This window comes from Quercus lobata, chromosome 3, assembly GCF_001633185.2.
Source record: "Quercus lobata isolate SW786 chromosome 3, ValleyOak3.0 Primary Assembly, whole genome shotgun sequence".
Lineage (NCBI taxonomy): Eukaryota > Viridiplantae > Streptophyta > Magnoliopsida > Fagales > Fagaceae > Quercus > Quercus lobata.
In genome coordinates, this window is record NC_044906.1 from 58268099 (window position 1) to 58412277 (window position 144179).

General features: G+C 36.3%; 5 protein-coding genes, 1 long non-coding RNA gene and 1 pseudogene across 7 annotated transcripts; 1 reads left to right on the top strand and 6 right to left on the bottom strand.

Moving 5' to 3' along the window:
- Nucleotides 1-493: 493 nt before the first annotated feature.
- LOC115979527 (protein DETOXIFICATION 29-like) lies at nucleotides 494-12945 on the bottom strand. The gene is made up of 9 exons (XM_031101584.1): nucleotides 12556-12945; nucleotides 12194-12443; nucleotides 10258-10549; nucleotides 7532-7618; nucleotides 1757-1813; nucleotides 1420-1658; nucleotides 1131-1249; nucleotides 788-874; nucleotides 494-596 (listed from the first exon to the last, which is right to left on the bottom strand). Exons 1-9 carry the CDS (start codon nucleotides 12901-12903, stop codon nucleotides 519-521), a joined length of 1557 nt encoding a protein of 518 aa, XP_030957444.1. The 5' UTR covers nucleotides 12904-12945; the 3' UTR covers nucleotides 494-518.
- A 3954-nt stretch (nucleotides 12946-16899) lies between these two features.
- LOC115981155 lies at nucleotides 16900-18386 on the bottom strand. The gene is made up of 3 exons (XM_031103330.1): nucleotides 18046-18386; nucleotides 17511-17940; nucleotides 16900-17418 (listed from the first exon to the last, which is right to left on the bottom strand). Exons 1-3 carry the CDS (start codon nucleotides 18384-18386, stop codon nucleotides 16900-16902), a joined length of 1290 nt encoding a protein of 429 aa, XP_030959190.1.
- Nucleotides 18387-23421: 5035 nt separating this feature from the next.
- On the bottom strand, nucleotides 23422-24140 carry LOC115979528. Its single transcript, XR_004089075.1, has 3 exons — nucleotides 24053-24140; nucleotides 23717-23803; nucleotides 23422-23524 (listed from the first exon to the last, which is right to left on the bottom strand). It is a non-coding gene; the product is annotated as an uncharacterized LOC115979528 (long non-coding RNA).
- An 11935-nt stretch (nucleotides 24141-36075) lies between these two features.
- On the bottom strand, nucleotides 36076-44813 carry LOC115982474 (protein DETOXIFICATION 29-like). Its single transcript, XM_031105083.1, has 8 exons — nucleotides 44450-44813; nucleotides 43798-44339; nucleotides 42005-42091; nucleotides 37507-37563; nucleotides 37170-37408; nucleotides 36880-36998; nucleotides 36537-36623; nucleotides 36076-36346 (listed from the first exon to the last, which is right to left on the bottom strand). The coding sequence occupies exons 1-8, from the start codon at nucleotides 44795-44797 to the stop codon at nucleotides 36269-36271; spliced, it is 1557 nt and encodes a 518-aa protein (XP_030960943.1). The 5' UTR covers nucleotides 44798-44813; the 3' UTR covers nucleotides 36076-36268.
- Nucleotides 44814-58916: 14103 nt separating this feature from the next.
- On the bottom strand, nucleotides 58917-67666 carry LOC115982476 (protein DETOXIFICATION 29-like). Its single transcript, XM_031105084.1, has 8 exons — nucleotides 67077-67666; nucleotides 66427-66968; nucleotides 64734-64820; nucleotides 61202-61258; nucleotides 60871-61109; nucleotides 60138-60256; nucleotides 59767-59853; nucleotides 58917-59427 (listed from the first exon to the last, which is right to left on the bottom strand). Exons 1-8 carry the CDS (start codon nucleotides 67416-67418, stop codon nucleotides 59350-59352), a joined length of 1551 nt encoding a protein of 516 aa, XP_030960944.1. The 5' UTR covers nucleotides 67419-67666; the 3' UTR covers nucleotides 58917-59349.
- Nucleotides 67667-94036: 26370 nt separating this feature from the next.
- LOC115981156 lies at nucleotides 94037-94732 on the bottom strand (annotated as a pseudogene).
- A 6855-nt stretch (nucleotides 94733-101587) lies between these two features.
- LOC115982480 (copper methylamine oxidase-like) lies at nucleotides 101588-109664 on the top strand. Of its 2 annotated transcripts, none has more exons than XM_031105090.1 (12): nucleotides 101588-102105; nucleotides 102798-102907; nucleotides 103032-103337; nucleotides 104059-104171; nucleotides 104305-104635; nucleotides 104724-104939; nucleotides 105059-105295; nucleotides 105588-105773; nucleotides 106618-106758; nucleotides 107257-107525; nucleotides 108051-108132; nucleotides 109260-109664. In XM_031105090.1, the coding sequence occupies exons 1-12, from the start codon at nucleotides 101865-101867 to the stop codon at nucleotides 109380-109382; spliced, it is 2355 nt and encodes a 784-aa protein (XP_030960950.1). In that variant the 5' UTR covers nucleotides 101588-101864; the 3' UTR covers nucleotides 109383-109664. The 2 variants fall into 2 exon arrangements, with proteins under 2 accessions (XP_030960950.1, XP_030960951.1); XM_031105091.1 differs by lacking the exon at nucleotides 101588-102105 and adding an exon at nucleotides 102438-102538.
- The last annotated feature ends 34515 nt before the right edge of the window (nucleotides 109665-144179 follow it).

Consider the following 144179-nt stretch of genomic DNA (forward strand, 5'->3'; position numbering starts at 1 on the left):
TCTTGATTTAATGATTTATAGTCTAATTGGATTAATTAGTGCTAAATACATCTTTGATTTATAGTCTAATTGGACTAGTGCTAAATACGGAAATATAATTTGAAGAATATTTGCATGAGTATGCTCCACTTTTGTAATTTAGTACAAGGTTATGAATTTATGTTGCTTTGGTTGTGTTTGCCAGAAAGAGGAAGGAGGAGGGGGTTGAATTGGCAACCCAGATTAACCAAACACTAGCAGTTGGAAAAAGGTATAGGCTAACAAAAACCCAACCCCTTTTAGCTTAGCTTCACTGGAAATTGGCCGATATTAAAATTGATCTAGATTGTCAGGCAATACAAAGAAATTTTATTGCTTCTAGCGAGGAAAGTGAAATCATGAGCTCTTCGGCCCAGACCAAAAAGGTTGAATAAAATTAGGCTAATTAGCTTTAAAATGCTGATGTCAAATACTCACTAGCTGAACAATGATAATCTTATTATTCTGCAAAAAAAACTCAGGCATGTTTCCTTGAACTCTCAGCTCTCGTTTGTTTTCTCTACATCACTCTGTTTCGGCCCTCCCCATTTCCTTATTCTGTCTTCAGCAATTGATGCCTGCATTTCACACCAATTTAGTCAATCCTTCCATTCTTAACATGGGCTAATCGTTGAACACTGTTTGTGTTATGCAACTATATATTTAAGATTGAAGATGATTGTTTTCTTTCTTTCATTTTTATTTTTGGTAAAATGAATTTCAATGAGGATGGTTTTGCTAGTGTATGCTATGTGAGAAAAAGGTTTACCTCTTTGTTCCAGTTGGTCCTATAAACTATAATGAAAAGTACACCAGTCTGTACGATCGTTCCAATCATCATGCCGTACCAAATCCCCTGCAAAATTGAGAATGACAATGGAGTTCATGTTTCACATAAAAAAGAAAGGGTAAGAAATTCATTTACTTGGTGATACATGGCTTATCTGAAGCAATATGAGGTCCTCTTTGAGTATTACAAGTTTGTGATTGTTTTTTCTTTTCATTTTTGTTTCATAATTATTAAACATTACTAGTATGCTGGCTTTCTACTTCCACCATTTTCACTTGGTAATAGAAATAAAATAAACAAAAAATAGGAGAGCAAGACTTACCGTGACACCCCAATCAAGCTTGTAACCCAGAATGAGACCCAAAGGGATCCCAAAAACGTAGTAACATGCAATGTTCACATAAGCAACAATACCTTGCCATCCTGCCCCAATGGCCACCCCTGTGAAAAAAAATTATTCACCCAATTAATTAAAATCTATTTCCATATCCCTCAAGAATCTGAATTTTTATTTAAAAGAAGAAGATAATATGATATAAAGACTAAAGAGGCTGATGTGTTATAAAACAAAAGATCGAAATTTTTTAACTGGAAAATTTTAAGTTTCTAACCAGAGAGAACAGGTTGAACATTGTTAACGACGATGCAAAGAGCCAGTACTGGTGTAAGATCTTTAACGAGAGTTTCAACACTTGCATCACTCGAAAACAATGATGGGTAGACGTTTCGTGCCAGGATTAGAATGACTGAGATGATAATACCGATCAAGAATGAGGTTACCATGGCCACCACTAATGAAAATTTAGCTGTTCTTGGATGAGATGCTCCCAATTCATTTGACACTCTCACACTGCAAAAAATATATTTTGGTTTTAATTTTTCAGACATTTTGCAATCGAGTATAGAAATATATATAGCTTTGTTGAGGTATGTTTCTCTTTCACTAACCTTATAGCTGCATTCATTCCAAGAGCTTCCATAATTGTCCAGCCCAATATGTTCATGCTACGACAAACATTGGCATAGCAGGAAATAGTTAATCAAAAATAAATTATATTCAAAGCACAATGATAGAATTAATTTCTTAGAAATTATAAAAAGATCCTATTAAGAAAACGTAACTAATATTTTCTTACACTTTATACAAATGATATTGTAAGGACTAATAAAGTTGATACAAACAATTAGAACAAGATCTCATTAAGAAAACATAAATAAAATTGGTTTAAATAAACAAAATCAAACAATCTCTGACATTCTACTCATTGAATGCACATATTTGAAAATGCCAAGAGCAAGAATTAAAATTTGAAATTTCATCACCAATTGATAAAAAATATATATTACCTCATAAAACATAACAGAGAAGTACACCTCAAAAATTGTTTTTTTTTTTTTAAGTGTATATATATATAATTGAAATTAAATTTAAAATTTTCATCAAGTTTTTAATATTAAAAAAATATCTAAAATTATAAATCTATTGATCATTGATTAAATTATAGCAAAACATATATATATATATATATATATACACACACTAGTAAGGGTTGCATGTGTAAAGCATGTGTTGCCCTTTGAGTGAGAAAATTTTAGATAGAATTTTTTTTTGAAGTAATATCAAATCATGTATTTAAATTTAGAATAGTTATTTAAAATATGGTTATCGATTTAGTATGATAATTTCTTAGAACCTATTTACTAAAAATAGTATCTACTTACAAAAAAATTCTATTGAGAATGATAACAAATGTTGTCATCTTCCAATAATAAACAACTAAGTTTTAATAAAACATGATTCTCAAAAAAAAAAAAAAAAAGTTTTAATAAAACATTATATTTAAATTTTCACAATAAATGATGACATAAGCTACAATTGAAACTCTTCATCAAATTAAATACCCACGACCATTTGCAATGAATATTTTGTTATTCACATTCTCCAAAAAAAAAAAAAAAATTGTTATTCATACTTCCTTCTTTATCATTTTATTTTATGAGCCTAACTTCGATGCTTAACTTACTTAATTTTTAAAGTAAAACCTTTTTAAGAAAGAAAACAAATAAAAAAAAAGAACAAAATAACAAAAGACATATGTTATTGAAGTTTTTATTAGATAAAATTATAAATCTAGAAAATTTAAACCTCTAATAAATTAGTGTTCTCTAGGCAACAAATAGAATACCATAAATCATTATTTTAACTTTCTAAGTATGACTAACACACAAAACTCAAAATATATGAAGAAATTTTTTGGGACATTAAAATTTTTTGAGGAATTTTAGATATTGCACGATGAAATATTCTAGGAATCATAAGATTTTGTTAGAATATAACTAAAAGAATAACAACAAGGACTATATGCCTGTCTACAAAATATAAAGGAGGAAATTATTCAATTTTAAAGTTGGGGGATAAAACTACCCCAAACATGAAGGGGGAAAGTACTTTTTTCTATAATTTTTTTTTTATTGGTAAAACTACGTGTTTTTAACTTTAAACAATGTGTTAAAAAAACCCAAGAAAATTGTCCATAAAATAATGAATTTTGGCTCAATAAATTGGCTAAACAAAAAAAAGGTCAAGAATACAATAAATGTCACGATATTTTCTCAATATCTTTATTTTAGCTATGGTGGGTCTTGGTATGATATTTTATAATTTTATTTTAGAGTAATGTTACATCTACAACATTTTCACAACAAATCTTAGATGGTAAATTGTTATTGATTTTTAACTGGGACAGCCACTTTAAACTTCACATTAAGAAAACAACAAACCAAAAACTAACAGAAAAAAATTGTGCGTGAAACAGTAAGTTTTTACTCACCAAATTTGATTAAATCAAAAAAGAAGTATGGGAACACAACAAAATGTCATAATATTTTCACAATATCTTTATTTTCAACCGTAGTAAGTTTCGGTTTGATATATTATTATTTATTTTATAGAAATGTTATCTCCATAATATTTTTATAAAAAATTCTAGATGACAAGTTTTTACTGATTTTAAAATGGATCCATGACAAGTTGTTATCGATTTTAAAATGGACCCATGACAAGTTGTTACTGATTTTACAATTCTAGTTGACAAGTTGTGATGAACCGTACATATTGAATAAATCAAAAAGTATCAAAGTTACTATAGTAGCTTTTACACATTCACACAACAAGTGTTACAACATTTTCATAAAACATTTATTTTCAATTGTAGTTGGTCAAAATCTCATATTTTATTATTTTATTTCAATTTATAAGAAAGTGATATCTCAATGATTGTGAAATTTGTTGTATCAGTATAACAATATCTTTATTTTTAGTTGTGATTAGTTCTAGCATAATATTTTATTTTGACCTATAAGGAATTAACATCTCAACAATTGTGAAAAATATTGTGACAATTTGTTGTGTTAACTAACAGATAATATTAAAAACAAAGTTGACCGGGCGATATTACCGAGAAAAAAAGAAAAAGAAAAAAGAAGGCCAATGAACAGTGCAAATTGAACAAATCAAAAAAAAAAAAAAAAAATGTAGCTACTACTATAATTTTACGCATTTACACTTTTGTTATGAAAGTGTTGTGAAAAATATTGTAGTACTTCTTTTTTCACAATATCTTTATTTCTAGTTGTGGTTGATTCTAATATAATACTTTATTTTGAACTATAAGGAAATAATACCTCAACAATTGTAAAAAATATTGTGGCAATTTATTGTATTAACCAACAACTCTATAAATATTAAAAAATAAATAAATAAAAGAGAAAGAGACAGTGAAATAGTGCAATGATTAAACAAACCAAATTACAGTTTTTGTTACTGTAGCATTAGCGCATTCGACTTTTTATATATAGATATGAATGTTCAATTAGTGTATAAAACACCTTGAACGTTTATACCCCCAATTTATAAATTACCAATTTAAGCTTAATATCAAATAATTAATGTGCAGAATATGAACATAAACTTAAAACAGAATTGATAAACAATCCAAACCAAATAAAATCACATCCACAGCAGAAATTAAATAGCAAAGATTAAGGGAAGAGAGATGCAAACACAAGGACAACACAACGATGTGTTATCGAAGAGGAAACCGAAGCTCTCGGCGTAAAACCTCTTAGCCGCCCTCCAAGAGGTAAATAATCCACTAAAGAATGTAGTTGTGATACATAAACAGCAGAAAACCCTCCATGCCTAATCTACCTAGTGTACCTAAGCCCTCCAAGCTCCTACTCCAATGAGATTATACCAAACCTATTTCTTTTTTAGCTTTCCTGATTCCGCTATAAACCATAGCATCAACCAATATGAAATTGGTCTCTTCTTAAGTGCTTTCCAAAGCACCAAACAGCCTTTTCACATATATGGGTATGGTGAGAAAAAGTTTTGGTAATGTACCTCTCAAGGATGTAGCAATGGAGAGGGTGAGAGTAGAGAAATTTGAAGAGTCTCTATGTAAAGATTAGGGATGAGCCAATATTGTTTTTTTCTAGGGATTCTTTCTCAAAATTCTCTCTGGAAACTCTCTACATTTCGTGGGTATAAGGGTCTATATATAATGGGGTGAGAAAGAAATGCAAAGAGTCAGTTTTTCCCAAACAGGGTGGTCTAGCGACTTGGCCTCGCGAATGGACAGAGTCACGAGTTCAAGTTACGAGCTAACGGCCTGACCAGCTTGAGACTTTTGTCTTGTAGTGCAACAGCTGGCATGACACTTCAACTTCTAGCATGCTTGGCACGTGTGCAACTTCTAGCGGCTTGCAAGCCGCAAGTCACCCACGAGATCCAGTTGCGAGTCCTTGCTTTTTTGCACAATCTTGAGCATTTCTTCACACTCTCTCACACACTACCCTTATATGATTCCCACCTAAATACAAGGTTACTGATTGCTAAAATACAAGTAAATTTGGTACGGAATAAAACCAACAAGATGGTTGATAAAATTTCAACCTTACCAGATATAAAAATGGTGTAGCCCTAGCAACTTTGATGGGACACGACCTTATCAACTTTGATGGAAGAGGCATAAAAGAAAGAACAATGAGATGCAATTCACAATTTAGCTATTATATATATATATATTATATATGCAATTTCACAAACGGTGATGAAGCCATTAAGTCTTATATTACACGAAAATTCACAAACAAACAAACAGCTCGACTCAAGTGTTCCTTGGACCCCATGCACTTAGTGCATTATGACATCTCGAATTATTAATTTTACCATCTATTCAACTACACTCAAAGCAAATCATTTTTGACCAACTATTCAACAATTGTTTGAAATCTGAGTAACAGTGATTTATTCCATTTTTTATATTGTTCAATTGTAACAGATCACAAATTAAGTTTGCCATGGTAACCATTATAAATAGTAAATTAAATAATTCGAGGTGTCACCAACTCTTAGATAGGTTATTTGTGGGATGTGATTTGATGGGAACAAGCCTCTATATATAGTCTATTCAAAATATTTATAAGTAGTTGGGCAACTAATCTTGAAGAGTCACTAACAGATGCTAATAAGGATATCACGAATGACTACAAACCCAAAAAGATATATATATATATATATATATAATTAAGACGAAAATCACAACTACCTGCTTCAATCTAATGAAAATCTATAATTTTATTCTTTTTAAAAAATTAAATATAATACTTCTAAATGTGTTACTTTAAACCTCCTACTTTAATTATTGTACCAAACAAAAGCACAAAACATATATTCCAAGTGTTTCAAAATTTTCAAGCTTTTGACACAATAATAAAAGTGTGGACTTGGAAGTGGCACATTTGAAATTGTGGGTTGTATTTTTCACAAGAATAAAAAATATAATTTTTTTTTCCATTAACTTTCCCCTTTATGTTATGTTTGTCAAATATTGGTTGCAACTTGAAAGAATTATTTATTTATTTTAATTTTTAAATAAGTGAGTTTTCGACTCCCAAAGGAAAGTGCTTTTTTTTTTTTCTTAATAAAAAAAAATTACGTTAAGAAAGTTTTTCATTCGTTGTTTTTTTTTTTTTTTTTTTGGCTGAATAGTAAGTTTTTTTCTTCAAGAAAAAGGGGAATGGGTCCGCTCATTAGACTTTCACAGTTTATTATTGTGTTTGTGCTATGTACCTTGATCTGATTTATTGTCATTTTTGTTCTCATTGTGTTGAAGTGTAGTTAGCATGAGAACTTGTCCACAATTGACATGAGTACTTACAAAAAAAAAAAAAAAAAAAAAAAAAAAAAAAAAAAAAACGTTGCTAGCACGAGTACTTAACAAAAAAAATTAGGACAGCATGAGAAACGTGATGAGAGTATAAGAAATAATGATGAAGAACGAACTTAATAATGATGCTATTCATAAGCTGATTTTGCCCCCATCTTGGAGAATTGCTTCAATCTTAGCGGACATGCAGTCTCTTTTTGTAACTAATGTGTCTGTCTTTTGGGTTCCTAGGCTAGCTAATATGGCAGCTCACTCCCTAACTAAGTGGTCTCTAGTTTGTCATTTTTTTGGTTCTTTTGATTAGGGTAGTTGTCCTCTTTGTTTGCTTATGTAATTAAGAAGGAAAGGCTAAGCTAGCCTTTGTTTGTTTTTTGTTTTTCTGCTCAATAAAATCTTTCTTTTCCATCAAAAAATATATGGGTTTTACAAACATATATTTTAAATTTATATGATTAATTAGGGATTCGGAGAGAGAGAGAGAGAGAGTTACCATATGGACAAGGCATCTACTGAAACTTCCGCATTTTGTAGATACCCAGCAAAGAGAATTAGCGCCATGAAGTACCACACTTCCAAGCTGCACAAAGATTAATTTAGAGATATGTTCATCATTTTAAGGATTAGATTTAAAATTGATCAATGTTGAATGATATGTGAATCCCACAAATTGAAGTAAAATCATGTGAACCAATTGAAAAAGGGAGATCTCATTTGGGTGCGCGTCACCATCATGGATTTTTTTCTTCTTTTGGCTGAATACTCCTTTTTTATTAATATAATCATATAGGATAATTGTTTACCGATAAGATTATATGCAAAGTAATAATACTAATACTTTTTGGAAAGTACAATAATAAACTACTAAATCATGTCTAATCTTTCATTAAAATAATAGAAAAGAGAAGAGAAAAAGAGTAATAATAACACGCCCAGATATGAAACAACTTTGTTCAATAATAGACCAAAAGGAATAAAGCATTTTATACCAAATAGTATAAATTACCTTGAAGATTCGTTTTATCTTTTAGGATGAAATAATTGAAATACAAACTTTATTCAGAAAAAAAAAAAAAAAAAAAGATTTAGTTAATGGATACCTTTAGGTATTTGTTAATAGATTATTTTAGGAAAACTTTAATGTCATTTTTATAAAGAATATAAAAAATTGTCAAAAAATTTTAATTAATTTTTTTTCTTTTTATAAATTATTTTAAAAAATATATATTTACTAACCAATTCCCTTATGTCGATAACCTAAGAAACTTTCAATAGAGTGACAGCATGCATTCATTGATTGGGCACACAAGTCAACTCAAATGGAATCTAAGAACAAATTTAGGTGGGAAGGAAAGTGCACACCCCAGACTGACCAGAGAGAACAAATTAAGCATTTAAGACTACGGCTTGATCAAGATTCGATGTATTGTTTAAGAGGGTTTAAGGAATGTTAAATAATTATGAACTACAATGCAGACAAACAGGTTATTTTTATAGGTACAAATTCAAGATCATTTATATGGATTTTTATTTGTGTACAATTTGATTATTTATTTGTAAAAAATATTTAATGTTATATTAGATACATGTTCTAAAAAAAATACATGCAGATACATTGAACATGTATCCAATGTGTACTTGATAATAAATTAAAGATGATTATATATATGTTTTTCTTGGTAAAATTTGACTTTTAAAAAGAATTTAATTATAGTATAACTGATGCTTAATTATGACATGATTAAACAAAGGGATATTCATTCTGTTTGAGTTTAAATTTGTGCGTCTAACAAAGCAGATGAAATGATGTGAGTTTGATATCTCATATTTTCATTAGCATATTTAGTGTTTACTGAAAGGTAAAACCAAAAGAAAAAAAAAATAGTTAGCTTATTTTTCAAAATATATAGTCTATTTGTTTATTCGTAAAGTTGAAATAAAAACTGAAAATAAGCACAAAATTAGTTAAAAACTTTTTCTGCGAAAAACAGCCACTGAATTGATAGCTGATACTCGATACATTCATGTGGGGCTGGCATACTGGCATCCATGGAACAATGGGCCACCTAGTTTTCCTTTAAAGTTGTAGAATACGACTCAGGTTAGACTTTTCCAAACGAAGGTACAATATTTTCACAAAATTCTACAATGTGTTGCTTATAAGTTCACCCACAATTTTTGAACATATAGTATATTTTCTCAAATAAAACATAGCATTTTGTAGAGGCCATTTTTATTTGATATCCAAACATGATTAGAAGAACATAATCAATGTTGAAAACTTTTTGATTAAAGACAAGAATTCTAATCTAACTTAATCTAAGTGTATATGTATGTGAAACTCTCTCCTGAGGATTTGAACCTTATCCCTGACTTTCACACCCCACAAACACTTATATTTGTGGAGTAATCATCGCAACTAGAGTGTATAGTGGTGTCAATGTTAAAAATTGAAGAAAGAAGACGAGAACTCAAGACTCAGTAGAAAGTAATGAACCTATATTGACAGCCTATGTATTAAATTGTCTTTGTCAACTAGTGCCCTACACATATAAGTTAAGGTTTTTTTTTTTTTTGGTTGGTAAAATTCAGGTATATTTAATACCATACTAAATCATGTTTTTAAAATTTATATTTTAAAAAAAAAATGTTAAATTCTACACATATTGAAAAAACCAAGTGAAAAACCTGCAATCAATGAGTCATTGACAAGTGACAACTCATGTTTTCAAAGTTAGCTAGGGAAGGTTGGAAATTATTAAATTATTACAATTTTTTTTTAAAGATATAAAGTCCTAAAATACTCATGTCTATCCTCTCGTCAGTGCATAGGAGTATTGAATGAAACCCATAATCATAATTATTTCACATCAAAAAAATTTAGTCCGTGTACATACTATATGTTATATGCAAGAAAAGCCAGACACAGGTAAATATATAAGTTTGATATGGTAACATGAACAATTTCTAAAAAATTATAAGATAGAATAGTCTCTATGACATCGATATAATATAAATACGATACAAATATAATATGAGTACGGTATTTTAAATGAAGTGTTTGTGCTTCCTAAGTTACGTGTGAAATATAGATACTTGGAATATCTCTAAATGTGAAGTAATAAATTTCCTAAAAAAAAATTGTGTTTTTTTTTTTTGTTTTTTTGGATGAGAAAACAAAGATAGTGTTAACAGTGACATTACATATGGGTTTCTTACCAGAGCATTACTGCGGAGGCCAGAGATAACTTAACGAATCCCCAAAGATTATGAAACGCCTTCAATGAGAACCCAGACCAAGCTCGACCACAACTCCCACTTAAAATATACAACAGCTGCACTATCACAACGAACCACCAGGACGAGTTCAACACCACCGCCGCACCCACCAGACCCCAATCTAACTTCAAGATCAAAAGCCAGCTAAACAGTGTGTGCAGAACCAATGCCACAGCCGCAATCAAAGCTATCACAAAGATCTTGCTCTGTGATTGCAGAAACTTGACCATCGGAAATGTTAAATATTAGCAACGACGAGATGTGTTATACCATGTTATGTATGCTAGAGTGGATGCGGAAGAGAAAGCATAAAAGAGGAACACTGAGAACACGAGAGTTACGTGGTTCAGCCTTACGGCCTACATCCACGGAGGAATCCCTTAAGGGCTACATCTTTATTGTATGAGAGTGTAGTACAATAACTTCCTGTGTTACAATGAACCCTAACATGAGTATATATAGACGACTAAACCCTAGACTACTAGTACAAGCAGGACTGGGCTTGGGCCTATTACATTGGGCTAATATATGTCTAATATATATCTCTAACACCCTCCCTCAAACTCTAGGCGGAAGCTCGATGAAGGCTTGAGGTTGGATAAGCATGAGAAGATCACTTGGAGATGCCTTGAAGAATGCCTTTGAAGAAACCACAATGAAGAATGTGCCAACTGACTAATTTCGGAGTCTCAAATACAGAAACGGAGCCCAAAATCGGAATCTACGCGAAAAACTGAGCAAGATAGGTCCTTTCGGAACTTTTGACTTTTGGTCAAAAGTCAAAGTCAAAGTCAAAGTCAACTGGTCCAGAGTCAAGTCAACAGTCAAAGTGCTCACGGGTCAGATCCGGGTGGTCCGGGTCGGGTCGGTCCGGGTCGTGGTGCTGACGAGACGACACTGCTGACGTGGCTGATGACGTGTCGCTGACGTGGACTAGGGCTGACGTGGACATGCTTGCGTGGCTGCTGACGTGGATAGGTGACGTCATCGGGTGACGTCAGATGACAACAGCAAAAGTCTTCGGCGCGTGTCAGGCACGTGGGTGTTCCACCGGCACGTGGAGGAGAAGCCGGAAACTAGGGAGGCGCGTGAAGGCGCGTGTGAGCTCGGTTGAGGCCCAGAATTTCTGGTTCTGTAGATCGGTGGACGAGGAGGCCGTTATGGCGGCGCGTGTACCAAGAACACGATCCGGAAGTCAGAATCTGAGGCGGCGCGTGGATGATTTTCCGAAGACAACTGTGGCGCGTGGAGGCGCATGGCAGGGCTTCTGGTGACCGGATTTCTAGGTTTTCCTCACGGGAGGCCGAGGAGCACGTCTGTGGTGTCGGTTTCGACAGGCGAAGGCTTGATGTGCACAGATCTGAAAAGTTAAGTCACGGCTTTGCTTGAGTTTGTGGATCTTGGACACAGCAGTGAGCCGTGGCGGCTGCGAGATGCCGTGGAGTCTAGATCCAGCAGACAAGCATATTTGACTTTTGATGGTGATGTGCACGTGAGAATCTTCTTTGTTGTGTTGAGATGTTTGTTTGATGCCAAGAACGAAGTTTGGCTCTAATACCATGTTAAATATTAGCAACGACGAGATGTGTTATACCATGTTATGTATGCTAGAGTGGATGCGGAAGAGAAAGCATAAAAGAGGAACACTGAGAACACGAGAGTTACGTGGTTCAGCCTTACGGCCTACATCCACGGAGGAATCCCTTAAGGGCTACATCTTTATTGTATGAGAGTGTAGTACAATAACTTCCTGTGTTACAATGAACCCTAACATGAGTATATATAGGCGACTAAACCCTAGACTACTAGTACAAGCAGGACTGGGCTTGGGCCTATTACATTGGGCTAATATATGTCTAATATATATCTCTAACAGGAAAATTTAGAGCGTAAGCAAATAGCTGCGGAAGCATATAAAGTGCGAACATTCCCACTGCGTCCGATATTGCTTCAGTCTGTCCAATCAGTTTCAACAGTGGCGCCGCGAAGATGTACAAAAGACTGAGAAACAAACCTGTGGTGGTCAGGATCACACATGACCTTTGCATGTAAATTCCTAGCATATCAATCTGTCCTGCTCCAAACGCTTGCCCACATAGTGTTTCGAGTGCGCTTCCCATTCCGAGCTATTGAAATTCAATTTTGTTAGAGTAGATACATACACAAAGAAAACCAATTGAGATACAAAGAATCAATATTGTTGACTGTGTGTATTGTAATATTAACAGTAGAGGGTACCATGATGCCCAGCGAGAAGCCGGCGATGACAGAGTTTTCGATGGAGAACGCGGCGAGTTCGAGTGTGCCGACCTGGCCCAGAAAGACTTGAGTGACGGCACCGAGAGAGTATTTGCATATGGAGGTGAAGATGGCTGGGCCGGCGAGGTACCAGAGCTTCTTTGATTCAGTAAGGAAGGCTCTGTAGAAATCGACCGGACTCTTGATGGGAGGGATGTCAGCAGCATCGGCGTTAAAGGTAGCAGTAGAGGAAATGTGTATTGCTACTGGAAGGGACTGTAGCTGGTGTTCTTGCTCTTGGTCCAGTTCTCTGGAGGACGAGAGAAGTGGTTGATTACCGTTCTCCATGAGAGTGAGAGAGAGAGAGAGAGAGAGAGAGAGAAAGAAAGAGAGAGGGAGGGATAGGACTTAAAAGTTATTAAGCTTTTTTTTTTTTTTTTTTTTGATAATCACTTATAAGTTATAATTAAATACTACCATTAATTAATAATGATAATATTGATAAGTAAATAATGATAGTATTTAATTAATTATATTAACACGTGGCAAGTTTTTATTAGTAGAATATAGAGTGGAGCAGGAAAAAAGTAGGTCAGAAGATTTGGATTCAACTTATTACTAGTAAATTGTAGTAGGAAATGATTTGATGTGAACTGCACTAATTCAGACAAGTATATATAATGTTTAAACTCCATACTTTTAGGTTTTTATTTTATTTATTTTTATTTTAAGGGGTTCTTAATAGATTTCTTGTTATGTTACATGTACAACATATTCGTTTAAGTGTTACTGTTCGAACCACTTAATTATTGTCAAATAACATGTGAAGCGATATAAAGACTCATACTACTGAGCCATACCATTTTAGTTTGTTTTTATTGACAAAGATAAGATTTATTGGAACATGAATTTATTGTGAGATAGCTTTTGTTTAGTTATCATAAAAGGAATTGGTATAAGGTTGTTTACTTGTATAAAAAAAATAGTAAGATTGTTTGCTTTTTTAAAAAATTCTATGACCACCATCTTTCTCACAATTATTCTATTTGGCAAACTATGAGTGATGAAAAAAAAAATGGTTAGTTCATGTGAAAATAACATGTCTAGCATGCAAAGCAATGGGTTACGCACATCTTGTTGGTCAAGAATGAAAAATTAATAAATATAAACCAATTTAAGTATCAAATATATTAAAAAATTAAATGACACATCGCAGTTGAACCTCGGTTCGACCTCAAAAATCTTGAGCCTCTCCCTTTCGTAGTTCATTAAACGGTCCGAGTTTCAAAACCATGGTTTGCAATGCATTCAATGCTTTACACTTTGAATTAAGTTTGATTGATTTTTTTTTTTTGGTTAAACCAATCATCCACTATCAATTATACTTGTGAGCTGTGACATATTAAAATTTTTATAGTCACTATTTCAAATCTTTATATATATATATATGGTCAAAGTTGAGAGAAAAATCCAATTAAATTCTAAATTGTAGTCTAATTGTGTGCCACGTGTCTCATCTAATATTTAAATTTGTGTGTCAAGTAAATTATTAGGTACAAAAATCAGAGGACCTAAATTCAATTAGATTCTAAATTGAATTTTAATTGAAGTTCAATTTTATATCATGTGTCTCATCTAATTTTTTAATTTTTGTAAGGGATAATTACACATAACCCACCTGTGGTTTGGGCGAAAATCACTTTGCCCACCCGTGGTTTGAAAAGTATCACTTAACCCACCTAAGATGTGTTTCTGTCACTCTCCGTAATCCACCTCGGTCTCTGCCGTTACAAAAACACCTTTTAACCCCAAAACAGAACATAACGCGAATCAAAATCCCCAAAACTCAAACACTTTTCGAGAGAGAGACCCGAGGTGCGATCAGCTTGTTCTTCGTGGTTTACAGTGTCTGGAGAGGGAGAAAACACTTGTTTTGCATCATCGAACCTAGGAAAGGTATGTGTGACTGCTGTTCATCTGCATTTGGGTCTGTCCTTGATTTAGGGTTTCAGATTTTGTTCAAGTGTGAACTTATTGTATGAAAGTCTAAATTTGTACTTCCCAGGAATCGTGTTATGTTGATATGTCTTCATCAAGTGGTAATTTCTCGGGTTCATGTGGACATATGTGCAATGAGCAGACTTGTGTTTTGAGAACAAGTTTGAGTTTGTACAATTTTGGGAGGAGGTTCTTGGGTTGTAGCCGTTATAAGGTTGGTCCTAAGTGTCATTTCTTTGTTTGGATTGATAACCCAACCTGTCCTCGTGGGAATGAAACTGCACCTTTGGCTCTAGAGAAGATGTTTAGGCTTTAGAGTGCTCTCCAACTTGCAAATGAGAGGGAAAGGACAGCTCTGGAAATGGTAGAAGAAGCTAGGCAAATGGAAGAAAAGGCTCTTGAAGAGGAAGCCAAAGCCAAGGAGAGGGAGAGAAAGGCTCGAGTTGTCTGTGCAAAAGCTAAGGAAAAAGCCATGTTTGTTGAAGAGAAGGAAAGAATGTGGAAGTCTGCATGCATTTTGTCATGGATCTTTTTTGTTATTGTTATGTTGTTGTGTTTTGGCTCAATTGAGTTCTCTGGAGTGAAGAGACCTAGATTGTTGCCCCTGAAGTAGTTAATTGGTTAGTAGAGATAGTTATGGCAATGGTGTTAATGAATTTGCATTGTAATAGCACTAGCCTACTGATGTAATGTTTTGATGTGTCAATGAATGAAGAATTGGTCAATTATTGAGTATTTTGTGCATATCATAACAACCATTCAATGGAAGAATTATTGGTCATGCCACTAGTCGAAGGGCATTTAATGAAAGAAGTATTGGTCAATTATCAATGACCTGTGCATACCATAACAACCATTCCACAATAAAAACTTCCATACACTATATTGGAAAAATATACTTGGACACAATCTATAGTAGTAATAAATAAACTTCCATATAATTTGGCTGTGCATACCATAACAACCATTCCACAATAAAAACATCTATACACTATATTAGAAAAATATACTTGGACACAATTTGTAGTAGCAATAAATAAACTTTCATATAATCTAGTTTGGACAAATATTGTTCCATACAAACTGTAATATCACAACTTCCATATAACAACCTGGAGTGTATTGTACCTTAATTACAAAAAAGCACATTCCAAGGCCAGCTACATATATATATATACATACACACATCTATACACATACATATAATTGCTCAAAACAAGGTGATTGTTTTTTACACTAATTGATAATTACAAAAGGCCAACAGTGGTCTTCATAAAATTAAAAAAAAAAAAAAAAAAAAAAAAAAAAAAACCAAAAAGGCCCACATGTTCCCACTAGCTTTACTCCTAATGCTGGCATGCATATCCACTAGCTTCATTCATTTTTTGCCTTTACACTTTCCTCATTCCACCCACTGGATTCATTTTTGGTGGCCTTTGTGCAGCAAGCTGTCCTCTAGTCCTCACACCACCAGTTCTCCCATTTGCATGTGAAGGCTACAAAATAAAAAATAGATCCACTTGTTAAAAAATATCCCAGTCTACACAACCATCCAAGACTAAGTTACCTGTGAAGAACTTGGTAAGGTATCCCAGGTCTCCCTAGGTGTGTGAAACTCTGGTTGTGAGGAAGAGAACCATTTTGCTCTCTTGTGAGATGGTCTAGGTTGATTTCCTTACTGTGAGGATGAAGGCTGAGTGGCAGACATCATGTTGTAGGTTTGGGTAGGCTGCTAGGATGGTGGCTGAGGTGCAGGCTGAGGTGTAGATCTATGTGCAAGCACCCCTCCCCTTGCCTACAACAAAACTCAGTTTCAATACAGTGTTTATTGTAAGTTTAAAAACAAGTTTTTTTTTTTTTTTTTTTTTTTTTTTTTTTTTTTTTTTTTTCATTTAAATCCTAATTACTTACAGCTTTTTCTCTTTGAAGTCTCTGTCTCCTCTGCCATGGTGTCTCCCTAGTGATGCCAACCTTGCACCCTCTTGAATTATGCCCTTCCTTTTTGCATTTCCCACATCTTACAGGTCTACTCAGTCTACTTGCTTTGTAAGGGTTCCTAGGCTCATTAGAAGCCCTCTTTCTTTGCTTGGGTAGTCTGCCTGGTGGTTTGTATATGTGAGGTGCTAGGGGAGCAAGCTGTCCAGTCTCAGCCCATTCTGACTGGCCAGGCATGGGAAGAAGTATCTCCATGTAAGTTTCTTTGAAGTAGCATGGGTGGGTATAGTCTTCTGGTGTCTCAATGTTTGTATAAATGGTTGTTATGGCATGTTTGCAGGGAATGCCATTTAAATCCTAAGACCTACAGCTATATGTCTTCTTCACCAAATCAACTACATGCCTCTCATACTAACTGCCTACCTTATAAAGGAAACTACCAGCTGGGATAGCACTAAATGGCTTACTTTCAACTTTCAATTTCTCCAACCTATCTTGTATGCTTGGACACAACTTTCCAGCATACTTCTGTATCCCTTCCCTTTTTGTGTAAAGCCTAGTCATAAGTCTAACCCTAATCCACTCCAACATTGCCAAGATAGACTTGTCCCTAGAGTTCAATATCATTGCATTAAAAGACTCACTCAAATTATTTACCAAACAATCTGTTAAGGCCCTAGGAGTGAAGTGTGACCTTGTCCACTGTGCAGGTGCAATGTTTGCAAGATACTCATATGTCTTTTCATCCAAATCCCTTATGTACTGCATGCATCTCTCAAACTCCCTTATTGTTGTGGCAGCAGCACACCTCCATGATGCATCCTTCAGCTCCAACCCCTTGTGATCAACTTTGAAATTGTTGTAGATGTATTTCACACAGTATCTATGCTCCACGATAGGGAATAGTGTCTCTATTGCAGGTATAAGCCCCTGTAAATAAGCAAACAAACAAACAAAACAAGTTAGTTCAGCAAACAAAATCAACTATTCAAGTGTAACTGAACAAAACAAAACTTGCATACCTTTTGCCCATCAGAAATAAAGACCAACTGAAGCTCCTCTGGCCCCCCTATATCATCAGCAAAAATTTCCAAAAACCATATCCAAGACTCCCTGGTTTCTTGTTCCACAACAACCATGACTACTGGAAAAATGTTGTCATTTGCATCCTTGGCAGTGGCAGATAAGATTTGCCCACCAAATTTGTGTTTTATGTGACAACTATCTAAACCTATAAATGGTCTGCATCCACCTAAAAATCCTACCTTCTGAGCATTGAACCTAACATACATCCTCTTAAATTTTGGCTGGGAAGTCTCCTCAACCATTTCTGTCTGCAGTATAACCCTACTCCCCTTGTCTACAGTGGTTATCATTTGTGCATAGTCCCTAAGGACAGCATATTGCAGTTGCTCATCTCCATTTATCAAATCCTTTGCCTTTCTCTTTGACCTATATACTTGGTTTACACTTAGGTCAACAGATAAATTTTGCATCACATGGTTGTGTACACCACTCACCTCTCAATTTGGATTTTTGCTAAAATCCTTAATGAACCTCTTAGCATCATAAGCTGATGTTGCTTGGCTGTTTTTAAAAGACTTGGGGCAAGTACAGTCATCAGTCAAGATCTTAATTTGAAATGTTAGCTCTCCACATATTTGAGATGCATAACATCTCCACCCACACCCATTCTTGCAGTGAACTGATATCTTGGTCCTCTTATTAAGCTTGAATTTGATGTCAATAGGTTTTTTGATTGCATACTCCCTCAAAGCAGCTCTGAACACCTTTGCATTAGTGAACTTCATCTCCTTCTTCAGTACAACATTTCTCATGTCACTCTTAGCATTAAACTCTACTTGCTCAGGCACCTGCTCATCATCAGACCCATCCATGCTTACCAAGTCATCCTCAGGGTTGGCTCAGCCCACTCAGGGTCTGCATGGAATGCATTGCTTGATTCTAGGGCTGTGTGGGGTGCATTGCTTGATTCTGGGGTTGTGTGGGGTGCATTGCTTGATTCTGGGTTTGTATTGGGAGCAGAACCTTGTGGAGTTGAGTTTTGAGCAGCAAATATATCATCACCAAAGTCATCCCCCTCTAGACCTTCATTTAGCCAATCATCATCATCATCATCTTCTCCTTCAACATTTTGTTCTTCATCTCTTGCATCAATCTCAACATCCTCAACATCTTCTTCATCATCACTCTCATCATCATTCTCATCATCTTCATCATAATCACTATCCAAATCTATTTCAACCCTTGCTGCATCACCACTTGCATGACCACCTACACCATCTGCCACTCCCCCTCCATCACCACCTACACCACCATCTGCCACTCCCCCTGCATCAGGATACTCAACTGCCAATGACTCCACATCTATGTCAGTATAGATTATGATTTTTTCAGCACGCCATGCCTTATGAAGGTTAGTCATGTTTACGACATCTGTATCTATTTCTATGTCTCTTAAATCATGTTGTAGATCACCTTCAGGAAGTAAATACTTATATCTACTGTGTTCTTTAGGAGCACCAACTAGATAGCATAAATCCCGAATTTCAAAGTAACTCAACTTGTCAAGGTCAATTTCTGTCAGTAAACGTACAGATCCACCCACATATTGTATGGTTAGCTCCTCCACAAAACATCCCCCAACATGAATTTCAATGTCAAATGTGAAGTCAACCATCTGCAATTAAAATAAATAGTTTGTTTACACACTGACATGCAGAAAATGACAAGAAGCCAAAAGAGACAACAACACACGGACAAAGGACCATATAAAGCACATGCAAAACCAGATTCCCAACAAATTCATAGGGACCACACTACCCACAGTTCACAAACAAGTGCAATCATTGACAAATAAACTTGATTCTTTCAGGTATATGCATTATAGAAACAACCATAGCAAAATACATATCCTAAGCGATTCTACACATAAATAGCAAAATGCACATTTAACATACAAAAAAATTTTTATTGTGCAAATGAACAGCAAAACCTAACTACGTGGGTGGGTCACGATAAAAAAATGACATCAAGAACCCAAATGCAGATGAAAAACAATCACACATACCTTGCCTAGGTTCGATGATGCAAAACAAGTGTTTTCTCCCTCTCCAGACGCTCCAAACCACGAAGAACAAGCCTGATTGCACCTTGGGTCTCTCTCTCGAAAAGTGTTTGAGTTTTGGGGGTTTTGATTCGCGTTATGTTCTATTTTGGGATAAAAGGTGTTTTTGTAACGGCAGAGATTGAGGTGGGTTACGGAGAGTGACGAAAACACACCTCAGGTGGGTTAAGTGATACTTTTCAAACCATGGGTGGGCAAGGTGATTTTCGCCCAAACCACAGGTGGGTTATGTGTAATTATACCTTTTTGTAATCAGTGAATTATTGAGTGCAAAAACCAAGGAGTCTAGATCCAATTAGATTCAAAATCATATACTCCCTCCGTCTTAATTTGTTTGTCCTTTTTGAAAAGTCAAACTTTTTAAAGGAACATCATTTATTGTCTTGTCTATCTTATAAAAATGTATATGCTTACAAAACTACCCTTAAATAAATTTTACAGTTTTTAAAAAAAAAAAGATTTTCTCTTAGTGAGGCAACTAAAAAGGTGTCCCAATTAGATTGATTTTTTAAAATATTTGTTAGTTTTCTTTTCAAATAGTTTGGAAAATAAAGTAGGGGCATACTAGGAATATTAGTAAATTAATAACTTTTATTTTAGAAACATAACTATATTTTGGGACATCCCAAAATGGAATAAAGGACAAACAAACTGGAACGGAGGGAGTATATATATATATATATATATATATATGGGATAATTACACTAAACTTACCTGTGGTTTGGGCAAAAATCACATTGTCTACTTGTAATTTGAAAAGTATTATTTAACCCACCTGAGGTATGATCCATTGTTTTCCGTAACTCACCTCTGTTAAAATCAGGGGTAAATAGGTATTTTTGCTCAAATTTTATGTCTCTCTCCTCCCAAAACAAAAAATAGCATAAAAATATAAGAGAAACAAGATCAAAAAGTGGTATTGATCTATCTCTTAATTCACATAAATCTTGAACATGAAGAACATACCTAAAAAAATAAAACTCAGATCAACCTACACAAATAACTGAACTATACAATATTGCCCTTCAAAACAGGACTCTTGTTTCCTATATTGTACTGAAGTATACTTCTTTCTTTGGCAGTACCAAGCCCTAGTGTTGCCTGAGAAAACCCAAATAAACATTATCATTCACAATAACAGTCAAAACCCAATTCAGGAAACCTCAAAATCTCTTTAATACTCACACGGCATAGAAGATTTGAATCACACACATCCTATACCATTTCTATGAATCGAAATGAACAAAAATTTTCAAACCCAGTTCAAATAAAACTCAAACTTTTTACAAAAAGCAACCAATACCAACAAAAAACATCAAAACCAGAGCTATAAATCAAAATAAAACCTAGGACATGCCGTGACCTGATCCACCGAGATCTTCCTCTTTCGTGACCCGATCCACTGCAATAACATGTCGTTGGGGTACAGGAAACCCTAATAACCCCTCGCTTCCAACAACTTCAGCTCCCTCCATGACCACACCAAGGACATCTTGAGTGTCGTCATCGCTCTCCTCTTCGGTGTTGGCTGCGGAGCCCTCATCGCCGCCACCATGTACCTCGCTTGGTCTCTTTTCTCCCATCGCTTCTCTTCCTCCGAATACTCCGCTTTCCCCTCTTTTTGTTGCCTTTTTGGCCTCCGTACTTTACAACTTATGGCCTGCCAATAACGCACAAGCTCTTCGTTCTCTACCCACCCTTGATTTTCTTGATCCCCTCGGATCACCCTCTTTTAAGTAGGACCATCTTCCCTCAGTGTGGCACCTCTATAACAAATCAAACCCCGAGACCCACTTCATCAAAGATGGTAAAATTTTGAGAAAATTTCACAAACCCTAACTATATGGGTGGGTCGCGATAAAAAAATGCCATTAACAACCCAAATGCAGATCAATAGCAGTCACACATACCTTCCCTAGCTTCGATGTTGCGAAACTTGTGTTTTCTTCCCCTCCAGACACTCCAAACCACGAAGAACACAACAGGTCTCTCTATCAAAAAGTTTTTGAGTTTTGGGTGTTTTGATTCGCGTTATGTTGTGTTTTGGGGTTAAGAGGTGTTTTTGTAACGACTGGGCTTGAGGTGGGTTACGGAGATTGACGAAAACATATCACAGGTGGTTAAGTGATACTTTTCAAACCACGGGTAGGTAAAGTGATTTTCGCCCAAACCACAGGTGGGTTATGTGTAATTATCCCATAAAAAATGTTGGAAAATGTGTAGTTGTTAAAAAAAGAATAAATAATGAATGAAGAAATAATATTTAAATGAGATAGAGAATAAGATAGAGAATTTGTTAGAAAATATATTTGAAAAAGTGGATAGCTAAAAGGTAAAAGTCACTGTTCATTCTCCAAACAGTACAAAAATTTGCCTAATCTACTGGAGATGCTCTTAGATAATCAATTTTTATTTAATAAGAGTTACTAAATAAAGTAACTGTCAAGACAGTTAAAAATGTACATATGATTAAAAGAAGAGAAAACTAGTTTTTCTCTACAAGATCTTTTGAATACATTTTTCCAAAGAAAATTCAACATACTTAAGAACTAATTGAGAGACTATTCATCTTAGGCACCATGTGGAATTAGGGTGAAGATTTAAAATCTTATGAAGTCGTGTTTTTGAATTTCACTGTATTAAGGTACGCTTTCTATTTTTTGTTCTAGAATTCAAGGTTATATGTTATCTCTCATGATTGAAGTAGATCACTGTGTTGCTTTTGCTATGAGTTTTGTATGAGATGCAAAACTAGTTTTTCCAACACTGTATGTAACAATTTTCTTGGTGTTGACTTTTCTTCTGTTGTATGGTGTAATTTGTCTGGATTAGGAGGATGTCTAATCTATCTCTAATGCTCTTGCATTTTGTTAATCTCTCTCTCTCTCTTCTTTTCCATTGTATTTTGCTGATATCATTGTCTCCATAGCAGTAGCCAACAAATCCTACAGTGTGTTGTGCAATGTCGATTGTTGCCTTAGCTAGACATCACTTTAGTTTTTGATGATACTGTTTTGGTTACTAGGTGATCAAAAATTCTAAAACCACATAATAAACCAGAACCTTTGCCATAATTGTCCATGTGACAAACTGTAAGTGGTAGAGAAAAACTTGTGGAATCATGTGAAAGTGACATTATGTAGCTAGTCACAGTCCACCACATAAAATAATTGTGGAAAAAGTTGTGACTTTTTATGTGGCACTAGAATTACTCCTGGGTGATAGGTGGGTGGTTTGGTTTTTAAGGATATATATTTTGTTGAATGAGTAATAATGGGACATTGTTCTACATCTTGATTTAATGATTTATAGTCTAATTGGATTAATTAGTGCTAAATACATCTTTGATTTATAGTCTAATTGGACTAGTGCTAAATACGGAAATATAATTTGAAGAATATTTGCATGAGTATGCTCCAGTTTTGTAATTTAGTACATGGTTAAGAATTTATGTTGCTTTTGTTGTGTTTGCCAGAAAGAGGAAGGAAGAGGGGGTTGAATTGGCAACCCAGATTAACCAAACACTAGCAGTTGGAAAAAGGTATAGGCTAACAAAAACCCAACCCCTTTTAGCTTAGCTTCACTGGAAATTGGCCGATATTAAAATTGATCTAGATTGTCAGGCAATACAAAGAAATTTTATTGCTTCTAGCGAGGAAAGTGAAATCATGAGCTCTTCGGCCCAGACCAAAAAGGTTGAATAAAATTAGGCTAATTAGCTTTAAAATGCTGATGTCAAATACTCACTAGCTGAACAATGATAATCTTATTATTCTGCAAAAAAAACTCAGGCATGTTTCCTTGAACTCTCAGCTCTCGTTTGTTTTCTCTACATCACTCTGTTTCGGCCCTCCCCATTTCCTTATTCTGTCTCCAGCAATTGATGCCTGCATTTCACACCAATTTAGTCAATCCTTCCATTCTTAACATGGGCTAATCGTTGAACACTGTTTGTGTTATGCAACTATATATTTAAGATTGAAGATGATTGTTTTCTTTCTTTCATTTTTTATTTTTGGTAAAATGAATTTCATTGAGGATGGTTTTGCTAGTGTATGCTATGTGAGAAAAAGGTTTACCTCTTTGTTCCAGTTGGTCCTATAAACTATAATGAAAAGTACACCAGTCTGTACGATCGTTCCAATCATCATGCCGTACCAAATCCCCTGCAAAATTGAGAATGACAATGGAGTTCATGTTTCACATAAAAAAGAAGGGTAAGAAATTCACTTGGTGATACATGGCTTATCTGAAGCAATATGAGGTCCCTTTGAGTATTAAAAGTTTGTGATTGTTTTTTCTTTTCATTTTTATCTCACAATTATTAAACATTACTAGTATGCTTACTTGCTACTTCCACCAGTTTTACTTGGTAATAAAAATGAATAAACAAAAAATAGGAGAGCAAGGCTTACCGTGACACCCCAATCAAGCTTGTAACCCAGAATGAGACCCAAAGGGATCCCAAAAACGTAGTAACATGCAATGTTCACATAAGCAACAGTACCTTGCCTTCCTGCCCCAATGGCCACCCCTGTGAAAAAAAATTATTCACCCAATTAATTAAAATTTATTTCCACATCCCTCAAGAATCTGAATTTTTATTTAAAAGAAGAAGATAATATGATATATAGACTAAAGAGGCCGAAGTGTTATAAAACAAAAGATCGAAATTTTTTAACTAGAAAATTCTAAGTTTCTAACCAGAGAGAACAGGTTAAACATTGCTAACGACGATGCAAAGAGCCAGTACTGGTGTAAGCTCTTTAACGACAGTTTCAACACTTGCATCACTCGAAAACAAGGATGGGTACACGTTTCGTGCCAGGATTAGAATGACTAAGATGATAATTCCGATCAAGAATGAGGTTACCACGGCCACCACTAATGAAAATTTAGCTGTTCTTGGATGAGATGCTCCCAATTCATTTGACACTCTCACACTACAAAAAATATATTTTGGTTTTAATTTTTCAGACATTTTGCGATCGAGTACAGAAATATACATAGCTTTGTTGAGGTGTGTTTCTCTGTCACTAACCTTACAGCTACATTCATTCCAAGAGCTTCCATAATTGTCCAGCCCAATATGTTCATGCTACAACAAACATTGGCATAGCAGGAAATGGTTAATCAAAAATAAATTATTTTCAAAGCACAATGATAGAATTAATTTCTTATACTTTATAAAAAGATCCTATTAAGAAAACGTAACTAATGTTTTCTTACACTTTATACAGATGATATTGTAAGGACTAATAAAGTTGATACAAACAATTAGAACAAGATCTCATTAAGAAAACATAAATAAAAATTGGTTTAAATAAACAAAATCAAACAATCTCTGACATTCTACTCATTGAATGCACATATTTGAAAATGCCAAGAGCAAGAATTAAAGATTGAAATTTCGTCACCAATTCATAAAAAATACTATATCACCTCATAAAACATAACAGAAAAGTACACGTCAAAAAAAAAAAAAATATATATATATATATATATTAAAAAAATAATAGCGAAGTTTTCCTTCCTTACACTAAATAAAAAGATTGATTTATATATTTACTTATATTTGTACATGCGATGTCGATGAACATATTTTACATATGAGATATAAATTTTCTAAAAAAAATGTGTTAAATTTAAAATTTTCATCAAGTTTTTAATATTAAAAAAAATCTAAAATTATAAATCTATTGATATATTCCATGAAAATTCACAAACAAACCGGTACCGCGACCCAAGTGCTCCTTGGACCCCACGCACTTAGTGCATTATAACATCTCGAATTATTAATTTTACCATCTATTCAACTACACTCAAAAGCAAATCATTTTTGACCAACTATTCAACAATCTTTTGAAGTCCGAGTGACGGTGATTTATTCCATTTTTTATATTGTTCAATTGTAACAGATCACAAATTAAGTTTGCCATGGTAACCATTATGAATAGTAAATTAAATAATTCGAGATGTCACCAACTTTTAGATAAGTAATTTGTGGTAGTGGTGTGCAGAAAACCCACCGACTCACCAAACCCGACCTGACCCAACCCGACCTGACCCAACCCAACCCGACCCACCGGGTTGGGTCGGTTTTTAAGACTTGGTGGGTTGGGTTGGGTTACAAAAGAATTTTTTATAGCTGGTCGGGTTGGGTTTGGGTCGTAAAATTACAAACCCGCCAAACCCGACCCGACCCACCCATATTTAATATATATTTAAAATATATTATATATTTAATAATTTTTTTAAAATCAGCTGTAGGACACTTATATATATTTAAAATTTTAAAAATATATTAAATATTTAATAATTTAAAAAAAACCAGCTATAGAGCAGCACTTCCTCGGTTCCTCCTACTAATACTAATTTAATATATATAATATATTATATAATTAATAAATTTTTTAAAATAACCAATTCTTCCTATTTTATATAAAAATCAATTAGTTCACACAAACCCTAATAAATTACTATTGTTGTTTAGTCATTAATGTTATTTGCCTTTAAGGAGTTACATTGATATTAATCTTTAGGTTTTTTTAATATATTAATATTTATATTTTTTTCTACTCAATTTAATAATAATATAAAAAAAATTTTGTCAAACCCATGGGTTCAACCCGACCCATGTGGGTTGGGTTGGACTGAGTTGAATTTTTTTTGACCCACCATAGTGGGTTGGGTCAAAAAATCCCCTTAACCCGATCCAACCCGACCTATGCACACCCCTAATTTGTGGGATGTGATTTGATGGGAACATTTTTTTTTTTTTTTTTGAAATGTGATTTGATGGGAACATACATAGTCTATTCAAAATCTTTATAAATAGTTGGGCAACTAATCTTGAAGAGTCACTAAGAGCATCCACAATGGCAAATGCCATCCTATCCCATTTTACCATCTTAAAAAGCTACTTTATCAATTATACAATATCATTTTACAATACATTCAGCATCCCAACTTTTATTTTACCATACTACACATTAAAATAATATAAAAATATTTCTCACTTCTCTCCCTTATCTCTATTTCTCTTCCTCTGTCAACCACCTACCACCACTACCACCACCACCGTCCAGTTTCTCAGTCACACCACCCATCTCTGCTGAGCAAAATCCATAGCAAAATCCAGCCAAATCAAAATTCAAAATCCAAAATCAAACCCATCTATTCTCACCAAACCCAAACCCATTTGTTCTCACCAGCAGCGATGGCGAGAGAGAGAGGGTCGCCCGTCGCCGTCTCTATTCATCCCAAACCCGTCATCATCATCATCATCTTCACTGAAACCCACTTCCAAACAAACCCAGCAAACATCGAAACCCACCATTAAACCCATCGGAACAAATCCCCCAACCCATCGGAAAAAATCAAAACCAACGAACCTAAATCCAACCATCCAAACGCCAACCCAAATGCCACCCAAATCCGACCCAAGCACCAAAAACCCATGAACAAACCCACGCCGGAAACCCATGAACAAACTCACGACCTCCACGCCTCCACCACAGCTTTTCTGATCGAGCCTCCACACCGTTGCCTCCATTCCGTTGAAGAAGAGAGAGCAGGAAGAAGAGAGAGCAGAAAGAAAGAGAGAGAAAGATAATGAAATTATGATCTACAGAGAGAGGAGAGATAAGACCAAACCGATTAAAATATAATTTTTGTTTTTACCATTGAGCTACAGTGCGATTCTACATTTAGAATCGCATTCTAGCACAATTGTATTTTTTTTTTTTTTTAACAATACTTGCATTTTACAAAGTCTAATGGAGTGGGGTTTTGGGCTTGAATGGTAAAAGGAGCTTATATTTTGGCATTTAGCCTTTCCATTGTTGATGCTCTAACAGATGCTAATAAGGATATCATGAATGACTACAAACCCAAAAAAAAATATATATATATATATATAATTAAGACGAAAATCACAACTACCTGCTTCAATCTAATGAAAATCTAAAATTTTATTCTTTTAAAAAAAATTAAATATAATACTTCTAAATGTGTTACTTTAAACCTCCTACTTTAATTATTGTACCAAACAAAACCACATAACATATGGTCCAAGTGTTTCAAAATTTTCAAGCTTTTGACAATAATGAAAGTGTGGACTTTGAAGTGGCACATTTGAAATTATGGGTTTTATTTCTCACAAGAATAAAAAATATAATTTTTTTTTCCCATGAACTTTCCCCTTTATGTTATGTTTCTCAAATACTGGTTTTTTTTTTTTTTTTTTTTTTTAAACCAGGAACTTTATTAAAGAAGGGAAAAATAGAGCTACAAGGCCCTCTGGACTCTTCCAAAATGTTATGTTTGTCAAATATTGGTTGCACCTTGAAAGAATTATTTATTTATTTTAATTTTTAAATAAGTGAGTTTTCGACTCCCAAAGCAAGGTGCTTTTTTTTTTTTTTTAATTATTTAATGTTAAGAAAGATTTTCATTCGTTTTTTTTGTGCTGAATAGTAAGTTTGTTTCTTCAAGAAAAAGGGAAATGGGTCCGCTCATTTGACTTTCACAGCTTATTATTTTGTTTGTTCTGTGTCCCTTGATCTGATTTATTGTCCTTTTTGTTCTCCTTGTGTTGAAGTGCAGTTAGCATGAGAACTTGTCCACAATTGACATGATTACTTACCAAAAAAAAAACGAAAAAGGAAAGGAAAGTTGCTAGCCCGACTTCTTGCTAGTTACTAATGTACCCTATAAAAATAAAAAAATAAGAGCTGCTGGTGGCATGATTTCTTACCAAAAAAATAAGGACAGCATGAGAAACGTGATGAATGTATAAGAAATAATGATGAAGACCGAACAATACTTGCAAGCAAATTAGGTGGAAACATATATGGGAAACACGGATGTATGAAAAAAAAAAAAAAAAGAATTCCTCTGATTTTTGCATTTTATGGTCATGTCACATTGTGTTGTTGCAACAACCAATGCCTAATTGTTTGTGGTTTTATCGACCACCATTTATTACTATTTTGACAGTTTGGTGGTGCTGACGATGAAGATATTATAAAGAATGGAAATAGTTAGATTTAGAGGCTATTTGATAACGTTGTTTTAGTAACATTGTTTGCATATTTTAAAAATACATGTGAGTGAAAAAATGTGTGAAAATACATGTAATGTTATTTAAAAACTAAAAACATGTGTTTAAATACATATATCAAACGGACCCTTAATAATATATGGTCACAACTCAGAAGGGCTACTAGAAAGTAAAAACATTGCTTATTCCTCTTCTTAATAGAGGGGAAGAAAATTAAGGAAAAAAAAAAGAAAAAAAAAAGACATGCTTTATTAGCACAAATTATAGGACATATATAAACAGATCCAACTGCATAAAATGTGGTTGTCATCTTTTTGCGCATAGAGAGAGTATTGAAATTATTAATTTAGAGTATTAGACACTATTTTGGTATTTTCTTGTCTTCTGAACTTGAAGTGACTGAGTTCAAGGGTCGTCCTATTCTTCTTCTTCTTTCTTTATTTTTTTATTTTTATTTTTTATTTTTTATTTTTTATTTTTTATTTTTTTTGAGAATAATCGGCAGAATTTTATTCAATGAAAGAATAAATTTATACATCAAGAGTCGTCCTATTCTAATTTATGTCACTACATATGTCGCAAGCGATATGATCATTGACATGTTAGAACTTGACGTTGATTGCAGGTGCAAGGTACGTACATAGAGGACCCTTGATGTATACCAAACAAAGGTCATGTTAATGAATACCCTTAAGGCAATTATTAATAAATTATAATAGAAAAATTTTAACACCATTTTTATGAGAAACATAAAAAACTGTCAACAACATTTATTATTTTTTTATTCTCTCAATAAAATGTTTCTAAAAACCAATACACTAAAAGCATTGGTTAACATTTCCCATCAAATAATATCAACTATAATATTTACAGTGGTGGTTGGTGTGGTATGTACCGTTTTCCTTTATTCATGGCTGAACGATGAATTTTATTAAGGAAAAAAGGGATCAGTCCCCGAGTCTATACCTCCAAGATGTGGATTGATATATTGGAGATGAAAAGAGCCATAAAACCATTACAAAAAGGAGTCTGGGCTACATAGCACAGTGTGTGGTATGTAGAAATTCAATTAAATTGAATTTTAGTGAAGTTCAATTTGTGCCATGTGTCCCATTTAAATTTTCAATTTTTGTGACAAGTGAATTATTGGGTACAACAACTAAGAAGTCTAGATCCAATTAGATTTAAAATCATATATATATATATATATATGATTTCATTTTGCTTTGTATTAGCTGTTTTGAGTTGCTAGAGATGGATGAATACGGTAGTTTTTTTAGGATTCTTAATGTTTCTTATCTGATTTTGGTAGATTGATGATGATGATGGTTTGGTGAGTGTGAGTACTGAGTAGAGATATTAAGATGGTTTGTGATATTGTACTGGTGGATTTTGTTGGGCTCTTAATATTCCACATCTAATTGGGGTTGATTGATGCGATGATGATGACATTTTGGTGAGTGGGGATTTTATTTTCCTGTGAGAGTATATGCTTTAGGGTACATGGGTCATGGTGTTTCAGATTTGTGGAGAAATATATTAGTATAGAGTTTGTTTAATTGGGATTGGGCACTTGAAAAGTTGTAGGGATTGTTATGTGTAATGAGTGTGGTTCTAGAAGTGTTGTGCTGCATTTTTTGTTAGATTGATGGATTTATGAAATTGCATTTAGCTATAGAAAGCTCTTTAGCCAGTCAATTGTTTCTTCCATATAACTCGGGGGAATTGTTCCTATTTGTCTCTTTATTTCTCTGTCTTAAATTCTCATTTCAATCTTTTTTTTCTTGTTTTTACTCTGAATCTGTTGCTCATGTGCAATTTGTGTATTCTGACTCTTATTTTTATTAACATGCCATTCTTAAATACCTTCCCTACATCTTGTCAATGGGCCCTTTCTTAAATGTTACCTCCCTTTCTCAAGAATGTGAGTGGGAGGTCAGATTGCGGGTTCAAAACCAATTAGGTATTTGTCTAACTTTCCAATGGGAGAAGGCATGTTATGTTGACTTGCTGACAGTTCTTTTGGATTAGGATGTGATACTGTTATGTGATGGGATCAATATCCTGCATCAATTAGTGTAAGTTCCATGTAGTGACATGAGTTCTGATACATTGTCATGCTATTGAAGGTTGAAATTTTCTGTATTGCATTGCTTGTGGGATAGAACTAAAAGATATGAAGTTCATCGTTGCCATAGTTACATACTCAAATTCATTTCTCAACCTTTTTTTTTTTGTGCTCTTTATATTTTTTTCCTTGGATTACTTTGTGCTCTCTGCTTTCTTTTGGCCATTTTTAAGTTTTGCTTTAATAGGAATTCTCTGCTTTCTTGTGGCCTTTAGTTGTATCCATCAACCAGAATTTGCACCTATTTGTATCTATTTAGTGATTAGTCCGCAAGTTGCATTGATCCCTCTCACTTCTCCTTTTCCACTTGCTTTCATTAGGTCAACCTACCCTGAAAAATTGTCTGCCTACACAGTATACCAAGGCCTATCAACCACGGGCTTCTTTTTTCAACTAGCGATATTTTTTTGCCATTCTCGGCATTTTCATTCTGAAATCTGTGCTTCACTTAAGATCATTGTTGGTATGCTTGAGTTCAAAGCGTGAAGCCCCAAGGCTTGGAATGCTTTTTGCCTCAAAAGCTAGGCTCATTTAAAGCACACTTTAGGGATGCTTTATCAAAAAAAGCTCAAAGCGTACTTTTTGGCGCTTTTTTATTTTTTTCAAAAAAAAAAAAACCAAAACTGAATTAAAACTAAAGGATTTCGACATTATTGCTATAAACCATTTATTTAACATATTTTTAGTGCAACTTATTAAAAATATATATATTTGAGTGTAACTTGTCTTGAAACCCACAGCCTATGAGTTATTCTCTATTTTTAATTTTATTTTTTCTTAATTTTTTCTCCTTGATACTGTAACCCACTCAGCTTCTCCTTATTCTATTTTTCCCCTTTTGGATATTTGCTTGGAATCAATTACCCTCTTGCTATGTCCTCCTATTCTTATCTCAATCATGAAAAAAAAAGTATGATATAATATATTTTTGCTAATTGTTTAGTTACTTTAGTGGTTGATGTTGAACATATCAGAGTAATTCTTATAAACTTATAGTCATTAAGTGATTAAATTATAAACTAATATTACTAATTAGGGCATTATGGATATTGGAGATTTAAGAAAGGATATGACTTATATCTAGCTGATCTGAAAATATAAAATGACTTGACTTGCAATTTTTGTATTAAAATTGCAAAAGTAGGGCTTATCTAAATGTTATATGAATTATATAAAAAAAATTATTTCAATTTATATAATAATTTGATTGTCGTACTTCTCATTAACTATAATTTTTAAATTATTTTTAAAAAAAATGTGTGCTTCACTTCAATCAGACATGTGCTTGCACTTAGGCTCCAAGGGGCATTTGCGCACAAGTGCGCCCCTCCTTTTTACCAACACTGCTTAAGATGTTTTATGACTGGCATTTGGTAAACAGTGACCATGTGAGTGTGTACAAGTAATTTTTCCAACTGTTTAAAGTTGGAAAAATTACTTGTGGCTTCTTCCACCATTATTCTTGCATTCTTGGTGATATTAAGAAATCATGTCACGAGGATGAGGCATGATTGGATTGATATCATTCTGTATTTTTAGATTTGGTTGGTATTGTTCTGTGCTTTTAGATCATGGACTAGTGAAGTTATTGTGTTTGTGATGTTGGAATACGCAATAGCGCATTGGTAATTTGTTGTTGCTTGGGTGGAGGTGTCCAATCAGAAAAGTGGGGAAAAACTAATGCAGGATATAACACAACCTGCCTAAAAGAACCTAACAACCTTAAGTTGGCCTAAGCAAAATTTTAGTCAAATTATAGAACCAAACACGTGATTGGATGCTATCCTAAACATGATATTTAGATCATTCACGTTGGCCTGAGCTAGGGCTGTAAATGAACCAAGCTGTTCATGAACAACTCGGGCTCGGCTCGATAAAAAGTTCGTTCATGTTCATTTATTTATAAATAAGCCAAGCTTGAGCCTTAATTTTAGGCTTGTTTGATAAACAAGTTGAGTCCAAGCAAAAAAAAAATGAAAAATAAATAATAAATAATTGTTCGTGAACAAGCTTGTGAACAATAGCGCTCGATACAAAACATGTCGAGCTTAGGCTCGTTTATAGCTTGATATATGTTTACTAAATAAACTCATTATTATGACATTACACATGTTTTGAAATGTTAATTTATAGCTTGTTTATTTATATATGTTTTGAAATGTTAATTTATTTAGATTTGTGAATATCATAGTTGCACGGATGACAAATGTGGATGTAAAAATTGTATTTTGAACAATTACTCAAGCTATAGACAATGAATGATGAATGGATGGATTTAATTTTGTAAAGTTGTAATTTGAACGATTTCTAATCATGGGTGGAATTAGAAGCATGATAAAATGAGTATATATATATTTTTTGCTTACTTGATTTTTGGTGATATAAGCATTTGATGATGCAAATTTTTTGGATTCCAAGCTAAAAAGCTTGACTTGAGCTCGAGTTTAAGCTTGATATTAAGCTCAAGCTTGGCTTGGCTAATTAATTAAGCCAAAGCCAAAGCCAAACTCAAGCTCTTTAGCATTCTCACAAACTTGAGTTCAAACATTGTTTTTAAGCTTATTTTAAGCTCGAGCCAAGCTTGAGCATTTGATTTTTATTGATAAGCCAGCTCAGACATGCACTACTCGACAAAGCTTGGTTCGTTAATAGCCTTAGCCCTGAGCAAAATTTTAGTCAAATTTAACGGAAAAGCACACTTTTCTACTTTATGCAGTTTGTTTTTCACTTCCATTTGCGTTGAGCTCTTTTTTTTACTACTCTATTTAAGTACTACTTTTTTTTTTAATATATATATATATATATATATATTTTATTCACAAACTCTTGTACCTCTTCTTCATCAACTCTACCAAGCTAGGCACCATTTTGTTTCCTTGCCTTTTTCCTCAATATTCCTGTCCCTTTTGATCTAAGTCCAACACTAATCCTAACCTCACAAAATTAAGTTAATTGGTGTAGATCTTGTTGAAGATACAATGCTAGTTAGGTTTGACCATGTGTTATATGTTAGGGTTTATGCCCTAAAATCGAATTTATTGGCATGTTATAAATAATTAAATTGTTTAATTGTATGAGACTATTTGTAAATGAACTAATTGGACATTATCATAGTCCTTGAGATGCACTGTATATGATTTAGTTATAAAATATATAAATCACAAATTCCTTGTAAACTCAAAATGTAGTTCATAGCCGGTGATGAAATTGGGAATTTCATCTACAAAAACTATAAGACATCAACTAAGATGGTTTATCTTGATCATGGAAGTGGAGACTTCTAATTGATGTGTTGATGTTTCTTAAGTGTGTAAGAGATATTAAATTGAACCGCTGTGAGATTAATTATTCAATTAACAATTGTCACCTAAATAATAAATCTCATGACTTCTAATTTCATAGATTCTCAATCCTGAGAGGATAGTGATCCCAATCATGAAGTGTATGTTACTTTGATATATCAAGAATAAGATATAATTCAACAGTCAAAACTTCAGTATATTCGGTAACAGCACGTAATGTTGAGGGAACACATATTCTCTACATGGAATCTATAATCTCTTTCTATAAAGATATAAAGTATCCCATTGAGATAAATTTAATAGGAACTGGTTATTCAGGGCCTGCCACTTTAGTAAGGAGTTACTAAAGTTTGTATTTAATGAAATTAGATTTCATAAATATGAATAACTAAAAGATTAAACCGGGGACTCAAGGAATAAAATAATTGTTTACAAAGTGACAATTCATTATGACTTTGTTTACTATGGATATTTCATGGAGGGGTCAAATGATATCATATTAGAGTCTTGGGATATAATTTATTAATAGGACCTAGAGTGCAATTATATTTCCATAGTGGTATTTGTTATATAATTAATGGTAACTTTGGACTTATCAAGAGTTAACAAATAGGCCCGAGGCCCATTGGAGTTAGAGCCTTATTTGTCCCTTTGGTCCCATCCCAAGCCATATACTAAAACCCAATTGGGTTGGTCCAAAAGGCTAACACAATTAGATAATTAATTTTTATTTAATAAGAGTTACTAAATAAAGTAACTACCCAGACAATTAAAAATGTACGTATGATTAAAAGAAGAGAAAAATAGTTTTTCTCTACAAGATCTTTTGAATACATTTTTCCAAAGAAAATTCAATGTACTTAAGAACTGATTGAAAGACTATTCATCTTAAGCACCATGTGGAATTAAGGTGAAGATTTAAGATCTTCTCAAGTCGTGTTTTTGAATTTCACTACATTAAGGTACGCTTTTTGTTCTTTGTTCTAGAATTTAAGGTTATATGTTATCGCTCATGATTGAAGTAGATTTTTGTGTTACTGCCGCTGCGTGTTTTGTATGAGATGCAAAACTAGTTTTTCCAACACTGTATGTAACAATTTTCTTAGTGTTGACCTTTCTTCAATTGTATAGTGTGTAATTTGCCTGGATTAGGAGGATGTCTAATCTATTTCTAATGCTCTTGCATTTTGTTGATCTCTCTCTCTCTTCTTTTCCCTTGTATTTTGTTGATCTCATTGTCTCAATAGCAGTAGCCAGTAGGATTTGAGTGTAGTGTGCTGTGCAATGTCGATTGTTGCCTTAGCTAGCTAGACATCACTTAGGTTTTTGATGATACTGTTTTGGTTACTGGGTGATCAAAAATTCTAAAACCACATAATAAACCACAACCTTTGCCATAACTGTCCTCATGACAAATTATGAGTGGTAGAGAAAAACTTGTGGGACCATGTGAAAGTGACATTATGTAGCTAGTCACAGTTTGCCACATAAGATAGTTGTGGCAAAAGTTGTGACTTTTTATATAGCACTAGAATTACTCCTAGGTGATGGGTGGGTGGTTTGGTTTTTGAGGGTATATTTATTTTATTGAATGAGTAATAATGGGACATTGTTTTACATCTTGATTTAATGATTTATAGTCTAATTGGATTAATTAGTGCTAAATACATCTTTGATTGATAGTCTAATTGGACTGGTGCTAAATACGGAAATATAATTTGAAGAATATTTGCAAAAGTATGCCCCAGTTTTGTAATTTAGTACATGGTTATGAATTTATGTTGCTTTTGGTGTGTTTGCCAGAAAGAGGAAGGAGGAGGGGGTTAAATTGGCAAGCCAGATTAACCAAACACTAGCAGTTGGAAAAATGTATAGGCTAACAAAAACCCAACCCCTTTTAGCTTAGCTTCACTAGAAATTAGCCGATATTAAAATTGATCTAGATTGTCAGGCAATACGAAGAAATTTTATTGCTTCTAGCAAGGAAAGTGAAATCATGAGCTCTTCAGCCTAGACCAAAAAGGTTGAATAAAATTAGGCTAATTAGCTTTAAAATGCTGATGTCAAATACTCATTAGCTGAACAATGATAATCTTATTATTCTGCAAAAAAAACTCAGGCATGTTTCCTTGAACTCTCAGCTCCCGTTTGGTTTCTCTACATCACTCTGTTTCGGCCCTCCCCATTTCCTTATTCTGTCTTCAGCAATTGATGCCTGCATTTCACACCAATTAGTCAATCCTTCCATTCTTAACATGGGCTAATCGTTGAACACTGTTTGTGTTATGCAACTATATATTTAAGATTGAAGATGATTGTTTTCTTTCTTTCATTTTTATTTTTGGTAAAATGAATTTCATTGAGGATGGTTTTGCTAGTGAATGCTATGTGAGAAAAAGGTTTACCTCTTTGTTCCAGTTGGTCCTATAAATTATAATGAAAAGGACAACAGTCTGTACGATCGTTCCAAACATCATGCCGTACCAAATCCCCTGCAAAATTGAGAATGACAATGGAGTTCATGTTTCACATAAAAAAGAAAGGGAAAGAAATTCATTTACTTGGTGATACATGGCTTATCTGAAGCAATATGAGGTCCTCTTTGAGTATTACAAGTTTGTGATTGTTTTTTCTTTTCATTTTTATCTCATAATTATTAAACATTACTAGTATGCTTGCTTGCTACTTCCAGCATTTTCACTTGGTAATAGAAATGAAATAAACAAAAAATAGGAGAGCAAGACTTACCGTGACACCCCAATCAAGCTTGTAACCCAGAATGAGACCCAAAGGGATCCCAAGAACGTAGTAACATGCAATGTTCACATAAGCAATAATACCTTGCCATCCTGCTCCAATGGCCACCCCTGTGAAAAAAACATTATTCACCCAATTAATTAAAATCTATTTCCATTTCCCTCAAGAATCTGAATTTTTATTTAAAAGAAGAAGATAATATGATATAAAGACTAAAGACGCGGATGTGTTATAAAACGAAAGATCAAAACTTTTTAACTAGAAAATTCTAAGTTTCTAACCAGAGAGAACAGGTTGAACATTGTTAATAATGATGCAAAAAGCCAATACTGGTGTAAGCTCTCTAACGACAGTTTCAACACTTGCATCACTCGAAAACAATGACGGGTAGACGTTTCGTGCCAAGATTAGAATGACTGCGATGATAATACCGATCAAGAATGAGGTTACCACGGCCACCACCAATGAAAATTTAGCTGTTCTTGGATGAGATGCTCCCAATTCATTTGACACTCTCACACTACAAAAAATATATTTTGGTTTTAATTTTTCAGACATTTTGAGATCAAGTACAGAAATATATATAGCTTTGTTGAGGTGTGTTTCTCTGTCACTAACCTTATAGCTGCATTCATTCCAAGAGCTTCCATAATTGTCCAGCCCAATATGTTCATGCTACGACAAACATTGGCATAGCAGGAAATAGTTAATCAAAAATAAATTATATTCAAAGCATAATGATAGAATTAATTTCTTAGACTTTATAAAAAGATCCTATTAAGAAAACGTAACTAATATTTTCTTACACTTTATTCAAATGATATTGTAAGGACTAATAAAGTTGATACAAACAATTAGAACAAGATCTCATTAAGAAAACATAAATAAAATTTGGTTTAAATAAAAAAAATCAAACAATCTCTGGCATTCTACTCATTGAATGCACATATTTGAAAATGCCAAGAGCAAGAATTAAAGATTGAAATTTCGTCACCAATTGATAAAAATATATATATTACCTCATAAAACATAACAGAAAAGTACACCTCAAAAAAAATCTTTTTAAAAAAAATTATATATATATATATATATATAATTGAAGTTTTCCTTCCTTACACTAAATTAAAAAAAAAAAAAATAGATTTCTATATTTACTTATATTTGTACGTGCAATGTCGATGAACATATTTTACATATGAGAAAGAAATTTTCTGAAAAAAGTGTTAAATTTAATATTTTCATCAAGTTTTTAATATTAAATCTATTGATCATTGATTAAATTATAACAAAACTTTACCACTATACACACACACACAAATATATATATATATATATATATATTGTACGGCGTCTGAGGACCGAAGAGAATGGAACGTGAAGTATCATACAGTTCCACCCGCAAAGGTGTATCCGACCCGAGGACTTCATCAACCCAAGAAGGGAAAGAGATGCGAGATAACATTTTGGGAGGATCTATTTGGAGTAAAAAGGATCATGGAAGGGGGCCAAGACGGAGGGAGGAAGCTTCCTGTAAAGGGTATACCTTCTCCCACTGCATTGAATGTACTGCAACAACCTTATCAACTGCATTAATGAGAAAATGACACCTGAACAGTAGTTTCACAGCTAATAGCCCCTTCTACCACCTTTAGCAGAACTCTGATGGGACAAGTGACCTAAGAAAAGCCCTGAGGCATACAGGTGGAGGGTTAAGATACCAAGAGGAAGGATATATAAGAGAGGGGAACCTCCCAATTAAGGGGGATGATAATTCTCTAAGAGTAGAAAAAACAAGAAAGTTAATAGTGAACGTTTGGTTTAGAATTTGTGTCATTCATCTATAAGAACTAGTCCTCGAACTTACTCGAGGACCGCAAAATCCTTAGTTATTACTTGAATTGTCTTTCTCTATTACTTCTAGTTCCTCAGCTTAGACCTGAACTTACACACACACATACATATATATATATATGGTGAGAATGAACAATAAGATGCATTTTCACAATTTAACTATAAAATATATATATATATATGTGTGTGTGTGTGCGCGCGCAATTTCACAAATAGTGATTAAGCCATTAAGTCTTATATTCCATGAAAATTCACAAACAAACAGACAGCTCGACCCAAGTGCTCCTTGGACCCCATGCAGTTAATGCATTATGACATCTCGAATTATTAATTTTACCATCTATTCAATTACACTCAAAGCAAATCATTTTTGACCAACTATTCAACAATCTTTTGAAATTTGAGTAACAGTGATTTATTCCATTTTTTATATTGTTCAATTGTAACAGATCACAAGTTAAGTTTTCCATGGTAACCATTATAAGTAGTAAATTAAATAATTCGAGATGTCACCAACTCTTAGATAGGTTATTTGTGGGATGTGATTTGATGGGAACAAGCCTCTATATATAGTCTATTCAAAATCTTTATAAATAGTTGGGCAACTAATCTTGAAGAGTCCATTTAAAAAAAAAAAAAAAACTAATCTTGAAGAGTCACTAACAGATGCTAATAAGGATATCATGACTAATTACAAACCCAAAAAGATATATATATATATATAAATTAAGAAAAATCACAACTACCTGCTTCAATCTAATGAAAATCTATAATTTTATTCTTTTTAAAAAATTAAATATAATACTTCTAAATTTGTTACTTTAAACCTCCTATTTTAATTATTGTATGTCCAAGTGTTTCAAAATTTTCAAGCTTTTGACAATAATGAAAGTGTGGACTTTGAAGTGGCACATTTGAAATTATGGGTTGTATTTCTCACAAGAATAAAAAATATAATTTTTCTTTTTCCATTAACTTTCCCCCTTTATGTTATGTTTGTCAAATATTGGTTGCAACTTGAAAGAATTATTTATTTATTTTAAATTTTAAATAAGTGAGTTTTCGACTCCCAAAGGAAGGTGCTTTTTTTTTTTTTTTTAATTTAATGTTAAGAAAGTTTTTCATTCGTTTTTTTTTTTTTTTTTTTTTTTTTTGCTGAATAGTAAGTTTGTTTCTTCAAGAAAAAGGGAAATGGGTCCGCTCATTAGACTTTCACAGCTTATTATTTTGTTTGTGCTCTGTACCTTGATCTGATTTATTGTCCTCTTTGTTCTCATTGTGTTGAAGTGCAGTTAGCACGAGAACTTGTCCACAATTGACATGATTACTTACCAAAAAAAACGAAAAAGGAAAGGAAAGTTGCTAGCACGAGTTCTTACTAGTTACTAATGTACCCTAAAAAAAAAAAAAACAGAGCTGCTGGTGGCATGATTTCTTACCAAAAAAATAAGGACAGCATGAGAAACGTGATGAAAGTATAAGAAATAATGATGAAGACCAAACTAAATACTTGCAAGCAAATTAGGTAGAAGCATATATGGGTAATAGGGATGTATGCAAAAATAAAAGAAGAGAATTCCTCTGATTTTGGCATTTTATGGTCATGTACTCATGTCACATTGTGTTGTTGCAACAACCAATGCCTTAATTGTTTGTGGTTTCGAGTATCGATTATCGACGATCATTTATTATTATTTTGACTGTTTGGTGAAGTTGACGATGAAGATATTATGGAGAATGGGAATAGATAGATTTTATGATATATGGTCACAACTTACAAGGGCTACTAGAAAGTAAAAGCATTGCTTATTCCTATTCATATTAGAGGGGAAGAAAATTAAGGGGAAAAAAAAAAGACATGCATGATTAGCACAAATTATAGGACATAGACAGATCCAACTGCATAAAATGTGGTTGTCATCTTTTTGCGTATAGAGAGAGTATTGAAATTATTAATTTAGAGTATTAGACACTATTTCGGTATTTTCTTGTCTTCTCAACTTGAAGTGACTGAGTTCAAGAGTCATCCTATTCTAATTTATGTCACTGCATATGTCACAAGCGATATGATTATTGACATATTGATTATCAAAAAAAAATTATCATTGACATGTTAGAATTTGACACTGATTGCAAGTGCAAGGTATGTACATATAGGTACGTGCAATAGTTTTCTTATTGAAAGATGTGAATGCCAGTGACTGAGAGAGGGGGAAACGTGTGGAGAGGAAAAAAAGTAAAAAATGCAGCAGTATCTATGAGTGAAAAGATAAGAAGACATTTATTGTTTCTTGATTCTTTTATTTGAAGTCATAGATTTTATATTATTTAATTTTTTTCACCTTTGACAACTAACAACTTTCCTACCTAGACACGTTAGTGACATCACCATAACTTCATTTTGTATTTTTTTTTTCTTATCTACTGCTTATAACTTATAAGCTTAATTAGTATATTAGTAATTACAAAAAAATATACTAGTAAAAACATTATTAAGAGGATACTAAATTTATTTATTTTAAATGTTATGAATATATATATATATATATATTATTTTGTGGTAAATTCGAAACGGTACACCGGTATTGACTGGTATCCGAAATATACTATACCACTGGCCAAACCAGTACAGTCTCCAGTACGGTATTAACTCATTTGCCCTTGATGTATATCAAATAAAGGTCATGTTAATAAATGCCCTTAAGGCAATTATTAATAAATTATAATAGAAAAATTTTAACACCATTTTTATGAGAAATATAAAAAGTTATCAATAATGTTTATTGTTTTCTGATTCTCCCAGTAAAATGTTCCTAAAAACCAATACCCTAAAAGCATTTCTAAAAACCAATACCCTAAAAGCATTGGCTAACATTTTCCATCAAATAATATCAACCATAAGATTTACAGTGGTGGTTGGTGTGGTATGTATCGTTTTCCTTTATTAATCGCTAAACGGTAAATTTTATTAAGGAAAAAAGGGATCGGTCCCTGAGTCTATACCTCCAAGATGTGGATTGATAGATTGGAGATGAAAAGAGCCCTAAAACCATTACAAAAAGGAGTTTAGGCTGCGTAGCACAGTGTGTGGTATGTATGGCTTGGTAAGTGTTCGGTATTTTAGATATTTCTCACATAAATGTAGATTTTATGTGTGGAATTCACATGTGGATTCTATCTCTATATAAAGGAATGTATGATATATTGGATGAATTGAAAAATTTTATATGATTAATTAGGGATTCGGAGAGAGAGAGAGAGATACCATATGGACAAGGCATCTACTGAAACTTCCGCATTTTTTAGATATCCAGCAAAGAGAATTAGCGCCATGAAGTACCACACTTCCAAGCTGCACAAAGATTAATTTAGAGATATATTCATCATTTTAAGGATTAGATTTAAAATTGATCAATGTTGAATGATATGTGAATCCCACAAATCGAAGTAAAATCATATGAACCAATTGAAAAAGGGAGATCTCATTTGGCTGTGTGTCACCCATCATGGATTTCTTTTTTCTTTTTTCTTTTGGCTGAATACTCCTTTCTTAGTAATGAAATCATATAGGATAATTGTTTACCGATAAGATTATATGCAAAGTAGTAATACTAATACTTTTTGGAAAGTACAGTAATATACTAATAAATAATTTCCAACCTTTCATTAAAATAATAGAAAAGAGAAGAGAAAAAGAGTAATACGACACAAGTTAGAATTTTCCAAACGAAGGTACAATATTTTCACAAAATTCTACAATGTGTTACTTATAAGGTCACCCACAATTTTTGATCATATAGTATATTCTCTCAAATAAAACATAGCATTTTGTAAAGGCCATTTTTATAGGATATCCAAACATGATTAGAAGAAGATAATCAATGTTGAAATTTTTTTGATACAAGGTAGAAATTCTACTCTAGCCTAATCTAAGTGTATATGTATGTGAAATTCCCTCCTGAAGACTTGTACCTTGACCCTTGCCTCCTACACCCTACAAGCACTTACGTTTATAGGGTGACTATCGCATCAAAAGTGTGTGGTGATATCAATGTTGAAAACTAAAGGAAAAAGATGAGAACTCAAGACTTAAGTAATGAACCTGTATGGACAGCCTATGCATTAAATTGTCTTTGTCAACTAGTGCCCTACACATATAAGTTCAGGTTTTTTTTGTTTTTTTGGTAAAATTCAGGTATATTTAATACTATACTAAATCATGTTTTTCATATTTATATTTTAAAAAAATATTAAATTCTACACGTATTGAAAAAACACGTGAAAAACTTGTAATCTAATGATTCATTGACAAGTTAAGCTAGGGAAGGTATGAAATTATTAAAATTATCACAATTATTTTAAAAGATATAAAGTCCTAAAATAGTCATGCTTATCCTCTTGTCCAATGCATAGGAGTATTAGGGTGCCGTTTGGATTCAGCGGAAAGCTGCGTTTTTCCCCTTTTTTTTTTTTTTTTTTCTCCTCACTTCACGTGTTTCAGGGACAATAAGCACTGTAGCAGCACTGTAGTATTACTGTAGTAGCACTGTTTATCACTGTTCACGCATTAAAAAATATTAAAAATAGGTCCCACGATACTATTCACACATTTAAAAATTATTTTGCTATAGTACTTTCAGTTTTCAGTTTTCAGTTTCAACAATAATAAGTTCAATTCAAACAGACCCTAGATGAAACCCACAACCATAATTATTTCACATCAAAAAAATTTAGCCTATGTACACTGTACATACTATATGTTATATGCGAAGAGACGCAAACACGAATACGAACATAGGAATGATATGATAACATGAACAATGTCTGAAAAATTATAATATAAAATAGCTAATACAATATCGGTATGACATGAATACGACACAAATACAACACGAGTAGGCATTTTAAATGAAGTATTTATGCTTCTAAGTTACATGTAAAATGTTGATACTTGGATGTCTCTAAATGTGAAGTAATAATTTTCCTAAACAAAATAGTGTTTTTTTTGGTAAAAAAACAAAATAGTGTTAACAGTGACATTACATATGAGTTTCTTACCAGAGCATTACTGCGGAGGCCATCGATAACTTAACGAATCCCCAAAGGTTATGAAACGCCTTCAATGAGAACCCAGACCAAGCTCGACCACAAGTCCCACTGAAAATATACAACAGCTGCGCTAACACAACGAACCACCAGGACGAATTCAACACGACCGCCGCACCCACCAGACCCCAACCTAACTTCAAGATGAAAAGCCAGCTAAACAGTGCGTTCAGAAGCAATGACACAGCCGCAATCAAAGCTATCACAAAGATCTTGCTCTGTGATTGCAGAAACTTGACCGCCGGAAAATTTAGAGCGTAAGCAAATAGCTGCGGAAGCATATAAAGTGCGAACAGTCCCGCTGCGTCCGATATTGCATCAGTCTGTCCAAGCAGTTTCAACAGTGGCGTCGCAAAGAAGTACAAAAGACTCAGAACCAAACCAGTGGTGGTCAGGATCACCCATGACCTTTGCATGTAAATTCCTAGCATATCAATCTGTCCTGCTCCAAACGCTTGCCCACATAGTGTTTCGAGTGCGCTTCCCATTCCGAGCTATTGAAATTCAATTTTGTTAGAGTAGATAAATACACAAAGAAAACCAATTGAGATACAAAGAATCAATATTGTTAACTGTGTATTGTAAAATTAACAGTAGAGGGTACCATGATGCCCAGTGAAAAGCCGGCGATGACAGAGTTTTCGATGGAGAAAGCGGCGAGTTCGAGTGTGCCGACCTGGCCCAGAAAGACTTGAGGGATAGCACCGAGAGAGTATTGGCATATGGAGGTGAAGATGGCCGGGCCGGCGAGGTACCAGAGCTTCTTTGATTCAGGAAGGAACGCTCTGAAGAAATCGACAGGACTCTTGATGGGAGGGATGTCAGCATCTTCGGCGTTAAAGGTAGCACCAGAGGAAGCGTGTATTGCTACTGGAAGGGACTGTAGCTGGTGTTCTTGCTCTTGGTCCACTTCTCTGGAGGACGAGAGAAGTGGTTGATTACCATTCTCCATGATGTGGGTGGGGGGTGTGGTGGGGATAGGACTTATCAAAGGGAGACAAGTATATATAGTATTTAAGCTCCATACTTTTTACGTTTTATTTTTATTATTATTATTATTATTATTATTTGTTTTATTTTAAGAGTTTATCATTATGCGCACAACATATTATTTGGAGTATTATTGTTCGAACCACTTAACTACTGTCAAACATCATGTGAAACGATATAAAGACTCATACTACTAAGCCACGTCCTTTTTTTTTGTTTTTATTAACAGAGATAAGATTTATTGAAGCATGAATTTATTGTGAGATAGCTTTTGTTTAGTTACCATAACAGGAATTGAACATGATTACTAAAGGTTAAGACTTATGTAGAATATAATTGTTGTATCATACATATCTGAACTAAATTCAATCACGTAATTCTTTTGACAAATAAATTACAAGATTAGTAAAAGATTGTTTGTATTGCAATGATCAATACAATTATGTATTTGAATTTAAATAAAGAACAAAAGGAATAGAACTTAAGGGAATGTATCCAAATTTTGCCTATTTCAAAATTAAAAATGATATTTAAGGATCAACTGTAACTATCTATTATAATTTAATACATAGTTTATGATATGCACCATAAACTTAAAAGATCTACAATCAGTATCCAAAGTTAAGGTTAATTTATAACAAAAGCAACAAGGGCAAGGATCAACCACAGCGTGCATGCCATATTGTCTCCATTCAAATTGAACTCATGATTAGCAATGGTAGATACGATTTTCCTGGACCAGCTCCGGACTTTTTTAATAAAAAAAATCTTATTGAACTCTCATTTTCTTGGTTGAAAAAAAAAAAGTTAGCATATCTAGACGACAAATGTTCCAAAAAGAAAAAAAAAAAATTCCGCCTCGTGGATGATTCGGATATTTTTTATGTCACAACGGAAAGTTAGGTGGTAAAAAAAAAGATTGCAGATCTTTGTACCATACCATGACAAATGACAATAGTAAAAAATTGTACGGGGATCTATTTTTTAAGGTCAAAAAAAGGCGGAAAACAGAAAAAACACTTCTCTATTTCTCTCTCTCCAATATATATATATATATATATTTAATGTTTACAACCCATGAATAATAAGTTGTATATTTGAGAACTTATTATTCACAATTATTAAAAAAATAACAATACACACTCAAATAAACTTGATTTTTGAAGTGTTGATCTTTCCACAGAATGACCAGCCTCTTCCAAAATTATAATATAAGAACAAAAGCAAATAGGGCGATTCCCTATGAACTTTACTTGTACTTTCTGAAGAACTGTGTTATGACAATTGCAACGATATTGGACGTTGTACCAATTTTTTGGCTTCTGAGTAGATACCATATGCTTCCAACTTTTCGTGTTTGCTAGCTTAAGAGTAAAAAAGGAGTTAACAACCTTTATGCCGTCAAATCTACAAGTCAAACCCATCTACTTATTCACTTTACTACTTCCTCAAGAATGTTGGTTTTCAATCAATTATCAAAGGTAAGAGAGAGAGACCAAAAGAGCCAAACAGCTACAAATTTTTTTTTTTTTTTTTTTTTTTTAATTTTTGGACAAGGCTTCAAACGACAACTTTCTGCTTATCGATGTTACTCAGTGTGGGTAATTCAAGGTTTTGGGCAAGAGTGTTCTCCCTGTGTTGTTATAGCCAAGCTCACGTCCAACATCACGGAGAAGAAGATCAAGGAGACTGGTTTTGTTGTGGTATTTACTGCTTAGCCACTTAGGTCAATAACTGAGTCAGGATTTTAATTAAGGGATTAAGGTGCAAGATTTAAGGTCAATATAAAAAATAAATAACCTAATTAAAAACATTATCAATATTATAACAAAATATACAAACCCAATTATGTAATGTATTATAAATTCAGTCTAAAACATTGATATTACTATTTTCGTGTGTGTTCTAATAAATATTACTGTTTACTAAAAAAAAAAAAAACTATAATTTTCATATAAAATTATAAACATGAACTATAATTATTTGTTTATATTTTGTTTAACTTTATCAATAGTCCTCTGTAAGGACTAGTTTTAGGTTTCTAGCCCAACATATGTATGGACTTAAGCCCAAAACAGCCCAAAATAATAAATTTGTAGATAATGGGTTGGGAAACTAGGCTTGCGTGAACCAGATAACAGAAGAACAGATTTTAGTGCTAAAATGAGAAAGATAACAAAAGCTTGTTAAAGAATAATACTCTCGAATTGGGCCGAGGACGTTGATTCTTAAATACTTTCTGTTTAAAGCTCTATTATAGATTTGTTTACAATTTTTTCCGTCCCCCTATTTCCATAGGGGGTCTTTCACGTTATATAGTCCTTCTGGACCATCTTGATCCTACACTTGTCGTTCACCTGAGCCCTTACTTGAGTACCTGTCCCATCAGACACCCTCTTTAACTTTCTATGAGTTGCGTTCGCCGAGGTAACACTGTTCAGAGGTCTTCTCCACATAAATGCGGCCAAAAAAGTAGTTGTAATACATTTAATGCGGTGGTAGCATCTTTCCCTTAGATATTTTTGAGTTTACTTCCTTCTTGCACGTTCACGAAACACGTTCTTATTGCGGGAGCTTCTTGGAGGGTTGCCTTAGTAGCTGGAGTATGTGCATGAGCGGTCTTTTTCGTATCCGAGGAGGAGCCTCTCCTCGAATTACATGTCGTTTGTCCCTTACTTGTATGTCTCTCAATGGGAAATCTTGATAACGACTTGCTTCTCCTCGGCCAATTCAGTTGCTCTGGACAAAGGCCCAAGGCCCAACATATCATTCTGGGCCTTTATCCCTACAATAGCCCCTTAAAATTCCGGTTTTTCCCTCTCATCCAAGGAGAAAAGTGGGATTTTGATTCCCAAGAGATGAAGTCAACTCCCCCTTTGATTTACACATGTGGGAGTGTGATTTAACACGTCTTATAACTGCTGCTATCATTTCGAAGTTCGTGAGGCGCCATTGAATGCTCCAAGCAATGCCTTGTTCCCCAGATCCGACGATGAGACGCATATCCAACGGTGGACCCTTTTCTTCGAAATTTGGGCGGGATAACTCCCATTTAATCTCTCCCCTTATAAAAGATGCCTGAAGGACTTCTCTCTCCTCATTTTGCAAAAACTTTAAAATTTTCAAGAACTCTCAACTTCTCCAGAACTCTCTGCAGTACCGCTGATTAGTTTTCCGTAAGTTTTAACCTCTTCCTCAGACTGTTTTCTCCTCGGTCAGCCTCCTTGGCTCTCTTTTCTTTCGAAAGATTTTTTAGTGTCCCTTACGTTTGCTTAGATGGGTAGGTTTAAGTACTTAGTAGATTCCCTGGCCACTATGGAGGGTTTTAGGGCCAAGTACCGTATCCCGCAGGGAGTAGCCCTGCAATATTGTGCCCCAAACCGCATTCTTACCAATAGAGAAGTAGGTGAAGTCGTCATTCTAATGATTGCCTTCTTGGAGGAAGGAATGACGTTGCCCATGGGTAGGGTGACTAGGGATTATCTTATTAACCACAGGCTAACCCCCCACCAGTGCGCCCCCAACCTCTTTAGGGTCTTGGGTTGCGTGGACGCTCTCAACGAGCAGATGGGCTTGGGGCTCAAGTGGCTTGATGTGGTCCACCTGTACGAGTGCCAAAAGCTCACCAATGCAGGGTATTACCTAAAGTCCCAGTCCGACATCGTCAGACTAATATCGTGCCTTCCCAAGTCACACAAGGGCATGAAGGACGATTACCTCCTGGTCTCTGGGGAGTGGCATAACAGTCTTCACTGCCCAACTCAAGTAGGGGATCCAGGTGGGGTGCATTAGGGTTAGGTTTCGTAGTTTAGTTTCCTTGATATTCCGTCTTCTTGGATGATAGTTTTGTTGTCCTAACCGTTGTTTCTTCTTGGATGAATTTTGCAGACAAAAACCACGTCGCTCCGAGGCTAAGTTTGGTGAACATACCAACCCTTAACAAATTACTGAGATCCGAGATATTCATAAGTGAGGACGGACAGTTACGGGCTGCTCCTTTAATTTTGGATTACGAGCCTCTATCTCGTATATTCCAGGACGCAAGTCAAGCAATAAAGGCTGGCGATCCTCGGTTAAATCGGATAGACGTATCTAAGCCAGGATTCCTCGCTCAGAGAGATCTTCCGCCCGTCTAGTTACCCATCCAGCGTGTTCCCCAGGAAGTAGTCGCTCCAAGAGAAGGGACAGATTCTACACACTTGTCCCTTTCAACTGAGATAGATAAATTTCACCTTGAGGACGAAGGTGAAGCTTCAGGTGGGCTGATAGTACTCTCGGAGTCCAAGGTTGATATCGACAGGCTTTCTGCAGCGAACACTCCGGGCCTGGTGGTTGCTCAGATTGACTTCAAATCCGAGAAGGAAGAAATGGCTTTAAACCAGAGGAGAAGCCTGCGAGACCTCATGTCCTCTAGGAATAAGGGCTCAACTTCACGAGAAGTACCCAAATCCCAAGTTCTTGCAACATTTCCCTCTCCTCCCGCTCCTCTCCCTATTGATCCAGGCCTACACGTAATGAGGGACTTAAAGAAGAAGAGGCCGCTACAAGATATTGAGGAGGGAGAGTTGCCCCCTTAAAAAGGCACGAAGCAGCAAAAGACTGCTAAAGATCTGAAGGATAAGAGATCTTCATCTGTGGACAGTCGAGAGGAGCCGAACCAGGCTGAGGCGCGCCTATCACAACGTGTGTGGTTGCCTCGGCTAGAGGTTAACGGGGCTGCGATTCCGTGGAATGCCTCTATCAGGGAGTATCAAAGAGGCCACTCTGCGCATGTGGCTGAGTCCTTGGAGCAGCCACTTCTCCTGTCCAAGGATATGGAAGCCTTGAGGAAGTTGAAGTAGCAGGACATTTTCCTGTCCCTAAAATGGGACCTTGCTTTGGTAAGTATAAATTATAGTCCTTTTTATTTACTTTAGCACTAGTATGCAGGTGTTGTTCTCGTTTGTTTGCAAGGGATGACATTATTGTTCTTATGCAGATTACCCATGAGGTTTATGTGGCCGAGGAGTGGGTCAACAGAGCAAAGAACAATGCCAGGCATGAGACTAACCTCCGTCTTGATGCCGAGAAGGCTTTGGGGGCCGCAAAGGAGAAGAATAAAGATCTGGCCACCAAGCTGACCGCCTCAAAGAGGGATCGAAATAGCGCCCTGGCCGGCCTAAAGAATGCTGAGACTCAAGCCGAGGATCAGCGCAAGTTGCTTTATCAAACAGAGATAGAGCTAGCCACTTCTAAGCAACTTGCACTGGATCTGAAGGCGGAGCTACAGAAGGCCAAAGAGGCAACTCAATTAGCAAAAGAGGCATTAGAGGTCAAGAGGCAAGCGGCCTATGCCCTTGGAGTAGAGGAGACACAAGCCAGGCTGACTGAGGAGCTAGCTGAGGCATGCAGGGACTACTATGATGCCATATGGGATGAAGCCCTTAACATTGCAAGAGTTCCTGCAAACTTAGAGTGGAGGCAGCAGGGAAAAACCTTTTATCACCCTGATATCCACGTGATCCCAAGCGGCCTTTCACTTCCCTCTACCCTTGCTCCTGAGTCCTTAAAGCAGCCTCTGACTACTCAAGCTGCAATCCTTCTTCCCGAGGTTCCACAGGGATCCAGCTTGGCTGGAGACCAATTACAAGGGGCCGAGAGGCCCAAAGATCAAGGCAAGGGTAAGGAGAAAAAGTCCCCTTCTAAAGTCAAAGATGTTGCCAAGGGCAAGGATGCTGCATCCAAGGCAAAAGAAACAGAGGCCGGGGCTAAGGAAGCTAACATCAAGGTCAAAGATGTTCCCTCCTCTCAGCCAGGCCAGCAAGATCCACTTGCTCCTAAGGCATAGGCTTAGAACTTAGGAATTTTCTGTAGTCCTTATGGATTTTTTGGTGACACTTTTGTCCGAATATAATGTACTCATCTTATTTAATAGAAAAGCCTTCCTCTTCTTCTTTTTTTTTCTTTTTCTTTTTTTTAATCTCGAAAATCTCTTGCACTTTTTATTTTACATGTTTTTGAGGATTATCTTCATCATGAATAGCGTTGTGTCGTTCCTTCCTTATACTTGAAAATAAGCAACAATGCGTTGGTAACTATTGGATCAATCTAATTGTAACAATGCATTAATTTCCCCAAAACATCTGGTCCGAGGACTTCAGGCATGTCTAAGGTTTTTGTTTAAACACTTATAAAATATGTAACAATGTATTAATTTCCCCAAAGCATCTGGTCCGAGGACTTCAAGCATGACTAAGGTTCTGTTTAAACACTTATAAAATATGTAACAGTGTATTAATTTCCTCAAAGCATCTGGTCCGAGGACTTTAGGCATGACTAAGGTTCTGTTTAAACACTTATAAAATATGTAACAGTGTATTAATTTCCCCAAAGCATCTGGTCCGAGGACTTCAAGCATGACTATGATTCTGTTTAAACACTTATAATATGTAACAGTGTATTAATTTCCCCAAAGAATCTGGTCCGAGGACTTCAGGCATGACTAAGGTTCTGTTTAAACACTTATAAAGGAAGAACAGCACATTTATGCAATGAATGGACGTAATGGTAAAGAAAGCTTTCATTAATAATAGTACATTTTCAGGTTGGTTACATTCCAAGGGTGTGGTATTACATGCTCATCTAAGTCTTCTAAAAAATACGCTCCTATACCAGCCGCAGAGGTGATGCGGTACAATCCTTCCCAATTGGGCCCTAACTTTCCCCATACTGGCTTCTTTGTAGTACATAGGACCTTTCTGAATACTAAGTCTCCCGGTGCTACTGGCCTTAGCTTCACATTGGCATCCTAACCCTGCTTGAGCTTGTGTTGGTAGTATGCCGATTGAACCATTGCGTTCTCCATTCTTTCTTCAATAAAGTCTAAACTATTTTCTAGTAATTAACTATTATTGCTTATATTGAAAGAGCTAGTCCTTAGTGTGGGGAAGCCGTTTTCCAGAGGAATAACTGCCTCGGCACCGTATGTCATTGAAAAGGGAGTTTCCCCAGTGGATTTGCGAGGCGTGGTCCGGTATGTCCAGAGGACATGTGGCAGTTCTTCTACCCATTTCCCCTTAGCATCGTCCAGTCTCTTCTTGAGTCCACTCACTATGACCTTGTTAGTGGCCTCGACTTGACCGTTACCTTGGGGATAGGCTAGGGTAGAGTATCTGTTTTTGATTCCCAAGTCACAGCAATATCTCTTGAAAGATTTGCTATCGAATTGGAGGCCGTTGTCCGAGATAAGGGACTCCAAATTGGGTGACAATATTTTTCCACACAAACTTCTTGGCATCTACGTCCCTAATGTTTGCCAAGGGCTCAGTTTCAACCCATTTGGTGAAGTAGTCTGTGCCGACTAGGGGTGTCCACGGGTCAGGTTTGTGCCCAACCCGGACCCGACCCAAATTATTTGGGTGGAGGAAAATGTGGCCCGAAACCAACCTGGAGAGGTGGTCTGATTTTTCAGTTCGAGTCTCGTCGGGTCGGTATCGAGTTTATCACCAGGGACGAAATCAGGCCGGATCCGGCTAGATCTGGCCAAAATCTGGCCGGATCCGTTGAGATCTTGACGAAATCTAGCCGAATCTGGCGAGATCTGGTTGAAATTTGGCCAAATCCGTCAAGATCTGGCCTAAATTTCGTCGGATAACGGGGAGATCTCGCCGGATCTGGTCGAAAAATCATAATACCTTGCCGGAAAGATAAAGGATTCAGTTCAGGTCGGGTGTCACGGGTTTGGAAACCAAAAACTGACAACTGACCCGTGTGGGGTCGGGTTAGCTTCGTCGGAACCTGCGTTCGACCGCCGGAGTCGTTGGATTGGGTGGCAGTGGGTCGGACGTGGGCGGGTTGGCAGGGTTGAGCGGGTCTCCGAGTTTGATGGACAGTCCTAGTGCCAACTAACAGGTATCTCTTGTTACCCACTGCTTTGGGGAAAGGGTCTACGATATCTAAGCCCCACTATGTGAATGGCCAAGGGTTGGACAGAGGATTAAGGACTCCTCCCGATTAATGCATGTTTGACGCGAACCTTTATCATTGATTGCATTTCTTTACGTATTCTTGTGCTTCCTTTTGCATTTTTGGCCACCAGTAGCCTTGAGTGATGGCCCTGTGTGCCAGAGATCTACCTCCGATGTAGCTTCCACAGATCCCCTCATGTAACTCTTCCAACAGTAATTATGTTGCTTCAGGGTGTATGCACAGCAAGTAGGGCCCAAAAAACGAGCGTTTGTTTAACTTTTGGTCTTCGAACAACTAGAATCGAGGAGCATTCTTTCGTACCTTTACTGCTTCTGATTTTTCCTCAGGTAGGATGTTGTCTTTCAAGAATGATATTATGGGGTCTATCCAGCTAGACCCCACCCTGACCTGGTGAACACGGATCATTCCTTTCTCCACCCCTATAGGCTTGCACAAATCTTCCACGAGGATGACCTGAGGAAGGCCTTGTGCCGAGAAGGAAGCAAGCGTGGCTAGGAAATTAGCATAGGCATTTCCACTTCTGGGGACGTGCAACAAGTCGAAAGATTCGAATCCTTACCGTAGGTGCCCCACCTGACTTAAGTACCTCTGCATTCTTTTGTCCCTTGCTACAAACTCTCCTTTTACTTGGCCAACGACTAACCTCGAGTCTGAGAACATCTCTATCGCCTTCCTGCCCATTTTTTGAACCATGGTCATTCCCATTAGTAGGGCCTCATATTCAGCCTCATCATTAGTGGCTGAGAATCCCAGTCTTAGCAATTTCTCAATAGTGATCTTCTCGGGGGATATTAGTAGTATTCCCACCCCGGACCCTTTTTGGTTTGCTGCGCTGTCAACGTACACTTTCTAGGATAGCAAGCCCTGTTGGGAGATCATGCCAACCAATTTTCCATCCATGTGTTGCGCTTCTGTCGCTTCTTCTAATGGGGGTTCGACGAACTCAGCCACCAGATCTGTGAGGACCTGGCCCTTGACAGAGGTACGAGGCATGTACTTGATATCAAAAGCCCCCAAGATTGTGCCCCATTTAGCAATCCTCCCTATGTAATTAACACTTTGAAGTATAGCTCTGAGGGGGAGTTAAGTCAGGACGACAATTGTATGCACCTGGAAGTAATGGGGGAGCTTTCATGTGCCAAGCACCACTGCCAAGACAGCCTTCTCTAGTGGAGGATAATGAACCTCGGCCTCATGTAGTGATTTGCTTACATAGTAAACTGGCCGTTGTACGCCATTGTCAACTCGTAGCAAAACCAAACTCACAGCGTGAGGGGCTACGACGATGTATGAGAACAAGACCACATCCACCTTAGGACTGGACATGATAGGTGGTCACGATAGATATTCTTTAAGTTTTTGGAAAGCCAACGCACACTCTTCAGTCCATTCGAATCCTTTCCATCTTTTCATCAAGAGGAAGAAAGGTCTGCACCTATCCGTCGACCGAAAAATAAACCGATTCAGGGCGACAACCATTCTGGTAAGCTTCTGAACCTCTTTGGGATTCTGGGGGGGTTGTAGGCTAGTAATGGCCTTGATTTGATTAGGGTTAACCTCGATACCCCGGTGAGTCACCATGTAACCCAGGAACTTGCCTAATCTGACACCAAATGAACACTTGGAGGCGTTTAAGCGCAACCTATGTTTCCTCAGGGTTTCAAAGATGCTTACGAGGTCTGTAACGTGCTCAGACACTACCTTACTCTTCAACACCATGTCGTCTATGTAGACCTCAATACTTTTTCCCAACTGGGATTCAAACATTCTTGTCATCATCCTTTGATAGGTTGAACCTGCGTTCTTTAAGCCGAATGGCATCACCTTATAGTGGTAGTTTCTAGTGGGAGTGACAAATGCCATTTATTCTTGATCATCCAAGGCGAGTGGTATCTGATGATACCCTTGAAAGGCGTCTAAGAAGCTCATCCAAGGATGACCGACTGTTGCATCCACCAATTAGTCTATTCAAGGTATAGGGAAGGGATCTTTTGGGCAGGCCTTATTCAAGTCTGTGAAGTCCGCACATAGTCGCCACTTCCCGCTCTTCTTCCTTACTACGACGGTATTGGCTAACCATTCGGGGTAAAAGACCTCTTTGATAGCCCCTACCCTTTTAAGCTTCGTTACCTCTTCCCTGACAGCGTCTGCATGTTCTTTGGATGGGCGTTAAGGCGATTGCTTCTTGGGAATGATGGATGGGTTAACATTCAGATGATGGCAGATAAATTCTGGATCCGCCCCCGGGGCTTCATAAGCGCCCCACGCGAACACATCAATGTTTCTCTTGAGGAATGCTAACAGCTCCTCCTTTTCTTGAGGGGGTAGTTAAGCCCCTACCTGAAAGAACTTTTCCAGGTCGCCACCTATGATAAATTTTTCCAAATCCTCACATTTGGGCTCTTCAGCTGATTCATGGGATGGCAGCTCCGGTGTTTTTGATTGCTATAAGTCCCTTTCGACAGTAGCTGAGGAACTGGTTTCGTGTTGCCGTGTGATGGCGGCCACAAGGCATTGCCGAGCCACAAGTTGATTCCCCACAATTTCTTCGACGCGGCCCCCCGAAGGGTATTTTACTTTCTGGTGCAAGGTGGATGAAACGGCTTCTAGAGCATAGAGCCAAGGTCTGGCCACAATAACCATGTAGGGGGAATAGGCATCCACCACGATGAAGTTTACCTCCACCACTTCCAACCTAATCTATATGGGTAGTCTGATCTGACCTTTTGGAATAACGGTCTTCCCCTCAAAACTAATCAGAGGGGAATTGTAGGTTGTCAAGTCCTTGGGTCTCAATCTCAGCCCCTTGTACAGGTCAGGGTACATGACCTCGACAGCGCTACCCTGGTCTACCAACACTCTTTTTACGTCATACCCTCCTATTCTGAGTGTGACCACCAAAGCATCGTCGTGGGGTTGAATGGTTTCGATTTTGTCCTCGTCCGAGAATCCCAGAACTGGTCGGATTTCCACTCTAGCTCTTTTGGGGTTCGGGTCATTGCTCTTGGCAGGAAACCGAGCAATGGACATTACTCTGGAGGGGCAAGAACCGATCCTGCCGAGAGTAGTGAAGATGACATTGATCGTTCCCAAGGGCGGTCTTGAAGAATCATCCCTCCTGGGTTCCGAATTTATTTGGCCCCCGCGGCTACTGGTGTGGTGCAACAAATGTTTCAGCTTCCCTTCTCGAACCAACCGGTCCAAATAGTCCCACAAATTCCTGAAATCCTCTGTAGTATGCCTCTGGTCTTGATGGTACTGGCAATAAAGTTTCTAGTTTCATCTCAGGGGGTTCCCAGCCATTTGAATAATGACTCATTCTTAACCTTCTCTAGAACCTGGTGTACCGGTTCTCAGAACACTGCATTGACCACCTGAGTGATGGTAGGTCCTGGCTACCCATTAAAATCTCTCCGTGGCCGGCTATTATTGTATAGGTTCAACCTGAAATCCCTCATTTCCTGAAGGATAATCTTATCATTTCCTTTACCCATTTGCTGGTCTTCCTTAACCCTCTTATACTTGTCAATACGGTCCATGAGTTGACGCAGATTGGTGACACGATTTCCCGTTAGGGACTTCCTTAAGCCATGCTCGATTGGGAGGCCACTTTTGAAGGTACGGATGGCGACGTCTTCAAAGTTACCATCCATCTCATTTTACATCTCCCAATATCTGTCCAAATATGTTTTCAGGGTCTCTCCCTCTCTCATACTCAAGGACAGTAGGGAAGATAGGGGCCAAGGGACTCTGCTATAGGTAATGAAGCCAGAACCGAATGCTTGGGTGAGCTCCTTAAAGGAGTTTATGGAGTCGGCCTTCAAGCTATCAAACCATCTCATTGCTATGAATTATAGGCTGGATGGGAAGACCTTACACATTAGGGTTTCGTCTCTAGAATGGACGACCATTCTCTAATTGAAGTGGCTCACATGCTCTACGGGATCTGTCTTGCCATTATACATGGTAAACGCAGGCTAAGTGAACCGTTGGGGGAGTTTTGCTCGCTCAATTCTTCGTGCGAAAGGCGACTTGGAGATTTGATCCAACGCCTTGCCTATAGCGTCATTTCTCACACCTTTTCAAAGGGGGCTCTTATGCCTACGCTTACGGTGGTACTCCTCTTCATAGGAGAAAGACTCGCTGGGTGGGGTCTTTGACCTTCACCTGTAGTTACCATCCTCTTCATCGTCAAGGGGGGCGTCTGGGCTGGAGAAGGTTTGCTTCCGCTGTGCATGGCGCAACTTTCTCTTCAATTGGTCGACTTCTAGTTGCAGCGCTCTAGTATTCTCTTCTTGAGAAAGATGACCCTTTCCCCGTGACTGGCTTCTTCCGGTCCGGGCACTATGCACACTCCCCTCTTTATCCCTTCTTCGCTCAAGGTTAACGAAAGGATTTTGACGATGGGATCCTATGGATTCTACCTATCGTAGGTCTGAACTTGCCATGGTTGAACGTTGAGCTTGCTAACACCCAAGTATTCCTTCCCAGAGACGGCACCAATTATAAGGACCAGCTTTAGGTTTCTAGCCCAACAGATGTATGGACTTAAGCCCAAAACAATAAATTTGCAGAGAATGGGTTGGGAAACTGGGCTAGTGTGAACCAGATAACAGAAGAACAGATTTTAGTGCTAAAATGAGAAAGATAACAGAAGCTTGTTAAGGAATAATACTCTCGAATTGGGCCGAGGACGTTGATTCTTAAATACTTTTTGTTTAAAGCTGTATTACAAATTTTTTTACAATGTTTTCTGTCCCCTTATTTCCATGGGGGGTCTTTCGCGTTATATAGCCCTTCTGGACCATCTTGATCCTACACTTGTCGTTTACCTGAGCCCTTACTTGAGTATCTGTCCCATCAGACACCCTCTTTGGCTTTCTGTGAGTTGCGTTCGTCAAGATAACACTGTTCAAAGGTTTTTTCCACATGAATGCGGCCAGAAAAGTAGATGTAATACATTTAATGCGATAGTAGCAGCTTTCCCTTAGATATTTTTGAGTTTACTTCCTTCTTGCACATTCACGAAACACGTTCTTATTGCGGGAGCTTCTTGGAGGGTTGCCTTAGTAGCTAGAATATGTGCTTGAGCGGTCTTTTTCGTATCCGAGGAGGAGCCTCTCCTTGGATTACATTCCGTTCGTCCCTCACTTGTATGTCTCTCAATGGGAAATCCTAATAATGACTTGCTTCTCCTTGGACAATTTAGCTGCTCCAGACAAAGGCCCAAGTCCCAACGTGTCATTCTGGGCCTTTATCCCTACACCCTTAATTTATTTTTCATATTTTCTGAAATTCTTCTTCCTAAAGAGGGATTGTAGAAAGATTTGTAAAATCTAGATTCAGTTATTATGCTTAGGATTCTCCATAATTTTAATTAACTACAAATTTATATTCCATATACTTATAATTGAGAAATAAAAATAAAAAATTCATAATTACTAACAATTGCAGCAAGAGATTAATCAAAATACATAAAGTTTAGACATCTATTTTGATTCCTTAAAATAAATTGAGCTAATAAATTAATATACAAGTGTTGAAGAACTAAGATTATACCGATATATCTCTAAACTTGTATACACATCTCACTAGGTTGATTGCCTTAAAGAAAATGTAGAATTTAACCTTTTTGCTCTCTATTCTTCAAAGTACTTAAATTTGGATGCATATATATATATATATATGTAAATATATTGGATTGGGTTCAAGTTACACATAATATAACTTTAAACAATGTTACACTACCCAATAAATTGTTATTGAATTCATATTTTAAAAATTTTACCGTTGGATTATATGTTCTATATGTTCTTAACATGCATACCAATATTAATGCCAATCAGTTGTTATTTGCCATTCAATCCATAAACTCACATTTTATTCATTATTTTAAACTAAAAAAAATTGAATTTAAACAATTGATTGATGACATTACTATTGATATTTAATCATCTTGAAATTTTGCAAGCATGGAGAATATACGAAGATAATGTAATCCAATAGTAAATTTGTTAAGATTCACATTCAATTAAAAAAATATTCAGTGATGTAACTTTAAACAATGTTATATCACTTAATATTTTTGAATAAAACATAAGGCCCCATGCCAATTGAAATTCATTGAAATTAATTTATTAAAAAAAAAGGATAAACATACAAAATGCCATGAACAGTGACATGCTAAAATTGTGGAACAAGATCACAAGACACAAGATAAAAGTCTTTCTAAACATAAGTGTTGTTAACTTGATAAAAAAAAAAAGGGGTGAATCTCTCAATGCCGTATTGTTGTGCAACTCTTCTCCCTTTTTATCCCTTGTCAAAGCTGTTTTCTTGGGCTGCATTTTGTTTTCTCGCCCCCGGGCTCTGCCCAGGGCTTAGGTTTAGGCTAATTAGCTTTAAAATATTTATGTCATTACTCATTAGCTGAGCAAGGGAAAAAAAAAAATATATATATATATATATATATATATTTTTTTTTTTTTTCCTTGAAGAATGTAAATAATTTCCGCAAAAATCTATAGCTATAGTTTCCTTGAACTCTCAATTGTCGTTTGTTTTGTCTACATCATTCTCTTTAGCCCCACCCCATTTCTTTATTCTGTCTTCAGCAATTGATGCCTGCATTTCACACCAATTTAGTCAGTCCTTCCATTCTTAACACGGGTTAATTGTTGAGCATTGTTTGTATAATGTAACTATTTAATATAGGTAGTGTTAATTACACACATCATTTGCACACATGTCCATTCATAACAATTTCAGTTCAAATTCACTTATGTATGGATGTATGCGCAAAATGGCATGTGTAATAGGTTTTACTGATTTAAGATTATCATTCCAGTCCGGAAGATTGAAGACAACTTTTTTTTTTTTTCCTTTTTTTTTTTTTTTTTTGTGTGTAAAAAGAATTTCATTAGAAGCCACATATACATGGAATAAATGTGAAAAAAAGTTTACCTCTTTGTTCCAGTTGGTCCTATAAACTATAAAGAAAAGGACACAAGTTTGTACAATTGTTCCTGTCATCATGCCGTACCAAATCCCCTGCAAAATTGAGAATGACACAAAAGTTCAGGTTTCACATTAAAAAAAGGGACAAGAAGTTCATTTACATGGTGACTAACATGGCTTATCTGATGCAATAAGATCCTCTTGAGAATTACACGGTTGTGATTGTTTTCTCTTTTCATAATTTTATCTCATAATTATTAAACTTTAAACATTTATCTCCTAGGAGTCAGGCAATAATGGGAAGAGAAGAAGCTTATTTTCACTAGATAATAGAAATGAAACAAACAAAAATAGGAAGGAAGTAGAGCAAGACTTACCCTGACACCCCAATCAACCTTGTAACCCAATATGAGACCCAAAGGGATCCCGAAAAGGTAGTAACAAGCAATGTTCACATAAGCAACAACTGCTTGCCATCCCGCTCCAATGGCCACTCCTGTAAAAAAAATTATTCATCCAATTATTAAATTCTATATTTACTTATCCCTCAAGAATATGTTTTTTTTTTTTTTTTGAGTAACTGAATTGTATTTTATGAAGAAGATAATATATATATATATATATATATATAATAGCCAAAATTTAGAGAAAATTCAATTAGATTTTAACTGAATTCTCAATTTTGTACCACGTGTTCCATTTAATTTTTAATTTTGCACTAAGTGAATTATTGAGTCTACAAATCGAAAAGTATAAATCCAATTAAATACTAAATTGAATTTCAATTGGAGTCCAATTTTCCGTCATGTGTCTATCTAAATTTTTAATTTTTGTGGCAAATGAATTATTGGGTGTAAAAATCGAAGAGTCTAAAATCAATTATATATATATAAAGAGAAACCATTGCATATTTTATAAATGTATAGTTTTTTTTTAAAAAAAAAAAGCTAATACTATGTATAATTTATAACTGTGTATATGCATGGGGCTGCACACTAGTACAATATAAAGACTAAAAAGGGTGTGGAATAAATTCAAATGATCGAAATTTTTTTCCTAGAATTATCTCAAGTTAGTAAAAACACTCAATAAGGGAAAGAAAAATCTAACCAGAGAGAACAGGTTGAATATTGTTAATGACAATGCAAAGAGCCAATATTGGTGTAAGCTCCTTAACGAGTGTTTCAACACTTGTATCAGACGAAAATAAGGATGGGTACTCGTTTCGTGTCCCAATTAGAATAGCTGAGAGGACAAGACCAATGAAAAATGAGGTTACCACGGCTACCACTAATGAAAATTTGGCTGTTCTTGGATGAGCTGCTCCCAATTCATTTGACACTCTCACACTGCAAAATATTTCGGTTTTTAATTTTTCAGTCTTTTTGAAACTTACAAGAAATAGAAAATAGCTTGGTGGAGTTGTGTTTCTGTCACTAACCTTATAGCTGCATTCATCCCAAGAGCTACCATAATTGTCCAGCCCAATATGTTCATGCTGCGACATCATTGGCATGGCAAGAAAATAGGAAATAGTCAATCGAAAATAAATTATATCCAAAGCACATTGGTAATTAGCTTTAGATCCATGCGTTGCACGAGAATTTATGCACTCCTGTGTGAGGAGGGAGTGTGGTAACAGATTGCTATGGTCTTCACTAAATATTCAGTTCATACAAATAAGGGTTTGGTTAACAAGTATTATTAGAATATTTGTTAGTAAACCATTTTTTAAAAATTTTGATACCACTTTTATGAAAAATATAAAAAGTTGTCAATAAAATCAGTTGGTTTTTTTTCATTTCCCATTAGAAGTTTCTAAAAGTCTTTCTTAAATAGAACATTTGTTAGCAAACTCCTACAAATAATATTGCAAGGACTAATGAAATGAAGATATATATGAGAAGTGATGGAGGATGGAATTTTGTATGAATTTTGGCTCTTAAGATGAAAACAAAAAATTCATAACGATTAACTTTTTCTGTGCTTGAAGCAATCGTTATTCCAAATACAAATAAAGTTTCATTAGACTTTATAACAAGTATATGCAACGTTACTCTTCATCCATGTGAAGTCCTAGTGTTTGGTCTTACATGCATGAAAGACGAGAATTACCCAATATACTGGGGATCCTCTGGACTCCAAGTAAGAGTGACTTATTCCATTTCCTTCATTGTTCAATTTTATTTGCAACAGAATATAGGAGCAATTCCATGAAATATGTAAAATAGTAGTACGTTTCTCATCTCATATGTATGGTGGATCTTATCGTATATTTAATTAAAGAGATTTATCATTATTAAGAGAATAATGAATATAACGACATTATACTCATGAGCAGGAAAATAGATTGAACAAATTGCTAGTAAGTTCCCCTAATTAATAAGTTATCTTGCATAAACAATTTCATAATCAGTACATGAATCGCAACTAGCCAATTGATTTTCAAAACCGAAAATTCTTCGTAAATTTTAGCTTATTCGAGACATTTTGAATGCAACACCCACAATCAACGGGAAACATAGGGAATTCTAAACAGAGACTTATTGTTGCTGAAACTGAAAACTGAAAACTGAAAACTGAAAACACTGTAACAAAATAATTTTTAAATGTGTGAATAGTATTGTGGGACCCATTTTTTAATATTTTTTAACCCGTGAACAGTGTCAAACAGTGTGTAAACAGTGTCAAACAGTGGTGAACAGTGTTCTTGTCCCCCAAAATCAGAAACGGTGCAGGAAAAAGAAAAAAAAAAAAAGTAAAACGCAAAACACAGACTTGGGTTTCAGCAGTATCCAAACACCCTCTTAGTCCTACAGACAAATTAGACCGTGCACCGCAAGACAGTGGGAAAGTGATAGCCTTTGAATTTTAAGAAAGTTGCCAATCAAATAGTGCAAAACCATTCCAAGAGCGTAAGACTAAATTGCTACCAGTACTTTAAGATCTTTTTGAATTTCCAATATTGAATATCTATTTGCATCATGTTAGTAACAGTAGAGCATTCGATATCAAATGTGCTAGAAAATTTAATTTTTAACAACTTAAAAGATTATATTATCTATTTTAACTTCTCGCTTAACAATATTCTTTTTTTTTTTACCACTCAAGTCTTTTTCTATAACTTTCATTAAAATTTTTTTTTTTTTTTGTTTTGTTTTGTTTTGTGTGTGCGTGTGTTTACCATACAATAAAATGCTATCCCTAACAGTTTACTGTAACTAAGTGTTAAAAAATTATAGATATAACACCTTTGATGTAGTGAATTTTTTATGGTCCGTTTGGTTAGAGATTTTTAATATCATTTTTTAAATGTTGTGAAAATACGTATTTCAGTGTTTAAAATTTAGTACCAAAAAGTAGTATCTTGGATGTTAACATAATATTTTAGTTATTTTAACACCTCTTATGTGAATACTCTACTTATGTGACTTCCCCCCACCCCCCTTTTTTTAAGGCAATGTAGATAATTCTAGCTAGCTACTATTATTATGGTCAGTGCTACCACCTAAGCATGCGATTCTTAGAGGCTGTTTGGATGCAAAAATTTCATCACTTAATTTCCCTCACTCATCACTTATCACCTAATTTTTTACACCCGTTTGGCACCATCACTCACTTTCCATCACTCAATATTTTTCACACTATTTGTGGACCCCATACCTATCACTCGGTGCAGTTTTTTTTTTTCCCAATACCCAAAAACCCGAACCCAGTGAAAAAAAAACAAAAAAACAAAAAAACAAAAACAAAACCAAGAGGAGAAGACCAAATCCAGGAGAAGAAAGGAAAAAAAAAGTCAAAAGGTGGTCAAAAGGTGCGGCTGAGTTATGACTAGTGGGTCCCCCATGTGTATTTAATTACAAAAATGCCATTGAATTATAAGTTATGGAAATTGAAAACAGCTAAAATATGTTTTCAGTTTCCATAACTCATAACTCAAAAATTAGAGAATTGAGTGATGAAAACAGAGTTATCGTGCAACAAATGGATATTGAGTTATGAGTCCCACCATTTTTGAGTTATGAGTTATAGAAACAGAGAATTGAATTATGGAAACAAGCCATCCAAACAGCCTCTTATTCCTTTAGGGGGAAAAAAATTAAGAAAAACACATTCATGTTTAGCACAACTCATAGACAGATCCAACTGTATAACATGTGATAGTCATCTTTTTGCGAATGGAGAGAGTATACAAATTACTAATTAGAGAATAGACACTATTTTTTTTTTCCTCAACGTGGGTGACTGAGTCTGAGTTTTGCTCAGAAAAAGATGGGAAATTGAGGAAAAGGAATCATCCTAATCTAATTTATGTACTGAAAATGCCACGAGGTTGACTTACTAGAATTTAGAGGCTCACTCGTGGTCCATATCGCAGTTTAGAAACTTATCTTTTTAGATTATTATTATTATGTTTACCAAACCGATTATTATTATTATTATTATTTTTTTTTGGGTTTCTTGGTCCAATATGGTGGCTACCGGCTATAAATGTGGATACCATATGGTATGGATACTTCAAGAATCAAATATATATATATACACCAACGTTTTTCCTACCCATTTGTTAACAAAAACATAATTTTGGTATTGATGATTTTTCTATTACAGATTGAAGAGAAGAAAATCCTTATTTTCTTGCACAAACTTTTATCCATGATATTATTTCTATTTCTTAATTAATAAACTTTTAATTTCCTAAAAAAAAAAAAAAACTTTTTCCCCTACCGCGGTGGTTGTTATGGCATGATGGCATGTCTAGCTTCCACGAAGGTCATGTACATCCACTATATTAGATCTCTCTTACATAAATATAGGATTTATGTCGTTCATAAAAAAAATTATATAAGTTTTATGTGTGGAATCCACCTCTATATTATTAGAGAAATGTATGATGAATGTATTGAATAATTTTATAAGATTGAGGTGATTTGGAGGACGGTACAGTGGAGAGAGAAAAGGAAACTTACCATATGGACAAGGCATCCACTGAAACCTCTGCATTTTTCAAATATCCAGCAAAGAGAATCAAAGCCATGAAATACCACACTTCCAAGCTGCACAAGATTAATTTGAAGATATATTCATCAATTTAAGGATTAGATTTAGAATTGAATGTTGAATGATGTGAACCCACAAATCAATATTTTAGCATGAACCAATCGAAAAAAGGAGAGATCTCATTTGGGTGCATGTTGTGACCCATCATACCCTGCAAAGTAATAATACTCTAATACTTTTTGGAAAGTATAGTAATAAAATATAATAATGTTCCCATAAAAATAAAATAAATTAAAAAAACCTAATAATAATGTACGGTAAATAAGAAACAACTTTATTCAATTAATACAAACTTTCCTGAGCGTGATAGACATTTTCGTTTCTAATTAAAGACATTTTCGTTTCAATTTTAGGTGAGAAAGGAAAAAGAAGGGTTTAATTCTATCCTAGTCCTATACCGAAAAAGGATATAACATTTAATAGTATAAATTATGATAAAAATTCGATTTATCTTCTAACCATGAATTATTTTTTTTTATTTTTTTACATCAAAGATAGAAAACCTTGAATGATTAAACTACAATCTTATTCAGACAATAAAAATGTTATAGAAGCTTCAAACTCACAAAATTTTTACATTTAATTAAAATAAATAAGTTGTGATTAGTATAACATTATTTTCAGACATTATTTTTAAAGTTGACCCATAACAATTTATAACTTTAATAATTATGAAAAATAAGATTTGTAACTTAATTGTTAACATTTACAGTATTTTTTACAGAAGTATCCATAGTTCAAATAAATCAAATCTCTTATTCCTAACTATTAATACTACCCACTTTCATGAGCGTGATAGCAGGCATTCATTAGTAATCATTTCTCATTGGACCCGAAAGGACAAAGCATTTAATACTACTGATAATTATCAAGATTCCATATATTTTTTAAGAGAATTTTTAATTAATTATCAACTGCAATACATATGTGGTCCTTCTAAATTATAGGAAAAAATAGTATTGACTTTTTAAATAAATTAAAGAATAAAATAAAAAAATTATTTATTAATTTTAGAAAGAATACTTAATTTTGAGACATTTTAAAATAGAATAAAGAACCAATAAATTGGAACCGCAGAAAATCTAGATTATACACACACGACATGTAAAATGCAGCCCGCTACTATTATTTTTTTATAAACAAAACAGTTTAAATATCATTAAAAGCTTTATAACTTAATTCCTCAGCTCATTTGTTAGTCTTTTGGGTTGCTTTTTGTAACAACTTTGGGCCTGTTTCCATCTCTGATCCATCTTTGTTAGTGGCTCAAGCTTTGGAAAGAGATGGGCAAAGGCCCATGAGTTCCATGTTGTACCAGACGTGGATTCCTTTTGAGAAATAAAGATGCTTGTTTATTCACCAAAAAAAAAAAAATTAACTCAGATATTTTCATTCTCCTGCTGTTAAATTATAATTAAAAATATTAATGTAAATAGTAATATTTGATATGGAAAAAACTTAGGCAGCTCCCTCCTCCTCTCATATGAGAGTGAGTTCCGTAGTGAAACCTACATGACTTAGTGGAGTGGGGTCCACCTCTTTTGTGAGAGGAGGTAGCAATAGCATTGCTCCGGAACATGTAAAAATTATGAGATTCCTTACCAGAGCATTACTGCGGAGGCCAGAGATAATTTAACGAAGCCCCAAAGATTCTGAAACGCCTTCAGTGAGAACCCAGACCAAGCTCGACCACAAGTCCCACTGAGAATATACAACAGCTGCGCTATCACGATGAGCCACCAGGACGCATCCAACACTATAGCCGCACCCACCAGACCCCATCCTAACTTCAACATAAAAAGCCAGCTAAACAGTGTGTGCAGAACCAATACCACAGCCGCAATCAAAGCCATCACCATGATTTTGCTCTGCGATTGCAGAAACTTGGCGATCGGGAAATTCAAAGCGTAAGCAAACAGCTGCGGAATCATGTAAATTGCGAACACTCCCGCTGCTTCAGATATTTCTTCGGTCTGTCCAATCAGTTTCAACAGTGGCGCCGCGAAGATGTATAAAAGACTTAGAAGCAAAGATGTGGTGACCAGTATCACCCATGACCTTTGCATGTAGATTCCTAGCATATCAATCTGTCCTGCTCCAACCGCTTGCCCACATAGCGTTTCGAGTGCGCTTCCCATTCCAAGCTGATTGAAATTCAATTTTGTTAGAGCCACAACAACAAATCCCTTTTCTTTTTAAACAAAGAATCAATTTCAATAAGTTTGTATTGTAATATTAAGAACAGAGTGTACCATGACGCCGAAGGAGAAGCCAGCGATGACGGAGTTTTCGATGGAGACGGCGGCGAGGTCGAGAGAGCCGACATGGCCGGCGAAGACTTGAGTGATGGCGCCGAGAGAGTACTGGCATATGGAGGTGAAGATGGCGGGGCCGGCGAGGTACCAGAGCTTTTTTGATTCATAAAGGAACGCTCTGTAGAAATCGACAGGACCTGTGATGGGAGCGATGTCAGAGGCATCGGGGACAAAGGTAGCAGCAGAGGAAGTGTGTCCTGCTACTGGAAGAGACTGTAGCTGGTGTTCTTGCCCATCTTCTCTAGCGGAGGAGATAAGTGGTTGCTTACCATCCTCCATGAGAGATAGAGATGAGACTTATATCACTAAAAACTTGTAGCAGGAAAGGATTTGTGGTGAACTGCGTGAATTCTCTCTCACACACACACACACACACATATATATATAGCATTAATAAGTTTCCAAGTATTTCGGTTTGTTTTTAATTGAGAGTCAAAGAGATTAGGTTTTTCCAGGACTAATCATAGTATGAATCTACTATGAAATACTTTTACAAGTTACAACATTAACTTTTGTTTGTTTAGTTACCATAAAAATGAAGAGGTGTGAAAGGCTTTTTGTTTTGGAACATCAGTGAAAAGGCTTCCGTGCTAGAGTAGAGTAGTGCTAGTAGGCGGTCAACTCTTGAGGTTGGATGTAAAAAGTAAATGGTGCAAGGCACTAACTGCAGTAAAAGCAATTAACCAATTAGTTAAGTTTGTTTACTTTGTATAAAAAATTAGTAAGATTGTTTACTTATCTGATTACTGACGTAATCACTTATGACTTACCTATGTCATGCAAGAATAGTTTTTGCACATATCAGAAAGAAAACCTCCCTACTGCTAGCGCACTCAATGATTCACAACTTTTGCCTTTAAAAAAAAAAAAAAAATTTAATATATTATTCTATTCTAATAGAATAATAATAATTTTTTGTTAAATTTTATTCTTCAGCCATAATATTTGATTCTTGATATAAATTTAATATTTGATTCTTGATATAAATTTAATTTTTGTTTGGTTAGTATTGATTCATAAAATTATTTTTTGATTCATCAAATCAACCTTAGTTTCGTTAGTATTAAATAAATTTATTTAATTGATATTTAAATACAAAAGCCCAACTTAAAAATATCATTTTAGGCTCCTAACTATATTGAGTCAGTCATGTCTCTAACTTTTTGATATTGTATCAAAATAGTTTATATTATTAAATGATGGATAAAAGAATTGAAGTAACTAATGGTGATAATAAAATAATTTTTATGCTATGTAAACTTCCACACGAACTTCCATGTGGCTTGAATTAAAAAATAAAATTTATATATATAAAAATAAAATAAAAATAAAAGCTCAAGTAAACTAGAATATGTAATTACTTATGATTTTCTTATGCTTAAAAACCTAACATAAACACTGATTCTTTACCTCAAATAAAAATATTAAAACACACACACACAACTTAATATCTAGCTTTCGTTTCCTTAGTTTTCTCAAAAACCAAACATAAATTGATTAGACTCGTGGCTATCGAGGCACTCCATGTGAGAGACAACTCCTCCACTACCAATGCCTACCAAACCCACACCCATGACCCAACGATCTCTCATCCCCACTGATCAGATAAACTTGCTTCCCATCAACTCACCAATTTTGACCTCCTATTCATCTCCTACAAGATCTTCATAGCTGTTTGCCGCACCTCCATTGACAACAATTAAATTTTTACTATCCCATTTATCACAGACTCACATTAACTTTTTCTATCCATTACTTAATGATGAATGATATAGCCCTAGTTTTTTATAGCGACACAATACCAAAATGTTAGAAATTAAACTGATACATTTAATACATTAGAGAACATCTGGACACGTCAGATAAATGTTAGAAGCCAAAATGGAAATCAAACCTAGCATATAATCAAGTAAGATGATGTTAAGGATACTAAGCTCTACTTTGTAGTTAGTTCTTAAATTTATAAGTAGGGATTTAAAATCTTCTAGCTTGAGTAATGATAGGGATCCAACAAAAGTTGATAACTATTTGACAACATTCCTATCATTACTTGTTTCTATCTGCCTAGAAAAGCTACTGTAAAAATCCGGTACGATAAATGGGATGCCAACCAAACCATTAATGGTACCAATGGTTGCTTCAGAAATTTTGTTTAGGAGGGTCATTAAAAAATTTTAATAAAAAAAAAACTTAAATATATCAAGTTATCGACCAAAAATAATAATAATACGTGAAATTTTACTATTTTATTTTACAAATTTTCAAATTTTGATGTTAAATGATAGTTCGTTATAAGTATCTGTGGGGCCCCATAATTTATGGCCCTAGCCCATTTATTCATTAGGGCCCAAAGGCCTGAGCCAAGGAAGGTTATAGCCTAGGCTCGGTAATACAAGTACAGAATAGTTTTGGGACACAGCCAAGGATGATTCAGTCTTCGGCATGTCCGAGGACCCACTGGAGGGAAGGGCAAAAACAGTATAGAAGCAGCTTGGGAAAAATCTAAAATATCTAGGTCAATAGAGAAAGATACGCTGGAAAAAATAATGACCAGGGAAAGCTGCCCTTACTGCCATTCAATACTCTGCACCTGACAGAGCCATACTCTCCAGCTTTTACAACCACCCCCAACCACTCAGGATATGGGCTGATGGGACAAGTATCAGTCTTGGAAAAGTCGACCCTACACGTGGATGAAAGATAAGGAACACATGCTAGTATAAAAGGAAAAGTAAGCAATCCAGAGAAGGGGCTGGGAAAAATGGCTAAAAACCAGAGTCTCCCAACCCGCCTCCAGGAGAAAAACTCCTAAGGCGAACACCATTTAACTATGTATGAACACCACGAAAAACCATTGTCTTGTGACCAAGGCCTAGCCTTTCAAACCCACGCTCTACAAAATGATATTGTTTGGGCCTTTTTACGTACGAATATAACACTGTTACGGGTCGTTACAAATCGCGTCCTTACAATTGGCGTCATCTGTGGGGAAGGCTTGTGTGTTGGCATAGGCGGTAGGTCGAGACAGTTCCCTTGTCATTTCTAACAGCCGGTTGTAGTGTTCTAGCGTAAAGTTCCACTAGGGGCTATGTTTCTTTACTAGGGGCTACGCTTCATAGCATCAGTCGCACGGATGGTTCTAGGGGCTTGGCCGAGGATCTAACTCCCCTAAAACCAAGGTCTCATACCATAGTCGAGGGGTTAATTCCCCCAACTACTTATCAAAAACTGAGTTTTGGACAGAACCAAGATATTGCATGGTCCTCGGACTCAAAGCTATGGGGAAACCAACTACTTAGAGGAGAAAACTGAGTTTTGGACAGAACCAAGATATTGCATGGTCCTCGGACTCAAAATTATGGGGAAACCAACTACTTAGAGGAGAAAACTGAGTTTTGGACAGAACCAAGATATTACATGGTCCTCGGACTCAAACCTATGGGGAAACCAACTACTTAGAAGAAAAAACTGAGTTTTGGACAGAACCAAGGTATTGCATGGTCCTCAGACTCAAACCTATGGGGAAACCAACTACTTAGAAGAAAAAATTGAGTTTTGGACAGAACCAAGGTATTGTATGGTCCTTGGACTCAAACCTATGGGGAAACCAACTACTTAGAAGAGAAAACTGAGTTTTGGATAGAATCAAAGGATTGCATGGTCCTCGGACTCAAACCTATGGGGAAACCAACTACTTAAGAAAATTCTAAGCCGCTCAGTCCTCGGACCAAATACCAGAAAAGGTTAAGGTTATGAAGGTCATTAGGAAAATGGCGAAACGCCTTATTACTCAGCGACCCGCAGGGGCTGTTCATTTTGGGTTACGTATCCTCAGATGATTACATTTTACATAGCATCGAGCATTCAGCCATCACCTCGTTCAATTTGGGGCATACAACCCTTTTTCAGGTCGGTCTTATTATGCAAGATAGCTTCAATGAGTTCATAATATCATCTTTTTTGCTTAGTAAGGGTTTCTGCCCTAAGTATCATTTGTTCGGATCGACATTATTATGCTAGATAGTTTCCTAAAGTATCATTTGTTCAGATCGGCATTATTGTGTTAGATAGTTTCAACAAGCGCAAAGCAATGTCTTTTTATTAACAAGGATTTTGGCCCTAAGCATCGTTTAGAATATAAAAGTAAAAAAGGAAGTCATGTGGTAGTACGTCTACTCACGGTATAATCATTTCAGAAAGAAGAGGTAGAATATACAAAATAAAGCAATATTGACTTTTATTAATATAAAAAGGTGTTACAGCGTACAATAAAGGGCTTAACAAGCCTATACGGAAAACAAATTGCAAAAAAATAAAAAAAAAAAAAAAAAAAAAAAAAAAAAAAAAAAAAAAAAAAAAAAAAAAAAAACAACAACAACAACAACAACAAACAGACAAACAACCAGAAATCTTTTTAAACTCTGCTCCGAAGTCTCTCCAAATTCTGCCCCAGTAGCACCCATATTGAGAGGAGGACCTTCTTTGATAGATGAGAAGAAGAGGAAGAAGAAGAGGAAGAAGTAAAAGCACCAAGATGGATCTGGTGATGAGAAAGAAGAAGAAGGGGAGGCAAAAGGAGACACCAGTGAAGGAAGAGAGGAGGAAGCAGGGACACTTAGTCCCTGCCTCAGCCCTAACTTCTAACACGCTGGTGACATGTTAGCTATGCTCATAGGAGAGCGGCTGGTACTGATAATGGGTGACCCCAGCTCAGTCGCGCCAAAAGTTTGACGCAACGAGCCCCTGCTTCGGATTTTGGCTTAAAGGAGGATGAGAAGTATCTTGAGTCTCTCTCATCCCTGCCCTGATCGAGTCATTTTGAGCTTCGCAAGAATGTAGCATTTCTGGGAAGGGTATGGTCTCTTCATTCCCACTCCTATCTTGGACTTATCACGATTCAAGGTGTGAGCGAGCGGATAAGGGAAACTCTGGGGGAGGCTAAGGATTTTCAGATTTCAGAAGGATTAAAAGGTTCTCTGTACAAGGGAAATAACCTCTCGCTTTTCTTCTTATGTGAAGGGCAAAATGGAAGGTATTTAATCTGTCCAGATTTCCAAGAAAATCGGTAAACGAGAAAATACCCTTTCCACTTCCCCACGCCATCAATAACCATCAAATTTAAATGGTCTCGTAAGGGGAAATCATTAAAGGCGCGTTTTGGATAAACAAACGGCAGGAAAGCATTGCGGATGAATTCAGAGGAATGTCTCGTAGCCCGATATGTTTCCTAGGTAGATGAAGAGACACCAACATTAATGAAGGACAGAATTAAGCGAGCCGTAATAAAGGCTTGGCATTACCAAAACCCTCCTCTCCAATCAAGAGGTCGGACAGCAGGATTTTGAGGGACTATTGTGGAGCCCCATAATTTATGGCCCTGACCCATTTATTCATTAGGGCCCAAAGACCCGAGCCGAGGAAGGTTATAGCCTAGGCTCGGTAATACAAGTACAAAATAGTTTTGGAACATAGCCGAGGATGATTCAATCCTCGGCATGTCCGAGGACTCACTGGAGGGAAGGGCAAAAAGGGTATAGGAGCAGCTTGGGAAAAATCTAAAATATCTAGGTCAATAGAGAAGGATACGCTGGAAAAAATAATGACCAGGGAAAGCTGCCCTTATTGCCATTCAATACTCTGCATCTGACAGAGCCATATTCTCCAACTTTTACAACCACCCCCAACCACTCAAGATATGGGCTGATGGGACAAGTATCAGTCTTGGAAAAGTCGACCCTACACGTGGACGAAAGATAAGGAACACATGCTAGTATAAAAGGAAAAGTAAGCAATTTAGAGAAGGGGCTGAGAAAAATGGTCAAAAACCAGAGCCTCCTAACCCGTCTCCAGGAGAAAAACTCCTAGGGCGAACACCATTTAACTATGTATGAACACCACGAAAAACCACTGTCTTGTGATCAAGGCCTAGTCTTTCAAATCCACGCTCTATAAAATGATATTGTTTGGGCCTTTTTACGTACGAACCCAACACTGTTACGGGTCGTTACAAATCGCGTCCTTACAGTATCTATTGCCAATGTACTAGCTATGAGCCTATGACCATTTTATTTTGTTATGTTTGTCTAACATTTTTATCTTTATACAGTTGTTATTATCTATTTGACTTTGTTTTTATAAAAATATTTTAGACTAAATAACTAATCTCAACTCATTGGCTCCATATTAATTATTGACGCACACAATCACACTCATTCATACATAAAATTATATACTATGTGTCTACTTAACCAATCAAATGTTTGAACAATCACTAACTTTACAATTTTTTTCTTGAATTTTACTAACTTTATAACAAAAAGTTATTATAATATGATAACGATACACACACATGTATAAAAAATAAAATAAAAATAAAAACCTCTCTATTTCCTAATTATTAAATTACATAAAGTTATATTATATTTATATTGTACACACAAACATTCACACACATCATAATTTACACAAATAAATTATTGTAGGGACACGATTTTCGTTAACCCAGTCCTGGGCGATCAGGCCCTGGCCTAAGAGGTCCCACACAATGAAATTTGTAGAGTATGGGCTGAAGAACTCGGTTCCAGTTGGATCAGACGGTTCGTTGCATGTTCTTAGTGGATGTAGAAACGTAAATCCAGAAAATGGATGTGAAAGTGGAAGTTTTATTCATGGACGGGCTTTCATACAATGACTTCCTGCGTTTCTCTCCTCTCTCCTCTCTCCTTTTTTCTTTTTTCTTTTCCTCCTCCCTTTCTCTGGGGGGCTTTTACATATGATATAGGCCTTCTTTTATCATCTGGACCCTACACTTGTTAATCATCCAAGCCCCCACTTGAGCAACTGTCCCATCAGACGCCCTTACCAATTCTTTGTGAGTTGCAGTGACCAAGGTAACACTGTTCAGGGGTCATCTCTTCATTAATGCGGCCAAGAGAGTAGTTGTGGTGTATTTAATGTGGTGGTGACAGCCTTTGCTGGGATATTTTAAGCCTTCTTTCTTTTTACGTGTTTGGAGTGAGGGCTACAATTACTGGGATGCAGCATTGATCTGGACTTTGGAATGTCCGAGGAGGAGTTGCTCCTCGGACGTGTTTTCTTCACCCCAGTTGGCTTGGGTAGGGATTATGGGCCGCGACGTCTCCTCGGACAGAATCGTCCTCGGACGGGCCCAAAGCCCAGCCAACTTGTTATTCTGGGCCGATCCCCACAATTATAATAAAAAATAATGTACATAATCAATATTAAACACACCCACACACATATAATATAAATTTATAAAAAAGAATTAAACTTACAATTCACAAACACTTACTATTTATTTTTATAGTCGAAAATACTTGTAATAAGAGTATGAAAGATTTAAGTCACTGTGTGCAAAAAAATATTTTTAAAAATAAATTAAAGTATTAATTAAACTAAAAAAATATTTTATTTATATAATTTTTTTTTTTTTTTTTGGAAGTCAGGGGTTCATTTGAACCCCTGAATAGGCTGTAGCGCAGCCCCTAAGAGCATTCACAGCAGTGGTGTTATATAGGTATATTGGTATATTTTAGCTCCACTACCCCTAAAAACTACACTGCAGCAGTGGAGGCAAAAGGCAAAATTTTAGATGTTCAGCTACAGTGCACATCTATAAATAGATGTGCACTGTAGCACAAAGCTAAAAAAAATAATATTATTTTATTTAACTTTTCTCTCTCTTCCAATTAAAATAATCCATCTTTTTCTCTCCCTCTCCGTCTCTTTCTTTTCATCAGACTCTATCTCTCAGCTCTCTCTCTTCCTTCTCTATCTCTTCAATATCATTTCTCCGTTCTTTCTGCGTGATCGGCGATGGCGTAAACGAAAGGGGTGGCGAAAGGGATGGCGACCTGGGTCGGCGAAGCTCGCCACCCCTTTCGCCGACCCAGCTCGCCACCCATTTCGCCGACCCAGCTCGCCATCGCCACCCCTTTCGCCGACCCAGCTCGCCATCGCCACCCCTCTCGCCGACCCAGCTCATCACCCATTTCGCCGACCCAACTCGCCATCCCAAACCCCAAGTCCCAAGCCGAAAGAGAGATGTACGGGTAGAGCGATGAGATCGAAGCATAAACGGAAACTAAAGCACGGCGAGAGATGTACGGTTTTTTGGTGTTTGATTTATTTTTTTTGGCTTTGGTTGTGACCGTGGATTGTGGTTGAAATGGTGGTTTGTTGGCTGTGTTGGTGGTGGTTTGGTAGCTGTGGCTGTGGTTGTCGTGGCCTGTGTTGGGCTATGGTTATGGCTGTGTTGGTGGTGGTTTCATTTTTATTTTATTTTTTTTTTTGCCGTGAGTTGTGGTTGTAGTGGAGTGGTGGTGGAGGTGGATGTGGCTGGCTGAAAGGTTTTTGTGGGTGGTTGTTCTTGGCCGGCGGTGGTTGTGAAATGTGGTGATGATCCGTTTGTGGGTTTTTTTTTGTTGGTGATGTATTATTTTATTGTAATAGAAATATTATTTTATTGTGATGGATATATTATTTTATTTTGTTGAAAGCTAAAATAGATCCACTGCTGTAGTATGTGTGTAGGTAAAATAGATAAAGTAGCTTTTGATGGAGCTAAATTGCTAAAATGCTCTAAATGGTACAAGAACTTGTAGAACCAACGTTAATATATATGGCTCTAGAAGTTATATGGACTTTAGCCTGTCATAAGCCTCATAACACAGAAGTAGCATCACACATGAAGCAACATAACTATTTCATATATCTTGGCGTTATTCATTTCGTCCCCATTCAAACTGAACTCCTCTAGCAAAAAAAAACATTAGTTTTTATTGAACTCATGATTAGCACGTATGAATATGATATACCCGGACCAAACGAAGGGAAATAAATAAATAAAATCTTAGCAATTACTCATTTTCTTAATAATAATAATAATAAAAAAGTTAAAAACAAACTTTATACATACTTGTAAAATGAATCCAGAGGACAAAATTAAAGTACTCAAATGTTTTTTGATGCCGGCAATTGAAGTTAATTACGACGATTAATAGGTGGTTTGGCATGGGAAAATAACTATTTGTTCAGTATCATAATAACTGCTAAAAATTGCTGGGGAATCAATTTTTTATATGTTAGCTGCTAAATGCTAATGGACAAAAATATTCTACAGTTTTTTTGTTTTTTTTGGGTAAATAAATATTCTATAGCTTCAAACTTCGGGTTTGCTAGGACTTTAAAACACATTCTTGTCGGATGAACTACTAGTCAACGCATTTTTTTCTTTTTTAATTCTATAATCTTATTCACTTGTCTTTGTCAAGAGCTCTGTCATGACTCATGACTAACGGCTGATGATAATTGATCAAAGGTAAAATACATTTCATTAGTTATTACACACAATCATTCAATCGAATAATTCTTAAGTAGTCTCAGAATACGATGAATATATAATGTTTTTTTTTTCTCACATTCATGATATGATTTATTCATTAAATTCATGATAAAATCCATCATGAATATATGTGAAAATAATGGACATCATTTCACTATTCTCTAAAAATACCTAAATATTTTCCCAATCATACACCTACTTTCTTTTCCCAATCATACACCTACTTTCTTTTTATATTATAGATAAAATAAATTAAAATCAAAATCGATTTTTGGAAATAAGGAAAGTGTGTGTACACTATGTAAATTTTTATTTATTATTTATTTTTTTTCAGGAACATATATACACGTGTAAAATAATCAGTGTGAAATAGATATTACAATTGATAGATGCAATCTCGTTGCATCAATATTTTATGTTTGATAGCTTCGAAGATTACGCTAAAATCTAGTAGTCAACCCCATCTTCTTGTCAATATGAATAGTTCGCCAAGCACTTCCTCAAAGAATGTTAGTTATCAGTCGTTATTAATTTCTGGGTCACTTCAAAACGTAAGATAGAGACCGACCAAGAGAGCCAAAAAAAGCCATAATTTTTTTTTTTTTTTTTGGAAGAGAAAAAAGGTACACAATTTGACCGTATTGAGAAAAGAAAGAGTCGGCCCAATGCCAAAGCCTGGCAAGTGGCAATGGCGTAGTGACATGAACAAGACAACAAGGTGATGTTGAAGCCGCTATGTCCCTTTTTGTCTGTTTTTGGATTTTGTAGAATAAATAAAGTAGAAAATTAGATTGATCGAATCTCTCTATCTCTCAACCTCGTTTCGCTAAATTCCGCTTATTGCTGCCGCCTGCTACCCAATATATATATGGTCTTCAATGCACCGAATTGAGGAGCTCGACAACACACAAAATATTTGAAATTAAAGAAAAATGTTTTTTTTTTAAACATTTTTATGATGGCTACATTTATTGATGAATTATGTACCCTTTATGGTTCAGATAGAAGCATATATTTTCTCAAGCAGAATATAGAGAAAAATACTAACGAATGTCCTTAGAATACTGATTAATAATTCATTTAAAGAAAGTTTTTATGGGAAAAAAAAAAAATAATTAATATTTTAATAGTTTTTTTAATTTCCCATAAAAATAATATCAAAACTCTCTTAAAATAGATTATTAATGAATACCTTAAAGACACTCGTTAACATGACCCATACAATAAAGTTGAAATGATATGAAAGGTTCTTGTCAAAAATAAATAAATTATATGAAAGGTAGTATCATTTATTTCTAGCACACCGGCATGGTAGCTCAGAGTTTTACCTACCTAACAGTAATACTACTAAGAGGGCATTTGACTTTATATAAGTATAAGAAAATTATTAAATAATGGACAACCTTAAATTGATATATGTTCTCTTTTAGTCAAAAAAAAAAAATATATATATATATATATATATATATTCTTAAAATGTACGATAATGAAGTGAAAAGTATTATTAGATAGATAAATAGATAGAGGAGGGTTGTGAATTGTGATATGTATCTTAATCCCATTTTGGAAATGAAAGAGACAAAGATCTATTATGGTTTGCTTGGCCAAACTATTACATAAAAGATTCTCTAAGCCAAAGACTGCTCTTGGAAACCTTTTTTTAAAACCTTTTTAACACTCTTCAAAGGATGAGGAGAGGAACCTTAAAAAATAACTTGGTTCCTAGACCACTGGATTCTGTTAAACATCATAGCTTCAAAAAGAGTGAAGTTGTTTCCATCTTCAATATTTTAACTCAGAGATGAGATATCTAATTAGAAGGCCAACTAATTGTCTTAACCAACTCACTAGAGGAAAGGATGCCCAAGGTATTTACCCTTATTGGCTAAGGAAAGACAGACCAATTGATAACAACCAATGGTTATTTTAGGAGAAGATGTTCTAGTGTTTCTAGTTCATGCTTCCACAATGTTAGAATTATGTGGTTAAATTATTAAATCCACCATCTCCAAATAATTTAAGCGTTTGAAAGAATTGGTAATTTAACACACACAAAGCACATCTTGTGTCTAATTGATAAGGTCCTAACAGTAAGGCTAGTAGTTGGTGAATCAACTGACCTTTGAATGAAGCAGCAGGAATGCTTTATACTTAAGTGATGGTTGGTAGCAACAACACTAAATGGTATTTGGTGTTCTAGCATTTCCCATTGTGCTGATCTGTAATGTAATTGGACATGAGCTAATCCTAATTACACGTGTTGTATTCCAATTAGACAAGTGATTCAGTTTGTTTGAGTGGTTAGGCTGAGTAAGCAGAATTTAGTGAAGAGTTTTGAGTAGCTCTAACTGCCAAAGGTTCGAGTAGTTAGAATATGTAGTGTAATTGAGCTTGTAAAGGATATTCATTGAATAAGATTGATTTTGATTGCCTCTATCTCTTGTTTTGCTTCTCTATTCGCTAGGAGACCCGGCTTTCTCAAACTAGCCATGAACTTTAACTAGCTTTCTAGAATTAGGTCCTTATCACTGGTTGAGTCCTTATTATAGTCATATTTAAAGCACATAGCATAGCACAACTAGTGTAAGATCAAAGTCATGGATTTGGATCTCTCTATTTCGCACCATTTCCATGGGAAATGGAGTGTCCATAAATGGCTAATATTTAAAGTGGAATAAATGTAGGCTCTAAATTGTGTCAACTCATTTTTAACTCTAGCTTAATTTAATCATAGTTAAATTTAATTGCAGTTAAAATTTAAATAAATTGACATAATTTAAATCCTACATTTGTTCCATTTCAAATCATAGCCATTAGAAACCAGACCAAAAGCCTAGGCATTTTATTCAATACCAAAATTTAATGAACATCTCTAACCATCAAGCGGACAATGTCTTCAGGTAAATCTTCTAACCAAACCTAAAGCCCAACACCAGAACTAGCTTTCTTAGCCAACGCATCAACAACAGAGTTACATACATGGCTAGTATACGAAAATTCAACATATTGAAAACAAGTTGATTGGAACTGAATGTCATCAAGGATCTTCCCATAGCTGGCAAACTGACCCGTACCATTCTTAAGCGCCTCAATGATAGTAACAGAGTCCCCTTCAGCCACCACTTGAGTCAAGCCAATCTCCAAAGCAAACTGGACCGCCCTCTAACATGCCAAAGCCTACAGCTTTGCCACAGACTGCCTGAAAGGAACAGGCATGGTTAGCGCCCCAATCGGATCACCCCTATTGTCGCGAACAATCACTCCTACACCTACCAGGTTCGAAGCTCGAAAGACTGCAACATCAAAGTTGATCTTGTAGATGTTCAGATCAGGAGGTCGTCGTCGTTGTATCACATGAGGATGTGGAGGACTCAGCTTAACCTCTCGGGCTTGAAGAAACTCCTGAAGAAAGCTACCAGCCTCCCTACAAATGCTATCCACAGGCCGGACTGCTCAGTTGAAGTGAATGGCATTGCGCCTATTCCACACACACCACCCAACTATGGCAAAAATCTCAGCTTTGTAATCATCTTGGCTCAGCATAAACCTGGCCAACAACTCTCTGTAATTCACGGGCTGAACAGGGACAGATTGGTGGAACCAATCCAAGGACGACCAAACACCAGCTACCTCCTTGCATGTCCATATAGCGTGAACGGTATCCTCAGGAAACTCTCTACACAGGTCACAAAAGTCAGAATCCGTGACATGTCAATCGTGCAAGTTCATCTTTGTTGGCAGCGCCTCATTACACGCCCTCCAAACAAAGTTTTTGATTTTGTTTGGCATCTGGAGTTGCCAAAGACACTTCCAGAACTTCTTATGGTTTTCTACACTTGAGCTACTTGCATTGGACATGGACTCACAAGATACAATTAGTTTATAGGCACTGCTAATTGTGAACAAATCGAGGGAGTGTGTTTCCAAGCAATACGATCAGGGGGTCGCCTTAAACTCAAAGGTATGGCCAGAGTTGAATCGGCCTCATAGGGAAGGAATAAATTTCACACCCCTCCTCATTCCACCTGACTTGGTCCTAATCAATGAGAGAATTAACTTTTGTCTCCATTGCCACTTGGGACAATAGGAAAATAACCAATCCATTTGTTTTATCCGGCAACCACCTATCCTCCTTAATCCTCACCCGTTCCCCCGTCCCCACCCTCCACACCATCCCCCTTCAAATGACATCCCTAGCACTCAAAATACTCTTCCATGCATAGGATCCCACAATAGAGTCTCTTGCTTCAAGAATAAAACAGTCCAGAAAAAATCTTGCATTGAAAACACGATGGCAAAGAGATTCCGGATTATTAATCATTTGCCAAACCTATTTGGCCAGCAAAGCATTATTAAATTTCTCAATTTCCTTGAACCCCATACCACCAACCTCCTTAGCCTCACAAAGTCTCTCCCATTTAACCCAATGAATCTTCCTATTCCCTCCATTGTACCCCCATCAAAATTTACGAATCATGATTTCCAACTCCTTAATCAATCCTTTTGGGAGCTTAAAACAGCTCATTGTGTACATGGGAATCGCTTGAATGACAGATTTGATGAGCACTTCCTTACCAGCCTGAGACAAAAGTTTTTCCTCCCGTCCTTGGAGTTTCTTCCACACCATTTCCTTAATATAAATAAAGCTTTGTTTCTTAACCCTACCCACAAAAGCTGGCAAACCCAGGTGTTATTCATACTGGCGAATGGTAGGAACACCTAGAATAGCTTGGATCCAATCCATCATATCTAAAGTGGTATTGGAACTAAAGAAAATATTAGTTTTGTCTCGATTAATTTTTTGCCCAGACCCTCTCTCATATATAGCCAAAATATCCAATATCTTCTGGCATTCCTCCTCTTTTGCACGACAAAACAATATACTATCATCAGCAAAAAATAAATGAGAGACCCTAGGTCCATTCCAACAGATAGCTACACCCTGGATATGCCCTTCCATCTCTACTGGATGAAGCAAGCTTTGGAGGCCCATTGCACTCATGAGAAAAAGATAGGGCGATAAAGGATCACCTGAAAATGTGAAATGAAAATGCATAATTTAGACTATATTTTCTCCACTTTAAACCATAACCAAATGGTCCATTTCAAGTAAAATTGAGAGGATTTTTATGCCATTTATTATATATTTTTCTTTATTTATTAGAATGATGAAAACAAGTACAAGAGTAAGGGTCAAGATTAATTATATGTGCATGGACAAGGGAGATAGGCTAAAGATTAAGAGATTTACTAACGTGTGCTCTTAGAGCATACATTAGTAAACCATTTTTAAATTTTTTTTATAAAAAACAAAAAAATAATTAACTTTTTTGACAATTTTTTCAATTTCTCATAAAAATTTTCCCAAAGGTTAATTAAATTAACCGGACCCAAAGATTAATTACATTTCAGACTTGTTCCTTGACGTGGATATTTCACGTTCGGAATTAATTTTATGGACTGTGCTATGTTGTCACTTGTCAGGCATCCTAAGTTAATTGTGGACCAAAAGTAGAAAAAGCCCAAGTTTCCGAGCACACATATTCGTGCCGCAGACATAATGGAATTCCATCAATCCATTATATCCTGTTTTGATTAATTTGGGAAACGTTAACATGTACTTTATAAGGATATATATTAATTAATAAGTAAAACTTAGTTATAGTACTTATGTGTTGTTTTTTAAATTTCTCTCTTAAGATTCTGTTATATGAATTTTTTCTCATAGATGGAAGTGAATTTTTTAATTAAATAACCACATGACAAAATCTTAAGAGGAAAAATTAAAGAACAACACCTAAGGTATTGTACGTATTTTGTCCTTAATTATTAACCGAACTCATATATATATATATATATATGAGTTGAGTTCAAGTTACACCTGTTGTAACTCTAAGCAATATTACACCACTTAATAACTTATTATTATATGCAAATTTTGACAAATCTACTGTTGAATTACATTATATTAATATACTCTTCATACTTGCAAAATTTCACGGTGTTCAAAGATTAATAGCCATGTTATCAATCAATTGTTTAAATTCAAGTTTTTGTAATTTAAAATAATTCATAAAAGTTGAGTTTATGGATCACAAGGTAAATAACATCCGATTAGCATAAAAATTAGGATGCATGTTAAGTATATATAGAACATGTAAGTTAACGGTGTGATTCTTAAAATATGAATTTAATAATAAGTTATTGGGTGGTGTAATATTATTTAAAATTACATCATGTATAACTTCAACCTAACTCATATATATATATATATATATAAGAAATCACTTCACAAGCCCAATGAAGTCCAAGTATAATTAGGCCCAAGTGCAGTGCAGCCCAATATATATATGTTGGAAGAAATCACTTCTCAAGCCCAATTAAGTGCCCAATTAAGTTCAAGTATAATGAAGCCCAAGTGCAGGGCAGACCAAGTCCAGCATTCAGCAGCCTTTAAGTGTTGTACTAGTTGATTATCATCAATATCATGTTATTTATGCATAGGTGTCAAATTGGTGGGTTTTGGTGAGTTTGGGATGTGCATAATTGGGTTTGGTACATAAAACTTATTCACCAATTTATTACTCATTTAACTAATTACTTCTAATTCAAACTCAACACAACCTAGTTATTATGGATAAACCTCAACCCACCTAATTACCCAATAATCAAAATTACCAAAATGCCACTAAAACTTAATATTAACCCGTTTGTTGTATTAGTTACTAGTTGAGAAATTTTTGTGTACTCTTGGAGTACTATAAATGCGTACTCTCTCCTCTCACGTGAATGGTGGGTCTCACTAATTAAATTCATGGTAGAACTAACCTTTAATTAATTAACTCTCTAAGAGATCAAGCTGTACCAATAGATATCTGAAGCTGTGTTAGTATAAATACCTGATCTAATCTATCACAGATCAACGGGGGAGGAAATATTTCACTCAATAATAACTAATCTCTGATCTTGCTTCCCTCACTTCCTTTGTTTCCTGTACCTATTCTCTTCAATAATTAGAATTTTTTTTCTTTTCACAATATTCATGGGTCTAATCTTAGGGGTTAATCCAATCGCTGAAAAGCTTAAAATTGTGGGTTAGAACTAATAATTATCCTTAAAATAATAAGAAAATTGAATGAAAAACACTCAAAAAGTCAAGATTGAAACCAAATTGTCAAACAATCAAAGCGTCACTCGGCACTTTGATCACAAAAGTTTAGGTGCCGATCAACTCTTGAACATAGAACACCAAGTGTCTACTAGAACTTAGTCCAACGAAATCAAAATTTCGGATTTTAGCACTCTTTTTCAACTTGGACTTTAGTTTAAATGTTTCAAAGGATAAACATTAGTTCAAAAAATTGCATAGATAACACGATGGAGGGAATTTCAAGTTTTCTCCCAATTATTTTCTATAAATACAAGCAACAATCACCCAAAGAGGACATTGAGATTTTTTTAAGTGAGAGAGCTAGAAGAAACTCTATAGAAATTTTGGGAGAACTCTTGGGACAGACAATAGGTTGCTTCAATGCAAAGTTACTCCAAAGAGTTTAACGAAAAACACTCTTAGCATTCGCATACCCCATCCATATAATTATCTTTCAAACACTACAATCACCTAGACAACACCACAAGTACAAGTCCTCAAAGACTTAAATGGAAGATCTGTGGATTGATCCAAGGAGAAAAGAGCAGTAAAGAAGTCTGCATTCTTGAAGGTGATATGCCATCGAACCACTTAAGAGAGATCGTGCATAGGTAAACTTCTAAATCCTATTTCATCTTCATATAATCAATTGGGTGAAAAAAATGATTTTTGATGAGATGGGTTAAATCTAATTCCCATGTATATAACAATATGTCCATCCATTTCGGGATTAGATTTGAAGTTTTATAAAAAATTTACAAAATTAACATATTTAATTTCTTGCATTGCATAGAATGGCAATGTTCTTGGATGAGTGCATAATATGATATGGATATTAGTTTCATGAAGATCGATCCTCTAACTAAGCGATATGGTTACCTAACACCTTCTCATTTTGTAACCTAACCTCCAAACTTGATCTTGGGTTCAAAGACCATTCCTTATCAATGTAATTTTTTTTTCTTTAGATTGTAATTAGGAATTTAGGGGATGTACCTTTTTTTTTTTTTTAAATTCTTATATTGTAAGTAGGAATCAAAACGATGTAATTTTACTTCTTTTTAGATTATACATAGGAACCAAAACTATGTAATTTTATTTTTCATTATGAAATTTTAAAGTTATTCAATGTATTTCAGGAAGGTTTTCTTCTCACTTATAATAAAATAAGTGACAATCTCACTGTGAAACCCTTGATTTAAGAGGTAACACATAAATAATTGAATAACCGCACGTATGAGGGCTTAAACCTTAATTTAAAAGGTTTTCCTTTGGGAGAACAAAATCGATCATTCTCACTAATTGTAACAAATTAGATATTATAATTTCTCTAGTTTCAAATTAAATTACTTTTTAAATCATATCAATTTAAATCTTGAATTTGTTAGTTTGATTTGAGGATTTTTAATTTGGGGTTATTTTTTATTTTTTGGAGGTTTCAATTGATACTATTTTAAAAGTCTATGATTCAATTTTAAACTAACAAAACTATATGGTTGAATTTGTAACAGTCTTATATTTCATGCTTTTTGAAATCACTCATACAGTTTTGGAATTAAAATGTTAATGGTTGAACTTGAATGTGTGTAAAATGGATGTGGTCAAGCTATTAATTTAGAACTAACAGAAAAAGGATTTTATTTCATATATCACTACAACAAACTTGAGTTTTTTCAACATTTTTTTTATCTACAGTCACTAAAAAATGTTAATAAAAACCTTAAACTTCTACAGTTATACACAACTATTGATTAAAAGTAAAGAAATTCACATATTTATTTCTACAGTTGGTATAACTGATGAAACATGTGTTAAAAAAAAATCCACAGTTAGCATAACTATTGAAATAGGTGTTAAAAAAAAAAAAAAAAAAAAAAAAAAAAAAAAAAAAGAAAAAAAAAAAAAGAGAAAAGTTATATCAACAGTCATATAAATGTGGAAAAAAATAAATTAAATATTTTATCAACTGTTATAAAACGTTGAAAATAAAAACACGGATCTTATATAGATTCTACAGTGTTTTTTACGATTAAATTTTTTTAATCCTTCTCTCTCACTCTATCGCTGAAATCTTAGGGTTTCTGATCAACTCGCAAATTAGACTTGTTAGCTTGATCGTTACGTTTTTTTTTTTCCTTTTGATTTTCTTTTCTATTACGCTCTTTTTGGATCCCAAGAAATATAGGGAATCGGATAGAAAAGTTGATAGTTTTTAATTTCATATATTCTCTTCTTAACTTTTTTGCAATTGAAATTTTAAATAATTATGTCGAAGCATTGATAAGAGGATATTAAATTTCTGATAAATTATTTGCAAAGGTTAATTTCATGGTCTTTTTTAATATATTTTTTTGGAAATTTCTTAGGAACCAAACAGTATAATTTTTACAATTTAATTTCAAAACCTTTCTATTTTTCTATTATTTTCTAGGGAACCAAACAGAGTTCTTGACTAGGTTTTTTTTTTTCTTGTTTTTTATGATTTTCGTTTTGATTTCCTCATCAAGATCATCGTTGTCGAATTGATTTCACCAAGCCGGTACTATTACATTCAGATATTCACACTTTTCCCTATCCAAACCCTTCGATTAGGTATTTTTTCTATTTCCCTCGATTTCGTAGTTTTAAAAACTTATTTCTGATCAGTTTGTTTTTGCTTGGACTCGAATTTCTTCCATATTTTGTTATTCGCTATGAGTATTTTGAACTTTTGTGGTTTTTGTTCTTGAATTTGAAATGCTATGTCAAAAATGAATTTGTGGTTTTGTGTATTGCGTGCTTTCAATGTGATTGCAGGTGCATTTGCATTGGTATTCCAGCTCAGTGAATGGTCAAGGAGAGTTCAAATTTCACTATCTGTGGGATTGAAAGCAAGAACGTCAGTTGGTAAGTGAGTGAGGGTTTTTGAGAATTATGTGATTATATGTAGTTGTAATTGATTAGATGTGCTCAATTGTAAATTTAAGTATGCACATTGTTATTCTTCCTAACTTTACCAATCAGGTTAGTTTGTTAACTCTACTTGTTCTTTTAAGTAAAGGGTTTGTTACCTTTTCTTTTTTCTTTTTTTCTTTTTTGTGTAATCTTTGGATGGTTGGGTTTGTTTGACACTTTTTTGTTTACATTTCAAGCTGCCATTTTTTTTGTTAAGAAAGGGTAAAGAGAAATGGTTTTGGGGATATGTGATGGTTTTATATCTGTCAGTTTAGTATATGTTATTGCATTTACTTGTTTATTTTGGTGAATTTGATATACTAATAGTTTATGGAACATAGTAATTAAGCAGAATGTGCTACTTTTGAATCTCCACTTGGCAGTTGAGTAAAAGGTTTTAATAGCAAAATTTCTTATGTATTAACTGCCAGGGCTCAAATCCCCCTTTTCCCAATTATCAAATTATAAATATATAAAACTATGTTCTTGTCATGATGTTTAGTTATGTATCAAAAAAAATAAAAATAAAAATAAAACACATTAGAGTTTATGATTAGTGGCAGGAATTAAGTGAGTTGGGTGTTGTATCTTGTTTACACTGTTTGTTCAAATTTCATTTTTAATGTAATTCTATTGACGAAATCTTACAAATTAGAAATTTTTGTTTCCTACGTAGTACTAAGAACCCAAAATTGAATTTCTTTGTGCGTGTGAGTGTGATTCAAGCAAATAAGTGCTATATTATTATAAATGGAAAAATGTGATTCATGTGGACATTGTTGTATTCAGGTACTTCAATTGACCAAGGGATTGCATACGTGTTGATGCTTCTGGCACTGGTGCTCACATACCTCATCCTTCCTCTTGATGCCTCTTCCTATGGCTTCTAGGAAGGAAATATAAGATTTTTAGATGATAGGTTAAAGCAGGAAATTGCTTTGTGCATAACATAGATATATGATATTGGGGATAATTTTCCTCTCTCTTCAATTGATTGTTGGTGGCGTTCATTAATTTTGGCATATTAATTGAATGGCATTATTATTTTGGTGAATGATCTTTTTGTCATGGGCCTGGCCTTCTTGTTGGGAAGTGGCACTTCTCCATAAATCTGTTACTTGAGGATAATTGATGGAGCACATTGGTTTTTAATTTTTTTTTTTCCCTTTTAATTAGCCATTTTGAAAACTTGGAACTATTTGAATACTTAAAAATTAGGCTGGTGCTTTAGTTTTTATATGAGAATGGAGTTTAATTTGTAATTGCACAATTGTGTTTATGTTTATATTTTGAATCAGGTTATTAAATTTGGATCAAGTGAAGGACTGCATCCAAATTAGGTTTTTTTTTAAAAAAAAAAAATACTTATTTCAACGGTTTCAAACTGTTGAAATTTATCTCAAAACAACATATATTTCAACAGTTTTCAATAATATTTCGACATTTAATAATTGTTGATAAAGGTGAATCACATTTTTTGACGGTCACATAGGATGTAGAAAAAAAGTTTCGACATAGTTTTTAGTGGCAGTTCTCAATGGTCACTTAAACATTTTCGATGATTTCTAATACTTTTTTCGACGGTTTCAACCGTTGAAAATAGCAAACTTTCTCGTAGTGTATATATAAAGGTGATTTCGAAGAGGTTTAACTTACCAAAAATTGAAAATGGTTAGAGTTAAGTAAAAACAAGATGCCAGCTATTTTTTTTGTGACGATTTGTTTTGTTTATTTTATTAGTTTAATATTTCTTTTATCCGACCGTTATAAGAGTTTTTTTTTTTTTTTGGATTTTTTTTTTCATAGGATTTTTCCTGTTATATCTATTCTTTTTTTTTTTTTTGTGTGTGTGTTATAACTTCTTCTTCTTTTTTTAATCTATTATTATTATTATTATATATAGTTGGAATACAACTCTTTAGCTTCAACTTTTCTATACTTCCACAAATAACCCCATTATCTAACTAAAAATGATTTAAAGTAAAAACTCAATCAAGAATTCAAATTATATTCTAATTACATTCCAAATTTTACGTCATGTATCCTAATTACCATGACATTGATGCTAAATATCTTTACAATTTTAATAATTTTAATTTTGTGTCAAGTGTCATTACATCTTTAATCTATGTCAAGTGTCTTTATATGTAAATTCATAAATTAGAACTTAATAAACATAAAAGGACTCAATTAAAAAATTTATTGAAATAATCTTATGTAAAACTTTGATTAATGTGTAATACTTCAAATTAACCTACTTAAAACTATTTAAAGTTCATTTAAAACTAATCATGAATTTCTTATAGAAACTTATTATTAGTTCACATTTAAATTTTAATGGAAAAGCATACTATCTTATAAAAAAATTGGTTGTTTATATCTTATTTAGAAATATACACATGAAATAAATTTATTGTATCACAATTTTTTTTTTTTTTAAATTGAGAGGTAACAAAAATTTATTTTTCCTCCCTAAAATGAAACAATTAAGAATGAACAATATGCATATTCTACCAAATAATATATCCTTAAAAGGTTTTTTAAGAGTTGACAAAATATAAAAATAACCATTAAGCATTCAACTAGGACAGAAAATTTAATTTTGCATCTAATTTAATTTTAATTTTTTTTATTATAAATCTATGCGTAAACATGAAATTACAAGCTAGTTTAAACAAAAGAGTAAGCAGAAGAAAAACAATAAAAAAATTTATAAAAAATTAGGAAACTTTATAGTACTAAATGTGGTTGCAAGGATGCTTATGCGATTGCTTTCCACGTTAATCTTCGTTGGCCTTCATGCATCAAGGAAAAAGATAATGTATATCTTCACCCCCCACGCCTCTGCATTAGTGACCAAATGCTAGCAAAGAATGTAGATATATATATATATATATATATCAATTCAATGTTAATGGAACATATAATAAAATGAGAAAGGGACCACTGCCACTGGAATTGAGAGCTCAATTATTTGTATTATCTTTTAATTAGTCCGTATTTAGTTTAGCAATTTTGTAGTTTTTGGATGGACAGAGTGAGAGAGAGAGCAGAGCTGAGATCACCCACTTGGATTATTCAAACCCTCTCTCTACAAAGTACGTACTTACTCGTGCAAATTAACTATGCAAAAATAACATAATTTAACAAAACAGCTGATAATAAAAACAAAGATAGGGACAAATAGTTAAAGCTGGGCTTGAAAAGAAAGTTTCTTCCGGCTTTTAATGGGGGTTGGTGGTGGTAGGTGGGGTAGTAGGGTTAATTTGCAAAGAAAGCTTTGCTCATCCAGTTTTTTACAAGGACAATATTGAGTTCATTACGTGCTGGAGTCTACATGCACACATGGTTGCACCGCCAACGTCATTTTGGCCACGAGAAGGGTTCATGGCTATGACCAGGTTGGGCTCTTTGCTCTGACTTTTGTGCAATACATAATCAGCTTAAGGAAAATTTTGTCCCATTGTTGCTTTCGTGTTGTAGTTAACTTCACCGGTGAATTTTTTTAATTTTTATCGACAAATAAGAACTAAGGATTTGAACCCACCCACGAGACTACATCAGAGACCAAGTAATGTCATAACGCGAAGGTCATAAGTTGGTGATATTCTACCATATCTATCCCAAATTCTCATCTTTCTTCTTCCTAAAAAGTCTCTGATAGATGTATATATACACGAATTGCGGCCTCAGTCAAGATTTCTAAAAAGGAGAATTTCTTTAAGCCTTAATTAAGCTATATACCAGCAAAGCCAAACTTCTTGATTGATTGAACTGCTGGACATGACAAATCTAGAAATTTGATATTACAATTAATTAAAACACTATTATTATTTTCTAGCTTGTATGTTCTAATAAATTTTTTTTTTTTTTTTGGCTAGGTGATTGCGGGGGCTAGAACCCCCAAGCAACAGGTCACAAGGGTACCTGGGTGCCAATAGGCTACTGAGGCCAAAGGCGTATGTTCTAATAATTAGTATTATCATTTACTCAAAAAAAACTTAATTAATAGTTTATCATGACTTTTGGTGTCTTTATAAACATTTCAGGTTCTTAATAAAATAAATCTTATTCATTAAAAAAAAATATTTATACACAAGTGGAACAATATTAAAAAGGCAAATCCATTTGTTAGTTTAACAAAGCGGAAATGAACTGCACACCTTCTCTGGCCAAATAATAAACCCTGCTTAAAAATATTTCCAATATATAGTGTCCAGCTAGCTATAGTATTTTAAAAAAAAAAAATCATATCAGATTTTACTGATACATTTCTCTTTTATCACGATTTTTTACCCGATACTTTTTATATATCTAATCTAATCTAATCTAATGTTTTATAATAAGAGTTGTATACTTGGGATTGTGATTCGGTGTAATAGCATCACCTAAGCAATTAACCATTGAGTATGAGGAAAAAGTTAAAAAAATAAAGCACAAAAATAAAATAGTAAAAAGTTGAAAGGTTTTTTTTTATTATTTCGAAAGTGACTTTTAATATTTTTAATCTCAACGTTTGTTTTGCTATTGCATGGTATAGTGGCCCTATACATGTAGCCTTCTCTTTTTTGCCGTCAAAGGCATTATTTGAGTAATACTATAATACGTCTTAGTCTCTTACAAGTCGTTATCAAATCTCCTTCACATTGATAGAGTGTTTCATTAATTAAAAGGACTACAAATATATATATATTATGTATTTTATATTGAATTTTTATTTATATGGGTATAACATCTCCCTCTCTCTCTCTCTCTCTCTCATAGAAAGTATAACAGCTCAATTAATTACACAAGGACCACAACAAAAAGGAAGAGCTTATCAATGCCTATCTGTATATATAATAGCATATATTTAAAAAAATGATTCATGTCAAACAAAATGAACTGTGATTATTTGGAGTAGACACAAAATAACTTTGAGACTAAAGAAGGCCAGTGAGTGTCTTGATATTTGTAGGATTGAGATCTAGGTATTGTACTATGTGCATGTTTGGATTCAACTTAATTCACGGCTGCGTTATCTTCTCCTACGTTTTCTCTTTTTTTTTTTTTTTTTTTTTTAGCCGCTTATGTTGACCTTTCTTCCATGAACAGTGCACGGATGTACTGTTCATAGACCCACAAACTTTACTTTTTATCAACTTTTTCATTAAAAATGGGTCCCACGAAACTATTTACATATTTAAAAATTATTTTACTATAGTGTTTTCAGTTTTCAGTTTCAGCAAAATAAGTTCTATCCAAACACACCTTATGTGCAATTGCTTTTAATGGTTAAGATTAAGAGTAAAAAAAAAACAACTTTTAAAAAAATCAACACCAGAGGCAATGCTGCATTATCAACTTCAAATTATTTGTAATTTTTTCTCTTTAAAAAAATCAAATATTATAGATAATTTTCCCATCATCAACCATTCAAATAAAAGTTTCATTATTTCCATATTATATAACTCTATAGTTTCAAATTTTAGTCCAAAAAATAAACCAAACAAACATACCTCGCTACAACAACATTAATGTTAATAAATTATTTTCCAAAAATAGTTAATAATTTATAAAATAAATCAACAAACAAGCGTTGTAGGGTCACAATTCGGGGTCCAGGCCCAACAAGTATGGGGTTCTGGCCCAAGGAGCCCGAAACAATGAATTTATAAAGAGTGGGTTACAGAACTAGGCCCTAACAAAGTGCATATTAGTTAACATTGGGGCATACAACAATTGAAAATAAGAAAATCTCCTTCATGTTCATTAGATATATGGTCCGAGGAGACGTAGGGTATGTATCTCTATCCCTGCTCAAAGGCTATGATTCTCACCCTCTTCTTCTATTCTAGGTTCCTCCTTTTTTCCGTCCCCCTCTTCATGGGGACTCTCCCCTCTTATATAACCCCCTTGAAGTCATCAGGACCTTACACTTGTTGATCATCTAAATCTTCACTTGAGTGCCCGTCCCATCGGACATCTTCCCCATCTTTCTGTGAGTTGTGGTAGCCAAGGTAACACTATTCACAAGTCCTCTCCACATTAATGCGGTCAGAAAAGTAGTTGTCATGCATTTAATGTGGCAGCTGTAGCCTTTTCCTTGGCATCCTACACTTTCCTCCCTCTTACGGGTTTGTGGGACTCATCCCTGTTACTAATACTTGTTGGAGTGAATCCTTATAGCTGGCAGAGTGCATGTTCGAGCCACATTTGGTACGTTCGAGGAGACATTTCTCCTCGGACCGCCTTTTAAACAATTTTGGGCCCATAAGAATTGGGTCGGGAGCCCTTTTGGTACCCACACCTTCTCCTCGGACGTGGTCGAATTTTATATGGGACCTAAGACACATTGTATGATCTTAGGACTTTGCCTCTACAAGCGTTATCAATTAATAACATTTATTACTAACCACTACACACATTTGATTCATAGTTCTCAGTCCCACGGGCTTTACTTTTTTATTGCCATTTTCTAGTTTTTTTATTCTTTTTATTTTTATATTTATTTTTTATCTCATTTGTCCTTATTTGACCATCTTTTTTTTCAAATTCAAGAGTCAAGGATGACTTCTTAAATTAAGTACACAGTGCTATATTTTTTTCAAAAGGGGGAGGGGGGGTAATGGCCCCCCTCTGCCATAACGTGGGTCCGTCCTTGTCTAAAACCTATAATATTTTTACAATCAATCTTTTGCGAGACTGTTATTCAAAAGCATTTTCCCACAATAATTTGATAGTAGAGCTTATACTATTACAATAAACATTGTTTTGAAACCAGGAGGTCCAACCAAATTAATAAGGAAAAATCCTTTTTTTTAAGCATATAGAACACTAATTTTTAAATAATTAGTCAACCTCTTGAACCGCGATTAGACCAGACGGTTCAACAGAATCGATCACAGTTCAACCACAGTCAAAGCTTGACTTTTAATTCATAAAAAATAAAGCATTTGCTCGCACCATGTCTAGAACCGGTCACAATCAATCTTGTGTGAGACTGTTATTCAAATGTATTTACCCACAATAATTTGATAGTAAAGCTTATACTATTGCAATAAACATTGTTTTGAAACTCAAACCGAACCGGGAGGTCTGACTGGATTAACCGGGAACCGAATTAAAATCCGGTATTTTAAGCACATAGAACTGTAATTTGCACCACGTCTAGAACCTGGGTTCTAGTAATGTAAATTTTAATTAATATCCTAACCATTACGCCATAGAGGTTGTTTATGCTCCGTGTGTCAAACTAATATATTTGAAGTATATTTAAAAGAAGGGATAATTACAGTAAACCCACCTGAGATAAGGCCCGTTTGCGCTTTGCCTACCCGTGGTTTAAAACTTACCACTTTGCCCACTTGAACTTCAATCCGTTACCCACCTCACCCCCAGCCGTTAGAAAAACGCATTTTCAAGGAAAAACAAACATAACAAAAATAAAAAAGCTAGGGTTTTAATTGCTTAAGAACTTCTATAAGAACAAAGTACATGGAGCTTTTTCAAGTTCTTGATGAGATTTGATTTCACAGCGACTTCCATTAAGCCTTGAAACCTTTGCGAAGACGAGAGCTCCTCACTTTCTATTAGAATACTACTACTACTATGATCCGACGCCGTTTTCTTCAACTCTGAGATTTCAGCCTCCATTGCCTTCAACTTCTTCTCGCTTTCTTCTCTTTCGTATTCAATCTTCGTCCTCAACTCCTCCAGTTCCATTCTCAACTTTTGGTTCTCAATCTCCAACGCATCCACTCCCTTCGAAGCTCTATCAATCTCTGCGTTCTTGGATGAGATCTCGCTCTCTAGGACAGGAACAATAGCCACCGACTCTTTCAAAAGCTTGTGCCCCAAGAGTTCGGTTTTCAACAGCGACTCTCACTCGTGCAGATCTTCGACGACGCGAAGCAACTCGGTGACGTCGGGTGGGCGAGGTTGAACCTGAGTGGAGAAGCGTGGAAAGTACACGCCGAAGGAGCGTAAGAACACGGCTTTCGGAGGAGCTTTATTAGTTGGACTCGGATTCGGCAACAACGATGGAGGCTTCGATGGTGTTTCTCGTTTCGAACTCGCCGGAGACTTTTGTAGCCCCATTGCCATTCTCACCTTCCCAGCCACCATGGAAAGATCACGATTACACGAACCCTCTATTTTTGTTTATCTCAGACAGATATAACCCTAAAAAGATTACAATATATTTCTTAGGTTTTAGGGGCTATGGTAAACAGTGGGGAGAGAAGCCAAGATCAGAGTGGGATTTGTGTGCTATTCCTCCCCTTTGTTCTTATAGAAGTTCTTTAAGTAATCAAAACCCTAGCTTTTTGATTTTTGTAATGTTTGTTTTTTCCTAAAAATGTGTTTTTCTAACGGCTGGGGGTGAGGTGGGTAATGGATTGAAGTTCAGGTGGGCAAAGTGGTAAGTTTTAAACCACGGGTAGGCAAAGCGCAAACAGGCCTTACCTCAAGTGGGTTTACTGTAATTATCCCTTAAAAGAATGCCATAAAAATAATTTAAACTTTCATTACTATATATTTATAATATAATCAATATTAATAATATTTTATTATATCATTTATTTTAATTTGCTATCTCAAAAGGGGGAATATATTGAAATAATTATAATTATAATCCTTCAAATATATTCATAGTTTTATACTTAAATAATTAACTATAACTTTTAATGTTTTTTTATGCTTTATTATTTTTGTAAACTTTCTTATAATTGTTTGAGAATAAAATATGCTTGAGAATAATTTTATTTTGCTTAGATATATATATTTTTTAATCAAGATTGCTCATTTTTTAAAATTTATTTCATTTATTTATATTTTAGTTAATTATTAATTCATTATGATGTCATCATGGTCCAACCTCAGTCTGACCTCTAAAATCTTGAACCTCTCATTTTTTTGGTTCTTTGAACAGTCCGGGTTTCAAAACCATAGAAATAAACTGGTATTATTAGAGTCAAGGTTCGTGTTCGATTATAATGTATATAAATCTACATATATTTCCAAGCGTATAGAGACATAAATGTTAGTTTTAAATCTCCCCTCCCAAGTCAGAACTTCAAGCAATTACTTTTTTTTTCTTCTTCTTCTTGGGTTAGGCATAAACAAACCCTACTAGCGTGCAAGGGCAACATTATTTACGCTTCAGTGGGTTCAAATTATATGTATTAAATATTATTTATTAGTTTAATTTATCTTTAAAAATTTTTTTGCATACCTTGACTTAAATTTTGCACATTCTAACATAGATTAGTTCAGCCTAAAACTAAACAACACAAATTAGTCCATCCCCAAATTAACTAATTAATAACATAAATCACATATCTCAATGTCATGAATCTCTTTCTCTATCTGACTATTGGTATCTCTAACTTTAAGAGTAAATAGTGAGTGTTTGTGAGTTAAAAGTGTATGTCTAATACTGATTGTGTGTGTTGTTTATTTTATTTATTTTTGTTATAATATTATTTATGTGAATGTGTGCGTGCATGTATAGTATAAATATAATAAAACTTTATATAATTTAATAATTAGGAAATATAGAGGGTTTGTTACATGTGTGTATATTGTTATCATGTTATAATAATATTAATTTTGTTATAAAGTTAGCGATTAAAAAAAATAGTAAAGTTAGTGATTCTTAAAACATTTGATTTGTTAAGTAGACACATAGTGTATTATTTATATATGCATGGATCGGTGTGGCTCTTGTTGGGAAATTGCCTCAAATTTCAATTGTGACTTGGAAAGTCAATTAGGTTTCCTTTTTGAAGAAGGAAAGATTAATTTGGGTTTCCTTAGTGTGGAAGGAAAGATTATTCCTTAGTGTGGAAGGGAAGTCTATTCCTTGGTGTGAAAGGAAATACTATTCCTTGGTATGGAAGGAAAATCTATTTCTTGTTAAAGAAATAATGTATTCCTAATTTAAGAGGGAATAGAAAAAGAGTTTTATAAATAGACAAAGATACAAAGAATTCGATAGCTTTAGCCCAAGGGTCCTCCCTATAGGGAGAGGGAAAATAGAACGTGAAACCAAGAGAGAAAAAATGGATTTTCGTTTGGGAATAACCAAGGAGGAGAGAGTAAGGTCTTGCTGCCTTCAAGAAGATAGCTAAAGAGAGCTATGTAGAAAAGAGAAAGAATAAGAAAAGAAAGCTAAAGAGGAGAGAGCAAAGGGTTGCCGCCTTCAAAAGATAACCAATGGGGAGAGAGCAAAGTGTTGCCTCCTTCAAGGAGATAGCCAAGGAGGATAGAGCAAAGGGTTTGCTTCGAGAAGACACAAAGAGGGTGTATGTGAGTGCAAAGAAAATATTATAATTGATTTGATAATACATAATAAATATTATAATTGATTTGATAATAGTGAAATTTATTTGGAGTTTCTCTCGTGGATTTTTTCCCTTCAAGGAGAAAGGGTTTTCTACATAAATATTTGAGTCTTGTGTATGATTGCTATTTGGGATTGATAGTATTAGCGATAATATTATTCAGGACTCAACAGCTCTTTGGGTCAATAATTAATACAATGCATGTGAGTTGAGTTTTATCATTTAGTTTAAAATATTTTTATAAAAACAATGACAAAGATAATGCCAATTACATAAAAATACAAAATGTTATACAAACTTTACAAAATAAAATGGTTATACCTATCTATATTGACAATAGATAATAATGAAAACTCATAATGATGTCAAAATATAAAAACTTGTAAAGGGAAATAGTAAAATGTCATGTATTTATGTGATTTTTTTTATCGACAACTTGATATATTTAAGTTCTTTTTTATTAAATTTTTAATTTTTAATGACCATTCTTAAAAAAAAAAATTAAAAAAAAAAAAAAAAATCCTGGAGTCGTCACTGTCAGCTTGCCAACATATAAGAGGGCAAATGGCACCTTTAGTTATACCTACTACTTGCAAAGCTCTCTTTTTTCTATCTCTCACATATCATCCTACCATATATCCATATTTTTAAAATCAAGAAAAATCTTATAGCCACATATATATCATGTGTACACCCAATCCCATTACTAATTATTTGTGAGAAAGCAATTCCCTTTATTAGAGCATTCCCATTGGGACTGCCAAATGGGATATGTAGGGATGATTTAGCATTAAAGCCCAAAAACCACCCAACATTCGGATTTGCAAAATCTTTCAATTGCAAAACAAAATTGCAATTGTGCTACATTGCACTCCTAAATGTATGATTGCATTGCAGCACAATTGTAAACAAAAATATTATATTTTATTGATTTTACTTTTTTGTTTTCTCTCATTCAGACTTCCTCTCTCTCTCATAGCTCCTCACTCCTCACTACCTCTCTCACATCTCTCTCTCTCTCATTCAAAGTTTGCACCAGAGCTAGGTTCTGAATTCTCTCGTTCAAAGCTTGCACTGGAGCTGGGTTTTGGATTTTGGATTTGGGATCAGCGTGAATAGGCGGAGATCGTGGTGGCGTGGCTTTAGATCGGTGGGTTGGGATCTGTTGATGGAGGGTTTGGATCGGTTGATCGGTGGGTTTGAATCGGTGGATCTATTGATCAGTGGGTGGATTGATAAACACAAACACCATTCGGCCATACCCAACAAAAATCCCTCCCTGAAAACCCAAACCCAAATCTCCAAAGACACTGACCAAAAAGAGAGAGCTTTGAACAGAAAAATAAAGAAAACAAAGAGAGAGAGAGAGAGAGAACCCGAAAGAGCTGTTGTGATGTGTGTTGTGTGTGTGGCTTCGTCGGTAGCTCCAATGGTGATTTTTTTTAAATGGGTTTGCTGGGATATGAGGGGTTTTGGCTTGGTTTGAATTGATACTTTGATGGGTTTTTTTTTTTTTTTTTTTTTTTTTTAAATGTGGTTTTGGTTTTGGTTTGATGGTCCAGTGGATGGCGCTGGGATATGTGGGGGTGACTGTGTGTTGGTGGTGGCATGGTGGTGGTGTGGTGGCTATGTTTTTTTTTTTTAATTTATTGTGGCCAGTGCTAGAGGTTGAGGGAGAAAGAGAGGAAAATGAAGAGAAAAAGAGAAATAGTAAAAAAGGGAATAAAAAATAATATTTAAATAAAATGGGAAAAAAAATAGAGTTTTGAAATGTTGAGTGTATTGTAAAATGGTATGGTATAACTGATAAAATAACTTTTTGAGATAGTAAAATAGGATAGGATGACATTTTCCATTGTGAATGTTTTTATTATTGTAGAAGAAACAAGACCAAGCTATGTGTATCAAGGAAAATTTTATTTAAAAAATTCATAGCCCATGCTTACAAATGTGAGGGAGGTGCATACACAGGTCATTCACTATTAAAATAAAAAAAAAAAAAATTATTCCTTCCAATTAAAAAGTGACATACAAAAATAAAAGAAATATACTTTAAAAGGCCATTTTTATTAAAAACATATATATACACATAAGGGTGAAAAAAAACTAATCAAAATTCCAAATTTGCACATAAATTCCGTCTCGGTCATCATTCATCAACAAGACCAAGTTACGTGTATCAAGGAAAATTTTATTTAAAAAATTCATAACCCATGCTTACAAATGTGAGGGAGTTGCATACACAGGTCGTTCACTATTAAAATAAAATAAAAACATTATTCCTTCCAATTAAAAAGTGACATACAAAAATAAAAGAAATATACTTTAAAAGGCCATTTTTATTAAAAACATATATATACACATAAGGGTGAAAAAAAACTAATCAAAATTCCAAATTTGCATGTAAATTCCGTCTCCGTCATCATTCATCAAGAAGACCAAGCTACGTGTATCAAGGAAAATTTTATTTATAAAATTCATAACCCATGCTTACAAATGTGAGAGAGGTGCATACACAGGTCGTTCACAATTAAAATAAAATAAAAAAATTATTCCTTCCAATTAAAAAGTGACATACAAAAATAAAAGAAATAAACTTTAAAAGGTCATTTTTATTAAAAACATATATATACAAATAAGGGTGAAAAAAAAAAAATCAGAATTCCAAATTTGCACATAAATTCCGTCTCGGTCATCATTCATCAATCATCACCATCATCGAATGCTCCCCCAAAAATGACATCAATTCATGGGAGTCAAGAAATAAATTTCAAGACGTGGATATGCCTGTGCACATGAAGTCATGAACCTCACAATCACACAACAAAAAATAAGAAAAATAGTAATTAACCTTATGAGTCTTATTTCTTAACTAGAGCAGATATACATACATAGACGGATCTATTTGGATACCGCTTATTGCTAAAAACTGAAAACAGTGCACGAGACCCACTAAAAAATGCACAATACAACCGAAAACTAAATTTTCAGCTCTATCCAAATGTTCTTGACGTCTCAGACAAATAGTTGCTCATATCATCCGACTCTATGCCTTATCCCTTGTCCTTATGAGCTTCGGGATAAACTTTTTTGTCCAAACTCAATAAAAATAGAAAAAAAAAAATGATAAAAGGTATTATAGTTTTACTACATAAAATTTACATGGTAATTAATGAATAGAGTCGGATGATATGAGCAACAATTTGTTTGAGACGGCATATGGGATGATCTCTTTCTCTCTCTCTCTCTCTATATATATATATATATAAAATGTTGGGTTCAAGTTACACCTGGTTCAAATCATACTAATCAATATTTTTTAATTGTATGTGAATTTGGACAAATTTACGATTGGATTACATTATCTTTGTATATTCTCCATGCTTGCAAAATTTCAAGATGATCAAAAATCAATAGTCATATCATCTATCAATTGTATAAATTCAAGTTTTTGTAGTTTAAAATAATGTATAAAAGATGAGTTTATGGATCGAATGGTAAATAACATCTGATTGATATGAAAATTGACATGCATATTTAGAATATATAAAACATGTAATCTAATGGCGAAATTTTCAAAATATAAATTCATTAACAAATTATTGGGTGGTGTAACATTACTTAAAGTTACACCAGGTGTAACTTGAACCCAACTCATATATATATATATACATATATATATATATATACATATATATATATATATATATATACACATATATATATTGGTAGGTTTCAACTATGCCTCTTTATAATAGGCGACGCATTAATTTATAAGTTCAATATAGTAAAACTTGTATTATTTACTAAAAAAAAAAACATCGTGCATCATTAGTGTGATAGTTACTCTATATAAGTAAAAGTGTTTGTGAACTGGAAGGTAAATGCTGAAATTCAAGTTAAAAAGAAAGAGCTACACATACATAATATTAGTAATACATCTAAGTGTATTGTAAAACTTTGGCCCACGGCAAAGGTACATTATTGCAAAAAGATAAAATAAAAACTAATCCCTTTAATAGTGTATTTTTTATAATACAATCAAGTTATTTTTTTATAAGAAATCAAGTCAGTTCAATTTTAAATCTATAATTTTAATAATTTTTGTTATTTCTTAGTGAGAAAAATCTATGTACATAATGTTTTTACAATAAATTTTAAGTGATTTGATATTATTAGTTGTTAGTGTTTGTTTCTAATAGGTAAAAAAGTAATTTTAGTGTTGTATTTATAGTAGGTAGAAAAGTAATTTTAGTGTTGGGTTGTTACAAAAGTATGTCATGGATCACTACATTTTAGAGAAATGATATATTTATAACTTTTCATGATAAATAAGTGGCAAATTATTATTAGTTAGAAAAAAAATTAAAATTTTAAATTATAAAAAAATAACAACTAAAAATCAATAAAAAATAAAAATGTCGTGGAACACTTTTTAAGACAAAAGCGAAAGAAAAAGTAAGAAAGAAAAGACGAGGAAAATGTGAAAGCTCACCTAACTGCTCTTTATTTTCTAGAGTTTCACTTTCACTCCAAAGTAGAAACTCGAAACCCATTTGGTTTCTTCCTCAAAAAAAAAAAAAAAAACCATTTGGTTTTTGTATTTTTTTTTTTGTATTTTTCATTTTCTTTTTAATTTTTTTTAGAAAAAAAAACCCATTTGGCTTTTTCTATAAATAGATACCTCAAAAGCGATATGTAAAATCACCCAAAACATCAAGCCTGTTTAACCAAAACCATCGTACAAAGGCATTTGCACTTTCCACTTCAAATTTCCATTTCCATTCTTGTTCGGTTTTTCTTTTCCTGGAAAGTGAAAGAGACAGAAAGAAAGAAGAAGCCGAAGAAGAAAAAACGTCGGGGGAGACTCTCTCTAGACATTGCTGTATGTCAGTGGAGTACTACAGTGATAATTACTACGGTGGATACGGTGAGCTTGCCAACCCTTTACAATGGCCACAACTCAGGAAAAAACGACGCCTTGTTGCCTCCAAAACGACACCACCACCACCACCACCACTGCCAGATCATCATTACCACCGCCTCCTCAACCTCTTCGAAAGCCCACCAAGGATTGGCCCGACCCGTCTCAGGATCCGACCCGCAAGAGCTCTTCTGTGCCGACCATGGTCCCTGCCTTTGACACTCTCACTGACCCAGCTCCTACAAACACTGCTTCTGCTCCATCCAAAGGTTTTAAAAATGAATAAATAAATGAATGAATGAATACTCTCGCTTTTTTCTTTTTTCTTTTTTGAAGTTATGTTTTTGTAGCTTGATCTTTATTTTTGAACAGTGATTTTGATTAAAACTTTGTTTGGTTGCTGAGAAAAATGGAGGAAAAAGAAGGATGAACAGGAACTCTTGTGGGATTATTTTATTGTTTATTTTTAGGTATCTGTTGTTTCTTTGAATTCCAGGATCAGCTAAAGAAAGTAAACAAAGTGGGGTCAAATGAGTGGACCTTTTTGTCTTCTCGGGTCCCAAATAATTAAAATGTTATCACTTATAAAGATTGCAGTTTCCCTTTTTCCCCCCCTTCATTTTTTTTCCTTTAGCAATCAAACACTAAACAAGTTCGCTTTTTTTTCTCTATAGGTGTTAAATCTGTTGGTTTGAGTTTGAGGTTCTCAATCTCATCCTAAATGTTCTTTCTTTATTTTACTTAGATAATTTTCAAAGTTTTAAGCTGTCAAAACAGATTATGGGTGTGCATAATTGACTTGGTTGGACTATTCTGCCTCCAATTGCTGACACAAGGAAAATGGCATCTCAAATTTCCAAATCTACCAAAGCGCCTTTCTTCTTAGATTATATGAAAGGTTGGATTGCATTTCTCTTCAGTTATGTTGCTTAAAGATCGTCTTTTTTGTGCTTGCATGTAGGTATCCTAAGCATGGTGAGAGCTCAAACTAGTCACCCTTTGGACCCTTTATCTGCTGCTGAAATCTCTGTGGCAGTGGCAACTGTCCGGGCAGCTGGAGCAACCCCTGAGGTTAGTTGCATTATTATTATTGTTAAACCTGAATTATGATTTGGATCATTAAATAATAAGGGAGTTCATTTTACTTGTTTTTTGTGGTGCTTGAATAAGTGATACGGTTTCTTGCCTTTTGTAGGTTAGGGATAGCATGCGCTTTGTTGAAGTTGCTTTGGTGGAACCAGCAAAGAGTGTTGTTGCGTTGGCAGATGCATATTTTTTCCCTCCTTTCCAGCCATCATTACTTCCCAAAGCAAAAGGCGGACCTGTAATTCCTAGTAAGCTTCCTCCAAGGCAAGCAAGACTAGTTGTGTATAACAAAAAGTCGAATGAGACAAGTGTGTGGATCGTTGAACTATCGGAAGTTCATGCAGCAACTCGAGGTGGTCACCATAGGGGCAAAGTTATTTTGTCCAATGTTGTTCCAGATGTTCAGCCTCCCATGGTATATTATCTGCTGTTGGTTTCCTTGAAATTAAGCTGAAAATCTCTTATTAGTTTATAAGATTTTAGCATATGTTTCAAATGCTAATTAATAATAATATCATTTGCAATGTATTCTTTTCTTACAAAAAATTTGAATAACCCATTGGAATTTAAATAGTATTTGAAGTTAGATCAATCATCTTGATTGGGCCATTGAACAAATTTGGATACATCAATACCAAGGGTAAATTTTGTTTGAAATGAGTATTAATCATCATAAAAGACCTTATTTTTTAGTTATAAATACCATGTGTTATAGATACTTAAATTATTTGGTTGGATTTGTAGTGGGGCTCTTATGTGAATTAACACTGAAAATTTTCTATCTTGAGAAACTACTAACTGTGCATTTTGAAATGGTTCTGATTTTAAGAGAAAGAAGCTGAAGTAAATTCGTACAACCATGCTACAATATAGAATTCCTATTTTTATCCATTCACTGAGGGAGTTTTATGAACACCTCAGCAACCTTCCCATCATAAGATTTTTTATTCTTTCATTGATTTTGTAAAAAGATGATCTTTTGATTGATGATCAGCTATCTCTTATAGTAATCATTTGATAGCATACTTTAACCTTGCAATTCCTCCCCACTAAGCATCAGCCTAGTTCTGTACTAATTGCTTCTGTAACTGTTCGTCCAACACTGATGTTCTTCTTGGTTGATTCTATTGTTACAGGATGCTGTTGAATATGCTGAATGTGAAGCTGTTGTAAAAGACTTTCCTCCATTTAGGGAGGCAATGAAAAGAAGGGGCATTGAGGATATGGATCTTGTGATGGTTGATGCCTGGTTAGTTACAGCATTGAGATTCTTTTATGTGAATATTATGTGAGAACATGTTTTAATAGATATATGTTACTTTGACTATGTTTTTAATGAATTGCACTCTTTTTAACTCTTTGGTGTGCTAACTTTTTTACAGGTGTGTTGGATATCACAGTGATGCTGATGCCCCTAGCCGCAGACTTGCTAAACCGCTAATCTTCTGTAGAACTGAGAGCGACTGCCCTATGGAAAATGGTTATGCTCGCCCAGTTGAAGGAATCCATGTACTAGTTGATATGCAAAATATGGTGCTTATTGAGTTTGAAGATCGTAAACTTGTTCCCTTACCACCTGCTGACCCATTAAGAAATTACACTCCTGGAGAAACACGAGGGGGTGTTGATCGAAGTGATGTGAAACCCTTACAAATTATTCAGCCTGAGGGTCCAAGTTTTCGTGTTAATGGGAACTTTGTTCAATGGCAAAAGGTGCTTGTTTGCCAAACTACATCAATGATTACTTTTAAGTTTAACAAGTTGTATTGCTTATCATTTTATTTTTATTTCTGGTTGGCAGTGGAATTTTCGTGTCGGTTTCACTCCCAGGGAGGGTTTGATAATTTATTCTGTTGCATATATTGATGGTAGTAGAGGTCGGAGACCTGTGGCCCACAGGTTAAGCTTTGTTGAGATGGTGGTCCCTTATGGAGATCCAAATGAACCACATTACAGGAAGAATGCATTTGATGCGGGGGAAGATGGGCTTGGGAAAAATGCACATTCACTTAAGAAGGTCAGGATACTTGTCTTCTCCCTGCTTATTTTCTGTCTTTTTCCTTGCAGGATTGTCTACTACTTTCACTTTGTTTTAATTTTAAAGTATTTATGTTTGACATAATTCTAGCATTGCAGGGTTGTGACTGTTTAGGGTATGTCAAGTACTTCGATGCACACTTCACAAATTTTAATGGGGGTGTTGATACAATTGAGAATTGTGTATGCTTGCATGAAGAGGATCATGGGCTTCTGTGGAAACATCATGATTGGAGAACTGGTTTAGCAGAAGTTCGACGATCGAGAAGGCTGACGGTGTCTTTTATATGCACTGTGGCTAACTATGAGTATGGATTCTTCTGGCATTTTTATCAGGCAAGTTAGTGTAAACCTGAATTCAATTTGATTGCTCACCAGAATCACTCACATTGTCATGGTAAATTCAGCATTTTTCCTTTCATATTGTAACAAAGTCCTCTGAGGTCTGTAATGGGGCTCCTGTTACCTTCTTGATGGCAACATTTGGTTGTATGGTTACATTATTTTGAGTTGCTTGCTACAATTGGCTGCCTTTTTAATTTTTTGTATCTTGTTAGTTTGCAGCATGATTTTCTTGTTTTAAGTATGCTACTCAAGATACATTCTCGTTACTTTTCTTCTGCTATAGGATGGAAAGATCGAAGCAGAGGTTAAACTCACAGGAATTCTTAGCTTAGGAGCATTACAACAAGGGGAAGCCCGAAAATATGGTACGACCATTGCTCCTGGCTTATATGCACCTGTCCATCAACATTTTTTTGTAGCACGTATGGACATGGCAGTTGATTGCAAGCCTGGTGAAGCATTTAATCAGGTAGGTTTACACATGCTTGGGATTCTTTCTTCAATTGTACTTTATTATTTGTTGTATTACATGCAGTTTATAGCTGACCTATCCTGTCATGTATATATTTTGTTAATTGAGCATTCTTAATGAGGTTTGATTCTTTTCTAGGATTGATATTAATAAATTTAAAGCAAGTTCATTCCCAGGCCTGCTCATCTCTTGATGGATAGTATAGTCTTCTGTGTTTTAGTCTACAGTATGTTCTGTTTGGTTTTTTCTTCTTTTAATTTTATTTTATTATTAATGTCATGCTAAACTCTATTGGTGGTTCAACTGCCACTACTCATGCTTAGTATTAGCTGTTTTCTTTGTGATTTATGGTTCAAATGAGTTTGTTCACTCATCAGGTCAATGACTACTGAACTTTTTCTCTGCCTTGAGGTGGCCTTGAAAGTTTTAAGAATCTTCAGAATTACATAAGCCCTTCCATAGAGTCAGTGGGGAAATGTGAGGTGATATTATTGGGTGAACTTAATGTAATTCCTCGTCCTGGAAGGTTAGCCTGGTTCTATGTGAGATTTTGGGGCTATTAGTCTATGTAAACCTACAGTTCTAGGAGATTCACGGATCTACTGATATGGCTAATGATATATTGCCAAAAGATGGAGGCATTCAGTGGATATTTCATATTGATGATGATTTCCCATGTAACTTTGATTGATTTTCGCCCTATAATGCTATGAGTGGGTACCTTTTAATTTTTTTCTGCTCTTACAAGGACTATAACATCACTGGTCATTTGAACCAAAAAAAAAAAATTTATATTTTCCCTCATGATGATTGGTAGATCTGAACTTTTTTGCTCTTTTAGGTTGTTGAGGTGAATCTTAAAGTTGAAGAGCCAGGGAAAGATAATGTTCATAATAATGCTTTCTATGCTGAAGAGGAACTACTGAGATCTGAAATGCAAGCAATGCGCGATTGTAATCCTTTATCTGCTCGCCATTGGATTGTAAGATTTGTTCTTGCTGAAGTCCTATTGTAACTTGTTTGGAACCTTTCTCGTTTTGTTTTTGCTTATATATTTGAGATGACAAGTGATGTTAGTTTCAAGGTAGTGCTTTTTTTTTTTTTTTTTTCTTCCTTTGATTTGTGATTGGTAGGACAGTTATTGTTGCCTACATCTAATCCTCATCCAGTGTAATTTTTTTTGTTGTTTTTATGATTCCTAGTTCATATGTTAGGAAACTTAATTGCTTTATTCTGAAGTCAATGAATCCTTCTGCCATTTGCATTGGACTTGTTAAATAGATTCTGGAATGTAGCCATTATGTGTGTCAGTAATTCTGCAACTGTTGGTCTCGTAACTTGCTTGGTATTTTGTCTTTCGTTTTCCTTTGCTTTTGTGAAGGAGTTGCTTATGCTGGAGGACATGCGTATGATTTATCATCTTTGCAGTTTATGTTAGTTGATAAAGTTCCTGAATGATGCATTTCAATTCTTAATTCAGATCAGAAACACAAGAAATGTCAACCGGACTGGACAGCTAACAGGTTACAAACTTGTACCTGGTTCAAATTGTTTACCATTAGCTGGTTCTGAGGCAAAATTTCTAAGGAGAGCCACTTTCTTGAAGCATAATCTTTGGGTCACACCTTATGCACGTGATGAAAAGTATCCGGGAGGAGAGTTTCCTAATCAAAATCCACGTGTTGGGGAAGGATTGGCTACTTGGGTTAATCAAAACAGATCATTGGAAGAAGCTGACATAGTTCTTTGGTTGGTTCTCTTCCTTTATATATATAATGTATATATTTGTAACTATTTAGTATTGAAATATGATGATAATGCATGTGATTGTATGTATGTGTACAAGTGTGTGTGCAAATTTATTTGCAGGAAGATATGCTTTATGTACCATGTGAATGAAATGTGCGAATGTTTATGCATGTATCATTTAAATTTGATTTGCCAGTGGACATCTAGCCCAGTGGCATTCCATCCCCCTTTGTGGGGGGTTTATCCAGAGTTCAAATCTTCTCAACTTTCACTTATAGAAAAAAAAAAAATAATGATTTTGATTATGATCAGGCAGTAATAATGCATGCGACATATATAGTCTTGGGCTTGCTATAAGCTCACACTTTCAGCTACAGTGGAATATGAAGATTTTTGTATGCATGGTTGAGCTTAATCTAGCGTTTAAGGGATCTAGACATCTCTTGGTAAAATGATATATTCTTTCTTGTTCTAATGCATGTATTTTGACATGCTGAATTTGATTATGTTGTCAAATTATTGCAGGTATGTATTTGGAATGACACACATTCCTCGGCTGGAAGACTGGCCAGTGATGCCTGTAGAACGCCTTGGTTTTATGCTCATGGTATTCTACTCATCATACCAACATTTCTCTGTCAATGTTTTTCAGGTTCTTAAAATTTTTTTTTTTTGGGGGTTGGTTTTTTTTAAATTAGTCTGTTGAGGTTGAGATTAAGGATCCATAGCAAGACCCAAAATTCTAGGACTAAGGCTTCATTGTTGGTTTCATGACTATACCAAGGTTTTAAATTCCATTTCATATCAGCCTATACGGCTGGAATTTTTCACACTGGCAACCAAGCGGCACAAGGAACCCTTTGTTCCATCTCGCCCAAAATACCAATCCATTCTGGCTTGTTTTGGTCCAAAATGAGTTACAACCTCTGCGTTCAATATCGGTATTCACACTCTTCACATTAAATGGGGATGGACCGGATGGTGATGAAATGTCGCAGTTTGCAGCAAACGAAAGACAAAGAAGAGAAATCATAAACCCAAATACAAAAAATTTAAGAGAATTTGTTATTAAAAAAAATTATAAATAAATAAAAACAAGAGTTAAAGAGGAGATGGTGAGATCTGGGAAAAAAATTGAAGTGGAGGCGTGAGATCTTACGACAATGAGAGAGGGTATGATGAGAAAAATAAATTAAAAATCAATGCAAAGATCATGCGTGGAGCATTGGAGACTTGCTGAGTATAAAGGAAACTTCTAGGAAAGTTCATAGAATAAAACAAAACAAGTCTTTGATGCTTGTTTATTTACAATGATGCTACATTTGATTTTTTTTTTTCCTAACTGAAAGATCTGCTTAATTTTTATTTATTTATTTCTGTTATCTAGTACCTCACTTACATTTTTAATTTGATTAAAATAAATTACTTAAAACTTAGTTACTCTTCACAGGTTTTTACCTGAAATGATATATTGATACAAGCCGATAATGAAATATTCCATTCTAGTAACCAATCAGGAACGGAATTCAAAACTATACGCTATACTCTTTGAACATATATCACTCTATTTTACTTACAAACAGGGCTAATTCTTATCACGGTTCCCATGGATTTTAGATTTGTAGGAATCAAAGCTTCTATTACTGCAACTTATGCCTTTAAAGAATTCATACTTATTTGTTTGCAGATATCTCACATGGAATATAATCTGATTCTTGTTTGCTATTAATGCAGCCACATGGATTCTTTAATTGCTCACCAGCAGTGGATGTCCCTCCGAATACAAGCGATGTGGAAATTAAGGACAATGGGATGGCTGTAAAGCCTATCCAGAATGAGCTACTAGCTAAGCTTTGAAAGCAATATTTAACAGGATTTCAGTGCTGTTGTTTATTAAGAGTGGGAGAACAGGATTACATTGCTGTTTAATTTGTCGGATTTAGGTATGTTTGTCAAATAATTGAGCCATAGGTCTTACTCGATACTCTTGAGTATTTTATGTACCATTTGATTATAAGGATTAAGGTGGCGTGCCCTCTGTGTCATTGCATGGCTCTTCAAAATACTAATATAAATCAATGTATACTGAACCACCAGTATTATATGATATTTTATGGTGCTGAAGACCTTAACATGTGATGATTGTGATCTCTCTCTTTCCTTTTTTTTTGGTGACAACCCAAACCTTAACATGTACGTGTTGTATATGAGACAGTGAAGCACACTGTCATTGCATGGCTCGTCATCTTGTGCCATATATTTGGTTTGGGTTGGTTTCTCGAAAGATCGAAATTACTCAAACCCAGCTGGCTTGAACTATATAAAATGATTATAGTTTACATAATATGAGTTTTCAAATAGTTTATATGTGACCTAACTTCCTTAGATACCTACTGGGATTGTGTGATCAGTTTAATTAGTGTTAAAAGACTGCCTCATTGTTTTCATTGGATTTGGATGGAATGATCAGTTTAGTATTAAACCTTGAAAGTCAATGCGGTGGCTATTGTGTACATCACAATCAGATGGGTTCGCAGATAGATAGAGTAGCTGTTTTGTATTGTTTATCAACTGCAGTCTACTCTGCATAAAACTCTTCCTGTTGGCTGTTGTAAGTTGTGTCTGCTTATCCCAAGAAAAATAAAAGTTTGGAAATGTCAAGTGTCATCAATAGACGGCGCCCAAGCATAGATTTTCAAAGTTAATAATTGGAGAAGGATGTTATGCAACCAACTCATGAGATATCTCATTCAGTATATGTGTGAAATCACACATGTTATGAGAAAAATATCTTATAAGACTGTTTCATAAAATATTTTTTCTAACTATTGACAACTTTCAAGTCTCTTGCATGCATACATGTAGGGTCAATAGGTCATGTCATGGTGTGAATTAGATAGATCCCTAAGTTACAATAACTAATCAACCAATTCAAACTTCAAGTTTTTCTATCTAGAGAGTGATTTAAAATAACATATATATATATATATATATATATATAAAATTCCTCGTAGGTGCTATAAACATGTGATTGGACCCTTGTTATTGTCATCTCAATATGGAAGTATTAGTTTTTTTTTTTTTTTTTTTTTTTGCGGGGGGGAGTGGGGGGGGGGGTGGTGGTGGTGGGGTTAGAAGGTTAATACCTTGAATTAGAATTTTAAACTATCTAATTAGGGTAGGGTCATAGGGGAGTAATTTTCAGATTTCCTCTCCTACTGAAAGGTCAAGTCACATGATAAATCTTTATGGTTATGTTTTCATAGTATTATATTACTAAGCATTAGCTTTTCTTTTATGTTCTTTTCTCTCTCTCTCTCTCTCTCTCTCTCTCTCTCTCTCCCTTTTTTTTGGACAGATTTTTCTCTCTCTCTTTAACACCGTGTTTGATTGCACTTTAGCAAATGGAAGAAAAGAGAAAAGAGTAATTAGAAGAGAAGAGAAAATGATTAAAAAAAATCAAAAAGATATATTTTCTTACATGTGTTTGGATGTAAAGTAAAACAAGAAGAGTCCGAATTTGGTAAGGATAGAGTGTAAAACTCATATTTTACACCATCCAATAAGAGATTACCACATCAGTATTTTACTTAAAATTCAATACATCCTACCATACCTAATAACATCTCAATAAACTCTTAATTTGGTTGGATTTATATATGGGTATTAGAATTGATTGAATGTGAATGTGCTTATTTTTAAATATGTAATAAAATTATGTGGCATGTTGATATTAGAGGGGTAAAACATGAGTTTTACACTACGTCCTTACTAAATTTAATCTCAAAAAAGAAATGAAAAGAAAAAAGAAATAATTTTTACTTATTTGGTATGTAAAATGTAAACCAAAATAAAGGTATATTAATTATTTAACATTATTTTTTGTGCAAAATTATTTGACATTTCTGCCTTTATGAAGATATTTAATTTTTTTTTTTCAATACATTTGATTTTTAAAAAATAAAAAACATTTTTTGTTTGGTTAGTAAATGAAGGGAAAAGAAATGATGTGCTTTAATTTCATTGGCCTATATGTAATTATATAATAAATATAAGTATACTCAATATTTTAATGACTTTTGAATTTACATGTTTACGAGGGGATTATATATATATATATATATTGGTTTTTTTTTAGTCATTACACTTGAAAATGACTAGTTAAGTTTGTATATGAGAGAGAAATTTATTTATTCAAACAATTGAAAAACGAAAGTGTAGCAAAAAATATTTTAAATAAAAGTAATTGTAAGGACACGATTCGTGGCGGACCGTAACAGTGTCGGGTTCGCGCGTGAAAAGGCCCTAACAATATCATTTGTAGAGCGTGGGTTTGGAAGGCTAGGCCTTGATCGACAGGCGGTGGGTTTTTCGTGGTGTTCGTACAAGTTTAAGTTTTCCTTCACCCCTGGAGTCTTTCTCCTGGAGGTGGGCTGGGAGGCTCTGGTTTTTGGCCATTTTTCCCAACCCCCTGTTGGTGCACCTTCCTTTTTATTATATAGTCCGTCTTGGTTGATCCTGACCCTCCACTTGTAGGTCAGGCAGGAGCTTATTTCTGTATCCATCCCATCAACCGTCCCGTCTAACTTTCTATTAGTTGCATGGATCGAAGTTTACACCGTCCAAACGTCTTTTCTCATTAATCAGCTCTGGGTATTGGTAGGTGCATTTACTGAAGAGGGGACGCATTTTCCTTGGTCCAATTTCACACCCTGCTTCCCTATGGGCCCCATTCCGTTCACATCCCCTTGAGGGGGCTGTTTGGGGATTGCCTACACCATGGTGTTGGTCTTCCCATTGAAGCTCTGGAATGCCGAGGATAGGGTAAGTTCTCAGCCGTTCCCCTTGCTACCTCGGCCACTGATCATTCGTCTTCGGCAAGATACCTCCTCGGCACGGGCCCTGGGCCCAGATAGAGTTTGGGCCGGATTGCAGACCTCTCAGACCCACAATAGCCCCTCAAAATCCTGCTATCCGTCCCCTCGGACGGATAGGAGGGTTTTGATGACATCAGGGATCTGCCAATGCCTATCAATCCTTGTCATCTATCGATTCCCGAGGTTTTTCATCTGCCCAAGGCACGTTCCTAGAGCCGTTGGAAGGCGAAACGTGGCCTCATTAAATACGGGCGGCTTGGTGCTTCCCACGTTCAACGGTGTGATGGAAATCGAACGGTGGTGATCTCCTGGCCTCTTTGGGCGGGAAAAAGGGCGTGCAGTTTACCCTAGAAAGTATAAAAGATTTTTTGGAGATGGATCCGTCTCTCCAGTTCTGTACTTAAGAGTTTTAGTGCGTGTATCCAGGGTTCATCCGAACTTCCGCCCAAATTCAAGTCTATCTCAAGCACATATAGCCCATCCGAAGCGTAATTCTCCTTTTATGTAAGTTCCCTACCTCCATTAACTCGCGTTTTTTCTTTTCTGAGTTTATTTCTCTTTGGCTCCCTTTCTTTTCCGTCGCGGGTTAGGTTTGTTTTAGCAAATGACAAAGGCGACTAAATTGAGATTGAGGAAGTTGGTCAATACTGAAGAGGCGATGAATAAGTTCATCGTTGATTATAGGATTCCCCCCAACGTAAGTCTGGAGCACTGTAAGATGGGGGAATGGCACATTAAGAGGGGAACGGGCGCGGTTGTAATTCCCGTCCTCGCCTTTGTAGAGGGAGGTATGAGAATCCCTATGGGACCAGTGACGAGGGGTTACCTCAGGCATTTCCGTTTAGCCCCTACCTAGTGCGCCGGCAACGTTCTTAGGATTTTAGGTTGCGTGGTCGCTTTAAACGAGAAGATGGGTTTAAGACTGACCCACCATGATGTAAACTGGTGCTATAACTTCCAGAAATTGAAAGGAAAAACCTACTACATGAGGTTGAGGGATGATAGGGTTCGGTTAATCCAGTGCCTCCCTGATTCCAACAAGGGACTGAACAAGGATTTCCTTATTGTCTCTGGGGAGTGGCATGATGGCGATCCATGCCCCGTAGTAGAAGGAGAACCAGGTGGGGTATTAGGAATGGAAGAGGGATAACCCTTTAAACCATTCTAACCTAACGTCTTCCGATAACTAACCATGCATATATGTTTGTTGCTTTTGTAGATGAACGCGTCTATACACGGCATTTTCATTTAGTCAATCGGGCAGACTTGGAGACCGTTTTACAAGCGGCGGTTTTTGGGAATGACAGTGATGGCCAAGTCCGTGCAGCTCACAAAATACTAGGGTACCCTCTGATTCAGAAGTCATTCGGGGACGCGAAGCACGTGATCAGTGCCCGCCGTCCTTGGCTTCCAAAAATTACCGTGGTAGAGAAGGGATTTTTAATCTCGCAGGAGCCAGCTGTCCCCAAGAACATCCCCCTGGTGGGCCCCTCTTCGTCTCATCAAGCAGCAGAGGACGAAGGTGAGCCAGATCAGCCGGAGGAAGGGTTCGGGGTATTTGACTTAGTCTACCAATCCGAGGACCCTCCTGGTGACCTAGGTGACCCAGCCTTGTCCGAGGCGGAATTGTCATTAATAGGCACCTCTTCTCAAGCCGAGATGGGAGTCAAGAGAATACCTTTAACCCCCCTTCTCCAACTCCTCGAGGACCAACCAGGGAAGGATACCCAGGAGGCACCACAACCCAATGCTCCTCCTCCACCACCTCGGCCCCTTACAATCCAAACCAGGTCATCCTCCACCAAGTCCCAGCCACAATCCACCCGCCCCGAACCTCCCACCTCCTCCCAACCAGCTCGGTCTCCTCGACCTGAAGGTGCTGATTCCAAGAGAAAGAGGAGCCCCAAGGGCAAGGACATCGTGGACGAGGGAAAATCCCAACCTCCTAAGGAGAAGGATGAGACTCCGCGCACAAAACAACTGAAGATCGGACCCCAAGGCAAGGGCAAAGGACCCGCAGTTCAAACCTCTCAAGGCAAGGGAAAAGGAATTGATTCCCAATCCCTACCGAGCGCCTGGCTTCCTGCCCCAATGCTTCACGGGGGTCCATTACTGGAAACTGCCTCTCTGAGGGACCTTGGAGACGGCGAGGGTGGATACGTGGCGGATGCATTAGGGAGAACCATGTTACTCCCTAATGACATGGATGAGCTGAAGAGAATGAGGATGCAGGAGGTTTTTCTCAGTACTAAGAGATACTTGGGCATGGTAAGATTTCTTGAAACCTAACACTTTATTAACTCTTGTCACCGGTTTGTCACTCACTACACGTTCATCTTTCTTGACAGGCTCTCCAGGCAACCTATAGGATGGAGGAAGAAGTGCATGACAGGAGTAAGGCGGCCGAGAACGAACGCAAGAAGCGCATAACGGCCTCAAAGACTCTCGAAGCTTCTGAAAAGGAACTTGCCAAAGTCAAGGATGACTTAACAATGACTACCCGCGAGAGGGATAACGTCTCGGCGGGCCTTGCTAGTGCCCAAAAACAGGCCAAGGACCAAACCAAGCGCGCAATTGAAGCCGAGGACCAGCTGCGAATAGCCAGAGATCTGATCGAGGATTTAAATAAGCAGCTGGCCGCGGCTCTGCATGAGAAAGGAGTGGCAGAATATGCCCGTGATGAAGCCGTAAGGGCAAAGCAGGAGGCCGAGTTTGCCAGGAATGAGGCAGAGGCTGCCAAGAATACGGCCGAGGACGATGGTTACAACATGGGAGTAGCCGAAACCCAAGCCACCCTTAAGGCGCAGATTCCTGGAGTGTGCAGGTTTTATTGCTCCCAGGTCTGGGAAGAAGCATTGAAGCGAGCTGGGGTGGACGCTTCATCAGATTTGTGGAAGGCAGAGAGCGTATTCTACCCGGCGGCCATCCGCGAGACCACTTCCACCAGCTCTGCGACCACGGATGATCAACTCGAAGAAGAGGTCACCCCGTCGGAAAACTTACAAGCCAGTGGTTCCTCTAGCAAGGCGCCCAAAGAGGGAAAACTTCAGGATGTGATAGTGATATCGCAGCATGCGGATCCTGGGGCACCTACAGAGGCTACTGAGCCCAAGGTTGGCATTCAGGTGTCCAGTACAGAAGAACCAGCCACACTTGCACAGCCGCCACAGGCTATTCCCCTTGCTGTGGTCCCTCAGAGTACCAGTGCTGGCCCTGTTCAGCCTTCCCCAGAAGGAACCGTCATTCCGGGCATCGAAGCTGATCTTGTTCCCATCTCCCAAGATGTCACCGACAAAAAAGCAGAAAAGTAGAAGCCTTGGTTAGGCTTTTGTATTCGTTTCTATTTGAACGATTAACTTGTTTCTTTTCCTTTCACAAACTTCCTAATTTATTGATGGTTTACAAGCATTTGAACATGTATATATGAAATCTTGTTTTTCCTTTTCCCTTCTGATTACATCGTTAACCGCCCTCGTTGATGCGCACTATTTGCTTATGAACTCTGCGCTGATTCATTTTAACATGTACAAATAGCTATGCATGCAATACATTTATCATCATGTTCCCCAAACCCTAATTTACTTGCACCCACAGAGGCCTTAGATTCATTTCTAACCTTCGTCTTACGAAGATATAAGCACCATTTTCGACGTCACGCATAATAGCTAAATCTCGCTTAGTGCCTGGTTTTCCTCATCCAAGTAGTTGGATTCCCCATAGGCTTGAGTCCGAGGACCATGCAATGCCCTGGTTCTGTCCAAAACCTAGTTTTCCTCATCCAAGTAGTTGGTTTCCCCATAGGCTTGAGTCCGTGGACCATGCAATGCCTTGGTTCTGTCCAAAACCTAGTTTTCCTCATCCAGGCAGTTGGTTTCCCATAGGCTTGAGTCCGTTGCAATAAGTAGTTGGTTTCCCCATAGGCTTGAGTCCGTGGACCATGCAATGCCTTGGTTCTGTCCAAAACCTAGTTTTCCTCATCCAGGTAGTTGGTTTCCCCATAGGCTTGAGTCCGTGGACCATGCAATGCCCTGGTTCTGTCCAAAACCTAGTTTTCCTCATCCAAGTAGTTGGTTTCCCCATAGGCTTGAGTCCGTGGACCATGCAATGCCCTGGTTCTGTCCAAAACCTAGTTTTCCTCATCCAAGTAGTTGGTTTCCCCATAGGCTTGAGTCCGTGGACCATGCAATGCCCTGGTTCTGTCCAAAACCTAGTTTTCCTCATCCAAGTAGTTGGTTTCCCCATAGGCTTGAGTCCGTGGACCATGCAATGCCTTGGTTCTGTCCAAAACCTAGTTTTCTTTGGCACTGGAACTTGGTTTTACGGGAGTTAGCTCCTCGGCCAAGCCCCTAGAATTATTCGCGCGATTAACGCTGACAAACGTAGCCCCTAATCAAGAAGCATGGCCCCTAACGGAACTTTACGCTGAAACTCTATAACCAATTGTTAGGAATAAAAAAGGAACTATTTCGACCTACCGCCTATGCCAACACACAAGCCTTCCCACAGACGGCGCCAATTGTAAGGACACGATTCGTGGCGGACCGTAACAGTGTCGGGTTCGTGTGTAAAAAGGCCTTAACAATATCATTTGTAGAGCGTGAGTTTGGAAGGCTAGGCCTTGATCGACAGGCGGTGGGTTTTTCGTGGTGTTCGTACAAGTTTAAGTTTTCCTTCACCCCTGGAGTCTTTCTCCTGGAGGTGGGCTGGGAGGCTCTGGTTTTTGGCCATTTTTCCCAACCCCCTGTTGGTGCACCTTCCTTTTTATTATATAGTCCGTCTTGGTTGATCCTGACCCTCCACTTGTAGGTCAGGCAGGAGCTTATTTCTGTATCCATCCCATCAACCGTCCCGTCTAACTTTCTATTAGTTGCATGGATCGAAGTTTACACCGTCCAAACGTCTTTTCTCATTAATCAGCTCTGGGTATTGGCAGGTGCATTTACTGAAGAGGGGACGCATTTTCCTTGGTCCAATTTCACACCCTGCTTCCCTATGGGCCCCATTCCGTTCACATCCCCTTGAGGGGGCTGTTTGGGGATTGCCTACACCATGGTGTTGGTCTTCCCATTGAAGCTCTGGAATGCCGAGGACAGGGTAAGTTCTCAGCCGTTCCCCTTGCTACCTCGACCACTGATCATTCGTCTTCGGCAAGATACCTCCTCGGCACGGGCCCTGGGCCCAGATAGAGTTTGGGCTGGATTGCAGACCTCTCGGACCCACAGTAATAAATTAGTAACATAAAGACATAGTAGGGAAGGGATCTTATTTCCATAAACTTTCTTTTCATTCTCTTGAACCAAACAAAAGTATGTCACTGCTCCACCCATTTCCTCCTTAACTATTCTGTCTCTTCTAAGAGCACTAGCATTTGGGGTATAAACACTTTCCAGTTGCTATTTTACATCCAAAACCTCAAAAATGTTGCTCCATCCAAGTATGGGTTCTTAAAAAATTTTAGAACTCATGAACAGTTGGTTCTTATATATAGAACCAATTGTTCACTTGGATGTAAAAAAATTACAATTATTTTAACTGAGAAAGGTGAAGAGAGGAAAAAGAAATGAAAGAGAAGAGAGAGAAGCATGATTTTTTATATTATTTGATGTTATAGTTTATATTATTTTAATGAGTTGTATATAAAAATAGAAATTGAGATGTTGGGTGAGTTGTAAAATGAAATGGTAAAATGGATAAAGTAGGTTTTGAAGTTATAAAATAGAACTATTTTGGAATCCCAATACTCTAAGGGTAACAATTCATGTTCACTTATTGTTTTTGTTTTGTTTTTTAATCTTTTAACTTATTCAACTATACAGATCAACACAAAGCCATTTATTAATTGTTTTAGGATCCTTTGACCCTAACATGACTTGTTTATTAAATATTCTTTTTAGAATTAACCTATTTATTAAATAGGTTACACAACATAACTTACATAACCTATTTAATAAAAAAGTCGCGTTAGGGCTGATACGACTTGACACAACTCATTTGAATAAGCTAAATTAACATGTTTATCTGACACAAATAACTTATTTATAGCACTTATTATATTTTATAGCATGTTTATGATACAACTAGATTCTGAATAAAATCTCCAACCATTAAAATACAAAAAATTTTATGTATATGACATTTTCATAATATTTTCACAACAAGTTATAAGTGACAAGTTGTTACAAGTTCTTATTAGTAGGCAAAAAAGTAATTTCAGTGATAAGCTTAAATTAGAACAAATAAAAACTTACCACTTATGGTTTGTTGTGAAAGTGTTATGAAAATGTTGTGGACATAACACTTTTCTTAAAATAAAATTATAACCATAAATTTAGAAAAAAAGAAAAAAAAAAAAGGTATTAGTTGTCATTTCTTAAAATAAAATTACAAGTCCAAAAGTCATTTAATATATTGGTTAATAGTTGTCTAAGTTCCATATCATCAATTTCATAAAAGGTAAATCGGTAAAATGAACCCCTAGTTAAACAAGTCAAAATGGGTTTTACGTATCTAACTCGAATTGACATATTTATTAAATGAGTCAATTCATGTCAACTTGAATATAACACAAATCCGCTAAGCCTTCACTGAAATTTAAACCTACTAATTTCGTGTCTTATCCGTGTCGTGTTCATAAATTGTGTCAATATTACCGCATCTTCCCTCCTGTTTGCATCGAAGTTAAGTCTTCCTATGACTCTTTTTTTACTTTCTTTTTTTCTTCTCCTTTGAGATAGATGATATTTTTACAAACATAAGAGGTTTTAGATATCAAAGCAGACACCCTCTTAAACATTTTTTTTTTTTTTTTGAGAAATAATTACAACATGCTGCTAACCCCACAGTTAGAACCATTTCTCTACTAGACTCTCAAGCATTTTATGCATGGGAAGATGCCAATTCAACTACAAAACCTTTAATACCCTCTTAAACATAGAGGAAAAAGAAAGACGCTCAAGTCAAGATATATGTGGAACTGATTATCAAAAAAAAAAAAAAAAGTATTCAACTTGGCAACTGTAGTCCAGGAACGTCAGAAGCAATTTTATATATACTTGTACTTCCTTGGTTTTTGCCTATACTTACGACCATTACCCCAACCCCAGAATGTTAACAAATTGAATTGCACAATTTTCTGTATATTTTTTATCCATAAAAAACCATTCTGTAAGGTAAGCATTAGCGATTTTCTAACTTTTATAAAAAAATGTGAGCATTAAAGACGGTTAGGCTCACGTCACAACAATGACCTTCATTTTTATTTATTTATTTAGCTGTAGGTGTTCATGTCAACGATAAAAACATTTTTATTTATTTATTTTTTTTGAAGGAACGGTAAAAACAATTGGTTTATCATTTTGAATAAAATTTTCACATAATTTCACTATGGTATGACAGTTAACATCACCTTCACACCAATTATTATAATTTTTTTTTTTGAGTTGTGCTAGAACCATCAAATATTGCACAATTTTGTATCACAACTCACCACATGGCAAGTTGTGACTGGTGAAAAAGTGCCTGTGAGCTATGTGGGGACACATTTTCATCAATCACAACTCACCACATGACAAGTTATGATACAAAATTGTGTCATTTCTATAATCCCGGCATTTTCCTTTTATTTATTTATTTATTTCACATGCAATGGTCAGAGTTTAGTTGATTTGATGGCCATGATGTTCCGTTTATTTTTATTTTCTTTTTTTCTTGTTCTTTTTAAAGGATCGGCATTTAAGAATTTTTTTTCCTCATAACTACGGGAAATTATCGTGTACTTTCAAAATATTATAAATATATACTCTTTACTTTCACATAAATAGTGAGTTCTACTAATTAAATTTATGGTAAGATTCATCATTTATATGAGATGAGAGAATACGCATTTATAGTTGTAAGGACTCGATTCGTGACGAACCGTAGCGGTGTTGGGTTCGTACGTAAAAAGGCCCAAACAATATCATTTGTAGAGCGTGGGTTTGAAAGGCTAGGCCTTGGTCACCAGGCGGCGGGTTTTCCATGGTGTTCATACATGGTTAAGTTTTCTTCACCCCTGGAATCTTACTCCTGGAGGTGGGCTGGGAGACTCTGGTTTCTGGCCATTTTTCCCAGCCCCTTCTCTAGGTCACTTATTTTCCCTTTTATACTGGCCTGTGTTCGCTGTCCTTCGTCCACGTGTAGGGTTAAACTTTCCAAGACTGATACTTGTCCCATCAGCCCATATCCAAAGTCGTTGGGGGTGGTTGTAAAAGCCAAAGAATGCGGCTCTGTCAGGTGCAGAGTATTGAATGGCAGTAAGGGCAGTTTTCCCCGGATATTTTAGATTTTCTTTCAAAGTTAGTCCTATACCGTTTTTGCCCCTCTCTTCAGTGGGACTTTGGGTTTGCCGAGGATTGAGCGGTCCTCGGTGGTATCTTAAGACTATCCTATACTCTACATTATTGGCCTTGGGCCATAGCTCTCTTCGGCTTGGGCCTTTGGACTCCCTACGAGTAAACGGGCCCGGCCCATAAGCTATTGGGCCCCACAATAGCCCCTCAAAACCCTACTGTCCGACCTTTGAGTTGGAAATGTGGGTTTTGGTAATACCGAGCCGTTACTATGGCTCATTTAATTTAGCCCTTCATTGATACTGGCGGTTCTCCACTTGCCCAGAAAATATATCGGTTTACAAGGTGTTCCCCTTAATTTACTCTCGACACGCTCCTGCCGTTTGGTTGTCCAAGATGCGCTTTTAATGACTTCCCTTTACGAGACTCATTTACATTTGACGGTTCGTCTGATGAGGTGGGAAAGCGGAACGGACACCTCTTTGTTTTCAGATTCTTTTGGAAACCTGAACGAATTTAATACCTTCTGTTTTGCCCTTCCTATAAGAAGACAAGTAGGAGGCTATCACTTTCGTACAAAGACCCTTTTATCTTTCTGAGATCTGAAACCCTTAGCCTCCCTTAGCGTTTATTTAACCCAACAGTTATACACCAAATCATAATACGTTCACTATAACGAGTGATGAAGGAACCATACCCCTCCTCAAAGCATCATGTTCTAATAAAGCTCGAAATGGCTCGGTCAGGGCAAGGATGGCGGAGACTTAAGACTTGTCTCACCTTCCTTTCAGCCAAAATCCGAAGCAGGGACTCATCACATCAAACTCTCGGCGTGACTGAGTCGAGAACACCCATTATCAGTACCAACCGCTCTCTTACAAGCAAACCTAATATGGCCCCAGCGTGTTAGGAGTCAGGACCGAGGCAGGGACTAAATGCTCCTGCTTCTTCCTCTCTTCGTTCACTGGCGCCTCCTTTTACCTCTCTTTCTTAGTCTTCCCAGCACCAGATCCATCCTGGCGCTTTTCCTTCTCCCTCTTTTGCTCATTTTTCTTTCTTTTCATCTCTTCCCTCTTCTTCTCCTCCTTCTTTTCATTCATCTCCTCCATCTTCTTCTGAGGAAGGTCCTTCTCTCGTTATGGGCGCTACTGAGGCAGAGTTAGGAAAGACTTCGGAAACGAGTTTAAAAAGAGATCTGACTGTTTACCCAATGTATTGCTTTTTTTTTTTTTATGACTTTGGCAATCTATATTTTGTATAGGCTTGTTTAAGACCCTCTTTGTACGTTGTAATACATCTTTACATTAATAAAAATTGTTATCATTTTGCTTTACATGTTCTATCTCTATATTTTCGAAATAATAACGCAATGCAAAGATATTCACCCTTGTGAATTCTTTTTATTTTTAAAACGTGACCGACATCTAGGACCAAAGTCCCAGTTAAATAAAAAAGGTCTTGCTCGGCGTTTATAAAAACAGTCCGGTTTAATAATATTGAACCGAACGAATGATGCTTAGGGTTGAAACTCCCATTAGTCAGGAAAAGAAAGGGCATTATGATGAGCTTACTAAGTCGGCCCAGCACAATACCGCCGACCTTAGAATACACTACTTGGGGCCCTAATCTTTTATTAAAGAAAGGGCGTTATTATGAATTTGCAAGTGCTGTTCGACGCAATAATATAGCATTTAGATCAATGACACATAGGGCCAAAATACTTGCTAAGAAAAAGATATCACCACAACTTTAATAGGTTTGTTTGGCACAACAATGCCGACCCGAGAAAAAGGATACTTACCCCAAAACTAGCCGAGATGATAACTGATTGCTCGATGCGGTGTAGGAAGTAATCATCCGAGGAAATATCATCCTAAAAATTGCACAACCCTCCTAGGCTACTGAAGGGTGGGGCGTTTCACCATCTTCTTACTGGCCTTAACCTTTTGCAGTATCTTATGAAACTCAATCTTTTTCTCATTCAAGTAGTTGGTTTCCCCATAGGCTTGAGTCCGAGGACTATGCAATGCCTTGGTTCTGTCCAAAACCTAGTTTTCCTCATCCAAGTAGTTGGTTTCCCCATAGGCTTGAGTCCGAGGACCATGCAATGCCTTGGTTCTGTCCAAAACCTAGTTTTCCTCATCCAAGTAGTTGGTTTCCCTATAGGCTTGAGTCCGAGGACCATGCAATGCCTTGGTTCTGTCCAAAACCTAGTTTTCCTCATCCAAGTAGTTGGTTTCCCCATAGGCTTGAGTCCGAGGACCATGCAATGCCTTGGTTCTGTCCAAAACCTAGTTTTCCTCATCCAAGTAGTTGGTTTCCCCATAGGCTTGAGTCCGAGGACCATGCAATGCCTTGGTTCTGTCCAAAGTTTTCCTCATCCAAGTTGGTTTCCCCATGTGCAATGCAAAAACCTAGTTTCCTCATCCAGTAGTTGGTTTCCCCATAGGCTTGGGTCCGAAGACCATGCAATGCCTTGGTTCTGTCCAAAACCTAGTTTTCCTCATCCAAGTAGTTGGTTTCCCCATAGGCTTGGGTCCGAGCAATGCCTTGAAAACCTAGGACCCACAGGCTTGATCCGAGGATATGCCCTTGGTTCTGTCCAAAACCTAGTTTCCTCATCCAGGTAGTTGGTTTCCCCATAGGCTTGAGTCCGAGGACCATGCAATGCCTTGGTTCTGTCCAAAACCTAGTTTTCAGGTAGTTGGTTTCCCATAGGCTTGAGTCCGAGGACTATGCAATGCCTTGGTTCTGTCCAAACCTAGTTTTTCCTCATCCAAGTAGTTGGTTTCCCCATAGGCTCTGAGTTCGAGGACTATGCAATGCCTTGGTTCTGTCCAAAACCTAGTTTTCCTCATCCAAGTAGTTGGTTTCCCCATAGGCTTGGTCCGAGGACCATGCAATGCCTTGGTTCTGTCCAAAACCTAGTTTCCTCATCCAAGTAGTTGGTTTCCCCATAGGCTTGAGAGTTCGGACCAATGCAATGCCTTGTCTGTCCAAAACCTAGTTTTCCTCATCCACAGTAGTTGGTTTCCCCATAGGCTTGAGTCGAGGACCATGCAATGCCTTGGTTCTGTCCAAAACCTAGTTGGTTTCCCCATAGGCTTGAGTCCGAGGACCATGCAATGCCTTGGTTCTGTCCAAAACCTAGTTTTCCTCATCCAAGTTGGTTTCCCCAGTTGAGTTTCCCCATCCAGGGTAGTTGGTTTCCCCATAGGCTTGGGTCCGAAGACCATGCAATGCCTTGGTTCTGTCCAAAACCTAGTTTTCCTCATCCAAGTAGTTGGTTTCCCCATAGGCTTGGGTCCGAGGACCATGTAATGCCTTGGTTCTGTCCAAAACCTAGTTTTCCTCATCCAAGTAGTTGGTTTCCCCATAGGCTTGGGTCCGAGGACCATGCAATGCCTTGATTCTGTCCAAAACCTAGTTTTCCTCATCCAAGTAGTTGGTTTCCCCATAGGCTTGGGTCCGAGGACCATGCAATGCCTTGGTTCTGTCCAAAACCTAGTTTTCCTCATCCAAGTAGTTGGTTTCCCCATAGGCTTGAGTCCGAGGACCATGCAATGCCTTGGTTCTGTCCAAAACCTAGTTTTCCTCATCCAAGTAGTTGGTTTCCCCATAGGCTTGAGTCCGAGGACCATGCAATGCCTTGGTTCTGTCCAAAACCTAGTTTTCTCTTTGCGTGGGACCTTGGCTTTAGGGGAGTTAGCTCCTTAGCCAAGCCCCTAGGGTTACCTAAGCGATTGACGCTAGCCAACATAGCCCCTAGTCAAGAATCATAGACCTCAGCAGAACTTTACACTAAAACTCTATAACCAGTTGTTAAAAATGGCCAAGGAACTCTCTCAACCTACCGTCTATGCCAACACACAAGCCTTTCCCATAGACGGCGCCAATTGTAAGGACTCGATTCGTGACGAACCGTAGCGGTGTTGGGCTCGTACGTAAAAAGGCCCAAACAATATCATTTGTAGAGCGTGGGTTTGAAAGGCTAGACCTTGGTCACCAGGTGGCGGGTTTTCCGTGGTGTTCATACATGGTTAAGTTTTCTTTACCCCTGGAATCTTACTCCTGGAGGTAGGCTGGGAGGCTCTGGTTTCTGGCCATTTTTCCCAGCCCCTTCTCTAGGTCACTTATTTTCCCTTTTATACTGGCCTGTGTTCGCTGTCCTTCGTCCACGTGTAGGGTTAAACTTTCCAAGACTGATACTTGTCCCATCAGCCCATATCCAAAGTCGTTGGGGGTGGTTGTAAAAGCCAAAGAATGCGGCTCTGTCAGGTGCAGAGTATTGAATGGCAGTAAGGGCAGCTTTCCCCGGATATTTTAGATTTTCTTTCAAAGTTAGTCCTATACCGTTTTTGCCCTTCTCTTCGGTGGGACTTTGGGTTTGCCGAGGACTGAGCGGTCCTTGGTGGTATCTTAAGACTATCATATACTCTACATTATTGGTCTTGAGCCATAGCTCTCTTCGGCTTGGGTCTTTGGACTCCCTACGAGTAAACGGGCCCGACCCATAAGCTATTGGGCCCCACAATAGTACTTTGGGAATACCTAATAATTTTTCGACTATGATTTATACAAAAATCTATCATAAATTCCTTGATATCTCATACATTGTAATTCCTTCTTTGAGATTTATTACTATTCGTTTTTTTTTTTTTTTTTTTTGGGAAGTAATTTTGCTTGATGGAGTCTTAAAAATCTAGACAACGTAATCTACATACATACATACATACATACATATATATATATATATATATATATCTCTCTCTCTCTTCTTTTTGATTTTTTAGTTGATGGAGGTGAAAATGAGTGGCCTTTGTTTAATTAAGTTCCTCCATTTACTAATGTAGTCAACAACCTATGCAATACACGAAAAAAAAAAAATCAATAAAATATAATTAGATTTTCTTAACGGATGCTTTTAGAGCAATTATTAATAAACCATTTTAAAAAAAATTTGATGAAGACCTTAATATGTGATGTTTGTGATCTCTCTCTTTCCTTCTTTTTTTTTTTGGTGACAACCCAAACCTTAACATGTACGTGTTGTATATGATACAGTGAAGTACATTGTCATTGCATGGCTTGTCAACTTGTGCCATATATTTGGTTTGGGTTGGTTTCTCGAAAGATTGAAATTATTCAAACCCAGCTGGCTTGAACTATATAAAATGATTATAGTTTAAATAATATGAATTTTCAAATAGTTTATATGTGACCGAACTTCCTTAGATACCTACTGGGATTGTGTGATCAGTTTAATTAGTGTTAAAAGACTGCCTCATTGTTTTCATTGGATTTGGATGGAATGATCAGTTTAGTATTAAACCTTGAAAGTCAATGCGGTGGCTATTGTGTACATCACAATCAGTTAGGTTCGCAGATAGATAAGAGTAGCTGTTTTGTATTGTTTATCAACTGCCGTCTACTCTGCATAAAACTCTTCCTGTTGGCTGTTGTAAGTTGTCTGCTATCCCAGGAAAAATAAAACTATGGAAATGTCAAATGTCATCAATAGACGGCGCCCCAAGCGTAGATTTTCAAAGTTAGCAATTGGAGAAGGTATCTTATATACAACCAACTAATGAGATATCTCATTCAGCACATGTGTGAGATAACACATGTTATAAGAGAAGTATCTTATAAGATTGTTTCATAAAATATTTTTCCTAACGATTGACAACTTTCAAGTCCCTTGCATGCATACATGTAGGGTCAATAGGTCATGTCATGGTGTGAATTAGATAGATCCCCGGGTTACAATAACTAATTAACCAATTCAAACTTCAGATTTCTCTATCTAAGAGTGATTTAAAAAAAAAAAAAAAAAGTTCTTCGGGGGTGCTGTAAACATGTGATTAGACCCTTGTTATTGTCATCTAAATATGGAAATATTAGTTTTTTTTTTTGGGGGGTTTGAAAGTTAATACTTTGAATTAGAATTTTTAAACTATCTAATTAGGGTAGGTTCATAGGGGAGTAATTTTCAGATTTCCTCTCCTCCCGAAAAGTCAAGACACATGATAAATTTTTATGGTTATGTTTTCATAGTATTATATTACTAAGCACTGGCTTTTCTTTTATGTTCTTCTCTCTCTCTCTCTCTCTCTCTCTCTCTCTCTCTCTCTCTCTCTAACACCATGTTTGATTGTCCTTTAGCAAATGGAAGGAAAAGAGAAAAGAGTAAGAGCATTAGCATTGAGAAATGTTAATGTCAAATGTAAGGGATGATGATGCCGAAAATATCACCAATAGATCACACAGCACTCGTGAACTCAAAGTAGACCTGCACAACAAAATAATAGAAGACCTCAGAGAGCACCGGTGTGGTGCCGGCCAAACACCCTCCGAAGGTCAAGTTAGAATTATTCTTACAACTCTAGAGTGCTAGAGAGGGTAGATTATGCGTACCTTAACTTGCGAGGGTATTGGGGTTTTTATAGTAGTAGATGGTCGGTTACTCCTCCTTGGTGTGGAAATCTTTTCCTTATAGAACTCTACTTGAATATTCCCGAGCGTGGCGAGCAAGGTCTTTCCTTGTAGAGGAGATCTTCCTTTGGTGTGCGTATCTTCTAGAATCCCATTTGTGCTAAAATTCCAATTTCGGGGCCCTAGGGTGATTTAGACGAAAACAGTAAAGACTCTACATCCAGGGCCTTTACTGTGTCTCCCAGCGATAGGCCTTAGTGAGCGTTGGGCCAGTCCCCCGTTGGCCCATGGACCCGAATTCGTCAAGCCCATCAAGCCATATTTTATCCTCTTCAGTTGCCCCCTTCACCCTATGGGTCCGTCATACACGAATAAAAGGACCCATGGGGTGACGGTCACAAATTGAGGGCATGACGGTTAGTCTTTTAAAGGGTTGACGGGGTAAAACCAAAGAGTTCATCAAAACCAAAGATATGGTGGTGCAACTATAAAGGGATGACGGAGTCATGCAAGGTAGGGTGACGGTGCAACTAATAAGGGATGACAGAATCACGCAAAGGAGGGTGTTGGTGCGAACACGGAAAACCGTCAACCATACCAACTTCTGACAAGCTGTAGGGAAGCCATTATGAGGAATGCCACGCATCACCCTGTGATTGGGTTTTATTTCGGATCAAAGCGTCGCTTCGGCTTCCATGCACCTCTCCTATAAATAACAGAGATTTCCTCCTCATTTCTCCAATTTTCAGCTTGAACTCACTTGTCAGAGCGCTCTTGTCATACCTGTCAGAGACCAACTCGTCTAGTTGCTCCATCCATCAACGTCGTACTTCTTCCGCTCACAAGATTGGTAAGTGCTTTCTTTCCATAAATCCAACAAATATACTTTTACCCTATTTTGTTTTAATTCATCTTTCCAAACTCTACACACCCGTCATAAATATCTAGATCCGTCAGAGTCTTAGGTTTTGTCGCTCCGTTATAGGAAATGTCTAGTGCGTCCAGTAATCGATCAGTTGTCTGTGATGGGTTAGATTACGAGGAAGTATATCCGTCCAGGCATAAAGACCAAGATAGTCTAGGTGAGGATAGGAGTCCGTCTGCCTCCTCTTTGTCCTCAACATATGAGGATGCGGAGGTGGTTGAACAAGAAGAGGACTCCGATGACGGTGAAGAACAGATAGTAAGATCCGTCATTGGTGCCGATGGGCGTTGGGAGTTCGTCATGCTACCAGAGTGGACGGTGAATAACTATACCTCCATTATCAAGGAAAACCACTTCAAAACACTTAGAGACATCTACCAAATTCCAGATAGCATTCCCATCCGTCTACCCTATAATTCGGAGAAATGCTATTATGACGGGGTAGAGGGTGTCGGAGTGTATGAGCAGATGTTGAAGGTAGGACTTAGGTTTCCATTGAGTTCCCTTCACCGTGAGCTCCTCCAATAATTGGGACTATTCGTCAACCAAATTTCACCCAACGCCTGGAGGGTCTTCATAGCAATGGAGGTCCTGTACGGCGCCATGATCGACGGTGCCAAGAGGCTGACGGTGAGGGAGTTCCTTCATTGCTACCGTCCGGATGAAATTGATAGGTCCAGGGGAATATATAGCTTTGTTCCCAGGAGTCCGTTGTTGAAGGTTATTTACGACACGCCGGACTCTAACAGGGATTCGAAGAGCCATTACTTCTTCCTAGAGGGTGACGGTTGGATATGTCACCCAGGGGACACAGATCACATGCCCGTTGACACGACTTGGGGCATATTACACTCGTCCAGTATGAATCCGTCCTAGTATGTTAAGAATTTTTAGCCGTTCATTTCTTATTATTTTTTTACCATTTTGACCGTTCTTCCTCTTTTGCAGTTAGACGACGCCCCCAAGTGGATATTAAGGAGTTTGCATTCCTTGAAATATTTTTTTTCAAAGACCCACTCGAAGGAAAGGACTTGGGCAAAACTGGTGACACTTAAAACCATTCATTGGTATTGCGACGGACCAGAGCCAATGCCAGCAGCTGTCAAGTACGAGGAGAAGACTCGAAGACATAAGTCCATCGTCTTTACGATTACACGGTCCATCTTCATTTAGGTAACTAACATTGTCCATCTACTTTCTCTCTTTTTTTTTTTTTTTTTTTTTTTTTTTTTTATAGAAATGGACAACACCAAGAGGAGAGCTTTGATCAGGTCCAAGGCCGCAAAGAAGAAAGAAACAAGTGACGTAGCTCCCCTTGGGACAGGCCCAAGTAATCTGTCTGTCAAAAGGAAACCGCAGCCCAAAGGGGACCGTCCAGCTAAGAAGGCCAAAGTATCCTTGGAGCCCGTCGTAGGGCTTATGGCTGAGGCTGCGAAGACGGACACTCCAACCAAACATGGGGTCGGCAAGGGCCTCATGAAGGGGCCGTCAATGGGTCAAGAGAAGTCGCCCGTCCTTCTTCGGGAGGATTCTAAACACGCCTTGGAGCAGATTTCCTCCATTATGTCGTCGGAGGACTATGAGGACCTAGGGAATCATTCGACGGAGGCCATGGGGGAGACGAGCCTTTTCGCAATCACTCAGGTAACTTTACCCGTCTCCTTTATCCCCATTCATTACTTTGGCTTTCAGTCTAACTTCCACATTTCGTCATCACCATTTTTTTTAGGCAATGGTTATGATGAAAGGGCTGATGGGGCGATGTCTTGGCCATGAGATGGCCTTGGAGCGTGTACAAGCGAAAGCGGAGCAGACGAAGGACGAGCTGAATCAATTGCGAAATTGGAAGCCCAAGATGGAGAAAAAACTTGAACTTTCAGAGAAGGTGAGAAAAAGCCTTGAGAAGGTGACAGAGGAGCCAAAAAGGGCCCTTGAGGGTAAGGACAAAAAGATACAAGACCTTAAGGATGAGGTCCGTCAGGCTAAGGATGTTGTAGTACATGAGTATCGTGATTCTGATGCCCTGATTTCTGAACTCGGAGACTCCTTCCTTCAAGGCTTTAATGATGCCATCCGTCAAGTCAAGAAGGCTTACCCGGATTTGGATGTTTCAAAAATCAAGGTTGAGGATCCACCTCAGACGTCAGTCATTCCAGCTGCTTCAGATGATACTGATGACCTCTTTGTTGGTGACGATGTTATTGGAGACTGGGAGTCAGCGCCAGTCAAAAATGCACAGGAAAAGCCCGAGGTGGAGACAGCCCCTCAGTCCGTCATCAATGAGGCTCAAGTTCAGCAGTTGCCTTAGATAGTTTCTCCCTTTTTAAAAAAAAAAAATGTATTTGGAGAACAATTTTCGTCCGTCATGGACGTTATGTAAATATTTCCCTTTAAGGGTTTAACATCATTGGTTTTGTTGTTTTCATCGAATGCATCCGTTCACTCTGTTTTACATGCTGAGTGTTTTAATTTAATTTTTTTTTTTTTTTTAATTTTGCACTTGAATTCTGTTATTGTGGACTTTGTTTGTACTCGTCTACTATTATGTTTCGCTTCCTTCAGATCCGTCATGTTTGTTTTATCCGTCCGCTTTATCAGAAGAATTATCCATCCTTTTTGGGAGACCCGTCCACTTTGTGGAACAGTTCAGAGTCTGTCCGTTTTGGACTTCAAATTTTCATCCACTTGGGATGATCCGTCCACTTTGTGGACTTGTTTTATATCCGTCCATTTTGGACTTAATATTTCCATCCTCTTGGGATGATCCGTCCACTTTGTGGACTCCAAATTTTCACCCGTTTAGGATGATCCGTCCACTTTGTGGATTTATTTTATATCCGTCCATTTTGGACTTAACATTTTCATCCTCTTGGGATGATCCGTTCATTTTGTGGACTCCAAATTTTCACCCACTTAGGATGATCCGTCCACTTTGTGGATTAATTTTATAATCGTCCGTTTTGGACTTAACATTTTCATCATCTTGGGATGATCCGTCCACATTGTGGACTCCAAATTTTCATCCACTTAGGATGATCCGTCCACTTTGTGGATTTGTTTTATATCCGTCCACTTTGGACTTAACATTTTCATCCTCTCGGGATGATCCGTCCACATTGTGTTCTCCAAATTTTTACCCACTTAGGATGATCCGTCCACTTTGTGGATTTGTTTTATATCCGTCCACTTTGGACTTAACATTTTCATTCTCTTGGGATGATTCGTCCACATTGTGGACTCCAAATTTTCACCCACTTAGGATGATCCGTCCACTTTGTGGATTTGTTTTATATCCGTCCATTTTGGACTCAACATTTTCATCCTCTTGGGATGATCCGTCCACATTGTGGACTCGAAATTTTCACCCACTTAGGATGATCCGTCCACTTTGTGGATTTGTTTTATATCCGTCCTTTTGGACTCAACATTTTCATCCTCTTAGGATGATCCATCCACATTTTGGACTCGAAATTTTCACCCACTTAGGATGATCCGTCCACTTTGTGGACATCATGTAGCATATAATAAAATATCCATGTAGAAAATCAAAGCTGTATCTGAATATTCTTCATAAAATAAAATGCATTTGTAGGGAAAAAATACCTACCCCCTTAGGATTAAAAAGGCATAAAAATATTGTAGCAAAAATAGTTAAAGAAAAACTAATAATTGTAGCTAAAGTTTTAAATAAATTGGGCAATTGGGATCGTTGCTGTTCGCCATATTACTACTACTGGTACTACTTTCTCAAGTGCTCGGCGTTCCATGGATGTGACAGCTTCTGTCCGTCTAACGTCTCCAGGTGGTAAATGTCTTTCCTCTACCACGATGTAACTCGGTAAGGTCCTTCCCAATTGGGGCCGAGCTTCCTTTGGGTAGGGTCTCTGTGTCGGACCCGACAGTTGTAGTGTTTGGCCATACGGTCCTGGTATCTAGCGAGTCTTTGTTCTACCGCCGTCCTGATCTCGTCTACCAGGTCCAGCTATAGCCGCATTGCCTCGTCATTAGTGTTCTCGTCATGGTTGTGCACCCTGTAGCTCGTGAGCCCAACTTCGGCCGGGATGACCGCTTCGCTCTCGTACGTAAGTCGGAATGGTGTCTCTCCTGTGGGGGTCCTTGCCATCGTCCTGTATGCCCATAGTATGCTTGGCAATTCTTCAGGCCATATGCCCTTTGCCCCCTCGAGTCAAGTCTTGATAATCTTGAGCAAGGATCGGTTCGTGACTTCAACCTGGCCATTAGCCTGAGGATGGGCGGGGGATGAGTAGTGGTTCTTTATCCCTAGCTGTGAGCAAAAATCCCGAAAGTAGTCGTTGTCGAACTGCCTCCCGTTATCCGAGACAAGGACTTTAGGAATACCAAACCTGCATATGATGCACCTCTAGACAAAATTTCGTATGTTCTTTTCCGTAATGGTGGCCAAAGCTTCCGCTTCTACCCATTTTGTAATTTAGTCAACACCCACTACAAGGAACTTCAGCTGTCGTACCGCCGTAGGGAGAGGTCCCATAATGTCTAGTCCCCATTGAGCGAACGGCCATGGGGCCGTCATCAAGGTCAGTTCTTCGGTTGGTTGTCTGATAATATTGCTGAATCTTTGGCATTTGTCACAGGTTTTAACATAAGCCTCGGCATCCTTCTGCATGGTCGGCCAGTAATACCCAGCTTGCACCAGCTTGTGTACCAACGACCTCAACCCATAATGGTTTCCACAGATTCCCTCGTGTACCTCCCTCATGACGTAGTCTGCTTCTTCGGCACACAAGCATCTCAGATATGGACGGGAGAAGCCTCTTTTGTACAGGACGTCTTTTATCAAGACGAACCTTGCCGCCTGGACCTTCAGCTTTCTTGCTGCCTCCTTCCCATCTGGTAAGACCCCGTTTTTTAAGTATAAAACTAATGGTGTGGTCCAGGTGCTTTCGGAGCCTATCTCCTGCATGTTTCCGGAATCTATTAGTGGGGAAAGCTGAACAAAAGAGAGTACATTACCAGGGGTTATCATATGCTCTGCTGAAGCGGTCTTGGCTAGCCGGTCAGCGTATTCATTTTCTCCTCTAGGGATTTGGATGATTCTGGCCTCTAGGTCGTCAACTCTTGCCCTTACTTGATCAAGGTATCTCTTCATCCTTTCACCCTTACATTCATAGTCTCCATTTACTTGATTAGCTACGACCTGAGAGTCACAGTAAATGACTACGCTTGCGGCTCCTGCAGCTTTGGCGAGGTTGAGGCCTGCTACCAATGCTTCGTACTCCGTTTCAGTGTTGGTGGTGGGGAAGTCGAGACATACCATACATTCAATCTTGTCTCCTTCGGGTGACAGTAGTACGATACCGGCCCCTCTGGCTCGTCTATTAGATGATCCGTCAGTATATATGCTCCAATGAAGGGACTCTTCTGCCCCCTTGTCTTCGTCATGAGTGAATTCTACTATGAAGTCGGCTACGATCTATCCTTTGATGGTGGTCCGTGGTTGGTATTTGATATCAAACTCGCTTAGCTCTATAGCCCACAACGTTAGTTGACCTGCAGCTTCAGGATTGCTTATCGCCCGTCGCAAGGGCTTGTCGGTCATGATGTTCACCGTACGTGACTAATGCAAAGGTAAGTTTCTCCATTGGTGGGTATCTTTCTTCAGCATGACAGAGTGCCCGGCTAGCGTAGTATACGGGCTTCTGCACCCTATTTTCCTCTCGGATCAAGGACGCGCTGACTGCAGCAAGGGAGACAGCCAGGTAGAGGAAAAGATCTTCACCTGGTTGCGAGGGACTCAGCAGCGGTGGTGAAGATAGATGGCTTTCAACTCCTCGAATGCTCGCTGACACTCGGTCGTCCACTCAAAAGACTTCTTTAATGTGCGAAAGAAGGGCAAGCACTTGTCTGTGGCTCTCGACATGAATCTATTCAATGCAGCTATCTTGCTGTTGAGGCTTTGTACCTCCTTCACATTTCTCGGGGAAGCCATCTCCATTATGGCTCGGATCTTGTCCGGGTTGGCCTCAATCCCCCTTTGAGATACCATGAATCCTAGGAATTTTCCCGCCGTCACCCTGAAGGCGTACTTTCTCGGATTGAGCTTCATGTTGTAGGAGCGAAATGTGCTGAATGTTTCTCTAAGGTCTTCCATGTGATCTTCCTCCCTTCAGCTCTTCACTAACATGTCATCGACATAGACTTGGACATTTCTCCCGATTTGCTGCACGAACATCTTGTTCATCAGCCTCTGGTACGTTGCGCCCGCGTTTTTCAGGCCGAAAGGCATTACTTTGTAGCAAAAGAGGCCTTGACTGGTCACGAACGAAGTCTTCTCCTGATCAGCTTCGTGCATTCGGATCTGGTTGTAACCTGAGAAAGCGTCCATGAAGCTTAACAGCTGGTGTCGAGCTGTTAAGTCTACTAGGACGTCGACCCTTGGGAGGGGATAGCTATCTTTAGGACACGCTTTGTTAAGATCGGTGAAGTCCACGCATATCCGCCACTTCTCGCTCGCTTTTTTAACCATTACTACGTTCGCTAGCCAATCGGAGTAGTAGACTTCCCTAATGAAGTTTGCCTCCTGTAGTTTGCGGACTTCTTCCGCTATTGCTTGGTCTCATTCTGGGACGAACACTCTCTTCTTCTATCGGACGGGTGAAAAGGAGGGCGATACATTTAACCTGTGTACCATGACCGAAGGGTCTATTCCTGGCATGTCGTCATAACTCCAAGCGAACACGTCTTGATTGCTCCTCAGGAAAGTTATGAGCTCTTGCCGGATTGTGGGGTTAGCGAGCGTTCCGATTTTGGTTGTTCGGTCAGGATTGGAGCTGTCAAGAGTTATCTCCTTTAGTTTCTCTGTTGGCTCCGTCACCGTTCAGTGCTCTTTTATATTCAAGGCCTGGACCTGATCTTCCATCTCTATCATGGCTACATAGAATTCCCGTGCTGCTATTTGACTTCCGCGCAGCTCTCCCACTCCATAATCGGTAGGGAATTTGATCATCAGGTGGTAAGTTGAAGTTACCGCCTTCCACAAGTTGAGTGTGGGTCGTCCGATGATAGTGTAGTAGGCGGACGAGCAATCGACCACTAGGAATGTTACGTCCTTGGTGATCTACTGGGGGTAGTCTCCTACCGTCACGGATAATGTGACCACGCCCAAAGGGAATACCCGGCTTCCTCCGAAACCAACGAGCGGGGCGTTAGTCGGAATTAATCGCTCTTTATCAATCCTCATTTGCTGGAACACTGAATAGTATAGAATATCGGTGGAGCTACTGTTGTCAACCAATACCCGATGCATGTTGTAGTCTCCAACTCGCATGCTAATGACGAGAGCATCGTCATGTGGATGGTGCAGACGTCGCGCATGTTCTTCTGAGAATCCGATAATTGGGCCTTCTCTTCGTGCTATCTTCGGCACGGTACCCGTCAGCTGAACACTTTGTACCATCCTGAGGTAAATTTTGCGAGCCTTTTTTGAAGACCCGACTGCAGCTGTTCCTCCCACTATCATCCTTATATCCCTTATGGGGGGTCTTGGTCGCTCGTTCTCTCGTCGAGGGTGCTATTCTTGTGGGGGTGGACCTGTTCTCTCCTTCCTGACGAACTTTTGTAGTTTTCCTTGTCTGATAAGGGCTTCAATCTGCTGCTTCAAGTCGTAGCAATCGGCTGTGTCGTGACCATGGTCACGGTGGAAGCGGTAATATTTATCCCTAGATCGTTTGTTAGGATCACTCTTCAGCTTTCCAGGGAACGTTAGAGCCCTCTCGTCCTTGATTTGCATTAGGACTTGATCTATTGGGGCGGTCAATGGGGTGAAGCTTGTGAATCTTCCCCCCAGGGGCTTAGGGTGTCTCTCCTCCCTTCAGTCTCCTACCTTTCCTTTCTTCCGGCCTTGGTCTTGTCGGGCGTCTTCTTGCCTTTCTCTTTTCTTGGGCCTCTCTTCTCAGGCCAACAGTGCGTCTTTAGCGTTCATATACTTGGTGGCCCTGTAAAGCATCTCTGACATGGTCTTTGGGTCATTTTTGTACAGGGAGAACAAAAACTTACCCCCCTTCAGCCCATTCGTGAATGCCACTACAAGTATCTTGTCGTCAGCTTCGCCGATCGAGAGCGCCTCCTTATTGAAGCGGGATATGTAGGCCTTCAATGTTTCCTCCTCTCGCTGCTTGATATTCATTAAGCAAGCCGTAGACTTCTTGTACCGATGTCCTCCGATGAAGTGCGCAGTAAATTGAGCGCTTAGCTCCTTGAAGGTACTGATGGAGTTGGGTGCTAGCCTGCTAAACCAAATCCTTGCCGCACCCTTTAGCGTTGTAGGGAAGGCTCTACACATAATTGCGTCTGCTACTCCTTGAAGGTGCATCAAGGTCTTAAAGGTCTCTAGGTGGTCTAAAGGGTCTTTGGCCCCATCATAACTATCCATATGTGGCATGCGGAACTTACTCGGTAGGGGGAAGGAGTTGACAGCGGTGGTGAATGGCGAGTTAGTCCGGTTGACAAGGTCGTCAAGGTCACTGGACACTCGTCCTTTGAGAGCGTTCATCATAACTTCCATCTGTTCCTTTATCGCCTGCATCTCCGCGATAATAGATGGCGGAGCCGTATCCGCAAGAGAGGGAAGGCTCGTGTGCAATCGCTCTAGTCTGCTTGGGGCGTTGCTGGCCTGTGGTCCCTCTTAATTCCTCCTTTCAGCGCTAGTTCCTTCTTGATTTGCTCCTTGGTTATTTGGTGTCGCGTTTTTCTGGTTCAGCTGCTCCTCCAAGTCGCGGTTTTGTTTGGTGAGGCGCTCTACGACTGGGGCGAGCGTCTTAACCTGCTTCTCAAGTGCAATCGTTGGGGGTTCTTCTTCTTGAACGTCGTTAGTGGTCGCCATTGAGCGAGTGAGCACCATGCAACTCTTTTGTTCGAGAAGCGATAACGTGCCTTAAACGCGTATGTGTTTCCCATAGACGGCGCCAGCTGATGATGCTGAAAATATCACTAATAGGTCACACAGCACTCGCGCACTCAAAGTAGACCTGCACAACAAAATAATAGAAGACCTCAGAGAGCACCAGTGTGGTGCCGGCTAAACATCCTTCGAAGATCAAGTTAGAATTATTCTCACAACTCTAGAGTGCTAGAGAGGGTAGATTATGCGTACCTTAACTTGCGAGGGTATTGGGGTTTTTATAGTAGTAGAAGATAGGCTACTCCTCCTTGGTGTGGAAATCTTTTCCTTATAGAACTCTACTTGAATATTCCCAAGCATGGCGAGCAAGGTCTTTCCTTGTAGAGGAGATCTTCATTTGGTGTGCATATCTTCTAGAATCCCATTTGTGCTAGAATTCCGATTTCGGGGCCCTAGGGTGATTTAGGTGAAAACAGTAAAGACTCTACATCCAGGGCCTTTACTGTGTCTCCCGGCGATAGGCCTTAGCGAGCGTTGGGCCAGTCCCCTATTGGCCCATGGACCCGGATCCGTCAAGCCCATCAAGCCATATTTTATCCTCTTCAAGGGATATTTGACATTTCAAGTCTCAAAATGTGTTGCATCAAGAAATGCTATTGCTAAGTATTGTAATTTTTTTTTGCAATAGTGCTACAGTACAATTCTAAAGAATTCTATCTTTAGAATTGCACTGTAGCACAATTCTAAAAAAACAAACTAATATTTTATTGTGATGGTGATTGGGAGAAAGAAAGAATAAATGATGATAATTGTGAGAAATATTATTTTATTGTATAGATATATTATTTTAATGAGTAGAATAGGAAAATAAAAGTTTGGGATGCTGGAAGTATTGTAAAATGAAATAGTATAATTGATAAAGTAGCTTTTTGGGATGATAAAATAGAATAGAGTAGCATTTCCTAATGCTAATGCTCTAATAGAAGAGAAGAGAAAAATGATTAAAAAAATAAAAAAGAAAATATATTTCCTTATATGTGTTTGGATGTAAAGTAAAAAAGAAATGAAGAAAATAGAAATAATTTTTACTTATTTGGTATGTAAAATGTAAACCAAAATAAAGGTATATAAATTATTTAACATTATTTTTTGTGCAAAATTATTTGACATTTCTGCTTTTATGAATATATTTGATTTTTTTTTCAACATATTTGATTTTTAAAAAATAAAAAAATATATATATATTTTGTTTGGTTAGTAAATGAAGGGAAAAGAATGGTGTGCTTTATTTTCATTGGGCTGTATGTAGTTATATAATATATATGAGTATACTCAATATTTTAAGGACAAAATTTAACTACAAAATTGGTTGTAACCTAAGGCTACAATCTTGCTCAATATCTTTTTATTGGAGGTGAATTTTGAAAAATCCACCATTAGATTACATTTTCTTCTTATATAATCCATACCAAATTTCTAGAAAAATGAAGATTAATAGCTATGTCATCAATAAAGTGTTTAAATTGCAAGATTTTATAGTATAAATTTATGTATAAAATGTAAGCTTATAGATCATATAGAAAATAATATTTGATTGACACAAAATTTGATATGTGTATTAAGAATGTAAAGAATATGCAATCTAATGATTAGATTTTCAAAATATATAGTAATATTTATTTTATTGAGTAAGGTTATAGCCTAAGGTTACAACCATTTTTGTAGCTAAATTTTATCCATATTTTAATGACTTTTGAATTTACATGTTTATGAGGGGATTTTATATATATATATATATATATTTATTTATTTATATTAGTCATTACACTTAAAAAATGACTAGTTAAGTTTGTATATGAGAGAGAAATCTATTTATTCAAACAATTGAAAAACGAAAGTGTAGCAAAAAATATTTTAAATAAAAGTAATAAATTAGTAACAAAAAATAGCTAGAACATAGTAGGGAAGGGATCTTATTTCAATAAACTTTCTTTTCATTCTCTTGAACCAAACAAAAGTATGTCACTGCTCCACCCATTTACTCCTTAACTGTTCTATCTCTTGATTCTCTTCTAAAGGTAACAATTCGTGTTCACATATTGCGTGCACATATTGTTTTCGTTTTGTTTTTTTAGTCTTTTGACTTATTCAACTGTATAGATTGACACAAAGACATTTATTAATTGTGTTAGGATCCTCTGATCCTAACGTAACGTGTTTATTAAAAATTCTTAATTTTTAGAATTAACTTATGTTGGAGTATTTTAATATTAATTAATTAAAATAAATAAATATTATAACATAAATGTAAAGATGTGAGAGCAAATATGAAAGATGAGGAGTTAGTGAAACTGTTTAATCCCACATTGAAAATGAGAAATACTATTTTATTCCTTTTAATTGTGGTGATTGGGCTAATATAAATTGACTCAGATATTGGGTTAGATACGTACACAAGAAGGAGGTGAAGGGTGGAGGTATCAAAAATGTAATTTTTTCTCTTTAAATTAATAATATTCAAAAGTATTATTCAATTTATCTTTGTGTTATTTCCATTATTATTGTGTTTGCACTAACAACCTATCTATTAAATAAGTTACACAACATGACTTACATAACCTATTTAATAAAAAAAGTCGTGTTAGGGTCGACACGACTTGACACAACTCATCTGATCAATAAGCTAAATTAACATGTTTATCTGACACAAATGACTTATTTATAGCACTTATTGTATTTTATAGCATGTTTACGATACAACTAGATTCCAAACAAAATCTTCAATCATTAAAATACAAAAAAATTATGTATACAACATTTTCATAATACTTTCATTATAAATTATAAGTGACAAATTGTTACGAGTTCTTATTAGTGGGCAAAAAAGTAATTTCAATGATAAGCTTAAAATAGAACCAATAACAACTTATCACTTATGATTTGTTATGAAAGTGTTATGAAAATTTTGTGAACATAGCACTTCTCTTAAAATAAAATTACAACCATAAATTTAGGGAAAAAAAAAGGTATTAGTAGCACTTCTCTTAAAATAAAATTACAGCCACGAATTTAGAAATAAAAAAAAGGTATTAGTTGTCATTTCTTAAAATAAAATTACAAGTCTAAAAGTCATTTAATATATTCGTTAATAGTTGTCTAAGAGCATTCTTATCAAAGATTGTAAAAATTTTAGCATTTAGTATCTAAAAAACCAACTTTATAACATTTAACACATCACTTTACAATATACCTTACATCAAAACTTCTATTTTTTAACACTTCATTTGAATATTATTTCTTTATTCCTTTTTTGTTTTTGTTTTTTTCATCCTCTCTCCCTCTTGGTCTCACTGTCTCTCTCTCCCTCTCTGTCTCTCTCTCTTTCTCAACCCAGCAATCCTACCCACTGCTAGCCACCAGCCACCACAATTCCAACGATCACCGCAACACCGATCAACTTGATGACCCACGCCGATCTCCCCTCAACGTTGATGCCTACGCCAGTCAAGCACCCACGAACCCACCAAGTCACAAAATCAAATCACCCCACTGAAATCAAAATACATAACCTAGACTCATGAAATCAAACCACAGAACCCAGACCCACAAAATCAAATCACCTCGCCGTCAAGCTCTACCTCCATATCAATGACAACACTCTGAAGGCGAAGTGGATTTCGTGTCCAGTGGCATTTGTGCTTTGAAATTCCCGACTGACGAACCTTGGAGGGGAGGAGCTCAAACCATGAAATAGAGAGAAACAAAAGCTACGGGAAAGAGAGAAGAGGAAAGTGAGAGAGGAGAGAGAAGAAAGAAGAAAGAAGAGAAAAATAAAAAAGAGAAAAAGAGACCATTGAGAATAAAAAAATAATATTTGATTTAAGATTTATACTACAGTGAGCTGTTCACTGTAGCTGCGTGTCAAAATTTTTGACATTTGAAATCTTTGACGTAGTGGGTATTTTTGCGTGTTGGTGGTAAAATTTAGCTTTTAGCATCATTAATGGGAATGCTCTAAGTTCCATATCATCAACTTCCTAAAAGGTAAATTGGTAAAATGGCCCCCTAGTTAAACGAATCAAAATGGGTTTTATGTATCTAACTTGAATTGACATATTTATTAAAAAAGTCAATTCATGTCAACTTGAATATAACACAAATCCACTAAGCCTGAACTCAAACTTACTAACTTCGTGTCTTATCTGTGTCCTGTTTATAAAGTGTGTCAATATTACGGCCTCTTGCCTCCTGTTTGCATCGAAGTCAAGTCTCCTCTATGACTATCTTTTCTTTTTCTTCTCCATTGAGGTAGATGATATTCGTTCTCAAAAAAAAGAAAAAAAAAAAGGTAGATGATATTCTTACAAACATAAGAGGTTTTAGATATCAAAGCAGACACCCCCTTAAACAATAGAGGAAAAGAAAGACGCTCAAGTCAAGATATTCGTGGTACTGATTATCAACAAAAAAAAAAACGTATTCAACTTGGCAACTCTAGTCCAGGAACGTCAGAAGCAGTTTTATATATACTTGTACTTCCTTGATTTTTGCCTATAGTTACGACCATTACCCCAACCCCAGAATGTTAACAAATTGAATTGCACAATATTCTGTATATTTTTATCCATAAAAAACCATTCTGTAAGGTAGCATTAGAGATTTAACCTTTCATAAAAAAAATGTGACCATTAAAGATGGTTAGAGCATCCACACCAGCTCATGTAAATTTATCATCTATTTTACACGGAAAAAACTACTTTTTCTATTTTACACATCTATCTTTACAAAGTACCCACATCAGTTCATCTATTATACAAAATATTTTATATAAATAATATTTTTATATTCTTTTTTTAATATTATTTCACCTACGCGTTCTTTTTCCAATACCTCATTTTCTTTCTTCTTTCTTTCTTTTTCATTGTCTCTGCCGTTTCCTCTTTCTTTTCTTCCTCTTCTTTCTTCTTCTTTCTCTCACGGTCAAAACCCAGAAGCAACAGAGTAAGAACTCCATCAACACCATAGCCATCACAAGCACCACAACGCCTCTCCAATCCACCGATCTCCATCTCTATACCCATCAGCAAGAACAACTTGTCCTATTATATTCAACTAGTTTCTGAATCAACTCTCCCTCTCTGTCTAATCCACACCATCTCGATCACAAGCACCGATCCACAGCTCTGATCAGGCAAGCACCGATCTCCACAGCTCCGATCCACAAGCACCGATCAGGCAAGACCCATACCCACGAGCTCCGATCAAGCGAGACCCACGAGCTCCGATCATTCCAGTCAAGCACTGATTGTTCCAATAAGCTCCGATCTCTCTGTGTTTTTTTTTTTTTTTAGCAAGTGTATCTCTGTGTAGATTTGTCTGTGTAGATGTGTTTGGGTTAATTTTATGTTGATTTTGGGTTAATTTTCAGTTGATACTGGGTTGATTTTGGTTAATTTTTAGTAGATGTGTTTGGTTAATTTTTAGTTGATTCTGGCGCGCTGGTTGTTGTAATGGTTGGGGAAGAGAAGTAGTTCGATAGAGGAGAGAGAAAATAAAATAAAAAAATGGTTTGCATGGTGAACAGTAACCGTGTATATATACATGGTTACTATTCATTTACACAGCCGGGTGTAAATTATACACAACTTTACACCCACTGATGTGAGTGTTATTTTACTCAAAATGTGTAAAACTTGCACCTTTTTCTATTTTAGAAAAGTTTACATGAGCTGATGGGAATGCTCTAAGCTCACATCACAACAATGACCTTCATTTTTATTTATTTATATAGCTGTAGGTGTTCATGTCAATGATAAAAACTTTTTTTTTTTTTGAAGGAAAGGTAAAAACAATTGGTTTATCATTTTGAATAAAATTTTCACATAATTTCACTATGGTATGACAGTGGACATCACTTTCACACCAATTATTATAATTTTTTTTTTTTAGTTGTGCTAGGACCATCAAATATTGCACAACTTTATACCACAACTCGTCACATGATGAGTTGTGATTGGTGAAAGAGTGTCTGTGGGCCTTGTGGGGACATATCTTCACCAATCATAACTCATCACATGACGAGTTGTGGCACAAAATTGTGCTATATTTTGTGGTCCCAACATTTTCCTTCTTCTTCTTTTTTTTTTTTTCTTTACAGGCAATGGTCAGAGTTTAGTTGATTTGGTGGCCAAGATTTTCCGTTTATTATTATTTTTTTCTTCTTGTTCTTTTTAAAGGAATTGCATTTATGAATTTTTTCTCCAGGAAAATTATTGTATATTCTCGGAGTACTATAAATGCGTACTCCCTCCTCTCACATGAATAGTGAATCTCACTAATTAAATTTATGGTGGGACCCACCATTTATGTGAGAGGGGAGAGTATGCATTTATGGTACACCGAGAATACCTAATAATTTGCCAACTATGATTTATACAAAAATCTATCATAAATGCCTTGATATCTCATACATTGTAATTCCTTCTTTGAAATTCATTACTATTCGTTTTTTTTTTTTTTTGGGAAGTAATTTTGCTTGATGGAGTCTTAAAAATCTAGACAATGTAATATACATACATTAACATATATATATATATATATATATATATATATCTTCTTTTTGATTTTTTAGTTGATGGAAGTGAAAATGTGTGACCTTTGTTTAACTTCCTCCATTTACTATCGTACTACTAGTCAACAATCCAAGCAATACGCAGAAAAAAAAAATCAATAAAATATGATTGGGTCTTGTTAACGGGTGCTTTTAGAGCAATTATTAATAAACTATTTAAAGAAAATTTTGACATTATTTTATGGGAAATAGAAAAAATTGTCAAAACATTAATTTTTTTTTCTTTTTCAATAAAATTTTTCCTAAAATGGTTCACTAACAAATGCCTTAGGGCATCCGTTAAGATTTCCCAATATGATTTTATATAAAAAAAAATTGACTTTCACCTTGTTTAATTTTTGTGGGGCCAGAGAATTTGTGGTCTCGGCCCACTTTCCATTAGGGCCCAAAGCTCGCGTCGAGGAGAGTAGTTGCCAAGGACAAACAGCAAAAGTCCAAATGGCCTAGAGGTGCAGCCGAGGATGACCCTGTCCTCGGCATCCCAAGGCCTAAAAGGGCAAAACGACACGTCATCAAAGGCAGCCTCCAAAGCGTTCCCAGAAGAAAAGGCGAGTAGAATGGGACTCGCACGGGGGTATAGTGTG

What these genes read in the sequence shown, in the direction of transcription:
- LOC115979527 (XM_031101584.1), bottom strand. Translation starts at nt 12,903, where the DNA reads ATGGAGAACGGTAATCAACCACTTCTCTCGTCCTCCAGAGAACTGGAC. An exon ending in GCTTCTCGCTGGGCATCATG is followed by an intron (nt 12,444 to 12,555) that starts GTACCCTCTACT and finishes GAATTTCAATAG; the next exon opens with CTCGGAATGGGAAGCGCACT. An exon ending in TGCTTACGCTCTAAATTTTC is followed by an intron (nt 10,550 to 12,193) that starts CTGTTAGAGATA and finishes ATTTAACATTTC; the next exon opens with CGATGGTCAAGTTTCTGCAA.
- LOC115982480 (XM_031105090.1), top strand. Translation starts at nt 101,865, where the DNA reads ATGGCCACAACTCAGGAAAAAACGACGCCTTGTTGCCTCCAAAACGAC. An exon ending in CAGATGTTCAGCCTCCCATG is followed by an intron (nt 103,338 to 104,058) that starts GTATATTATCTG and finishes CTATTGTTACAG; the next exon opens with GATGCTGTTGAATATGCTGA. An exon ending in GCCTTGGTTTTATGCTCATG is followed by an intron (nt 108,133 to 109,259) that starts GTATTCTACTCA and finishes CTATTAATGCAG; the next exon opens with CCACATGGATTCTTTAATTG.
- LOC115981155 (XM_031103330.1), bottom strand. Translation starts at nt 18,386, where the DNA reads ATGGATGGGTCTGATGATGAGCAGGTGCCTGAGCAAGTAGAGTTTAAT. An exon ending in TCAGCTTATGATGCTAAGAG is followed by an intron (nt 17,941 to 18,045) that starts GTTCATTAAGGA and finishes CCAAGTATATAG; the next exon opens with GTCAAAGAGAAAGGCAAAGG. An exon ending in TTATTTCTGATGGGCAAAAG is followed by an intron (nt 17,419 to 17,510) that starts GTATGCAAGTTT and finishes GCTTATTTACAG; the next exon opens with GGGCTTATACCTGCAATAGA.
- LOC115982476 (XM_031105084.1), bottom strand. Translation starts at nt 67,418, where the DNA reads ATGGAGGATGGTAAGCAACCACTTATCTCCTCCGCTAGAGAAGATGGG. An exon ending in GGGATGAATGCAGCTATAAG is followed by an intron (nt 61,110 to 61,201) that starts GTTAGTGACAGA and finishes AATATTTTGCAG; the next exon opens with TGTGAGAGTGTCAAATGAAT. An exon ending in AGGTTGATTGGGGTGTCAGG is followed by an intron (nt 59,854 to 60,137) that starts GTAAGTCTTGCT and finishes TCAATTTTGCAG; the next exon opens with GGGATTTGGTACGGCATGAT.
- LOC115982474 (XM_031105083.1), bottom strand. Translation starts at nt 44,797, where the DNA reads ATGGAGAATGGTAATCAACCACTTCTCTCGTCCTCCAGAGAAGTGGAC. An exon ending in GCCTCCGCAGTAATGCTCTG is followed by an intron (nt 42,092 to 43,797) that starts GTAAGAAACTCA and finishes ATCTTTGTGCAG; the next exon opens with CTTGGAAGTGTGGTACTTCA. An exon ending in GGAATGAATGCAGCTATAAG is followed by an intron (nt 37,409 to 37,506) that starts GTTAGTGACAGA and finishes TATTTTTTGTAG; the next exon opens with TGTGAGAGTGTCAAATGAAT.